Genomic DNA, 144,179 nt, shown 5'->3' with positions numbered 1-144,179 from the left:
CCTCAGAAGCTGAGATACAGATGTGCTGGACGGGCCCTAAAAGGGCGTGGCAAAATCTTGATTCTCGCTCGGGTTACAGTAATTGCATTTTGTTCCTCATGGTGATATTAGGCAGAAACCGTTGAGAAATGTCATGCCGCTCATACATCATACTCAACCTATGGGCTGCTACTGGAGTATAGTCTATAACATGACGTAACCTAATGTATTCCTAGATAATGATGTATGTAATCAATCATCAGAATGTTTTTTAGATATGGTATAGAAGTTGATTACTTGGTATTGTATTTAAAAAAAAAATGAAGTCGGTAATGTGACAACACTAGGGTCTACTGCCATTAAAAAATACTTAAGGTGTTAGACATCAAAAGGCCTCAAATGTTTTGTTTAGCCACTTGGTTGATCAGTTATATGCCTTTCAGTGTAACGGTTCAACTAGATTTCTTTGGTCATCTAAGGGGGTCCCCAAGTAATGATTGGTATTCAAACGTTATCTTTTGCCTGTGTAGCTAACACAGATGTAAAAGTCATCACACATTGACGAGAATGAGGTCACGCTATAGGAAGCACTTGCCTGCAGGTTTGTGGAGGCATTTCCTTGAAAGTGTTCACTATGACTGTCTTTTCAGGTCCTTTTTTGGGGGTCTAATGATGAGTGGCTTTGTCAGGCACACTTTTTTTTTTTTAAACAATGGCCAGAAATGGGACTCACCTAATGGGTAGCGTGACCTTTCTTGAATAAGATCATCTGAAGTGTAATTACCTTCACTCCTCTGGCAGAATTGGGGTTTATTGTGTGACTTCAGGGCAGTGGGCTATTTAGGCCGTGTGGAAATGCATGATTCAAAAATTGAAAACTTCTTTTCTTCTAAGTCATGTGATTGGATGAAAGGGCACACTACCGTTGTCTTGGAACCAATTACACAGTGCTCTGGTGGTCAAGCGGCATTACAGAAATGTAATGTCTTTTTTCCGATTAACTTTGTTTTAATATCACTGTGTTCCATTTGAAATGTATTCTTTTATGATTGTGCTGAAATCACATTCACATTTTAAGATGAAAATGTGTGGCGGGGAATTATTACCACAGTGTCTACAGGCTTTTCAATTATAAAGGGGTTGTTAAACGCAGAACTCGAGACAGAGCACTGTCCATCTTCTCCATCTGTGTGTGAGGCAACCGCTGAGTCATTCCAATGAAAGAACATGGCTTTAGTCTTGACCATAAGGTAGTCATGAACATTTTGTCCTGACATATCTTTTAATTTCTGAGTGAAGAAAGTAGGCTTTTGGTGATGACAGAAAAGATCACAAAAAATTCTAACTGTCTGGGCGTCATCAGTGAACAAACTTGTGTACAAATAAATAATACACTGACAGTGTTGGAGTCCAATAGAAGCAGGGGAGCTGAGTTGGATGCCAGTGTACAATTTGACATTTAGCCCAGCAAGACCAGGGCTTTTAGCCAGAGACTCAGGATTTTGCCAGGTTTCTGTGAGGGTGTTTGTCTTGACTGTGCATCAAGCATAATTAGTAGCTTTAAAACCTGCCTTAAAGGAAAGTTCATTTAAGATCAGAAATAATAAACGCCCTCCCAGTGTTGTTAAACACACATCTTACTGAACTGAATCCGTGACCTCTAAACAGGACATGGACCATATCGTGACATTTGTTTTAACCATAAATATTTTATTGTTTAAGTTTGCTTTCCCTCTCCCTCCTTCTCCCCCCCATTTCTTTGTCTCTCACACACACACGCACACACACACTCATGCTGACTCACTCTCTCACCCTCTCCCTCCTCTTTCTGTCTCTCTCTGTAACCATCGTGCCCCCCCCCCCCCACACACACACAAACACACACACACACATTCCTCTTTCCCTCCTTTCTCAATGTCTGCTGCTCTTTTTGTGCGGCCCTTTGCTGCGGCCCTTTGCTGCGGCCCTGATGACATAAATATGTATGAATGTTATCGGAACAGTCCAAATGAGACTGTCTCGCAGCAGCAGTGTGATTATCATTACCTGTCTGGACAAACTAAATGGGTCGTGAACCACTGACATCAAATGGCACACCAAAGTGACTGCACAGGGAGTAGAGCAGTCACGACTTAAGTCGAGGGTTTTTCTTTTCTGAACAGGCTGTCTGATTTTTCCTTTTTTTTCTTCTCTGAAACACAATCTAAAACCATTTTGTTTCTGACAGAGGTATTCTTCATTACCCCCGACAGGCCAGTTGCTGTGAGTAGACTGATAAGTTGGTCAAACACTGGTATATTGGGTACAGCATAGGGCTAGGTCTGTGTCCCAGAGGAAACACTTCCATGGCTTATGGCCCATACACTCAGCTTGAAGCAAACAAACTAAGCTGTCCATTGGCAATTAAATGAGCCAGAAATTAGATTTGTTTATCGGCAGTTATGTAAGGACACTCAAGTTAGATGTTATCAAAGCTTCCAGCCCGGAAGGTCAGATACCTTATCAAGCGTGACTGGCAGAGAGTTTCTCATCTCTGGTCTGGGTTATGCCTCGTCAGCATCACAACCGAGAAATTTGAGCTGTCTGTCAGCGGAGTGTTCTTGATGGCACCCCTTCACTTAAAGATTAATAAGAGCTCTTGCTCGGCAGGAGGCTCTCCCTTGGTCTTTTCCACAATCATGTCACGATTAGGACTTAAATTGCAGGTGATTGGCCCTAATATGTGAGGTCAGGTCTTCAGCCATCCCTCATAAATATCTCAGACTACTAAAACAAGTTGACAGGTATGGCATCGGCCATCACAGCAAATGTGTTTCTGCCTTCCTATGGACACGTGTTCTTTTTTTTTTTTCTAATGGCTGCTCTGGGTCTGAAGCCCACTGGGCTGTCATCCAAGAACTGCATTGTGATTTGCTACCGTTTTGTTCCGGTGTTCCATCATGGCCGAAGCATCACAGTTCCACCCTGTCCACAGGTATAAAATTACCAGCAAAGTTTATGAGTGCCTCAAAAATAGAACAGAGAGATGTAGTGTCGACAAACGAAATGCAATTTTTCTAGCTAGGGTGTGGTTGTGAGGGGAACTAGGAAAGAAATAGCAACTCAAGACATAATGGACATATATATCCTTGAAGAAAACCAATTTAGTCACAGAAGGCTGGGAAGCATTATTTAGAAAAAACAACCGAGCCCAGATGGATGCCCAACTTGATCCCCATGACTCTTTACTTTGCCAGGGCATTGTTAGCCACAATGACTCAGACAGCGTAATAATGATTGTGTGTGTGGCTCTGCCCATCTGGTCGACGGGGCAATACGAGCCACGCAGATCGATAGAGACTCGAAAAGTGGAGACGAAAGAGATCTAAATGAGGTTGAGGTGTGTTTGTGTGTGTGTGTGTGTGTGTGTGTGTGTGTGTGTGTGTGTGTGTGTGTGTGTGGAGAAAGAGGCCCTTTCTCTCTCTGCCTCAAAGACACTCTGCCAGCCCTAATTATCCTTAAACATTTGCTGTCCCCTCTCTCAGTGTTCCAGAAAAGGGAATAAAGGAGCACTATTAATTCACTTTCATCTCCAGTGCTGCTGCCTCCTGTCTGTTGCCATATCATTGCCACTGTTCAGAAATTGCCACAGATCACTGCACTGCTGCTCGCTTTAAAGCCACATGCGTCCAGCAGGCAGCCTGAACCTGCCTCACCAGCCGGCGACTGAGGCTACGTTAAAACGTTGAATTGCCTGAATCTGGAAACATTTTTGGATCTGGTACCTTTTTTAATCGTGTTCACACGTTGCCATGTCAAGAAAAATCTGTGTCTACACGGAAAAGCTGGAGCATGTAGCATGCGCATAAAGTGACAAAAGACAGAAGTCGAGATCCAACTGGCAATCGTCCGATAACCCTTCGCCCACTTCGAAACTTCCGTCTTGATAAAAAAAAAAAAAAGGCTTTTGCTGACACTTTTAAAAAACGGTTTTGAACAATGGTCTGATGCAAATAGATTAAACGGTGATAGAGTGGGGTAATTACATCATCCGGTTAGAAAGTGTGTAGATCGGGCGTTTACACGAACACGGATCCGCTGGTGGGTCGAATCTACCCACTCTGGAGACCTGATTCAAAAGGTTGCAGATTCAGTGACACAATCAGCCTGGTTCATGTAAACGAGAGGCCGATTCAACAACATTTCTTTCCGGATTCAGGCAATCCAGGCTCCTTGTAAACCTGAGTCAACTCCTCAGCAGAATCAAAGCCCAAAGGACCCCCCCCCCCCCCCCCCAACATGCCTCGCTACCTTCTAACACTTGCAATTCCCACAACCCCTCTTGTTATTACTGGCACAAAATTGTCCTCTTTTCCTCTGTCTGGCTTCGCAAGCAAGTCTCTCTAGTTTTTGGTCTCGCTGAGTCTCTTAGGTCTTGTGTCTCACCGAGCTGATGTGACCCCCCCCCCCCCCCCCCCCCTCTCCCCACAGAGTTGAGCTCAGAGAACGTGCGGACGTGCTTCCAGATCATCAAAGCCTACATCTACCTTTCAGCCACCGAGTTTTTACAGGTGAGCAGCAGAGATATGCTCCTAACACTACAGAGGGAGAGCAATACACACACACACACACACACACACACACACACACACACACACACACACACACACACACACACACACAGTTTGGAAAAGGCTGAGCACAGATATGTATGGGGCATGTAATATGATTAAAAATGTAATATGTAACTTCTATGTAAGCAAAATTCACAATTGAGCTTAAAATAAATACACACATTAAGCACTCTTGCTCTGTCTTTTCCTCTGTCCTTCCCTCTATCCCTCCCTCCATCCCTCCTTCCATCTTGTTCTCTGTAGAACTATGCTGAAGGTCTATGCAAGTCCTTCTGTGACTTGATGAGGGACATCACTATGGAGGGCCAGGTCCAAGTACTGAAGGTGAGGCTCAGTTTGTCTTGTAAGCTCTGCCATTGTCTCACTCATCATAAATCGAAGGCCCGGTAGCTGACACAAAGCAGCGTCGCTTCTGACTGGGGGTCAGACTGTCCTTGCCCTCTCCATTAACCCTCCCACCACCTCTGCTGCTCAGCTATCAGATTCATCTCGTCTCCCCAAAAGCCCTGGCCAGTGACGCTCGTGATGATAATTCGTGATGATAATTAACTTTCCCCATTGTGCACTGGCTCACGAGAAGAGACGCCGACGCACTTCTCTGGGTAATTAAGGCGATGTTTAATAACCCCCGAGTTCTGCTATTAGAGTTCAGAGGACACGGCTTTGTGGAGACGCAGAGGCCTGTCAGACCTGCTCAGCACTGACCACGGCATCACAAGGAGCCTCCTGCCACTTTTACTTAGCGGAATTAACCCCCAACTGATTGCCAGGGGAAGGTGCCATTCGTGGGAAATGGAGATAGAATCAGATCGTGCCCTCACAGGCTTTTTATGCTTAGCCTACTGTAGACTTCATGGGAAAGATAACAGACAACATATGATTCCACAAACAAGTAAAATCACAAACATTCGTCATTGTTTGCCTCAACTTTGCCTTCCGAATAGGATATGGAGCTACACAACAGGTGGGGAAAAAAGCTTACAAAAACGATTTTTGTCCATTCTTCAATGCAGAATCTCTCCACAGGATTTCAATTGGATTAAGGTCATAAGGCTGGGGAGCCCATGGCAAAAGCTTTATTTTGTGTTCATTCAAACTTTTTTTTGTGGTTTTTTGATGTGTGCTGTGGATCATTGTCCTGCTGGAAATTCCATCCACAGCCAAGTTTTATCTTCTTGGCAACGGTAGCCGGTTATCGATTTAAATTCTCCTGCTACTTCCTGGAAAAAATCCATAATGCAATGTATGCGAACAATACTGCCAGGGCGTTTGGAGGACAAACAGCCCCACAGCATCAACAATCCTCCATCTTTAACGTGTGGTATTAGGGGCTCTTCTCTGTAGAATTCTTTATCACTACGCTAAACCCACGTTGAGCGTTTGGAGTCAAAGAGCTCTATGTTAGTTTCATGACTGTAGCATCTTATTCCAGCTAGAGCTCCAGTGGCATCTAGCAATCTCCAAGTGTTTTGCTTGTGATGGAAAGATAGGAATCCTTCCAAACAGTTTGTTGGCGTGGAGGTGACTATTCATTATGGAATGTGTGACCCCAAGATGCTACCATTAATTAAGATTGATAACTGATAATGTGAAAAAAAATTCATAAGCGTTTTCCATCATCTTTAGCAAGAGTGCCAATAATTCTGGAGGGCATGGTACCTGCCAACGCAGAGATGGGCAGTGAACCATAAATAAAATTGGGAACCACTGTTAATGTTTCACGCATCATAAATCGAAGGCCCGGTAGCTGACACAAAGCAGCATTGTTTCTGACTGGGGGTCAGGATGTCCTTTCACTCTCCATTAACCCTCCCACCACCTCTTCTGCTCAGCTGTCATATGCATCTCGTCTCCGCAAAGCCCTGGCCAGTGACGCTCGTGACAGGTGGATTGTTCACTGATAATTAACTTTCCCCATTGTCGTAAGTCGGGGCTGGCTCACGAGAAGAGACGCCGACGACGCACTTCTCTGGGTAATTAAGGCGATGTTTAATAACCCCCGAGTTCTCCTATTAGAGTTCAGAGGACACGGCTTTGTGGAGATGCAGGGGCCTGTCAGACCTGCTCAGCACTGACCACGGCATCACAAGAAGCCTCCTGCCACTTTTACTTAGGGGAATTAACCCCCAACTGATCGCCACCAGGGGAAGGGACAAAGCAGGCTGAAATTGGAGCCTTTAACCAGATCCTGTCACGCTAACTTACTGCACTAATTAATCCCAGGCTCCCTGCAGCACGCTGTCACTGGTGAAAAAAAAATAAATAATTTGTCACGATTTTGTGCAGTATATATTTCAGAAAGTTGTGCTGTTTTTCCGCATGTTGCTTATTACAGCTTAAAATCCAATACATTCCAAGTGGACATACATGAAAGGACCTGGGTGGTTTATATTAAATTAAATAAACATTGGGCTACAATTAATAAAATTGGGCTACAGACAGTATATGTTGTACTGTGTAGGAGGGCCTTTATAGATCCCGGGTACAGCGTGTACTGCGTGCTGTTGCTGTCGCCAACCAGTTGTGCACTGTTGTTTTATCCTGCCACCTTTGCTACCTTTGGGTCATTAACATTCTCATGCACCACGTCAGCCAACCATAGCTAAACATAAACAAAATTCCTGTGCACAATGTCAGCCGGGCAGCCCCTCCCTCTCCCTCCCCCTCTTCAACTCCTTCTAATTCATATCATGCTAAAGTATAAATACAGATACAGTGGCTATATTACTAACTGTTAATTGCTTACCTACATTTGGTTCTTTATCTGTTTATGAAATTGATGTTTACTAGCCACATTTTCTCTGTTATAGTGTGACCTTTGCCAGCAAATGCCGATGGCTGTGAAAACATTTTTCCCCATCACCATAACCATTAAGTACATAAACGTAAATAAGCCAGCCGAGCTCTACCCACTCACTTTGACCTTTTTCTTCCCCTCCTATCCTAGTCTGTCTCTGTAAGATGCTGCTGTAGTCTCTCCACCTGATCTATTTACCTGTTCTATCTCGACCCAGCCGGCTGGCTCCTAGCCCCCTAGCCTCTCCCCCACACCCCCTATGAGCCAAGGTTCTGCTCAAGGTTTCTATCTGTTAAGAGGGACTTTGTCCTTGCCCCTGTCGACTCTGTGCTTGCTACTCTGTGCTACAAAGAACAAAAGATAAGTGATAAGTCCGTGTCCTTGTCCTTATCGAGCCTCTGCTTGAAAAAATCTTCTTTAACCTCCAGTTAAGACTATAGATAGACTGACCACAGCACAAGCCAACCCCACATAGTCATACCATGCTAGAACTTTCTAGTGTGTCGCCACCACCACCAATATGTAAAGGAAATGGTAATGTGCAAAGACCAAAGCTCAAACCATTACTGTCCTGATTTACTGGCCTGGCTTTCCGCATAATGTATCAAAATGGCCTTTGAGTGGACTCAGATGAGGTGACTGCGGTCGGTTAATGGGAGGCTGATTGTGCCCTTTTCAGCTCTATATTTGAAACTGAAGTCTTGCATTTAATCCCCTACCCTTTTTCTGCTGACCTCTCAGCCCCATGTTTCCTCTTTTTGTGTTTGCTTCCCTAATTGACTGGTATCAGTTATTGATTTTAATTTCAAACTGTCTCAACAAGTGGCCATTTATTTGTTTTGTGTGGTTGTGGTCAGTTGGTCCACACAATAACCTGTGATCTTCTGGACCTTACCACCGCTCCATCTCAAGTGACTCCATAATAAATGACTTTGTGGAAGCAAAATGGCAAGAAAATTAACTTTAGAAGAACTGTCTGTTCTTGGCTTTGTTTTCATTTTTCTCTCTGTTTTTGTCTCTTTTTTTTTCTCTCTCTCTCCCTTTTTTCTCCTCCTCTGTCTGATCCAGGTTGTGGAGATTGCCTTGAAAGTAAGCCCAGTGTTGGGCTCGCACCTGTTCCAGCCCCTTCTGCCCGACGTGTTCAGGGGGATTGTCAATGGAGAGGTGAGTTCAACATGACTCACAGCCACAGGAACAATGACGCCATCGTAGGACCCCTGATTGGCCGAATGAAAAGCAAACAAACTTTCTTCTGTTGTACACTGTTCTCTTGCACACCTGCGGTTTTGTTTTCAACTTGGCGTTTTGGTGGATGTGCAACCATTACGTAAACTGTGGGTATAACATGATTGTAGTATTAGATGATAACCATGACTGCACAGTTGGAAGTGAACACACACAAGAATGGAATTTTGTCGCCCCTCAACTATATACACGCAGCCTCCACACACCCTGCATAAATTGTACAAAAAGCGAACAACTTTTTCCAGATGAGGAACTCTTTGCTTCCACCTTTAATCAAAAAGGGTTCCTGCACAAAGAAGCCTTAATCAGAGTGATTAAGGGGGTTATATTGTAGGGATAAACCAAAGAAGCTTTTCCTGCCTGCAGCGGTATCCTGTTGTGATGTCAACGTACCTTGGAGTCATCGGCCGCATCCTCCTGCAGAACTCCACCTTTTTCTCCTCTCTGCTTTCCCAAATGGCCCTGGAGTTCCACCAAGAGGTAACCACACACACACACACCACACACACACCACACACCACACACCACACACCACACACACACACACACACACACACACACACACACACACACACACACACACACACAAACACTTCTACTCTGTGACTAGACCTGGGTACACCCAAGTAATACCTTGCGCCTTCATACTTATGTTTTCCCTATGTTTTCACTTCTCCATGTATTGTGACTGTAGATGCCACCTCAAGCATCATATACATTTAGGTGGTTTTCTATATGGTGGTTGGCTTAGAATGATATTGAAGCTTTGAATTCAGGTTTTATTGAATGATCGAGGCAAGCAGTTTATGAAACAGACAAGTGTTTACGAAATCCCCAACAGTGGTCATAGCAACATCGATTGAAACGTTTCAAAGGAGACATGCCAGCAAAACGTCTCTCCGTCTCTCTCTCTCTCTCTCTCTCTCTCTCTCTCTCTCTCTCTCTCTCTCTCTCTCTCTCTCTCTCTCTCTCTGTCTCTCTCTTTCTCTCTCTCTCTCTCGTTGTGCTCAGATGGACCAGCTGTTGGGCAATGTCATTGAGATGTGGGTAGACCGGATGGATAACATCACGCAGCCCGAGAGGAGAAAGCTCTCTTCCCTGGCCCTGCTGTCCTTGCTGCCATCAGATAACAGGTGAGCTGTCCAAGATAGAAAGGCCAGGTCTGGGCGCTGCCATGTCGCACAGGCTGATACTGTCGGATGAGCAAAGGCGCAGGCTATTCCTGACAAGAATGGGAAGACGGCTGACGGCAAAATGGCTGGAAAGACTTTAGTAAAGGTTCGATTAGAGGATTGTTTATTCTCTCTTAAACACAAAACAGTTTTTGGGCTAGTGGGGTAACTTCAGAGGGAGATTTAGGTGTGTTGATTGTCTAGTCAACTACACATAAAAGCAGATCAATGCACAATCAAAAAAATTAAAACATTTTTATATGACATATATTTTATTCAGAAAGATCATTCAAACAGCTGTATGCGAGTAATCCCCACTGAAAAGGATGGCAATAAAGATGAAGGTCTATAAAAGTCTTATTGAGTCATACATGGATTTTGGCAGACTGCAGGAAACCACCCAGGCAAACAGTTTAATTTCTCCTCAGCACCAGCTGTTCTCATTTTCTTTCTCACTCTCTCTCTCTCTCTCTCTCTCTCTCTCTCTCTCTCTCTCTCTCTCTCTCTCTCTCTCTCTCTCTCTCACTCTCCTTCTCTCACTCGCTCTATGTCCCTCACTCTCACTCTTTCTGTGTCCCTCTCTCTTTCTCTCCCTCCCTCTCTCTCTCTCTCTCATTGTAACTCCCAGTGTAATCCAGGACAAGTTCTGCGGCATCATTAACATCTGCGTGGAGGCACTGCACGACGTGATGACCGAGGACTCCGAGACAAGGAGCTTCCGAGAGTAAGTCTGGCCCCCCACCACCTCCGCGCGACTACAAACCTGTCTGTCTAACGGTCTGTGAAAATGGGCAAAAATAATGGCAAAATATTGTTGCTTTGAGTCTTTTGGAGTGGTGTGAAATTATGATAATGATAATGATTACCAATTTGTAATCATATTACTCATGGTGATTTAACTCCTAAAGAGATTTAATCACAGTCAATCTTTGCCCTACCTCAGTGTAGTAACACTGCCTGCTCTTAAGCAAGGGTTTGGGCTGCTGTCATGCTATTTTGGTGCTGGCAGGTAGAGAGGGAAGATGATGAACTCAGGGGAGCTCCAGGCTTTACTCATCTGACAAAAGAAACCCATTTTCATGACATCAGCAACTCTTACTGTTGGTGTGAGTGTTATTGTGTGTGTGTGCGTGTGTGTGTGTGTGTGTTTGTGTGCGTGTGTGTGCGTGTGTGTGTGAGGGGGTGGGGTGAATGAAGGGAAAAGTGTGTGTGTGAGAGAGAGAGCTAGAGGGGAGGGGGGGTAGAGAGAGAGGCCCCTACTTCATATTTCTAACTGAGAGCAGGTGACAGATGCTGCAGGGTTGTGGCAGAATAATTATTTTTGCTGTGGCACCGTCACTATCCACCCTTCTCTCTCTCCCTCTCCCTTTTTCCTCCCTTTTATTTCGGCATTTGCAAAAGTATCATATTCTTTCTAGAAGTGCTCCTGGCTTTGTGTTCACATGTAACAAACTTCAGAGCTGCTCTATGGATTACACAATTGAATCCCTCTCACACCTCCGTATCTTTCTCTCTCCATCTCTCTTTCCCTCCCTTTCTCTCTTTCCCTCTCTCCTTTCCTCCCTTTCTCTCTCCTTCTCTTCCTTTCTCTCTTTCCCTCTCTTCCTCCCCGTCTCTCTCCTTCCGTCCCACACACTTTAGCTGCATGCTAATGACCCATTTCGAGGAGCCTAAGGTGACTGAGGATGAGGAGCCGGCCACAGAGCAGGACAAGAAGAAGAAGATGGTGAGTTTGGCCCAGGGTCCACTTTTGCAAGTTCCAACTCAAATTATTTGCCATAACTGTAATTTGCCTCCACCATCGTTCCATGATCCCAATAGACTGTGGCACCAAGCGGCCATTTAATCAATCTAATTGCTGTAAAACTGATCCTTATCTAAAAAGCAACCCGTTGACCTTGTCAATCATTTCCCAGTAGCGATAAAGTGTTAAGATGTCTCTTAAAAGGGCACCATTTGTGTTTTTGCTGTTTCTTAAACCAGCATTAAACCTTGTGAACATGCACAGAATGTTCCACACTGGACACACAAACATTTCAGCAACCCATTTCTTCTGGGCTAATGACTACACACTGATAGTAATAATTTGATACCATATATAGGAGACTCAGTCTGAGGTATGATCAGCCAAAGATTCAGGTTTAGTCTTTCAATGATGTACACCAGAGGAAAGAGACTTAGATTTCACTCAAAGGGTTCACCTTACTGTCTTCTGTCAGTCATTGTGACAATACAGACTTTTATCCTTTTACTAAAACAAGGGGTGTCACCCCATAGCTCCATCCCTTCATGAATATGTATCAAATTATTACCTGGAAGTCGTGAAGTCTAGGACCTATTTGCTCACACAGAGCAAATGGGTGTTATATCTCCAGCCATGATCAAAGACCTCAAAAGCTTTCTATTCATGAGGCCGAGGCACCTCAGATACTATAACCACGCACGGCAGGTCCAGGTCCAGAATACACATCAGAAGTTTTACATTTTACACATCATACACAATTATTTTCTGGTGCTCACTTCTTATTGGACATTTCAGTTTTTAATATTTCCATTCTTTGCTCCATTAGTGTTAGGTTTAATTAAATTAAGCTTTATCATCAGAGAGAGCTAGTCAGTTGCAGTGTATCTGAACTCATTATGTGATTTTTACTTGAAACACTGGATGTAAAAACAAGTTGTAGAAGCTAAAGTAAAAGCATCTGTAATGCCATCTGAAATGTCATTTATTAGCCTCCACTGACTTCATATAATTTCATAATCTCGAATAGGCCTGTAGTCAGTTAAGGCAGGATCTCTTATGGTTCAACATCTTTCATCAACATCTTTTCATTGAGACGAAACAGTTTACTGGTGATGATGTATAATGTGATGATGATTACACATGATTAGGATGTCTGTGATAAGGTTATGTTTACCTCTTATAGATCCAAGACTGACTTGGGACACTCATAATGTTAAAGGGGGAGAACTTGCTACAATGTCTCTTAAAATTAAATATTGAGTAAAATCACACGCTGTTGACCACGCTGCAACAAGGTCCCTTTTTATCCATTTATTTTTTTATTACAGATACAGCAGCCATGTCATTTCACCATATGAAATTACTTTTTCATCATATGGAATTTATCATTGCTCTCCTCATCACAAACTGCCTCCTAACAGCTTTGAAAGAACGATTAAATTACTGTCTCCCGGAAACTAAAAGCTGTACTGGCTAGCCAAACTTCTGATGAAATGTTCTATCTCAGTTGGGCAACAGTCCATCAAACAACTGATTATTACACCAGCCCCCCTCCCCCCACTGGATTTAATCTACTCTTGTGTCCTTTGACAAAAGTCGTTTAGCATTCACCTGAGGGAGCGTCTCAGAAAACTAAAGTTTTAGCGAACCGAAGTTTTGGCGAACTAGATGACTCCTCACGTAGCGGGAAGAGAAGTGTGTGATGTGAGAAGCCTGAGTCCGATCACACCCGGCTGATGCCCCGTGACAGTGGTGGCACGCGTAGACAGAGGCACGGCCCTTTGAGTGAACATACCGATGCTTTAGCATGCTTCGCCAGTAATTACCTTTTGCCGAGTGCTGACAGCAGCTTGGCACCTGTTGTGCCGGTGCAGTCCTTCATTCCTAAATGCTTGGGTACTTCTTAGGTACCTGAAGCTATACTTTACATCACGTACCATTTCCTTGAATCCATAGTTTTTTTTACCTTCGCTTATGCACATTGTTTCTGAGTAATTGTTTCTGCAACAGTTTGTTCATAAATTATGACCACATGGACAATGTTTTAGTCCCAGCTAATTACTTCATGTAAAACAACCAGATGATACATTAACATGTATCTGTAAGTCAACATCAACAACAAAGAGTCTGCTTAACGTTAAATATTTACATATTACAGAATTGCACATATTAGCGTAGATCACAAAGTTGGAATGGAGTGCTCTTTTCTCTCTTGTTTCGCATGTCGTAGTGATGGCAGAATATATTCTTACTCAGCAATGTTGCTTTTACCTTGGCTTGGAGGCTGGACGACTTGGTTAAAATCAACAGACCTGGATCATGTTCACCGTAATTAAGTTACCTGCTGTATACGTCCCTAAGGGCATTAATGGTACAAATGTAATGTACTTTCTCATGGAAGCACCCATGTCTACTTATCTTATTACCTGTCTTATAAATCTGCACAATGATCTACTGGCCCCTCACCCTAATGTTTTTGTGTCTGTGCCACTATATTTCATGGAAAAAGTCCTTCAAGAGTGATTTGTAACACGGGTTGAAATGGATCAAACAGAACATGAATCCTTGGTTTATGGCATTTGATGTCAGCCTGGGTTAACGCAGCCTTGGGAGAGATGGATGAGCCGAGTGAGCAGACAACTGGACATGTGTCGGATCAGACAAAGCCTTCCTAATGTCCTGCCAGCACTTACCACCATCTGGAGATATCCTATTAGTTCACTAGAGCAGGGATTTCTTTTCCCCCCGGAAAATAATGTATACGTCAACTCGCATTTAGAGAAACAGATTCAGGTTTTGTCAACTAGTTTTTATTCTTCAGATAAGAGGTGGTCATTCAGTCCTACGACATGAAAGTCTGAGACATAAATACCATTTTGATGGTCTTGGGTGTTAGCCAGATTAAGTTTTAGCTTTTAAACCCTGTTGCAATGTCACCTCTAAGAGGAAATGACAGCATCCCGTTTATGTCCTCTCCTGTCCAAAACAAGAGGTTAAGGAAGTGAATGAGCGGCTATTTCACAGATTGGTCTTTCAATCACTAATCAGCACCACGTGTATTAAAGTGCTACTGGGCCACTATGCAGCTGGCACTGTGCACTGCTGTGTACACCTTGACAACAGTAATATGGACTTAACGGAGCGTGTCTCCTTTGATGTTCTTCCCAGACGAAACTTCATTCGCTGGCAGCCTGTGTAAAAATGAATGCAGACAACCTGCATTAAAGTCATTTGGGTTCCATTTTAGGAGCCGGTGAGAAATTGGCAGCCTCTGTGCTTTGCCAGCAAAAACGAAAACACAATCATCTCAAACTTTCTGAACGAGTTTAAAAGCAGAGCAATAGATGCAGGGTCACAAATACAAGCGCGTGTCTCACACCTGCAGAATACAGAATGCAGAAACACGCCGGTGCTCGACATGACTTGGGTGAAACCGCACAGCGTGGCTGCCATCTGTGAGTCCGGTCCAATAATTTAACTTCCCACTTTTCCCTCCCAAGTATTGAAACATGGATTGAGTGTTTTCCTTGTGAAGCCTCAAGGCCAAATCCAATTATTGAAAACACATGATTCATGCCCTACTGAAACCTAGTCTTTCTGGGATGTTCAGGGACATCTAGCACAGTGTTAATCTGGAAGCCAGTCATTCATCTAAATTTATGCTGGCATTCCTACCGTTGGGGGGGTGCAGCGGATCGGTTTTAGGTGATAAATGTTGACATGATTTTGGCCGAGTTGAAATGAAAAGCAGCATAATAGCAACTCCAGGCATGCCATCCCTGATTTCCCCCAAAGTTGGTTTCACTCAGCACTCTTGACTGCGGCTATAAAGAGGGAATGGCATGGATTGATTGTTATCCTGTCTCACTTGTCCATTACTGGGTATGCCATGCTCTCTGGAGCATCAGTCTTCCTTCTGGTAACTCAGTTTCTTCAGCGTCTTGTTGGACTATATTGACAGGATCATCTGTAGGTCACCACCCATGGATAAAGTACTGAACATTCAAAACTTGTATTATTTAGAGGCTGCCTTGGGCAGCCAGCCACGATTCATAGCTGAATATCTACTGGACAAGACGTTCAGCTAGTCAGTGAGGATGACCATTCACTACAGGTGTGAAGCTTCACTGGCCACACAGTTCGATTTGATTATGATTCAAAGGGTAATTCGATTATAAATGATTCATCTTGGCCTCCATATTTTTGATTCATCAATACAAGCAAACTATTTTCACCTGTTTAAAAAATGAGAGACTAACACTAAAAGCTGTTTCCTTTTTCAAAGAAGACTACCCAGAAGTAGGCTGTGTCTAAAAGCTAAATGTGTTCTAGCCTAATGCATTGTTAATACATATTCTATAACAATTCAATTGTTTTCACATTTAAACAAAGCAAAATATAACATGAAAATAGCTGGCTCTTATAAGAACAAAAATGATTATCTATACCACAAGGTAATACACAGAAATTCATATGTAGGACAATTATACAACAAAACATTACGTATACATACAAATGCATTTAAATTATGATGAAACTAACGTGTTACTGCACCTGGCTAGCATCACAAGATCTAGTGGATTGTGTACATGGATAGTGTATTGGCAGCATCTGTAAATTAACCTTTCACTCTCTGATATCTATGACGGTTGCAGTGGAAAGATTTATGCGCTTGTCTAGCGTTATAAGACCCAAAGAAAGGCTTTTCCCAGTGTTATCTGTAAATTCATTTTTAAAATGGGTTTCAACAAGTTGTTTACAAGTTATTTATCGCATGTTATTCAATTACATTATTTTAAAGAAACTGGTTGTCAGATTTTTCTGCATCCGTTCAGATTATTTCACGTTAGCATTGTGATGCATCAATGATTTTCTCCTGCCATCAAGAATTGTCATTTGTTCAATGTATGGGGAAAAAAGCTATGTAATACTTAGCAATTGATCCACGATAATAAACATATAAGCGTTAAACGCTTCTGTCAATGGCTAAAAATAACTGTTTTGTTGATCACATTTACACTTTTGCAACTCAACTAACAAACAATACAAAACATAATTCACTCGTAATGATTTGTTTCCTAAATAACCCCTACCTTAAAGTTGTCTTAAGTAGGTTACGCGTGGTTAAATATGTCTACAAATGCTTTTATATTCCTGTCTTGGCTGCCCTCTTAGTGTCTCTCCTGTGCTTCTCTCTCTGGAGCAGCTGGCCCTGGAGGACCCCGTCCACAGCGTGTCCCTGCAGCAGTACGTCTACGAGAAGCTGAAAGCCCAGCAGGTGCTGATGGGAGACCAGGGCTTCCAGGCCCTCATGGAGACCGTGGACACGGAGATCGTGCGACAGCTTCAAGAGTTCTTGAAAGGACTGTGAAGGTCTGGACGCCCCTGGCCTCAGGAGACTTAAGAGGGAACAACAACAACAACAACAACATCAAAAGTCACCTTACATTGCCAATTATGCGCCATCTTTTCAACAAACACTACCCAATGAACAGTGCTTCCATTCAACAGTTTTTTCAGTTTTTTCCCACCATTGTTTTGTACTCTTTGGTCGATCAGCCAACGGAGTGTTTGTATTCCAATAGAGGGGAAGCACTGTCTAAATACAGTGGACATGAGTGGAGTTGTCTCTACTACTATTATTTTGGTTTGTTGGAAAAAAAACAGCCCCTGTAAGACATTTTGGATCCATGAACTGGTGAACACAAGGGCTGTTACTATTGTAAGAAAAAGAAATGTAATTTTGTAATTATGTAAGATTGTGCGGATGATATTTTTATTTTGATCTCTATTTTGTTTTCTACAAAAACCCCTAATGTCAACACAACCTAACTACTGTTGGATATTTTCATAATAACTGCATAGCCTGCAGATAAGATGGTTGTTTGCTTTAACCACAATTCTGTGCTGCTACTACATACGCTCCAAACCTGTCGTCCTCGAAAGGCAAGACACAACATTTCACATTGTCAAGGGAGTTTTGACTAGGTAGCAAGATACAACAATAACTATGATTTCAAAGCATATGCTTTGACTGCAAAAAAGGTTGTTTGAAAAAAATGTGTGTCCTTAAATGAGAGATTTTGGGGGTGAATTTTACTCTAGTGAAATCTTTCACTGTGACTAGCTTTGTCACTACAAAGGCCTTATGCTGTAGCCAATAAAGAAAAGAGATCATTTGCTTTTCCTTTTTTTCTGCTAACACCACAGCACGTGTAGATCTTATAAGTCTCCACAGTGGTGACCTCGTCCCCCAAATTGGCAAGTTTAACATTTCAAATGGAGCCAAGTGAAGCTGTAGTATTTATAAAATGCCAAGAATGAACAAATTATGAATGCTTTCACAATGAGGCATTTTGAAACTGGGCTCTGGTCAACCTGCTGTTCCATTCATCTGCATTGTAATGGAACCCCACTGCACCTGTGACATTTGCAGGCTAATCACAGGAGCGGAGGTCGGCCATTTGGGATGTTATTCAGCGTGAAGGGGTGTTCTTTACAAAGGTGGTATTTCTAGTCTCTGGAGGGAAAGAAGTAGTATTCGCTAAGTTGACGTTTAGTTGTTCTAGTCATTGAGTGTATCACTGGTTTTGGTCTGTTTTAATGTAATTTAGCCCAGCTGGTGGTATTGAGTATATTTTAAAACTGTAAATCACATAAAATCACTGCACTACTTTGATGTAAAGGCAGAATTGATGATGGCAAGCACCTTTATGAGTGAATACATACAGTGCATCCGGTAAATATTCACAGCGGTTTTTCCACATTTTGTTATGTTACTCCCTTAATCCAAAATGGATTAAATTATTTTTTTGCCTCAAAATTCTACACACAATACCCCATACCTTTTTGACATTTTTGCAAATCTATTACAAATTAAAAAACGAAATTAGAAAATAACATGTACATAAATATTAACAGCCTTTGCCATGACACTCAAAACTGAGCTCAGGTGCATCCTGTTTCCACTGATCATCCTTGAGATGTTTCTACAACTTGATTGGAGTCCAGCTGTGGTAAATGTAGTTGATTGGACATGATTTGGAAAGGCACACACCTGTCTTTATAAGGTCCCACAGTCGACAGTGCATGTCAGAGCACAAACCAAGCCATGAAGTCCAAGGAATTGTCTGTAGACCTCCGAGACAGGATTGTATCGAGGCACAGATCTGGGGAAGGGTAAAGAAAAATGTCTGCAGCATTGAAGGTCCCAATGAGCACAGTGGCCTCTATCATCCGTAAAATGATGAAGTTTGGAACCACCAGGACTTCCTAGAGTTGGCCGGAGGTGACCAAGAACCTGATGGTCACTCTGACAGAGCTTCAGTGTTGCTCTGTGAAGAGAGAAGAACCTTCCAGGAGGACAACCATTTCTGCAGCACTCCACCAAGCAAGCCTGTATGGTAAGAGTGGCCAGACGGAAGCCACTCCTCAGTAAAAGGCACATGACAGCCCGCCTGAAGTTTACCAAAAGGTACCTGAAGGACTCTTGGACCATGAGAAACAAAATTCTCTAGTCTGATGAAACAAAGATTGAACTCTGGCCTGAAGGCCAAGTGTCATGTCTGGAGGAAACCAGGCACTGCTCATCACCTGGCCAATACCATCCCTACAGTGAAGCATGGTGGTGGCGGCATTATGCTGTGGGGATGTTTTTCAGCGGGAGGAACTGGGAGACTATCAGGATCGGGGGAAAGATTAATGCAGCAATATACAGAGACATTCTTGATGAAAACCTGCTCCAGAGCGCTCTGGACCTCAGACTGGGGCGACGGTTCATCCCCCAACAGGACAACAACCCTAGGCACACAGCCAAGATAACAAAGGAGTGGCTTCGGGACAACTCTGTGAATGTCCTTGAGTGGACCAGCCAGAGCCCAGACTTGAACCCGATTGAACATCTCTGGAGATATCTGAAAATGACTGTGGACCGACGCCCCATCCATCCAACCTGATGGAGCTTGAGAGGTCCTGCAAAGAAGAATGGGAGTAAGTGCCCAGAAAAAGGTGTGCCAAGCTTGTATCATCCTTCTTAAAAAGACTTGAGGCTGTAATTGTTGCCCATGGTGAGCAACCGCTGTGAATACTTATGTACGTGTTATATTTTTTTATATATAAGTCTTTATTTTGTTTAAATTTGCAAAAAAAATCTAGAATCCTGTTTTTGCTTTGTCATTATGGTATTTAGTGTATCATTCAGTGTAGGGATAAAATGTATTTTAGTTTAGCTTTTTCCAGCATAACAAAATGTGGAAAAAGTGAAGCGCTGTGAACTTTCTGGATGCACTGTAGATCTTTCCAGTGACTTTTAACTTCAAAATTAGTAATTAGTCTGCCTCTGGTATTGATGCACTGATCTTTTGCCATATTTTCCAAATCTGATTCTAACTGGCACTGATTGTTATTCCCTGTTTCAGTTAAATTATTAAGTGAATATTTCACCGTCATAAAATGCTACACCTCGTCATTGCATGCAGCAAGATCAAAGAAAACGTTGGTTACGAACCAAACTGACTAATGATGAAGCTACTCCTCAGGGTGCCTTGTCCTCTGATGCCGAGACATCCTAGGTCTCACAGAGGCTGTCTCTGTCTAACCTGCATTTGGTGCTGCTCTTCTTCTGACAAGGCCCACTGCTCCTCGTGGTGTTGGCTCCAGCCCTTAGGCTTATTGTCTGAGGTCAGACCTCTACCCTGGCTGTGTCATCACTCTTGACAACTTCCATTGCATCATTGACCACCAAATGCACCATGTAATCCCTATAGCCAGGCCCTTCCCACTTAATCATTTTAAAGGGCAGGATACTGAAAGACCTTGATTTTATGGACAATGTGACTGCCTTATCACGAGCTGTCCTGTCAGTAGCGGAATAAGTCTCAAATTGACTTAAGTCACAAGCCACCCTGAAATGACCCACAAGCCGCTCTGATATTACCCACAAACTCAATTCAATCCTGAAGTAGAGCCGCTAAACAACTCTGGTCGGGAGGCCAAGTTTGATGCCCGTTCTTTCCCGTTCTCACCTTGTGCACCAAATTCACATTGATGGTTCAATGCTTCTACATGGCTCCACTGGGCAGCAAGTGGCTCCAGTGGAGGCCTACCTTTTCAGTGCTCCCCAGAAGAGTAGAGGTACTACCACCGGGTTCTCCAAGACAAATTATGATGGCACTACCTGTAAATAAGACCCTCATAAATGGCATTCGTGATACGACCTGTCCACTACTCACAGACAACAATTACAGTGAAATACTTGAGCTCAAGCGCTGTGCAAATGTCTGTCAGGCAACCATTGTCAGTGCATGAAAACAGATGAAATGTCAAACCACAGGTGATGGAGCAGGTCCAAACTGAGTAGTTCTTTCTATAAATGAGAGGTGCTCTTTTTTTGTCATAAATACCTACAGGCACTTATGTTTGATGGGATGGGGAAGGCCACAGTGGATATTCTTCTCATTTTTTTTTGGTGCTTTTGTGTTTATATAATAGTCCCTCCAAAAAACACACCAGTCCAGTCCTGATTCAGTTAGATGGCGCTTGGGCATTCACTGAAGGTTTTTGCCCACGTCCATTGTTCTGACAAAAATAATCAATGCAAATGTACCTTGTGTGCCAATCTTTTCTGACTAGGCTTTCAGTGCCTTTGAGGAGAAACAATCTGACTTGAAGTCCCCCTGTTGTGGTTGTTTAACAGGAAAGAAGCCTTTGTTCTGTACTTCAGCACTGACTGGAGAACCCATCAGTTACAATACTAAGCTTACAAACTGGCATTTAGGAAGTGGGATTTGCACTTGTTTCTGAAAATCTCCATTCGGTGCCCTGAACCGACCCCTCCAAAAGACTTTGTTTCAGTGAAACCTCTCACCAAATGTGAATCCGTATCCCCCTCTGTTTCGTTCAGTTCAATAAACCATTATTTTGTTGCACGCTTGAGAAGAAAACCTCAGTAGGAGGTTTTACCACAAACTAAAGTCTGGATTCCCAGGAGCCACCTTCAAGGGACAAGCTGTGATGAAATGTGGCTTTTTAAAAAGAATCATGTAGCCCATTTGCCTGCATGAAGCTCGGGAGTTTGTGTAGCCCGGTAAAGAGTGAAATGGAGTGTAGTCAGTAAAGGCAAATCTCTGAAACAAATGCGCAGTTAGAATGTAAGAAGCGAGGAAGCCTCCGACAGGCCACAGCTGGTAGAGGAATGCAGGGTCGTGTATGTCTGTGACACAGGTCAGGCTGGATAGGTGTGACTCGTGCTGGTCTGGTAGAGGGATGCAGGGTCGTGTCTGTGACACAGGTCTGGCTGGAGAGGTGTGACTCGTGCTGGTCTGGTAGAGGGGGATGCAGGGCCAGGGGCACCAGGGTTAATTAAACACAAGCAGGTCCAGTGGGCGGAGGTCAAACGAGAGCTCATGATTCTCTCTGAAAAACATCTATAGTCTAGTTATCATAGTCTAGCATTTCAGTTTGACTGATATGTAGTGTGTAAAATGCTATATGGAAAGAGCCTAACTAGGGCTGTTCATGTGTGACGGTGAAGCCAGATTGTATCATCTTATTAGGGTGTAGGAATGTGTGTAGTTCCTGTTGGAGGAACAGGATTCCCCAAGGGCAAAGCTGAGGTCAGAGTGCCAATCCCTGTGGTGTTTCTCCAGAGGAGGCTTTGCCAAGACAGCTGGTGCGTCACTAGAAAGGCTTTAAAACTTCACAAGAAAATCTTTAAAACTAAAAACTTCACTAGAAAAAAATCCTTACCGCACAGTTTCCGTGTGAAACAAAACAGTTATCATCATGCCATAGACCATAGGCCTTTTTATGTACGTATTGAACAGCTACCTTTACATTTTGTGAAATGGTCAAAACAGCAGCAGGGATAACTAAACAGGGTTAGTCCAGTGGCAGAGATTAAATCCAGAGTGTATCACCTCATTGATATAGTGTAGAAATGAGCGGAGCTGCTGTCAGAGGAGTTAAGGGTTGGGAAAGGGCTAGTCCTCTCATGGAGCACCCAAGAGAAAAGCTGAGGTCAGGGTGTCAGTCTTGGTGGTATTGCCCCTTGGTCCTCACTATTACTATAGAGTGGAGAATTTGGAATATATAGTCTGAGCTTGTCTAGTCAGAAATACTCATCAAATACTCATGCATTGTACGATGGGGAGCATATGAATACAATTATTTGAATTCTTATTATTTTCAGTGTGCTTTTACAGTTGCAAGAGTGTGACCCTTATGGTCTGTCAGGCATCTCTCCTATCTCTCTGCTTGTATCTACCTCTAGTTTCTGCCCCTATTTCAGACAAAGCACAGGAAAAAAATATGCATAATTCACCGTATGGAGGGAATTGTATGGTTGGAGAAAGGACCTGTTTGAGACTTGAGACTTGGGAATGCAACTCCTATGGCGTGGGGGATGTGCGCACATGAAGAGGTTGAGCAATCAGTGTTGGTGACTTGTAAGAAGGGCAAGCTAATCAAAAGAAGTTAGTTTAATAATGCTGTTGTTATAAAGCCTTGCTTGATGGCGTGAAATGTTGAGAAAATAATCATGTAAATAAGGGTTCATCTTTTGTGATTGCTGATAAAAAATAATTTCCTCATCCTTGTGCTGATATAAAACTGTAAAATGTTTTGACATGAAGGGGATAGTGAGTTTACCTTTTACTATGGCAAGGTTTTCAATATGGTTTTCAGGAAAACCTTCACTTGATATAAAAGGTTTGGGTCTCCCCTTTTCTGAGCACGAACAACCAATGAAGAACAGTGGTATTATATAGATGAAAAGCTTTACCAGCGGAAGCAGAGGATAATTGATGGTGCTGTCTTTCCCTCCAAAACACATTCAAGGTAAGGTTTCTTTTCATAACTGGTTGGTGTGATTCTCACAGAGAATCATTTGTTCACCATAAATTCACCATAAATAAACCATAAATACAAAGTTGAAAGCTTGATTGAGATAATGAAAGTGGGATTATGTTTTTAATCCCAGGTGATTCTGTGATTTTACTCTTTTTGCCTTTCATAAAGAAGGCTGATGGTGAGTAGAAGATGACATAAATATTTGTGTACTAAACTTTCAAGCACTATAAATCATTTATTGATGGCCAGTGATTCAAGTAGTGCAAGACACTGTAATTTAATTAGAGCAGCCATGTCCATGAACTATGCTGACTTTACTGCATCTGATTCAAGCAATATGAGCCCCTTTTCAGGCAGAGATAAAATATCTAAAGAGATGTTGGTAATTAGTCACCAATACACCTTCCATCACCAAGCTTTTTAAGAATAAATCTACTTAGAAAATGTAATTGGAGGTATGAAGTAATTGGCAGTTTGCAAGGTCAGAGTATTCACTCACTCGTTTGCTTATTTACATAAAATGTAATCACCGGAATAAATTATCCTTCACGCAACCTCAATTAATAAGTAATGTTATTTCCTGACTTCTGTTGCCCTTTGAGTGCCTGTGATTGGCAAGTAACCTAGCTTAACTATTCACTTAATCATCTAGTTTGATCCCCTTCCTTTCTCCCTGAACTCTCTCCCTTGTCCGTGCACAGTTTGAGCCTCATCCCATTTGAAGGAAACTATATGGCTTTACCCTAACCCTACATAGAGAGACATAGAGAAACGTATAATGGCCGCAAAGCGCGCTACAACCAAAGAGAATTTCTTCACTTCTGGTCTCCACTGGAACTCAGATTGCCACCCAACTGCTGCTGCTGCTGCTGCTGTTGTTCCCTGCCAGACAGTATATTCTGAGAAAATCATCACAGAGCCAGCCTTTAATGTGTTTCATTAATAATTCACTATTTGGAGGATTGTTTGGAATGAGGCCCGCGTGGTTCGGATCAGAAAGGCTCACAGATGAAGCGAAACTTGCCTCAACAGTCACGCTCACAAACTGACGCCTGGACAAAGAGGGTGCGGGCTCCACTAACATGTTTTCAATATGGCACTGAAGTGGAAACTCGTCCTACATCTGTCAGAGTGATAGTCAGTTGTCATATGCATTCCCATGTTGCCTAGTGGGTTAATAAACGCTTTAAATGAAAGACATGACATGAAAGCAAAGGTTATGATTGTAAAATCTAGATTACCTCACAACAACAATAACATTAGACATGACATCCTGTTTTCCCATATGAATAGATATGAGCAGAGTGTAAGAGGTCGGCTGTGAGTTACGCTACAACCTTCGCTGGCTTAATAGCCTGCATCTAGTGTATGCTAGAATGTCATTAAACTTTCATGGAGCTGGAGCATGCTTTATGGACTTGTCATTGCATAATACATAGCAGCCTTTGCATAACATCCTATGGTTAGAAAACAGTTAACCTGCATTCGTAGCTATAAGTCATGCTGAAATCATTCCCATGCAGATACTTTTACTAATATGTAATCATTTTGAACATACACTAAAGTCTGATAGACTACAGCAGAAAGAGACATGTCCACAGGTGATTTGCACATCACAAAGTAATTAAAATAAAATAAAAAATTCATGTAATAACTCTAACTATAACTCAACATGCTAAAACCCCATGGCAGATTACCAAGAACAACACAGGCTGCAGATAGCAAAACACACAGAAGAATATCAAATGCCAATGCCAGCTTTATTCTGTAGTTTGTCAAAACCATTTGTGTTCAAACAGGTTTTTGTTGATGTGTCAAGCATAGAAGTCTAGTACTGACGAGAGAAGTAGCTGGGAATGTTGCAGGTTACTGTGATGTCGTTTTGAAACCACACCAATATGCTGGTGCCTGCTGAAGTTTGGACTCCATGGTTTTGGACCCGGGCCCTGGGCCTTTCTTCTCTCCAGACAACCTTTGCCTCTCTGTCTGGTTCCCTCTCATCTCTGGGTCCGTCCAAACCCTGGGGATCCACAGAGATTTCAATCTGCTCCTCTTTCATTAAACTTTATAAATTAAACCCTTTGCCCGTTTTGTGAAGTCTTTTCACTCCAGTAGACTTTCAATTCACTAGCGGGAAATAGAGGATGTGGTTATGTCTCCGTAATACCTTTTATAACTAAAATGATATGAAATTATAAGGACCAACAGTCAGGATGTGTAGTCCTTTACTAATCACTCTCATTTTTTTATATTCCATATTTGGGCACATAGTTTAACTAACACCTATTCATTGTAGAGCAGGGGTCTTCAAAGTTTTTCAGGCCAGGGACCCCCAAACTGATGGCGAGATGAGCAGGGACCCCCTACTATATAAATTCAAAACTAAAAGATGGCGGACCAAACTCCATAGCTGGTCTTGTTTGTACCTATAAATTGTTAGTTTGACATTTTTTTGCTTAGATTTCAAATAAATAATAAAGATAAATAGACACCGTACAAGGTCAAAAAACGTTAATTGTAACTGAAAAATAAGCCTGTGCTGTCGTATTTACATGAAAGGTACTGTGAGTGAACCGGTTCCCAGCTTGAGAGAGCTCCTGTGGGTAGCTGAATGTGTCGATTGGACTGAAAGATAACATCTTGATCAATTTATACGTTCGCTGAATATGTTGGATTTATGTTAATGTAAATTTAAAGGGAATAAATACAATTCTGATTCGGAAGACATTTCAATTTGTGGATTTTTTTTTTTTTTTTTAGAAATATAAAAAAAAATTGTCTTATCAACCAAAGATTTCGCGACCCCCCTGCAGTACCTCCGCGGACCCCCTGTTGAAGACTCCTGGAGCAATACACAGACAAATACACGAAAACACCCTTAGCAAAAACAAACAAACAAACAAAGAAAACAAAAACAACAATCGGAGTCGAGTTAGATGTATTTATTTTTAAGAATGTCATAAAGCAGATATTATCCTTGCAACAAAGACTATCCATTTAAGTATGTTTATGATTAGTGAAATGGTACACCACAAAGCAGAGGTGTATGTGTTATCGGGTATACCGGCCAATACCGTTGGGCCGCAGCATGGGTAGCAGAAAAATCCATAAAGTCATTACCGGCTCTGTCTGTGTCTTTAACAGCCCTGCCTTACTTTCGGTTTTGCGCATGTGAACGTTCTGCGTTTGTTTTCCTCCACCGGCCATTTGACAATAACACCTATGTTAGTTACTACGCATTAACATATTACAGATGCAAAAGTAGCGCACAGCAGTGAGATGGCCAACGAAAGCGATGGACAAGCATACAATAGCAAAACATAAAGGAGCGGCCGAAATAGGGAAGGATAAAAGAAAGCTGGCATTGGATTTGTTTTCCTCTGACATAGGTACTGTTTGGGCACCAGCATCCTCAAGAGGCCTCTGAATACTTGGACGAGTCGGTGGGAGAAACGATATTTACGAGGAGTAGACTGAAGCGGTAGGTTTAATGTTAATTTATGGGCTATGCTTCCAGTTCAGTTAAATTGCTGTAAGTTGTGGTTATAAACGACCCCACTGATAGGTTAGGCTACTGGTGTCTAGCCTGAGCCATGTTGATGACGTGTTAAAATATAGGCTTTAGTCTGTGCCTGCTGAAATAATATGTCCTGGGATAGACATTGGGTACTTTCCATCGCATAAGCCCTAATACATTATTAAACAAAAATAATCCAACGCATTTAAAATGTCTGCAGGATTGTGAAAAAGGCCCATGATACTTATTCCCTTTTCACTTAAATTCATGTGAATATATATATATATATATATATTAAAAAAAACAATAACAATATCAACAGGTTTGTTATTATTGTTTCATAGTCTACATCTATCACGTCTGCTGTAATAATTATAGGACAACTTTTTATGTTGACGTTCCGGCTGGGCCTACTGTGTTAGCTGTGAGTCGTGAGGAAAAAGAGAATGGGAGGGAGGAGAGGATAGGAGGCAGGAGAAAAGGACAGAGCAAGTGGAAATAGAAGTAAACAGGACACATGCGAGTTGCGTTTTGAGACGAGAGAAGAGTGGACAATATGAGACAGATGGGTTGAGGACATGATATGGAATCAGAAGTTACTATAATTGCATCAATCCCCAACCCCCCATGCCTCCCTTTGCAGCAGATAACCGCTCCGCACCAACCCCCCCTACACCCACATACACACACACACACTCACACACCACATCCATCCATGGACTGGTCCTTGTGGACAAGTTCAGGGCCACATTTTTGTCCCAGCACAACTCTGCAAAAGCACATAAAATTTTTGTGCTGTCGACCAAACATTTTCTACACAATACTATAGATCAGTCTCAGTTGGTCAGTTTGTTGCAGTCTAATTAAATGAGTAACATGTTATTTCAGAAATACAGTGCCCATAACAATACCAAAGATGAGTTTCTCCTTAACAAATGACCGGTCTGAAATTTTTGCATTTCACAATTTTCTTGAATGCATTTTGAAAGTCTCTGTTGAAATAGGCGTATATTATTGGATTCAAGAGAGAGTTTGAGTAGCCGAGCCAGTTGATCACTGCTCCTAGCCAGTCTGGCATAAAGCAACTCAATTTACAGAATGGCAGAACTAAAGCTACAATGAAAAATGGCAACCAACACAAGATGAAGGTCCCCATAATTATCCCGAGAGTTTTTACTGTTTTGCGCTCCCTCGCCAACGCCATTTTCTTTTTGGCCTCAATATTTTTCTCATTCCGTCTTTCAGAATCCGTTACCGATTGGTTTGTATTCGGAAGCGGCAGATGACACTTCGAGTCGCTTTCAATTAACGACTCTGTTTTCTCTCCACTGTTTTTGGCGCCGTTTACGCACAAGCCATCCGGACTCTCCACGCTTTGCTTCCAGTTATTGTACGTCACTTCGGTAGTTTTTCTGTGGAAGATTACAGGTGACACGGTAAAACAAGTTGCTGATATTTTTCCTTTCTCAGATTTCTTGAATGTCTTCCTTATTCGGAACCTGGCTGCTTTAAAAATCTTCCCATAAAGAACCAACATGAGTATGAGCGGTATGTAAAACGCGCCAAAAGTTGAATAGATGGTGTATCCCGGGTCTTGGCTGATTGTACATGCCTCAGGGATAGCCCGATCCTCGGGCTTTCTCCATCCCAGCATAGGTGGTATTGAAATGGAAAACCCAATCAGCCATGTCACACTGATCAGGATTGCAGCTCGCCGTGGAGTTCTTTTATTAACGTAGTCTATTGGATCAGTGATAGCCCAGTATCTGTCCAGGGCTATTGCGCACAGATGTAGAATCGATGAGGTGCAGCATAACACATCCAGAGATATGAAAATGTCACAAATGTCCTGCCCGAGGGTCCATTTGTTTAAAACCTGATACAAGGCTGCCATAGGTAGAACCAATACCGACACCATTAAGTCCGTAACAGCCAAAGACCCGATCAGGTAGTTCTGTACATTCTGAAGGGACCTCTCTAAGGCAATTGCTGCGATTACAAATGAATTACCGAATATGGAACATAAAATTAGAACACCGAGAAGCAACGACGTGACAATTTGATAGCTTAATGCAACTTCAGATAATTCTGTTGTATGATTGTTCCAGTCCAGGACGTCTGGATATGTGCTGTTGTTTGCGCTTTCCATCTCGTTTGCGCAAACAGTGTTGAGGAATGTCAATCCGTCGCCGCGGTCTGGGTATCCAGCAAGACGCCAAGACTGTGTGGACGCATGCCGACAGAGAAACCCGGTTACAAGAAAGCTTTGGAACAGAAAGGTACAATCGCAGTTAATGCTATGAAATGATTTATACCAACTGTGGTGCGACGTCAAATGGCGAAGAAGTCGTTAACATACTCCACGTTTTGTTCTGCGACCAACCATCCGCTCTCCAGCGAGGTTGCGAGCCAGAGGGGTGTGCGCACTTGAGTGTGTGTGTGCGAGACATGGAGAGAGTGCGCCCGCGCGCGTCTATCTGTGCACTTTAAGGTCAGTTCGGACCAAACATTCGCGACGAGACGAGCTACAACTAGTACTTGACACCAGCAACTTGTGGCAACAAATGAAGCGTTATAAAACGGGCGCCTCATACCGCGTGGACAGCTTGCAACAGCACCAGCATCTCATAACAACGCCTAGTTAGTTAGTTAGTTACACCACTCGAAGCCAGACTATGAACTAGCTAGCTGGTCAGTTGGCCAGCAAAGTTAACCAACTAAGATGACTAGCCAGCAGTCAGTGGAATTGCGCTTGTTTTTGATACTTTGCATCTTTTTGACTGAACACTGGTATTCTTCAAACAAGTTAATAAGTAGTCCTCTGTCTCTTCTCTGTCCGAAACTCTGCCATGATGCCGTGTCTTGACAGACTGAGTTTAAACACGTCAAACCGTGAGGTACAAGCGTTTCAAAACCTTGCCACTGCGATTTGACACAACGAATCTTTTGGAACTGTGTCAGAGCATTCACACCGTTTCGTCTCGTCGCCAATGTTAAGTGTGGCTTGGCCTGTAGAAGTGTCGTTTAAGATGCCTGTGTTCCATGGCATTTCCTATCACCGTGGATAATAGGCTTGATCCATAATCGAAACATTTACATTATACGTATATTCTTTCGAATAGGTTGAATTTTTGTTGGTGGACGTTTTGATAATGACAATATTTATCAGATGGATATATGAAATTCGCCCATCGCCCATGAAATTCGCCTATCTACTTTTATCTCCAAAATTGTATTATTACTGAAAAGACCATTATTTTTTGTTTGCAAAAGTAACAATTAATCTTACAATATATTTCAGTACCACAGACAGCTCTTCTGGGTTGTCTAAACAGGAAATATGCTGCCACCTGGTGTATATCTGACTCACCTGTAGCCTAAACAGTAACACATTTGAAAACATTTCATTTGGATACACCCGCACGACCAAAAGGAGTCCTCATACCGGAGATTCCTATTTTTTTGTGTGCCTGCTTGTTGAATGGGTTTCTTAAAATATTGTTGTTGAAACAGAACACAAACCCATAAACATGTTTGCCAAATATAGTTCACAATCCATTATGATTTGATTAATAAATATGCCCTACGTACCTGTATTCCTCTTAGACACATTGTAAAAAAAGCATTTGTGAACGTGAACAAGAACGCCTGCCTATGTAAATTAATGTAATTTAATGTATTACATTTATTTGCCAAAACCATGACAGATAAACAAAAGTTTCCTGAAGTCGTTTAAAATGTGTAGATCATTTGACTTGTTATGTTTTGAATAGTTCACAGACATTTTAATTAATTCCACTGTTCTTTCAAGATGTGCATATTACCTTAAAGTAAACAAATATCTTTGCCTGATGATTTGTTTTGGAGTTGTGGTTTTGAATTTCTATTGTATCTGTAATGAAATTTGGAATGAAATAATTTTTAGAATGTGCATATTTTGGACCAAACATTTCGTTTTGATGACCATAATGACCGTCTAATGCCCACTAGTTGTATTGATTTACAAGCCCCTTCTGTCTGGTCAGCATTGTACTGTTGCTCTCATACCCCTGCTGATCAACCAGAAAGCAGAAAGAGCTGACCTTGTTAGTTGGGAAAGGTTGCTCTGGTTATTTCGCCGATTTTTCCCCTCCCACAATGACTGCATTGTTGCTCGTTGTGATTCTATAGGCCCCGGGGACAATTGGGAAGCTGAACTGCCACTATTGTGAGGCTCTCTATGGGGGATTTGACTTTGTCAACAGAGTTAAAAAAAAAAATAGTTCAGGGGGCCAGGATGTGTCTCCACACCTCAGTGAGTGTATGTGCAATGTGTGTGTGTGTGTGTGTGTGTGTGTGTGTGTGTGTGTGTGTGTGTGTGTGTGTGTGTGTGTGTGTGTGTGTGTGTGTGTGTGTGTGTGTGTGTGTGTGTGTGTATGCGTGTGCTTTCCGGTGTTTTCAGTTCTGCTCAGGGCTCGGATGGAGTGACAGCTGCCCATAGGACACACGTTCAGGACGTGTGTGGAAGGTAGGGGGCTTGGGTTGGATTCTACAGGGGAGGCCCTGGTGCTGCCTGCTGCTGTCGCTGCTGCCTTTTTTCCCCCACCGGTCACTGCTTCCCACTGCCGTTCCTGGGGCAGAGATACGCTTGTATGTGTGACAATGGCATTCTGTGAGGAGGCAGCCAACTCGACAGACAACCTTGTGCAGGTGGCAGAGGCTCTGAGTCTGGAGAGTAGGGTCCCAACAGTGGAGGCAGCTGAGCTTGGAGACAATGTGGCGCGGCGACTGGCAGGGCCGGCAGTGACCACGCCCAGGCCTGCGAGCAGGAAGGCCTCAAGCACAGACTCTAAAACCGTGGATAACCGTGAGGGGCGAGGTGTCCTATTGCCGAGCTGTCCTTCCCTGGAAGGTTCGGAGCAGCTGAGGGTCCAGGCGGTAAGGAGGCCTCAGCATCAGCAGAGGGGGACTGCTTCAGACAGAGGCAGCTCATCATCTGCTGGCGTCCTGCAGGCTTCTGCGCTCCCAGGCTCCAGGCGGGCCTCGCCGTCGTCACCGTGCCCTGCTGCTGCTCACCATTCCAGGGCTGTGCCCCGGCACAGAGCCCCTGGCCCAGCGGAGCACATGGCAGGTCTCTCGCAGGGCGCACCCACCTCGCCTGCCATGAGCCAGCAAGGCCCTTCCGTGACCCTCCGGAACCGCGTTGTGTCTCTAAGCAGCTCTGAGCTCGGAGAGGAGGAAGAAGACGAACGAGAGGAGGAAGAGGGCGAGGAAGAAGAAGAGGAGGAGGAAAGAACTGAGCAACAGCAGCAGCTTCAGGAACCACAGCAGCAGCCAGGTAGAGTCGCTCCGCCGCAGGGGGCCAGGGCGACTCCTCCAGCTGAGTCGTCTCCGTCCTCCGCTCCCTCTGCCGGTGTGATGGAGCGACGCCTGAGCAAGAGGGAGAGGAACCGCATCAAGGGCCTGAGGCGCAGGCAGCGGCGCAGGGAGCGCTGGAGGCAGAGCCAGCTGCAGGAGCAGATGCAGGTAACATCATCTACTGCGACTTGCAACCTATAAGAGTCTCTGTGCGAGTGCTGGCTGATGGTGATTGGACCCGCCACCAAGTCTGAGTGTAGAGAAGCCATCTGTCATTCTTCACAAACTGCTGTGGATCTATGAGGAACTCACAGTGATCTTATCAGTATATACATTTTTAGGAGCAATAGTGCCTACATGCACACAGATATAAGCACCTAAATACAAACACACACACACACTGAGCTCAGATTTGATGCCTTGAAATGGCAGTGTTCTGAGCATATTTATTTTTGTATCATGTTACTCTCCCCAGCAATAATCCTTGCTTGAATTACCATAAAATCTAGCTTCAAACTGCTCCAAGAATTCTTTATAGATTAAGACCCATATTGTATCTGTTCTAAGCTTCAGAATTATTCTGCAATGCAAGAACGATACGCATCTTTGATTAAATGAAAGTGCAAGAATAATAAGCTTGATTAATGAAAATAGGAGAGGTATTTGACTGAAGAGAGACAAGAGTTATGAAATGAGATAGTTATATGAAACAACATATCATTTCTGTTTTCTTTGCTTTGAAACAGCTTCACAGCTGATTCTGCCTGTCTTTTCCCCAGCATGGCTAATAGTAGAATGCAAGGTATGCATGGACTAACTGAATGATCAACAAAGTAATGGAGGCTCAGTTTCAGTATTCTGTCAGCAGGGGGCACTGATGGCCCCTCACTGAAGACCATAATGGCACCCTGTGATGTCTTTGACAGCAGAAAGGGCAAGTTTGGAAGTTCGTCACACTGAGATCTGCAATCTGCAAAGGTGACGCTTAAGAAACTAAAGGTTTTCTGGGAATGGTTTTTGACTCGACCTGTATGCAATTTTGTCTGAAGGTTTCCCCCAAAAAACCATGGTGTGATTTTGACAATGTATCAGTTCACAGAGGGGTATTAAGTGTTTCATTTGATCAAGCAACTTACAACTTTATGTGTCAAAAATTTTGTTCTAGTCATTTGTTAACTACCAGTTCAGTGGACCAATCACAGCAGAAGTATAGACTTGGGAAGTTTGGAAATCTTATTGCCAGTGTTAAACTAACAGGAAGTGTTCTCATTGAGTGTCACAGATCATTACCACCAAGTCAGTACTTCTGCTGACTTAGAGCCTGTGCAGTGTAATATTGGAAGAGACTGCATGGTTGGTTCTCAAGTGAGAATTGAAACAACATCAGCGTTTATTTATCTATAAACTGTGCTGGCCTTCTGAGAAAGTGAAAATCTAAAGAAAAGAATCCAAAAATACTTGAAAAAGTTCTTCCTTTCAGGAAACGTGCGTAAATATTGACTAGTAACACTTGCAAGAAATGTCTTATTCTAACTTGGCCTCAGAGAAATGTTCTGCCGCTGGCTGTCAACACCTATCGGCGGCCATCCTCATCACATCCCGCGCAGTTCATTTCTTCTGAGGAGCGGCTGGGAGATGTGCCACGGCACTGTTTTCGAAACGAGCCATCTGCATCGAATGAATCAGTCGGGGTGATTACTGGCTGTTGAGAGAGCTGTTGTCACACGCAGCCACTCTCGCAGGCCGCTATTGTCCTCACCGTAGAGTGGGATTGCCTCTGAGTTGGCAGGTTGATGAGGCTGTGGCAGAGAGCCCTTCGAATGTGTGAGTGTGTTTGCGCGAGGAGGGGGACAAACTAATGTTCTGGAAAGCTATAGAACATTTTTAATCAGACTGGGATGTTGCACTGACTCTGAGGGTAGTTATCAGCTGTTGTACCCGAACACTCATTGTCTGCATATTTCATACATGTGAGAGGACAGGACCTTCGTATTGGCTACTGTTAACTTTAAGTGTATTGCTTATTGTACCCTACCCAGTCATCGAGTTTTTCATTGTTTCACTATCTTAGCTACTGATTTGTAGTCTTGTTGCTGCTGACATAACACAATGTCATATAGACACGTGAATTATAATGATGGTCATATTTGGTCATATTGTGCTAACTGACGTCTTATTGAGCTTGTGCATTTGCAATACGTCAAGGATTATGGTCTAGCCATGCTTGGCTACAGAGGTACAGAAATGTGAATAGGCTGTCTGAAAATAATATCCAGTGTACGTACAGTCAAGTATGTTGATAATAACCATCAGAATATCCAAAGCATTGAGACCCTGCACATCATGATGTTTTTAATGCAGAGGGCTCAGTGAGGCTGTTCTCAACCTGCAGCACTTTTTTGGAAGGCACTTCGCCTGGTTCAGGATGACACACTTTGAGAAGTGACGTGTTGTTCCCAGGAGATAGTGTGAGGTGTAAGGGTGGTTATTATGTGAGGTGGTTGGCTGCTTTCTTGGGGCTTACGGTGGTCTTCTCGAGGGACTTTAAACCTAGACACACACACACACACACGAGGATGCTGACAATAGAACTCTGTATTTTGACAGCCAGCCTCGCAGTAACTCACACAACACGTCTCTGTGGTGTGAGAGTAGTTTTCTCTCCTGAAAGAGACAAAAAAATGTATGTATGTTATATAGAATTCATTAATGTATGTACCGTGTGACCACATAAGAGATTGGCTACATATTTGACAGATATTAAGCTCTATTTTACAACATTGCTTTTTCCAGAATGTATTAACCTAGCTAGAGACCCAGCTGAGTTACTTTTTTTGATGCCTAATTCACATCCTGGAATGGATCATCCAACTCCCATCTATATTTTGACATGGCTCCACTTATCACAGGAAAAGGGTGACAATGGGAGAAGCTTTGCAAAACAGGATGTGTAAGAATTCCCCAGTGCCTCCCTCACCATGGAGAGCTGCTTTGCATCTATTCCTCAAACAGTGTGAATTACCTGGTGTAATACATCCCTTTATCTCTCTTTCTCTCTTTGTGTGTTTTTAAAAGAGCTCCACGGGCAACCCCTCCAGCAGCAGTGAGGACGAGGACACACTCACCAGGGACCGTGAGGGTTACATCTGCGCTGTGTGTTTGGATGTGTACTTCAGCCCTTACATGTGCCACCCCTGCAACCACATCTTCTGCGAGCCGTGCCTGCGCACCCTGGCCAAAAACAGCCCCACCAACACCCCCTGCCCGCTCTGTAGGACCGCCATATCCCATGTCTTTTTCCAGAAGGGTGAGTCACAAAATCATCCTTGTGTCAGTAGATACATTTATATAAATACATTTATATATTTAGAATTGATTCATCAGCCAGGATAATAATTATAAGATAATGTGAACATTTTCATCTTATAGTGTTAGAGGTCCCCTTTGAACAAAACACTTATGAATATATACAAAATGAAAATATGTGCATTTTCTTCACTGCAAGTAATTACCATTTGTGCTGCTGTATTTACCAATTCTGACTAAGTTCAAGTGGCTAAGTGGTGGCTAATGCTACACTGCTCCGGCCACTCCAGTTAATGTGAGGGTTCCACAAAAAACAGACAGGTCCAGGTCCAGTTGTGATCTTTATATTCGGCGTTGATTATTTAACCCAAGGTGGATGGATACATAATGTTAAAAGCACAGGAGCATACACAATACAGAGAAGAGGGGAAAAGCGTGTAAATATTGTGGCAAGTCAAAAAAAACCGAAATATGTTACCCACATACATACAACTACACTGCATACGATCCTGGTGAAATGGCTGGCAAACAGCCCTACCATGATGAATAAACTTCCAAACTAACTAACTACTACATAAGCTTATCATGGTTCCAACAAATACAAAATTACAGATGCTGAAAATGATTCTGTACAATAAAATCCACCTTCACTCCACCTTTTTTGCAGAACTAAATCAAACAGCTCGGACCTTCTTCCCAAAAGAGTACTTGTTACGGAAGCAGACATTCCAGAAGGCCACTTGTGCTAAGTGGCCTCTTCCCAGCTGCAGGAAAATCTTCAGGATTTTGGGCGGTAAGCTTGCTCGGGTATTTCACATTACCTGGCAATGATTTTTTTTAGCCATGTACTCGCATCACATCTGCTAAAAAAACACAAATACAAAAAAATGCAAGAGACAGTAAAGTCATATGACTAAAAGTTTAAAAAAAAATTGCGATCTTGCTGCCTGGTTTCTTCCAGCTCTTTGTGTTGCAACGCTTTCTTGACAGACACTCCTTCCCTCCTGGCCACCAGACCAACACACGCGCACCAAAACACTAACATACAAAAACAATATGAATAATGACAAAACTTGATAACTTGATAGTGAATACATAAATGAAGTAATCATACAATGCTAAGCTACCTTTTCAGTTCCAGTTACAATTCCAACAAGAAGAGATAAAGAGAACAACAAACGCACACTCTGCAAACACACTTTAGATGGGATGGGACTATGTACTTGGGCCGAAGAAGGGCAAAATATCCAGCAGAATATCTCCGAATCACTATGGACAGATGACTAAACTGATAACTTGGAGTGCACAGTACACTTTGCAATCAATATGTAATGAGATTTCCTCCTTCCAGGGTTCCAGAGACAGGCTAGTCCAATTGGCAGGCGTCAGTTTCCTCATGGCGGGTACCGTCTTGACGCGCTGGACTTTGAGGACGACTCGCGCGGCTGGCGATTCGACATGGACATGGTGATCATCTACATCTACTCCGTCAACTGGGTCATCGGCTTCATTGTCTTCTGTTTCCTCTGCTACTTCTTTTTCCCATCTTTTTAAGATGGCCTTTGGAAGGATTAGCGACATTTCCAGAAAATCCCATTGAGTGTTTTTTTAAATGCATGAGTTTGAATGCATACTTGATTCTGAGTAAAATGTCTATGCACATGTGTAAAACTCATACCTGTTCGACAACAACCAAATCATTTTTTATTGACTTCGCAAAAGAAGTACTTGCAGAGGAAACTTTTCCCAAAATACTACTGAAAGACAAGACATATAATCCATATGCAAATGTTTTCATAAGCAGTTTCCTTCTTGCTGTCATAGTAAAGTTTCTCTTTGAATCTTGTTTGATATTTCAAATTTCATGCATTTCTTTCTTTCTGTAAATTCCTAATCAAAATCTTGTGCCTTGTACCTACAACGGTTTTCACAGGAGGGTTTATTTTGTTATTTATATCTGCTATAATAATGGCATTAATATTTTCCATTTTTATATATTTTTATATAAAACCAAATCTGCTATAAAATTGCCTGTTGACAACCATTTCAGCATTTGTTGTCAGTATTTTCATGCATCAGTACCACAATCATACACTCATTTTACTATCGTTATATCAGTTTTCAGTTGACGAGCACTTTTCATTTTACCCAGGTGACGACACACCCAGTTTTCATTGGGATCACTGATTCAATCAGACTGCACCAATATAATTATAATGTTCCATTTTAATGTACATTCCACACTTTAAATAGTTCACAGGATTTAGAAAACAGCTTCACTAAATACAAATATATGTATTTACCGGTATAGCACTTAGCACATATACATTTACTAAATATAAATATACGTATCCATCAGTACTGATAAGAAATAATATGCTCTCTCTTACACAGAAACTGTTGCTAACTTTGTCTAAACCATAGCAGTGTCTGGTGTCCCCCCCTAGCAGCCTTCCTCTGACTGGCTCTCAATGTACACATGAAATATCCTCCCCTCCACTCCAGGCACCATAGCCACGGGGACGTCAGCACCTCGTTCAATGGCTGTAGGAAGACAACAGTGGACAGGTGAAGACAAGAGTGAGACATCTGACCTCTAGGTCAAATGAGCATGGTTACACAGAAATGGTCCCCAGGGTTTGAAGAGGCTTTGTTTATCAGGCCGGTATGAAAAGGACCGACATACCTGTAACTGAGGGGCTACTAGTTGTTTTGATAAGACCCATACGATGGCCAGACTTGCAGGACTTGAGGCCTTGAGCGATGTTTCCAGACTCAAAATGATTGATTACAATTGTTGAGAGGACCTGCGCGGATTCTACGTCATACTTCTGTGGACAGTCAGTAAACATGGAATACCCATCTCTCCCCTGCAAACAAACACATGCATTTTCAAAATCTCAACCAGTTAGAGTAACGTTGGTAATGTTGGCCTCTAATGTGTTTCCAAAACTTTTGCATTTAAAAAACACATCTGCAAACTTCAATCTGTAGAAATGTTCACTTTAGGATCAGTGCAGAAATGGCATATGAATATATATAACTGAAATGGAACTTGCACTTATCAATGTTTGCCAATGGGCACATGGTTTGTGCAGCTTTATTTTGAGTCAGCAGTAGGAGTAAATATATTAACTTGAACTTCCATTAATTTGGACATTGCGGAGAGAGACCAGACCTTGTAAACATCTCTGGTACCTTTGTTAGATATTCCTTCATTGCAACTAGATATATTTTGTCTCGTTCTAGACTGTGGCCTTGTATCTTGATACTCTCAGCAATAACCCTGCATCCAGGCTGTTGACTGGGATCAAAACCAAACTGTATTCCAGCAACTTGCAGAAACCTGGAATAGTCATAATTATATCTTACAGTTACAATTGGCCAAAGCACCAATGGACATGCAAAACAGAAGATAAACACTGCACAGATACACAAGACTCAGTAAGTAGACACTTGACTGTTGAGAAATGTCACCAAAAGCCTCCTAGGGGTCAAAGTTCAGTTTAATGGCCATGTTGGTGCTTTAAAGGAAGCAAATCTACTCACAGACTGTAGATGTATACCAACCAAACCAATTATAGACCTTTTTCTTATGAACTTCACATTGTGTTGACGACTACCTTCCATCCAGTGCAGGATATCTGCTGACTGCATTCTCCAGGCCCTTATAAAGCTGCTGCCCAGTGGCTTCCACCACCATCACCATATCCCTCATGGGCAGGATCGTCAGCAGGTCACGCATGGTGAGTTCACCTGCAGGGTGCAGGCGATCTGAACGCAGACTTCCTGTCAAGAACATACAAAGTTATCTTATTTACGCACAATGTTTAAGTCTCCTCTTAGAATAGACTACAGAAATCTTCCTGTTCTTTCTGTTTTACATATTTTAAAGTGCTTTACTGACACTTGAAATAACTGATAGTCACTCTATGTATTTGAGAATAGAACAGTCATTGGTAATAATGGTGATATGGTCAGTAAATATTGAAATACACCTTCAAAGACCTTCATTACTCTTAAGATATCATGGCATAGTTCAGTATACAAACAAAAGCTATACAAGTTGATGTAAACCTGAATTCAACAATGCCACGTCTGCAAGGGTGGCCTCTAGCATGGCATTGGTGATCAGATTGCCCAGGCTGCATTCTCTCTGTCTAACTGTTGCACAGCGGCCATCTAAGTCCACTTGAGTGTGGCACAGCACCTCCCCAATCATGTGCTGAAACAAAGTGTTGCATTTTTAATGCCATAATCCCCATATGGTTTGTGTTCCCTGAAATATACCGAAACAATAGCAAAATTAACTAATACACTTGTGTGCATCCTTACACATTTGAATTTACACTTGTAAAACGCCTACATTTAAACTTTACTCTAAAATTAATTTAAATACAAATTACAAATACCCTTGTCTATCTCTTTTGTTTGGTCCTATCAATATTAGCAGCCACAGCTTTGCATGACGTACACTATTTCGATTTAAAAAAAGCTTTATACCCAGGCCTTTAATACCTAACACATTCTAACATAAATGTACCTGGATGTTACCATTATATTTATCCACCATGGTTTTGATCCCTTGATCTTCATCTATGTCCCTTAATATGTCTTTTCTCTCCAAACTGTACTCGTAAGTCATGTTAGCCTTCCTCCTGATGTCAATCCTTGACAGATGTCTGAATTCAGATCCACTCTTCACTATCCAGATGCCGTTCACTTCACGAACCCCATATTCATGATCATGGCCTCCAAGTATGAGGTCCAAGGATTTGGCCTCCATGGCCAGCCGAATATCGTTGCCCCATCTCATGTGTGTGAGAGCAATGATCAGCTCAGCACCGCTCTCTCTAAGCTCCTTAGAAAGACGGTCAGCTACCACAACATAGTCAATGTAATCAATGTTGGCTTTGTCCACAGTTCCCAGAGTGTCCAACCACTCTTCCTCAACAAGCCCCATGAGGCCGATTCGGAACCCATTCCATTCAGTGATGCGACTTTCGATACCGTGACCCAAAGTCTGCGAGGTAAATTTATCATAGACGTTGCTGAGAAACCAGGGGAAGTTCATTTGTGTCCTCAATTCCTCGAGCATATCAACGCCAAAATCAAACTCATGGTTCCCTGAAAATGAAAGAAAGAAAATCGTATCATTGATAACAGCCAGACTTGGTTTGTATTTTCACAATTGGAGATTATCCAGCACTGAGGTCAAGTTGATGTCACATCTAACTCTGTCATAGAACTACAGGGGCCAGGAATCCCAAAACATTGTAAGCCTTAGTAGTTTGTGGAATCCCGCTTAAGTACTACTTGAAAGCGCTCGTAGATTTATCTTTGCTACAGAGTAGTCGTAGACGTCTAAGAGCTTCTTAACAGGGACTTCTCACTGGGGTCACCAGCAGGATGTACAAGGAAATTACAACTAACAATACATTTGTCATTGTTATTGCAAAGGTGCGCTCCAATCCTTCATTATATTTATTTATAGTCATCAGCTTTTAGATTTGAAAAAAATTAGGCTGTTTTAAACTTAGTTTAAAGCAAAGTTATGAAATAAGACATTGTTAAAGCAGCAACTGATTTTACAGTGCTTACTTCTTTGAACTATTAGTTTAAGGGGGGAAGGAGTAGGGGCACATTGTAGCCTACATTCACAAGTTGGAGCAGAAAGTTGAAGAAATTGGGAAACAACATAATAATGATCAAGAGTTAGAAAATATTACTTAAACAATGGTATAGGCATAGCTTACAGACTTGTGCTGTGTCAAAATATTTAGCCTATTTACTTATTTCCTCACTATCGTCCTTGACATCTTCCTCATCCTCAAATTCCTTCTTCAAGGATACCCAAAAGCACTATTGCTTGGACAGCGTGCCACTCACTGCAGGACACTTGCAAGTGTCAAAGCGCAGGGCACTCAAGACTTATGGACATCTTGAGTGGGCCTAAGATGTTAGGGGATATTTCAGCACTGTTTACATGGACAGCGTCCTTTTAGTACTAGCCAGACAGAGATGGGTTGGACCAATCACAGCCCTGCGGCTTGATTCGACTGGTCAGATACATGTAGTTAAAAAATTTGGGAGACGCACTTTACTTGATGTCTATTAAGTTAGACCTGAGGTAAAAGCCGTGACCTGACTAGTAGCTAGCCAACTGTCAGTCTCTTGTGATCGGTGCATGACGTGAGGTAAATAGTCGTGACACGACTGCACGCCTGAAACTTATGGATGACATTCGCTATGGTTGATTAACGGACCTCTTTTTTAAATTCTAATTTCAATTACATTTTGTAACTGGCAATTCAGTGTACAAATTGTGCAATATGAAATGCATTTTGCAACTAGGTCAGAAATTTGCATTATTTTGATTCAAAGGTAAAAGTCAATACTTGTTTTTACAGTTGTTGTCAGTCACTTTGGTACATTTCTCAGAAGCAAAATCCTCAAAACTGTTCAACCTCTACATCATCTAGTCACTTGTGCGGATTATAACATTTCTCATTGTTTTGCACATTTTGAAAATGCTTTGCTCTACAAAACATCTAGGTATGTATAAGTCATGACATGCAAATGAGTTATTATGTGTCAATCATCAGTTTCAGTGACATTATGTTTTTGCTATTGCACAGATTGGCCTTTTTTAAATGTTCTGTTAAATTAATTATTGTGTGTTTCTTTTCTCCCTCAGGTTTACCTATAAAGAGGCACACCTGGGAACCATAGCGACATCCATGGACCCACACCTGGCAAACTAAGCAGTACAACAACCAAAGAGCCTGAACAGCCTACACAAAGCAGATCAGGACATGCCCCCACTTAACTCCGCTCTTCCCTCTCACGTGGCTCCCTTGAAGTATCCCTTAGAACAGGCATGCAATGCAATTGTTAACACATTTACTACACATTTGTTTACATATATTTACTTCAAACTTTTTCAATTATAGCCTATAACTTCACATACGTACCATACACAGCACAATGAATTGTCAGCTCATTGAGAATATCTACCATATGTCTTCCCTTTGTAACTGTGCTTAAAAGTGATGGACTTAAACAGTCACCACTAAAAGCAATAAATGGGTTCAAATGTTGAAATCCCTTTAGTGCTGTTGCAAACCTGGAAAAAAAAAGTGTGAAAAGTTGTGGCAATAATTTACCAACATAGCTACTGATTTCCAGTTTTCCCTTAGATAAATAATAAAATTAATAAAAAGATACAGACATTATTGTCTATGACCAACTTGCTAGACAACTATTGGCTATGCTATGTTAGCTAGCTAATAAGATAATTATCCAACATTTAACATTTAGGCATGTCGTATTTAAAGTGAGAGTTTAACTACTACTAACGCAATCCCAATTTTGCTTACAAAAACAGACCAAGACTATCAATGGTGGGATAACATTAGGGCACTGCTTAGTACAAAGTCATATAAGTCAATAATGTTCACAAGGTAACTCAATTGTAAGCTAACTATTTACAACAGCCAGCTAGCTAGCGATAGCTATCATAGCAAGTGATAACGTTGTCTGTCACATCAATGATCATCATGGCAATGATTTAATATAACCTTGCAGCTCCACCGACTGGTTCATCTGGCCCTGCTTCTATTTCGTAAACATCGTTAAAATGCAAAATAGTAAATGTAGCTCCAAGGTCCCAAGTAGGATTGCAAAATTCGCTTTGTGTGATTTGCGTCGTTACATTATCAGCCATTGCTTACGACCTCTCCTATTAATTGCAAAACTTTACAGTTATGTTACTATGGAGATTCTGTCATTAGACTCGTTCAGTCTTTATATGTTTTCAGTTTCGATGTGAAATGTTGAAATGCATAGCCTGGCCTTAAAGTCTTTTTTTGATCAATAGCAAATCCTGTGGAGAAACAATTATGTTCTATTATCAAAGCCGGTGTTTAAATTAGTGGAACATAATATGAGGATAAAAGGTGCTAATCACAGCGAAGTGACCATTCTATTTCTGAATTCTCTTCATGCACCATCAGGCTTTTCAATAGGCTATGGCATAAATCAACCCGCTGTGTGGGGCAGGTGTCTGTTTATGAGGGTTAGTTGCTGCGCAGTGGCTGCCTGCAATAGTGCGCATTAATATAATTAGGCTAATTCATATTTTATATTTGCCTATTCTTGGTACGGATATCAGCCTTTCAGCAGCTCTGATAATGCTGTTGCCTTTAAACGTCTTAATATATCTTTGCTCTACGCATGGACGATGCTACATAGACATTCCACTTAGAAGCGGGTCTCTGCTGAAGTGAAGGTGACTTGCCTCGGAGTCGTGGTGATGCAGAGAGGAGCTGCGAGAGCTTCAGTGGTCCTGCGCGCTACGGGTTACTAAGGAAAACACCCGCTGTAACATCTTAACAGGCTACAACACCGCATCTGTGTAACATAGAAAGAGTAGCTGCAATATACGCGGATACAGGTAAAATTGACAGCGTGTTCCACATCAAAGGGATTAAAGCGTTAGATGCGTATGCATGAGTTCTGCATCGAATGGGCGCAAGAACCGCCCCAGATCAGCCGGGAACATTTTTCAAATAAGCAAGCCTCCGTACACGGAGCGCAAGGATAGCGAAGCCCAATGCGCCGTTGCAGACTGCAGAATGGTAGGTATGCATGCGACATGACAATAGTTTTCCCTGTGGTCCACTGCTTTCCCTGTGTTTATGTGATGACCTACCATATTTGCGTTATTAGGGGATGTAAACAGATGATAAACAGAGCAATGTGAAAATGTGTTAGGGTAGGCAAATTATTTTCAGTCGAGCAATTGCCTAGATGACATTTGTGCTTTCCATGATGTAAATGACTCGCTAGCCAACACCAGCCTGTTGTCCTGGTTATCATCGCATCTGTAAAGGCTAATTGAAATCTGTCCTTACTTAACTCTATGTCTTTGTTTTATAAGTTATTCACAGCGTAAAGCTGATGTGTGTTCACATGTTAGTAGTCATCAGTTGATATTGTTCAGTAGGGAGATACAGACGTAATTATTTTCCCCCTCTCAAACCGTCCGAAATGTATATGAATTAGGTACCGCCCACGAAGTATGCATGGGACAACACCAAGCCAATTTGGTTTTCAATATTTGTAGACTAATACCTGCAGCTCCTCCTGTTGTTTCCTTCTTTCCAGTAACCTAAACACAATCTTCATGTAGGAAGGTTCCTGAATTAGGCACAATAGAATGTGCTTTGTTCATAGCCTACCTGAAATAAAACTTTATTTTATTCTATATTTCTTTCATATTTATATGGTATGACAGTTGGTGACAGCAGCTTCTGGTTCTGTGTCTGGCCTGTGGCCTCTTTCAGCTTAGCTATTAGAAAGATAGATTAGTGCCCCACTGACCGCTACTGTGGCCACTACACTCCTCAGTTACCTGCTGCAAAGTATTAAAGGTCACAGCCCTGGGCTTGACTTTTTAGTAGATTCAATTTCAGTGTAGCCAGCAACAGTACCATTTACACTGAGCAAATGGTGACACTGTAATGATAACTTTCTTGGGAAACAGGAGCTGGACTGATTTAGTGTTCCCCCCCCCTGTCTTTTAATTGATTTAGAAACTTAGAAATGCTTGTGAACTGAGTATGTTCACTCAACACAGTTCTTCACAATTATGTTTGCTATGTCTTGCCTTTTGCTATGCTTTCTGGCTACTCTGTAAAGGATGATCAGATGATTCCACTTTAATTTTAAGTTTTCTATTTTTGAGTTGAGAAACACACTGATTAATATATGGCATAAGTGTTAAAATCATCATATCACCAAATACATTAAGGCTTCTTTGTCTTGAATATTTATTGGAATTCAAATACTAGCAGCAACAAGAAATTAAAGGTTGAAAGGTACGCTGTCCAGATGTAAACAGGGATTTGATGTTCCAAAAAGCCTTAAAGGCACCCAGTGCAACTTTATGTAAACATTCAATGAAAAATAAACATTAAATTTCTAGTCTTTTTTACACGTAGTAAGTTTCAATAACTCCATACCATTACATATCGACATTCAAGGAGCAAAGATGAGACGTCGTTGTGTGGTGAGAACTGATAGAAAATCGTAAACAACAACAATCGCGGTGGGGAGAAGCCATTTTTCCATTGACTGGAAGCCTGCTTTATTTATTGTAGGTTACAAAAAATAAAGAAAATGGCGGCGATTGTTGTTGTTATCGATTTTCTATCAGTTCTCACCACACAGCGACGTCTCATCTTTGCTGCTTGAATGTCGGTATGTAATGGTATGGAGTTATTGAAACTTACTACGTGTAAAAAAGACTAGAAATTTAATGTTTATTTTTATGCCTCGAAAGTTGCACTGGGTGCCTTTAACTTTATTGTCCATGTTGCCTGCTGAGCAAGAAGTGCAAACAGAAAGTGGCCTCCTTTTATGCAGCGCACTTTCCAACAATTAGCGTAATTCTTTATCACTGTCATTGTCTTTTCCTCTTCAGATTGTCCAGGAGTTCAATACCCTGGTGGCTCTGTATCGCGAGCTGGTCATTTCCATTGGAGAACTGTCAAGGGATTGTCCCTCTCTTCGAGCAGAGATGCACAAGACCCGCATTAAGGGCTGTGAGATGGCACAAACCGCACACCAGCGCCTATCAGCCATATCCTGGTAAATAAATAATCAGTCATCTTATTGGGAGTCATAATTGCAATATCTGTTTTGCTGGTTCATCATGGCAATTATGAAAGAAAAAAAAACATGTGGAACCCAATACAATAGCTTCTGATGTATTCTTTGATAATGTTGTATGTTGTAAAGGTAGCATACTGAATGTTTGGGTTGCTTGTGTAATGACAACAGTTGGTTCCACCGTCAATACTGTAATTGTTTATAATTTTGTCAGTTCCTCTCCCAGTATCATGTTTGCATTGTCAGTGTGAAGAGAGTTTGCTTACCAAATGGTAAATACAATATGAATGAAAACAAACATTCTTAAAACAACATACTGTATCTTATACAGTTCATAAGTGCATACTGTTGACATTTTATTTGTTATACCAAAGAAGAGAACTAAAACAAGAATTGTTTTTCTCAAAAGACATGGACACAGTAGCACTTGGATTATGTTGCTCTTTCAGTCTGAAAGGTTGTGGTCTCTAGATGCACTAAATGTATCCAATGAGGCATATGCAGTAATTGTTGTTACTGCACTTACTGCCAAACCGCAAACATTGTAGAGGCTTATTTTCCAAAGCTGTTCTCCTTAAATTACACATATCCATTATGAAGATCCACCACCAAACATCTTCCTGCTCCTCCTTAAAAGCTCTCCATAATGACTGCTGTCAATGTAGGCTTTTTAGTTTCTTTTACGCTGAGGACGTTATTAGGTTCCAGCCTATCTCTCTTCTCATCTAACAAAGCAAGACTCAGTGTCGCCTCTCCGAAACCGACGTACCAAACGAGGCTCATGAAAACTGATGTTTATGAGATTTATGATAACTGCCATTCTCACAGATGGTGTGGGCAGAAAAAATCGAATGACCTGATAATGGAGTACGGTAGATGATGGCATAGACACGACACTAATTCAGCTTCAGCTCTTACAAATTAGCCACTGTTTTGATGCCTTCTTTGAGGTGAAACACCACACTGTCACTGTTCTTGTATGTTGGCATTGTCAACCATTACAGACGGCTTTATCGCATTGATCAAAAGCCTATATTTGTTTTTGAAAAGTTTGTAATCTGAATTTATTCCCAACTGTCGAAAAGCCCAAAATAGGCACGCTTCTGTGATGTTCCCAAGAATAATCTTATTACCATTTAAATCATCTGGCAAGGCACATAGTCTGTGAATAACATATCTGCTGCAATTTGCATTTTCTCATCATTTTAGCAAATGGGGGACATTGTGCGGAGATCTTTGCTGTATGCATATTAGATATTGCATGTAGACGCAGCGCCAGTGAAAGTTAAGTAGTCTAGGTTATCTGAACATCTTTATCATTAAATTTCATCTTAATGACCTTAAAGGGCTTAGAACCCATCAGACAGAAAAACTCATACCAACTAAATCTGATTTCCTGGGAAGAACCGTATCATTTTTACGGCTTAGCTAGCTTTGCTATTGACAAGTCAGTGCTGTCAGTGATACTAAAATCCTGAAACTTCTGTATATTTATTTATCCCTGATTCAAGCCAGGACTGAATACCCACGATATGCTGTCAGTGTGAAGCTCATTTGTATCACTTGTATTAGGAAATGCCAAGTGTGATTAATTTTTTATGCGTCGGAATGTGAATTTTGTCAGTTATTACATTTTTTAGAACAGTGTGCATTAATCATGTTCCGGAAGATGAAAAAAAAAACCTATAGGCCCATAAACTATTCACGCACTTTGAATAATTCACCAGGACCTGTGCCGTGTTGCCATACATGAGGGGTGCGGTTCAGGCCATAAATAACCAGACTATACTGAGAGACACCCTGCAATCGAACAGCGTTAAGGATCAAACCCTGAGTAGTGCCTACTCAGTAGAAATGTTGTCTGAATGAATGCTGGACTGCTAGAGTCCGTGGCCCTTCCACAGGTTTTACCTCCGTTGATGTCTCTAATATCGTGGTAGGCTGCCACGTGTTTGTCGCATCTCTCTCTATTTTTCCACCACCTCTGTTCCATTTTTTATAGACATTGTGTAAGTGACAATAGAAACACATTTAACAATAATATAATACAATATATTACATTTATTAACTGATTTATGTTTCCAGTGAGCGAAAACAATAGAGGATTTAAGATGTTGTACACAAAACAATTTTGTATAACAAACATTAGGCAGAGGGGAGCTGGTTGATGTGAATAAATGAGGATAATAACTGCTGAAAAAGAAAGTGGTATTTTAAATCCATCCCAGACAGAATCGTAATAGAGATGACCTGAATCTGTACTCCTGTCTTATCCTGCAACCCCCCACCCCACCCCACCCCGCCTTCCCTGCAGCCCTGAGGATGGCGAGATCCAGCCTGAGATCTGCAGACTCTTCATCCAGCTCCAGTGCTGCCTGGAGATGTACATCACTGAGATCCTCAAGTCGGTCTGTCTGCTAGGATCCCTGCAGATCCACAGGAAAGGTCAGGAGGTTGCCTTTTCATGGCTACAAAATAAAAAAAACACTATCAAAATTGCATCGTTGTAAGTGGCAGTCAAACACAAATGGATTTATCTTCAGTGTTGAAATAAATCTAGCGACGTAGATCTCTTTTAGAGGCAAATGGAGTGTGGCTTTGGTCTCTAGTGTCTTCAGTTGGTAAGGATGTACTGAGCCATTCTTTTTCTGAAATTGTTTCATCTCACAAGCAGATTTGTGTTATCAATGCTTTTGTGTTTCGTGTTTATGAACAAAAACAGTTTTAAATTAAATATTATTGTCATGGGTCATATTTATATTTGGATGGGTATGTATTAAATAATACATACCCATATGTTCAGCCAATATTGTTTAATGTTGTATAATTTATTGTTTATATATTATACACATACATATTATATTAAATATAAGTTATATGTTTTGAAGTATTGTGAAGGAATGCACATCCATTGGAAGAAAACACAAGGAGGGAAAGCATGCATGATTTTAAAGTTGATTATGCTCAATGATCTTTGCAGGTAAGAATTCCTCTGTTCTTCAGGGGATGGAGAGCAGGTTGGAGGACGCCTCGGACATCCCCATGTTGGAGGACACATCCTCCTCCCCTGTGGAAAGCTCTCAGGCTGGTCTTCTCGTAGTCACTGATATTGACAACTCAGAAAGGTACTGTATTTTGAGTGTTAATGTCTTTGAGAGAAACAGCACCAGAAAGGTGTTATCTACTGGATTATTTGTATCTGCTCTGGAAGTGGTTAGTCATGGGTTGTTGTTTTATTTATTCATGTAGTAATGCACCTTATATGGGCTATATTAGCAGTGCCTTTGCCTCAGTATTAACAGCACACCATTACTACAGAGACAACCTCGTCCTCTATTATTATTGTTACAGGGACATGAGAGAGATGAAGAACCTTCTAAGCAAACTCAGGGAGACAATGCCTTTACCACTCAAGAACCAAGGTACACTTTTTCACTCTTTTTCATATTAAATACTTCAGAAGTGACTCAAGCCTCATGCCTGCTTGAGTCTTGTACTGTATGTGCTATACAGTTTAGCAGATTTATACAATTATAAATGCCAGATTCCATTTTGGCAGCATTATACAATTATATATGCATGATCAGCAGTTACTTTTTTAAAGACATGTAATTTGTAGTTTCATAACCAGCCTAACTTCTTTTTATGTCCATTTAAGATCAAAATTGATGTTGGGTTTGAGAACCATTCTGGAATGGTTCCAAAAAACAAAGAATTTCACAGCCCTTGTGAACCTTTTTTCACAATCTCTTGTACTTTTTTATATTTAAGAAAATAAATAGCTGTCTTCCTGGTAGGATAAACTGTCTAATGATGGTGATTGTGCTTGGAGATGAGACTGGACTGCATCCACACATTGTGGGTGAATGGCTGTACAGTATTTGCACAGTGGATGGTGTCTTCAAAGGAGAAGTCATGTTGGGAGGGTTTCTCAAGCCACAGAATAGTATAAGCTGCTGTTCCTTCCTCAGGTATTGTGCGCTGCAGCCTAGGCACCTTCTCCATTCACCCTCTTTTAGTGTCTTACACAGAACCATGGCGTGTCTGCAGGGTTTCCCTGTTGAAGCATGCTGACGAGATACCTGTGATAGTGGTACCAGTGACTACTGTTGCCACTCAGCTGTTTTACAGACGTCTCAGCACGTGACCTAATATCATCGTTTTCTGGGAGCAGAACAGAAGCGAGTCATCTCATTGCTCTTGCCTGAAAAAATACTTTGACATTACTGTTAGCATAGCAGAAGTTAAATAATTGTGTACAGTGGGTTCATCATAAAACCATACATGCCTAAATGCTTGCAGTCGAAACATTTTGTGGCCATATACGTATAAATAGCACGCACTCGCCTTTTTACAGGAAGAAGCTTTCTTTTTCTCAGTTGTGTTATGGTGTACCGCTCTGTAGTCATCAATACACTCTCTGTTTAACTGGGGAGACTGTGAACCGAAGTGCTTCTGATGCTACTGATGCTGGTCTTGTGAGGACAGCTGCTTTTTGCAGGCTTAAAAACCTTTTAGAAATCGTTGATGGGAATAATTAGACTCCAAGTGTATTGCTTCATGTTCATGAGATGAGCTTGCAACATCCTCTTGTACGACCAGTCCAGCTCTGTTGTCGACTGACGAGCAGTGGAACCTTTGCAATGCTGTCATCACACCCACGATTATATACGTGTGATAATAGTTAATAATACTTTCATATTTCATGTTACATTAAAAGGGGTGTCATTGGATTGTGATTTTCTAACACTATCACAGACTGCATCTTAAACATTGTTTAAACTGAGGACATGCTATTAGACGTCCAACGTCTCTATCAATGTTACAATGTTTTTAAAGTCTCTTCATTCTTCTTAAGTGGCATGTTCAAAATATTTGACTTTGCGGTCAAAGTGTTTTTTCCCTAAAAATTCCGTTTTTGTCTGTGCAGATGACAGCAGCTTGCTGAACCTGACTCCCTTTCCACTGGTTAGGCAAAGGAAGAGGAGATTCTTCGGGCTGTGTTGCCTCGTCTCGAGCTAAGAGGCCCTTCCAGACACGGCAGGATAATAACACCATCCTCAATAATCCTTTAGTACCTATCACTCCTCACTCGATATACAGTATACTGCCATTTCCTGTGCTTTTTTTCTCTGCTTAACTCAAGTTTTAGTCTATATGAACATAACTGTAATATAACAAATAGTCCCAAACAAATAGTCATTAACTTAAATGTAGTATGTCATTGCTGCCGAATGAAAGATGTGTATTTCTGAAAGGGAAAATTAAAAAACGTCTCCAATTTAGCACCAGTGATGCGATACAGGGAAGCAGGATGTATTCATATTGCAATTAGGGGTGTTTGCAATGCAGATTTATTTTTCATTGAGCATCCAGGCAAAAGTTGTTAGATTCAAGGGTATTTGTGAAAAAGAGTCACAGCTTAATCTGTAATCATATTGATATTCCTTTCTTTAGAATCCTTTCTGTCATTCAAATATCTCCTCATTTCATAATTTCGATAAATGTTTTCATTAGACTATGTTGATAGATTGACTGAGATGGATTGAAAATGGACCAAACTAATTTCAAATGCAGGCAACAACATAAACCTGCAACTGAAGCCTACAACCGAAGGTAACCAAATGTATTCAACACATGTTTTAGCTTGCTCAAGCGCGACATCATTGACACACAGACATTTTAGTTTTAGACATCATGGAAGTAACATGCTTTATTTCAAGTCAACTGTTAGACACATAACAGAAATCTAGCGTCATGACTCTAATATCTGAGAAATATCGCCCTATATCACACAAAAAGTGTGCACTTTGCAAGGTAAGCACTAGACTTGAGTTGATTTAACTAACGCTCAGTCATAATCCTGACATTTTCTGTCAAGCTGTCAAAACTACCGGGCAGTGACTGCAAGTAAGTTACAAGAATGTCAGTCTAACAGCACAGCAATGGCTACAATTCTATTCCCAAACTCTGTTATGGAAGAGTTTTTAATGTTGAAGGAGCTCAAAACCCTCTTCTGAAGGCCTCAGATGACATAGAAGTAAGGATACATATTTATGAGCACACCAGAATTATTGAACTGGGCTTTTGAACTGACAGCACATAAAAAGGGGGTTGAACCGTGAGCTGAACTATGTTTTTTTTTCCTTTGGTTTTTTTGAGCTATAAATATGCTTTAGTCTTCCATGAACCGAGAACCTGTATGAAGATTTTTCTTTCCCCAGTTCTGGGTGAATAAAATACCTGCAAAGCCTTTGTGCATACACATGAAACAGTAATAGCAGTGCACTCAAGACTAATTTTTAGAGTTCCTTCTAAGCCAGAGATGGGTTTGAGGTGACAGGATAGCCTCTGCCTGACGCACAGACCGAACGTGCACAGCATGGGTCTTGCTTCTTATTAATAACTGCTTCTAATATGGCAAGGCATGGTAAAGGTTTCTGTAGTGCAAACAAAAGCTATCTGTCAATTTACATGGGTAATAAAATACTGTTTTTTATTTACAACAGAATTGTGTTCAATGTTTGTATCCTTTCTGATAAGCACATGTATGATTTATGATGAAATACGACAACATACAGGTAGTAAGGGCTGTGTAAAGAGGTAGGTAAAGAGGCGCTAAAAGCAATTACATCCCTATGCACAAGGTTTCTTCAAAAACAGAAGAGTCCTTCTTTAACTGTCACACACACATCGTGTGTGTGTGTGTGTGCACTTTTAAAAGTGGTCATGGCAAGTGAGGCATAAACAATGTATTCAGTACACTACACTTTGTTTTCTTGCACTGTGTCACTGTGCCCTGGCTGGCAGTTCCAGGGTGAAGAATGGAATGGAAACCTGTGCCTCACTAACTGCCAGCAATTACAGACAGGTCTGGATGCTCATCAGCCGTCTCTCTTAGTGCTAGCACTAGACAAGCAGTAGATGGGCCATACACACACACACAAGCACACACATAGGCACAGACACACACAAACCCACACACACACAGGCACAGACACACACCCACATAGGCGTGCAGGGGCCCTTGAGACTCTTTGCAGGTGTATGATTGCAGCTGTTCTTCCGCATGGGTGTGAATTAAGACTGGGCTTCGGCTCCAGTGTCTTGGGTACTCAGGGTGATGCCATAGAGGTCATCAGGGACACAGAGAAATCATCCAGTTTGGGAACCTCAACTGGCTGCCGTCATACTACAAAGCGAGATCAACTCTTGACATTCTGAATTAAGTAAATCCTGGCTATTTTCCCTCCATTTAGGCAGTTTGATCTCTTTCTCTCTCTCTGATTAGCTTTGTTTACTTGCCGCTTGTTACTGCCATTCTCATTTATAACCCAAAGTCTTCTTCAGTGTTCTTTTAACACAGACAGGCAGAAACTCAAGCCCTGTGATTCAGACATTCAAGTGGATCTCAGAGCAGTGGGAAGATCAAGTGTCTCCATGTTCTTCTTCAGCTGAATAAGACTTTTTTTTTATGTGAATCTGTACAGAGCTCGGACAACGCACATACGCAAACTTATAACCAATATAGCATTTCAGCATGTTTTTAAATAATACCATCATTAGAAACATACAGTGGGTATCTTGCATGAGGGTTTTAGTATAAGTAGTACCAGTTTGGTATGATGAGTCTAAGTTTCATTCTCATTTAAATGATTTAGGCCAGTTAAAGCCATGTCTTGAAATGCTTAGATTACATCACTATTCAGAGACGACATTCAGCTATATCGTCAGCTACATTCAGCTATACCGTTTTAAGACCAAAAACGTTTGGTTTTAAAACTGAACTGATTAAATCTAAAGGCTGACAACCGCAAGCCGACATTTTATTGTTTAGGCTACTTGGAAGAGCCCAGTCTGAAAGTTTGACTTCCCCCCATAAAAATCAAAATGAATGCTGGCTATAAGACAACATTGCAGTGATTGTCAGAGAAATACTGACTGTAACAGTTTGAAATGTGAGGTACCAGCCCTCAGCCAATAGCAGAATTGTGCTCTCAGTTAGAACACTAACACGCTTTCCTCCTCACCTCTCATTTCATTTAGAGTCCACATGAAGATATCAGTTTCCCAGGACTAAGAGAGAGTGGGATAAGATGAGCCATACTTAGACCTTTGTCATCCTATAGCCAAGGAAATAAGAGACAGGAATAAAACGAATGCAATACAACAGAAGTTCTGATGGTCAAATAGACAACAAAATATAAGGCTCCCCCAAAAAAGTGGTCTTGTGGCTCAACTTGACTCATGTAAGTTGATCCATCTTACAGGGTAAGTGAACCATCTGGGAAAACTTTTCTCTAATTAGAGATATATTCAAAATATAATTAATAATAATTAAAATCACTCATACTGCAGATTGTATTGGTGTTCATGAAATAAATATTACAACTCATTTGTGGACGGTTCTGAAACCTGAATATGGTTTGCCAAGTTGCTAGGATCAATAAATAACTGAATGTTTTAAACTAAAACATTTCCTTTCAGTGTAGACTCCCAACTGTATGTTTAGCATGACAGCAAACTTTTTAGCCTATTAACACCACCAAATTACATAATGTTCTGAATGTCCATATAATCGCAAACTTTGAGCTAATGACATAAACACATGTCATACTATATGGAAGGTGCTATTCAAAATGGCAAAAACAAGATGCTTCTATGTCATCTTCAAGGACGTAAACAAAAACTAGGATTACAAGAACATGACTATGGGGCCTCTATCTGTTAATAAGGTAATGTGATGTAATGTAATTACGTGGCGGTTCAATACATCTAAAATATGAAATATAATGTCAGTTAATCATTGTTAGGTTGCAACTGTAATTAAAACACCAAACATTTGACTTAACTTCATGTAAACTTGAGGGGGTTAGATGAACCACCAGTTGACCTTACCTCCAAGGCTCATTTTGCCCCACAGCAACCATTTTGGGAAATGTGCTTAGTCTAGCAACACAGAGCTACACTTTTGCTAATTCACCCACAAGTTTTACATGATATGCCACAAAAAAAAAAAAAAAAACACAGTTGTTTGTGAAAAGATAAGCTTACCACTTGACCTACATGGTCCTTTTTCCACAGCAAGATGAAAATGGAGAATGCAAACTACATTTGAGGTCACATGACAAAACTTGTTTATGGTTGCAAACTGTCCCCTACAGGAGGTAGACTCCAACAATTACCACTAGTTCTGTGTCACAGAACATAGAAACCTCTTCTTATATCCAAACCAAGACTTTTTGGAAATCAGGGCTCTTTTCAACGGAAAGAAAGATAAGATAGAAAAGGAATGTGTTTATTTTGGTTTATTTCGAATGCCATCAGCACATTTAGGGCCCTGCAGCTACAAGTGCCCCATTCACATTACAAACCCAACTCAAACAGAGTCCCAGACACCAGGTCATACCGCTACCTTGGGCAAAACAAAACAATACAACAAGAGGAAGTGTCTCCTCTTATGTACAGCTGGTGACGCATCCTTAATGAGAGGAAAGGGAGAAATTGTAAGATATTGTCATTTTTTTGTTTTGATTGGATGATGGCACTGACAAACAGCCTGGCTGTAACTGTGTGTGTTTCTGTGTCTGCTGTAACCCTCTATCGAAGCCATTGTCTCATGTTTCATATTGCACTAATGTGTCCCAAAACCCTCAGCTCAGCTCAGGTCTTCTTACTGAGAAAGTCATTGCTATGGTATTACTGCTCTACACGCAGATCACTCACTCACAACTGAAATTTGATTTTGTTTATATATATATATTGTTCAAGCATATTTGAGTATATATTTCAGTATATTTATAACCAAAATCTCTTTAAGAGCAGGTGGAAGGATGGAAAAAAGGGTCAAGATTTAACAAAAATATCAGGGATGATACAGGAAAAGTAATAACATGCTTTATGCACTGCGTACACTTCTAATTAATCTGGCAGTTGACCTGGAGTCAGTGAGGAAATATTAAAAAAAAACTGGGTTAGCAACCCAGCCGTTTGTTAGTTTACAATTTATTTCTGCAGTTTCAGAGGATGGACACTGGATGGAGACAAAGAGCTTCTCTTTTGTTCTACCCCTCCTGGTTGAGACACTAGGGAATTAACTGGAAACTAAAATGAAATGGAAACTAACACTTTTTAATTTGTAATTTACAAATAGAACTGAAAGCAAATATGAAAAACTACCTACATCCATCATTTGTAAAATACTGTTCAATTTTCAGAACAAATATAATGTACCGGTATATGCTATAATTATGTAGGCTATATACAGTATAATAATAATAAAAATAGTCAGATTTGAATGGCACACACGACACACTGCAACACACACATGCATATATGGAGGTGACACAGGACACACACACACACACGCAGGCCTGAGGTCGCCCCCAGGGGCAGTGGGTAGCTTGTAAGCGCCCGGGACCAAGTGAAGTGAACTGTCCATCTTGGTCAGGGATGGGCAGGAAAGTGTTCTGTTCTTTTGAATGGGTTTTTTACAGAAAAGCAAGTAGCAAAACACAGGGCCGTTTGTTTGTAAGTGGGCCGCTGGAAACCCCTGAGTTAAAGACAGACAGCGGGCAGACAGTGGGCCACCAGCGGGCAGACAGTGGGAATGCAGTGGGCAGACAGTGGGCCATCAGTGGGCAGACAGTGGGAATGCAGTGGGCCATCAGTGGGCAGACAGTGGGCAGACAGTCAGCCCCCAGTGGGCAGACAGTCGGCCATCAGTGGGCAGACACTGGGCAGACAGGGGGCAGACAGTGGGCCATCAGTGGGCAGACACTGGGCAGACAGTGGGCCATCAGTGGGCAGACAGTCGGCCATCAGTGGGCAGACACTGGGCAGACAGGGGGCAGACAGTGGGCCATCAGTGGGCAGACAGTCGGCCATCAGTGGGCAGACACTGGGCCGACAGACTGGGCCGCTGGCTTTTTGCTATCCGGGCTGGTAGATTGTCTTTGGTTTTTATAATGATTCAAAAACATACCTTCAGTTGATCTACGTTGTAGATGGAAAGAAAAGCAGTTTGTTTTGTAGTTTTATTTTAGAGGGAATGAGGGCCTTGTTAACCTGTCCCACATGCCCTGCATGTGGAGCTGTGAGCATCCTTCTGATTAGCTCTAGCTGAATCCAATTCCAGGGACCTGCTGTTTATGTTTCGACTGCTTGCTCCCAAGCGCAGCAAAGTCAATATCATCCATCCCTGTGAGATTTGCATTGGCGGGAACCTCCACCTCCGCAAGACGTGAGAAGCATCCCAGCTTTGTGAATTTGTGACCAGGCTCGTAAATGTTATGATACGAAAAGGATCCCTGCAGATACACCTACATCTATTTACCCCATTAACTGCAAAGAAACTGTAGAGAATGTCTGTTTGTAGGGCCTCACGTCAGTGTATTACCATTCTCTTCTTCCGCTCTCTGACATAGCTTGTAGTTCTAATAGTTGATTCTAAACCTGATTGTTCAAATCCTTGATTGTAAATTGAATTGTCTTTATTTATGAAACCATATCAAATATGTGTAGTAACAGGTTTAGAAAAGCAATAAGCCCCGCGAGTCCGTGCTTTGCGCTGATTTTAGAACAGGTAAGGGGGTTTAACGGCACTCCGCTTCGCGTCGTGCCTAACAACTCCCTTACCTGTTCTAAAATCAGCGCAAAGCACGGCCTCTTGGGGCTTATTGCTTAATTGGCTCATGATGTGGTGCTGGAGTGGGCACTCAGAGGAGAGCGCCTCCCTTCCATAGCTGCCTCCCTGTTGGGTCCCTAGCTATAGCAGCATGCCTTGTGGCCTCATGCCTCTGGTCACGCGATTAGCGCATGGGCAGAGTGCTCGCAGGTAGGTAGGTAGACAGGCAGGTAGGCTATCCAGTCATTTCATTTGGCACAAATTATATTTCAAAACAGATTCCAAGGTGTCATGGCCGTGCTTTTGGTGTATTGTGAAAAACATGAGAAAACCCTGCCTGAGTAATGTCAGTCTGCTCAGAGGAGAGCGCCTCCCTTCCATAGCTGCCTCCCTGTTGGGGCCCTAGCTGTAGCAGCATGCCTTGTGGCCCTCATGTCAGTAATGTCAGTCTGCTGTAAAAAATGTAAAGGTTTAATTGCTCATTAGTTTAAAATAGTTATAAAAAGACAATTATAGTAGGGAGAGAAGGAATATAGCCTATTTGGATAACATAAAATTGTAGAACTAGAAATGTCAGTTATGGCTAAGGCGACCTGCAAAAGTCTCCATCAAGAGGCGTACATTCCACATGTGTGTGTTGCAGGCACGGCGCCATGGGTGGGCCTGGGTGGGCCTGGGCCCGCCCATTTCTGGCCAGGCCCACCCGAATCTTTCAAAGAAGGAAAAAATATATATACAAGATTATACAATGTATTATATTTTCCAAGTCTACGATCAAAGAAATTGTAAGCATGTACGAATTGTGTGGATATAATTTGTATTAAAAAAAGTGATGCTTATGACGGTTGCGACGTGGACCAAGTCTTGTCATTAGCGTCAGTTGAATGTTTGGCCGCGTTCTACCTCAGAGCAGCAGTCGAGCTTTCGGAAGTTGGTATTTCTCCTGTGTGCAGATTTAGTTCGGTTCGGTGTATTTTGATTTCAGTGCCAAACAAGTAGGCCCTATGGCTACTTTATTGCGATACTTTTAAACGCTCAAACCACAAAATGAGCCAAAAGTCAGTGAAGTCACTGTCACAACCCAGGGTCCATCCGGATCATCAGGACCAGCTGCTGCTAGCAATGTTAAAATGTGAATAAGTCTTTTAGCCTTCTTGTCTAAATTTTTATTGTATTTGGAATATTCTGAATGAAAAAGAAAACCAATTCATTTCAACAAACTGTATCTGTGTCATCTTTGATTTTCTGGATAATAATTATCAATAATTATCAACTTGCTCTTATTGCTTATTGTGAGAAGCTGCAACATTTATGTCCCGTAAGGCACCTCGTAGAATTAGCCTGGGGTACGTTACGTTACCAAGTTCCAGTTTACTCCCGTGAGATCTGTACTGTAAACCAACAGTTGAGTTTTCAGTACGTGTGTAGTAGTGGGATTTGATATGATGATATTGATTTGTCACACCTCCTTATAGTTTAAATAATATAATTAGCATATACATGCATGTTGTATGTGACACATTTTGGATGTGGGTAGGCTAATGTCTGAAGAAACGGAAGAAAACAGATGTAAAGTAGCAGTGAAATGTTAGCACATCATCCACATGGCTCGCTAGCAGTGCTGGTTGTGATAAACCGTGTCTGTCTGGATTAAAATGGAATAGTCCTGCTATCAAGACAACGTTTTAAGGTAGGACGTTTGGTTATTCATTTTGCCCACTGCTGTGGCACATTTACTTGGGCTAATATGGTTTTGTTTTGAAACATTGTCTTCAAAGTGATGGAAGAGTCGCGTTTTTAAAACGGGACGCGAGCAAATGCATTGATTCCAATGGTACGGCGCTAAGCGTGCGCGCCCCTTCTCCACCACGCGTTGCGTCTTTGAAGCGTTTTTTAGGTGCGCTTAAAAGTTGAACTATTCTCAACTTTCCAGCGCAAGGCAGGGAAGCGCACCGCTTCTGTTTTGGCCGCAGCACTTTGCCAAGGCGTTACTGAAGCATTTCTGCCTGAAAAAAGACACGTATGTGTATTTGAGCCCTTATTGGGTCAACATGTTTTTGACGACTTTATGTTTATGAAGTGCCACCCAAAAATGTTATGGCCCACCCGAAGCTGAATTTCTGGCGCCGTGCCTGGTGTGTTGGTTGGTGATGTGGGGGAGGAGGCCATTGGGCAAACCACCCCCCCCCCCCCCTTTAAAAAAAAATCAGATCACCTACGGCTATATTCTATAGGTCTAGGCTTACACTGCAAGTTATAGCCTGCAACTAAACAAGATTATTATCAAAGCAATGGCCCTATAAGAAGAACCAAATCCTGTAACTTGTTTATTTTGGCGACATCAGCAGCACCGTCATAGAACGCTGATGTTTCTGATAGACTACACTCTCCATTGAAATAGAACAGACAAATACAATTAAAATAAAAGTTACATTTATTCAATATAACAAACGCTACTTCCATTATTGATTGATTTGTTTTGATTAAAACACAAAAGTCTTGATTAAGGATTCGTTTTACATTTAGTTTGAGCATTATTACTTGCATGTTTAATTGATTGAATTTACGAGGCAAATTTGACTTATGTAAATTTACCAGGCAAAGGAGGCCACACGCTGGCGCCAGCCCTGGCTGGAAAAGACCCAAAATGCAGTCATGCCATTATTTGCTAATATGAATACCTTTCGTCTCCTCTAGGTTGTTGAGTTATTTGCTCCTTTATCTTAGCAGCCGATGTTCAGCAGAAAACTATGTTGACATAATTAAAAACCAATTTGAGTCTCATGCTAAGCCTCCTCATCAGCAACCTGTGGTTATTTGTTTGGCTGGGCAGGCAATTTATCAAGACACACACACACACACACACACACACACACACACACACACACAGTGTGTATTCACACCCAAAACACTCACATGTGAGAACTCACACATAGGCTACACCAGTGGCGGTCCGTGCATTTCACGACTAGGCCTTCAGCGATGTCCTACACGATGTTAAACTGAGTGAATCCACCTCCTAATACCATCATTACGACGCCATGGCTCTCGAACCATTATATTTATACAGAAAGGCAGTATAAGTGAGCATTGCATCACCTTAACATAGTCGAGTACAACAGACTTTATTAATATTTCCGGAGCATTTAAAATCAATACACCCGTATTAACAATACATTAAGAGTAGTAAACTCAGTTATATGATCGCTTGGACATTACTGTCACAACTTAAAAATAAAAGGCGATTTTCAGGGATTAGTCTACAAAGTTTTCTTAAGTCCACCGAAAGTAGCCTATGTGAGCTTTAACAAGTTTGTCCACTAAACATCGCATTGTCCCACCTGCAAAGCAGTTTCATTAAACTTCCCATCCTCACGATATCCAGTTTTTCTTGAAAGTTCCGTCTTGAAAATGGCGTTGTACTTGTATCAAAAACTGGAATTATCAAGTTGGTGTAAACTAGTTTATTTGAGCTGGTTAATGTAATTATATTTAGTCTTACCAATTGAAACAACTAGCATAATAAGCATTGAAACCGATGTACGTCGTTTTCGCATTAGCCAGCTAAACTGAGCACTGAAGCACTGCACCGGTCTGCCTCAGTATCCAATCAAAGGACGTTTACGTGTCACGTTCAACGCGAGGTAAAGAAATCTTCCGGGCCTTCTAGAAGGCCCAATGTCGCCAACTCGAAATCTGATTGGTTGTCACAACTGTCTGTTTCAGTTCATTCACCTTAAATGAACTGAAACAGCCAGTTGTGATAACCAATCAGATGTACACGGGCCTTCAATGTGAATTCCGAAGGCCTCAGGGAAGATTTCTGTTCTCGGGGAAGATCTCTTGGAGCGTGGCAACACATGATAGCTGAAATATGATTGGATGAAAGCTCTAACATAAATTAACAGCGCTGGAAGCTATGAAATGAAGACAATGGACTATGGGGAATAATTTAATTCATATTTATGAAAAGAAAATATTAAAATTAAATTGATTTTATTACATTTATTTTCTGATGATGTTTAGGCCAGCAGAGAAGGCCTTGAAGGCCCTGACGGACCACCACTGGGCTACACATAATCTTCTAGTTATAAACGAGGCAGATCAGACTTCAAGAGGTGATACACATCCCCCTGCTAGAAAAAAAGAAGCCCCAAGTACTGAGGGCCACACAGATATGATACAGTGATACAAACATTAGCATATTTGTGGACATCACGCTGAAAAAAAGGGCTTTTGGACCAAACAGTGCATTTAAGGTAGCTTGCTTTAGTGGTGCCTCTCAGTCAAAGCAGGGGCAGCTAAAAGCCTTCCCAACCTGCTCGCTGGGACCAAACAGGTGATCGGAAGTTCACCCGAGGACATTTCAGGATAACGCCAGGAAAAACCGTGTTTAAACCAAGAACCTGACCCCCCCCCCCCCCCCCCCGCCCCCCGTTAGCCCGCCGCTCCACTGCGCCGAAGTCATTCTGAGGTCGCTCGAGTCTCACCCATCGCCACTTACATACTGTGGAGCCATCATTACGTCGATTCGAGGAGCGTTGCCTGGGCCTTTGGCAGCATGGGGTCGGGGCTTGGGTTGGTTGAACACCATATGCACCGCTGCATTCAGGATCATCTGTAGTGGTTTCACCACGCATGCCGGCAGGCCCGTTAGGAGGGCGTTGCCGTAGTCAAGGCAGGAACTCACCAAGGTTTGCACCAGCAGCTGGGTGGCATACTGGGTTAGGTAAGGCCTGATTTTGTGGATGTTGTACGGCGCAACGCGGCACAACAGGGAGACAGAGGCAATGTGGTCTGTGAATGTTAGATGGTCATCGATAATGACACCAAGATTGTTTTCTGTTTTGGAGGGAACAAGAGATAAGGAGTCAATTTTGATATCGATGTTGTGGTGGATGGCCTGTTTGACTGGAAAGACCAACAGTTCCGCTTTAGCCAGATTCAGCTGAAGGTAGTGATTCTTCATCCATGTGGATATATCAGAGAGACAATCCGAGATCCGCCCAGACAGTGGTGTCGTCAGAAGGAAAAGACATATTCAGATACACTTCAACACTAACATTTTCAAAACTCAGTTACTCAAACTTCCTCAACCTTCAAAACTCTACCTTCCAACATGCGTCTCTCCTTTGACTTCCAATAAGTGTTTGCCTGCCTGTCTTTGTCTGTCTCCTCACTGGCTTGATTGGTAATCTCCAACACCTGTCTGCTTCCCTTGGCATTCTGGCAAATGACTTGGCCGACCTCTGGAGACCTTTGTAGCCTGTTTTCATGTATTCTCCATCCAACACACGCCCCCGCGGGACACCATCACAGCACACACACTGAGTAACTTTATTTTAGAATGAACATTTGACTGTACACATAGTCACGCTGCACCAAAAAAAAGACGTGACTCATTGATATAAGTGGCTGAACTCTGTTATACCCTAACCTCCTGTACCTGCATGTGAGTCAGCCTTGGTCAAATGTCAGGGTTTTCTCACCAGAGATAATACGATCAAGGGTGACGGTACATTTCACTGGGTGAAATTTTGAATTATTTGTTGCTTTCACCAATCACTGTAAATCTCCCATCACATGGCTCACCCCCTCACCCAGAAAACACAAACTCTCACGGTATGTGATATGACACATTGGGCTGGAGCTGGAGCTGGGTGCTGCGACCAGGCTAACAGAGACAGCCAGGCTTTTAATTTAAGTACACTGCACTTAACATCTCATTATTTTTACTGTCTGTAATTGAATAACTGAAGATTTTATGAGCATGTTATTTGTTGTGCAAGATGAAAATGAGGGCATACAGTATATGTTATTTTGACAGACTTAATACTATTGGGAACTAAATATGTTACTCACTTACTGACTACAGCTGCAGGTATATAGTGTTACCTCTGGAATTAAAATTAAATGATGAATTCTGGTTCTTTTGATGATGGGTAGGATCATAGTGCACAGAACATTCCTTTATTTCTGTGGGAATCGATCGATTTTGTAAATAACCAAGCAACATCTTTCAGCTTGCCATAGTAAAATAACATTGCATTTTATTTGTGAAGCTGTGGCGGGGGATTGTACATGAACACTTGGGGGACCATGACCCAATTCACAACAAGAGAAGATCAACAGACACGTCGGAGGATCAACAGGAGCAGGTCGATTGAAATATCAGTCAGAGAGAAGCAGTTACTATTCACAGGACAGCTGTAAAACATACTTTACCAAACTGCTTAGAAGACACTCCTGAAGTGCATATATAAGGGGACGCTTTTTAAAGACATTAGTTTAGCTGTACATATGAGCCCCATTTCAAATAAATAGCTGTGTCTTTTATATCCGACTGGCTCATTCATTTTCAAATTCAGTGAATTCATAACTCAATTTCTTAATGCTGTTTCCAAACAGATGTGCTCCAGGAGAAGACTGCATGTAAGCGTCCAAAGAATATGAGTGAGAACAAATATAACTATAACTCATCCGTGAGTGCGACTGTACACTGCAATCGGGAACCATTTTCGATCATAAAGAGAGACGTGAGATGAAAAGGGTAACAGGAAATATGGCCAATTGACTATCCATAAAAGAGCCTCATTGCTGAGATATTACTGCGGTGAGAGCTGAGCGATGATTTATTTTCAGTGAAACGGCTCAAGCACGTCCATTTCGTCAATCAAGCACGCATATGCTAAGGCACATGCCGCCAGCTGTCTCGGGTCAATTTCCCAGCAAAAGGTTAATGTTTGGAGAGGACCTGGGTGCTTTCCAGCAATTACCTAAACAGGAAGCAGTGACACAATATGGCAGCGGGGGCTCTTCCTTATTGTGTTATGATTCTGTTGATGTCAAGAAACTTTTTATGTTTGACATATTTTCATCATCATCCATTTTCCATCTCTCTTTCTCTCTCTCACACACACACACACCCACAAACACGCACACAAATCAATCAAGCTAAAACAAAAACGGTGAAAACATCAACAATATTAATTACAGAACAAATGTACAGATTACATTCCTTCCAGCTTAAGGTACAGAAATATCATCAAGCAATTTGCTGCACGCTCACTATGAGCACTCAGCCAAGGCTTCTGTAAAATCAATCTGGACAATTTATGAGACAAACAGATCAAATTACATGCCCTATATTCAAATCCTACCATTGGCTTAAACTAATAAAAGTGCAAGATAAACACTGTCTCCGTCTTCTGAAATGAACACAGATAGCTCAGCGTCGTAAGTAGGTCATACAAACATTCAGTATAGGAAGTACAAATAACTTGGCATTACTTCCCCACCACATTTCTCCTGTTGCCCAAAGCCAGACATCACATACACCATAACACACATACACAATTCTAGGCATGAGTCATAGAGGAGTTGTGTTTTATGTTGTTTAACATCCAAGGACAGAATCAAATTTAATTCAAAGACTACACTCTACCCTTAGAAAACAAAAATATCGCTTGAATAAAGAACTACTTTACAACTATACTGTGTGTGTGTGTGTGTTGTTGTTGTGCATGTGTGTGTGTGTGTATCTAGTGATAGACAGATGTATGGTAGATATTGGGACTGACATGATGGAAGGAATGATGGAGTCTTTACGGAGAAGTAGTCATCCGCCACTGATTATTTGACGTGTATGAATAGGTGTGATAACATAAATGTTCATAAAAAAAAACAACAACAGAGATAATATTTAGAATAAATACATGTATATAATCATTGAAAAAATAATCTCAAACGTTTTGAATTTCATTTTTGCAACTAAGGACTCCATGACCTCATCAAAACATCTCATTATAAGACGAAGGGGAACAAGAGTTAAGGTTACTTGGTCAAGACTCGACAAAATGTTCCAGACTAAATGGTGAAATGGAGGTGATGTACATGGTGAAAGCTGGTGAATGTATGTATAACATGAGCCTACCTTCCTAATGCTCAAGATGCATCTACATACACACCTGAGGAAAAAAAGAGTTATGTATGTACACTCATACTGAGTATAAAGCATCTGGACCCATGGAATAGTTCCTTTAAATTATTAGGAAGTTATTGTTGCTATACTTCATGGACAGAATAGACGCATAGCATGACAGAGCAGTCTATCTTGCTGAAGCTGTTAATGGACTTGTTGTTAACAACTATACAGATTAATGAGCATTTTTACAATACTGAGTACACTTAACTCCACTGCAAGCCCATGGTCACCATACACTGTCACTAAAATACAAAGAACATTTATCTCAGGTGGGATATGCTAAGGGAGAGGCTAGTTTCTTTGATCACAAAGAGGAGGCATTCAGCGCAACTAACGTGACAGTATATGGATGTGATCAGTTTCAAGTGCAACCAACGAGAAGCCGATCAATAGTTCAAAGAATTGCCCTTTTTATCCCATAATAAGAAACAAATATGGACATTGTTTTCACCTCACCAAACTGAAGTCAAACAACCTCCATCTGCCTGAAAGAAAAGCTCTCTCTCTAAAAACAGGTAGCCCTCAAAACGTCAGTGGAAAGGATGTTTCCCGCCCACCTGACGGGTTAAAGGAAAGAGATGGCGCCTCACGGTGGAGGGTGTGAGGGCTGCGGGTGAGGGGTCTCGGGTTCAGGTGGCGTTCTCGCCCGCCTCCTCCAGCAGGTAGTTGAGGGTGATGACAGCGCTGACGAAGTCGCCCAGCTCCACGAAGTCGGCCGTGATGATGTTGATGCCGCTGTCTCCCGGCTGCTGTGAGCGAACCCACTGCATCATGCCAGGCAGGGCCCTAAAGACCACACCCACACACACACACACACACACATTCACACAGAAGCACGTCAACATATCATAGCAACGTTCAAACATATACAAGATGGACATTTCAGTAACATTACTACTGCTCATAGAAAAGACTACCACACCAAAAATGTGTACCGTACAGACAATTCCTTGTAACCATTGCTATGGATACTGGCAATTTCTTACGAAAACATGATAATACCATGAGCCTTATACTATGTACCAAGGCTTTAACAATATATCAAAGCTTTAAATCACATCACTGCATCGCTAAACTGATACTGGGGTTAGCAGGCCTATTTTTAACCTAAAGATGGAGGACTTGCGACAGCATCTTTAGGAGGAGAAAGGAGGAAAAATATGTCACTACTCCCAGGCGCAACTTTGCTGCAAAATCTGGATGGGTCTATGGGTTTAAGAGATGCTACACAGCCTATTCAAACTGACGAGGATGACTCAGTGTTTTGCCATGGAGCTGAAATGAAGACAGCAGGTCCCTGCCGTTAGAACTCGTAGGGGGGTGAGGGTGGCGTGTCGTGACTCTGATCCCATGTCTTCACTCGAATGATTCCGCGCATCCTACTTAATGTGTTGGTCTTCTGCGCCATTAGCTTTAATGGCATGACATTTTGAAATCGGACAAAACATTTTCTGACAGTCAACCAGCTTACAGTGTCAGGCGGTTTCCAAGTGTTACTGGCTCTGCATGTGTGTTTAGGAGAAACAGGAGAGAGAGAGAGATAAAGAGAGAGAGAGAGAGAGAGAGGCAGAGGGAAAGAGAGACGGAGAGGTAGGCAGAAATATAAGGAAAGAGATTCAGAGATGGAGGTTAAGGCAGGGGGAGAAAGAAAATGTGCACCACCCTCTGGACAAGGCTTTGAAGAGCCTTGGTGACTCAGGGTGTCAGCAACCCCCCGAGGCTAATGTTCCACTTACATAGAGCTGAACTAATGCATTAGCTCACCAGACGACACTGCCCTGGCTGCTGGTCACCCGCTGGCATAAACATGCTCACATGAGGTTGCTATCACAATCTGCACATTTCACCAGACTTCAACATGCCGATCATGTCCACGGCAGTGATATCTCGCCAGGTCACCAAATTGAGGCTTCAAGCAAGCGCCTTCTTTGAAAGCATTAAAAAGCAACTCTGTAGAAAACTCTGTAAAATTAACAAATTAATTAGAAAACTGTGTAAATATAAAAAAAAAATTCTTTCAATCTTTATTTAAACATATAATCTTCCACTACCTTTTGCTTCCCTGTGTGTATTTATAAAGTGTACTCCTTGCTGTGTGTACTTAGATGCCAGAAGCCTAAAGCCAAGGTCTTCTCTTTAGTCCATTAGCTGAAGGTAGGTATACTGTATAGCCAATATTGCCATCCTTAGTTAAATCGAGCTATAGCCAAGGGTGACTAATGCATAAAACACAAATTCAGGATTTGTACCATCAGTTGAAACCTTAGTAGTGGTTACTCAAATAGACAACATAATATTAGCCTTGTGTCTCGACTTGCCTCGTGATACCAGTAACTAACTATATTCTAATTATAATTAATTCTAAATATAATTATTAATACTTAAATCCCCTACTCTGCCGATTGTATTGGTGTTCATGAAAAGAATATTTCAACTAATGTGTCTACAGTTCTGAAACCTCAAGATGGTTTACCAAGTCTCTAGGATTAAGAAATAGACATGGAAGTCTTAACCTGAATGAAGCTTTTATTCTTTTGAGGAACATCCAGACTATTTGTTTTTCACTTTCAGTGTAGACTCTCCGTTTGACACTTTAGCCTACAAGCATAAAATTAACACCAATATGTTACATAATGTTCTTAATATCCGTGTGCCTGCACACTTTGTAGCCCAATGACAAACGCTAACATGTCACATGTGTAGGGTAAATACATGTCACATGTGTAGGGTAAATACATCATCCACAAGGAGGTAAACAAAAACTAGGACTACAAGCACATGGCTATGGAGTCCCTATCTATATATCTTCTGTAATTACATAGCATGACAGCTGTTCTGCTACGTCTAAAATATGAAATCAAATGTCAGTTATTCATTGTTAGTATGCAGCACTTATATAAACACCAAACATTTGACTTAGATGAACCACTGGTTGAACTTACCCCCAAGGTACATTTTACCCAACATCTTCAGAAAAGTGCTTTTGTATAGCAAAAGTTTTTTTACGCACTGCCAGTTTATCAACATATGTGATATATAACTTTAAACTGAGATAAATAGGCAAGATTGATCATACCTGGTATGAAAAGAAAAGGCAAAAGAAAATCTTACCACTTCAAGAAAATTGTGTATGGTTGCCCAGATACAAGTCTCACCCCACTCTCCACTATAGTTTAGCTTATGCACATGACTCTATACATATTGGCCACAGACATGACAAAATGTAACACAGATTCAGACTGAATAAACATCAATTGAAACACTGGTTTAGTATGATGCTATTTACTGCTGTTATTAGCATTTTTGTTACGTTTATTTACACTGTTTTGGACGATTTTCTATTTTCCTGTAGCCAGATGGCTGAGCCTGGCGAATACTAGGCATTTATCACATCTTAGGACTGATTATTTTAAGTGTTTTCATCTTGGCTTCACAGTTAATATGAACAAAGATTAAAAAAGGTTATTAACTTTAATTTGCCATCTTAGTGAATATAAGACACTCTCTTATCAGTTGCCAAATAAAATGAACAAAAGATGGTTGCACCTGCCTGAGTAGTTGGCCAGATGCAATCTGGCTAATTACAAAGCAGCTGTCTGTTAATTGATAGAACGTTTATAATCATTGTGTGTTGCACTTGCTTAACCAAGGCCATGTTACAAATAACACATTTCTTTCAGCAGACCTCAAATTAGTTACTGTCAAATAAAAAGCTGCAAAGAACATGGCTGAAATGGCATAGGCTGCAAATGGTGCGATTCATCTTTAGTTAAGCTGGAGGACAAACTAGTGCAGTGTGTTCTATGACTTGAACAAATTAGCGAGGAATTAGAGGAAGGTTGTTAATTATAAATGGCTAACTGTATTAGCCCCGGTAATCACCAAAGAGGGTGTGGAACACATCATTTCCTTATTCATTACTCCAGTAGCTACTTTCCAGTATGTTTTCCTCATCTTTTTATTTTCCCCTTTTTGGGGGGATTTAGGAGATACTTCTGTCCACCCAACCCTATTTCACAAAACAACAAATAGTCACTCAGGTGGAAGGGTGAAGAGTGAGTCAAAATGGAGATGAGCGAAGAGCTGCATGAGACTTAATTCAAAACTGAATCAACTGCTGCATCATTTGCCTCACAGTAATGTGACAAAGAAAAAGAACAATTACATTTGATACAACTGTATGTTCCTTAAATTAAACTCATGTCAATGACCCCAGCTCTACTGAGAGGCACCAGACATCCTTCAACAGCACATACATAACTGGCATCAATTGTCCTTTGATGAATCAGATACCTTTCTTAATTTTGTACCTCATGTTCTTTTTGTCCTAAAATACATACAAAATATACTTCCAGACATGTATCCAGGTGAAGGTAATCATTGATTAAACAGTGTTTAACAGTTTCATATATTTTCTAGAAGATAACGTTTTAACAGGAACTGTTATCTACATAACTAGTGATTCTGTCTGTGACATTAGTGTATTGGCGACTGCATGTCTTCTAAATATTATTGGTCAGGTGGAGCAAGTGTCTGGAGGAGAGGTTAGCAAAATGAGTCAGTCAGTATTCTGAGCAACCTACCAAACAAAAGCAGTGAAAGCAGGAAGGCAAAGCGTCCCCGTCTGCCTACCTTTCTGTGATGGTCTCCCGCAGTCCACTGGCCACCCCTTTCATAACAGTGCTGGCCTTGGGGGTCAGCACCATCTGGGATACGAAGAAGGTCCCTTTGTGCCGACGGTCGGTCACCGACGTCTGCAGGAACTGGATGAGCTTATCTGGGTCGGTGGTGTTGGCCCAGGGCGAAGGCATCATCTGGCCGGGCCACAGGAAGGGCACCTCCAGGGCCATGGGGTTGTGGTAGAAGACCAGCACCTGGTACTCCTTTTCCCAGAGGTACTCGAGGCTCACCTCCTGGGCGAAGATGACCGGGCAGAGGCGGTCACCGAAGACGGTGCGCAGCATCTGCACCAGCTTCTCGTGGTGGAAGTTCTGCATGCCGTAGAAGTGGTTGAAGTCCAAGAAGACAACCTCGCGGGCGTGCGAGGCCAGGAAAGTGCTGATCTGCTCCAGGCCCTCGCGCACCGTGGCGCTGAAGAGGCCGTGGGCGAAGAAGAGCTCGTTGTCAGGGTCGCGCGGCTTGGTGGAGATTCGCAGGTCGAAGAAGCGGACGCCGGCGTCCAGCTGGCTGGAGAAGTTCATGGTTTGCGTGGCCAGCCACTTGCGCATCAGCTTCTTGGCCACCGTGCCGAACACGGAGACGAAGTTTTGCACCGTGTCTGGCTGCTCAGGACCCACGGGAGAGGCCTCATCAATGTAGAAGCTAAAGGAATCGTGGGAACCTAGAGAGAAATAGTGCATATACAATACATTAAGCATTTGTATGATAACATTTACATTCATGAAGATTAATGAACCTACAATGAACACATGAATAAATAAAACCACACTTATGATGATAGCCAGGATTACCAAAGTATTCTCCTGAGGTCCTGAGATAACTACTCATAATGTTTCATGTTCAAAATACATTAGCTAGGAAAGACTGAGAAAAGACCCTGATATAGTCCTACAAGCACCTTACTATCACAGTAATGAGTTATAACAGATCTGTCATTTGTGGTCAAATTTCAGTGAGCAGTGCCAACTGAGACCACTTAATCTATATGCACAGTGTAATAATGTTGTAATGATAATATCCAACCTGCAATTAGCAAATCATAATTTCCTGTCTTAACTGCAAAATAGTTTGTGACTTGGGATGGTCCAGTGGTTGAATTGTGTTCATTGATTCTGGGATGTACATTTTTCAAACTGTATTCAATGTACTGCCCATCAACCAACAAATGGCCTTTTACTATTCACTACAAAATGTCAAATTCAACACATTCCATTAGAAATTATGATCTTTAGAAAATTAGATGTCTTTCATTTATTGGTACTAAAAGATTGCACAGATTTATGAAGGGAAAAAAAAGCTGCTAAACTTCTCCACAGGTTTATCACACATTATCAAACCAAATAAAGATTAGTCTGTTCTCCATCTCTCAATAAACCTTTTAGTAGGTCACTCTTTGAGGCCTTTGACATTAGCCAATACCTTTCAAAAAATGAAAACCCAATAGAACCTGATAGAGCCTGGTCGCATTACAAACACAACTGCACAGGGGTCACTACTAAAGATCTGTGAGTGTCCCCGAACTAGATCTACTTGAGACGCTCCACTGGCAACGCTAGAGAGGGACACTTCAATGACCTTCTGAGAAACAAACAAACCAATTCCGCCAGAGCGCTTTCGAGAACTCCCTAGGTCGTAAAAGCAGATATTCGAAAATGTCACATAATGCAGCCTGATGTCAAACTAAGTGTACGTCAAGGGGGCAGCACGGGGGACGGAATAACAAACGAGGAAGGACGTGTGGAGAAGGGCTCCAAGCTTGGGGCAAATTTCGGCAGCTCGTCCAGTGAGATGAAAGGGAGCGGCGAAAGGAAACAGCCGTGTCTAATAATCTGCTTCATCACAGATCATTACCACCCCGCCCACTCATTTCCTGCTAGCACACTAGACAAACGGCCATTTGCCTGAGCAGACAATTCTTAGACCCATCCATCTTGGGTTCCCTCAGTCTGTCTGTCTGTCTGTCTCTCTCTTTCTCTTTCCCTCTCAGTCTTTTTTTTTTTTTAGCTCACCATTACTCTCCTCTCACACTCCCTGAAAGGTCACTGACTGCGGTTTTTCACTTCTGGCACTGCACTCAAACTGACATCTTCCTTTTTTTTATACCGTCACAAAATCTGGGAAAGTCTGCCAAGTCATTGTGTGAAAGTTGATCAATGCCACGACACAAAGGAAGGGTGACTACATACAGTATGTGTCCAAGGGCCAAAGGCGAATACAGCCACGTTAATTCGAAACACGCAGACATGAGCAGACCATAACTACATAGCTGAAATCTGGCTTGCTGTATAGCCTGTAACACTTCACTCGCTAATGGTGTCTCTTATGACACTAACCATGTCAAATCCCCAGGCCTACATGTGCACCTGGCTTCTGTGCTTGGAGATTCATGTGGACAGAGAGCATCAGAGTTATAGAAGTCTGTCATTTACCGTCAGTTTCTCTCTCTCTCTCTTTCATTCAACAACACGACGCACAGATGGATATCTCACTGCCTGAGTGGGGACCATGAGTGAATCAGCCTTTCAAGATGGTGACTTTGCCATGACCTTGAAATTTCAAGTCCTGGTCACTTTATCGCCTCCATTTATGGGGAGACAGGAACAATTCACTCGCTTTGGTGGTTCAAATGTAAGATTGATGGATGGAGAAAAGAACGGAAGGATGAGCTGAAAAGCCCTAAAATCTGTCAAGAAAAATTCTGGGTTATTGTTGGGCCACATACAAAAGCAAGACACTTCTGAACCACATTTCTCACTAACATCAGCAAGATACATTCCAAATAAACACAAAAGGTAGATGAAGGTCGTACACATACAAGTTCCCACAAACTCCCCTTCATACACACACTTTTGTATCTCTCTCTGTTGAACAATACAGCTACCCATGTAGAGTTTGAGCTTTTAAAGCTTTAGTCTTCTTGAGGAACATTTCTTAAATCAAAAATCCTACCTGGCATATAATCAGTTCAAGGGACAAGCTTTTCAGCGCAGGGCTGTCATGCTGTTAGACATTCAGAAAATAGAGCCCTGAGCAAAAGGACATTTCTACATGACACGATCACTTAACGGTCATTAATGGTCCGGCAGTGGCCCCATCATGCTCTCAGCTCGTCTGTGGCTAGCCATTGAAATCCAGGAGAATGATTTGTCTGGACAATGACTGGGAAACATCTCTCAGACAGAGAGAGAGAGAGAGAGAGAGAGAGAGAGAGAGAGAGAGAGAGAGAGAGAGAGAGGGAGGGAGAGCACAGTTTGTTTACAGTACCTATAGAAAAAGCCCTACAGCCGTTATTCTTCTCCTAAAAGCCATGTCAGATGCAAGGACGTCGGTGTCCACCTGCAGGCAAACAAATGACATGGCAGAGCTCTGGAAGGAGGGATATTTAATGAGGTAGAGGACTGACCTTGCCTGAGGTACTGTTCCACTGGCTGCAACACTGCCATGCATAGAACTGTGTGATGGGGCTACTGTTGTTTGGTGGTACATGAGTATGTTTGCATGTGTATGTATTTGTACGGTGAGTAGTCAATAAGCATTTTGGATATTTCCTGGCTCATATATAACATGTGAACAAAGAACAGTACAAATGTTATGATAACAGCAAGGTCAAAAAATGACAGAGGTGGATAGGGTAGAACTAGGTTCCAAAAAACAGCAGCAACAACAACAAGAACAACAACCTTTGATGGTGCTCTGAAAAACAATCCCAGAATCATGTGAGCCTCATCCTCAGGCCCTCCACCATTCAAACCTGCCAGCAACGCCTTCACAGACAAAGTGCAATTTCTCTGTGACAGCTTATAAAACATCAAAACATAGCTGCATTTAAAGCACTTAAAAGCCTGCAGCCAAAGTTTGTATGCAAATTACTTTTCTTACAACCATACAGACATTAAAAAAGGCAGATCAAGCTAAAATCATAGCACCACTTTGGAAAATGACACTGCTTTCGACCAACACAAAGTGCGCTCTCCATCTCCACCTGATTTTTGGTTTGTTTATCGGCTCTGTGGTTTGCATTAAATGTTCCTCTCATCTTCCTCAGACTCCATGCGGAGTATGAGAAAGCACTCACAGCCAGCAGAAGGGATTAATTTCGGAGAAACCAGCAATGCCAACTGACAGACTCTAGCTGATTATTAGCAAAGGAGCCGTAAATCTTTCAAGAGAAAAAAAAATTCCAATACTTTTGCCACTAATGGTAAAAGCTCCACGGAGAAATTCTACTCACTTGATAAGTCAAGAATTTAAGAGCATTTCAGACACAACAGTATGGGATCAATTTAGTGACAAAGGAATTTACAAATACCCTGTGCTTTGCAAACAAACAGAATGGGAATTAATGCTCCATGATTTGCAAATATGCACACCATGCTTTGCAAATACAGAACACACCTCTCAAACAAACACAGTTTGCTTTGCAAATGCAAGACACATCTATTAAAAAAAAGAAAAATGCTACTTGTAAACAAATAAAGGACATGTTCTACAAGCGTACACAAAGAATGTCAATAAATAACCGTGTGACTGAAATTTTCTTTTAATTTAAATATGAGGTATGATTATAGGATATATGAATTTATCTTTCTGTGACCTCCGTAACCATTTTTAGACAGGAGATAATTACTGAGAAGCTAAAGATGTGCTTTACAAACAACTTTTGCTATAAAACAGTGGGAAGTGTTGTAAAACTTCAACAGTCCCAAAGGTACTGTATCAACAATACCAAAGCAGCCTGTCCTACACTATTAACACAATATAAAATATCATAGTGTTCATACCCTAATGTTTACACCTTTCCCAAAAGCAAAGAGAACACAACACTATGCTCACATGTATTGGTGAGAAAATTACTAACATATACCTAATTAACGGTTTATGTCAACTATGGCGTTCACCAATTGCTGTTGATCACATTTTCTCTCTGTAGCCTACTGTAGATATGCTTGGGCCTGTTTGTGTTCATTCAGACACAGTGGCAGGTATAATACATTTTGACAGTGCAAATGAAGATGTGTTTCAATGTATAGATCTTAAGGGGAAATTAATGACTAAATATAGGTGCAAGCAGCAATGAGGGCTCAAATTGCCATGGAAACTTGATGTCATTATGTCAAGAACATGGTTGTTAGCACTCACAGCAAGTTTCAATGTCAACTGACCAACGATTGGAAGTGATATGAGCCCCCCTGCATTTTGGTGTCAATACATCAAAACGATGCTGAAATATGGCCTCACCTGCTGTTTAACTACCGATTTTAATTGGCTGAGGTCTTTAGATCACCTGTTGCAAATTTGGCGAAATTAAACATTTCAAGGCTCTTTTTACTCCCTCTCTCTCTATAATTTCTTTATAGTTGCAAAATATCTTCAGTTACTTCTTACAGTGAATTCTTAGTGAACTGTTGGTGGGTTGAAGAAAGAGGTTTACAGGTACACTCATCTGCCCTTGTTTGCCAAACGTGGCCTTGCATTAATGTGTTACATGTGAGACTCAAAGTGAATGGGACTGAAATAGCCTCTGTGAATGCAACTACAAAATGTCTCCAAAGGCCACCTGTTTGTATTTCCCCTTTTCCAAGCTTAAGCCTGAGAAAGCCAGGCCAACAAGACCTTACCAGAGTGATCAGCAACTGTTGTCACCTCATCTGACTCACCCCTCTCATAGGAGCACAGAGTGGTCTGAATGACCTGGGCAGTCGTCTGCTTCACTCCTCGTCAGACAAAGTGGGAGCAAGGGCATTGAAAGGACTGCACACAGGTAACCTGTGACAGGTTGGTGGCTTCCTGTGCAGTATTGTATAGATGTTGCTATTGGTGATAAGCGCCTCATTCCACACACGCAAGCACACATGCACACACACAAAAGTCATTATGCACACGCACACATACAAAAGTCATTACACACACGCATACATGCACACACACAAAACTCATTACACACACACACACATACAAAAGTCATTACACACACGCATACATGCACACACACAAAACTCATTACACACACGCATACATGCACACAAACAAAACTCATGCACACTTAACAACTGACAAATGAATGTGGACGTGGGGGAGAGGCTTGTTTGTTGAAATAGTACAGTACAATAGCCTAGTTCTTAATTAGTCGTGTTCAAAAGCTGTAAAATGCCAATATTGCTGCCTGTAGTCAAGAAGGACTACTCTCTAAAACATAACAACAAGCAGTACGGTATCTCTGCGTTGAAATGTGACGTGTGTGTGTGTGTGTGTGTGTGTGTGTGTGTGTGTGTGTGTGTGTGTGTGTGTATGTGTGTGTGTGTGTGTGTATGTGTGTGTGTATGTGTGTGTGTGTGTGTGTGTGTGTGTGTGTGTGTGTGTGTGTGTGTGTATGTGTGTGTGTGTGTGTGTATGTGTGTGTGTATGTGTGTGTGTGTGTGTGTGTGTGTGTGTGTGTGTGTGTGTGTGTGTGTGTGTGTGTGTGTGTGTGTGTGTGTGTGTGTGTGTGTGTGTGTGTGTGTGTGTGTGTGTGTGTGTGTGTGTGTGTGTGTGTGTGTGTGTGTGTGTGTGTGTGTGTGTGTGTGTGTGTGTGTGTGTGTGTGTGTGTGTATGTGTGTGTGTGTGTGTGTGTGTGTGTGTGTGTGTGTGTGTGTGTGTGTATGTGTGTTTGCAAGCACAAGGGGCACACCACAGGGATCCACCTGCAGCTCCAGTCATGGAAACATCCCTCACACTTGGGCTCAGGGGACTGCAGTGTGTGTGTGTGTGTGTGTGTGTGTGTGTGTGTGTGTGTGTGTGTGTGTGTGTGTGTGTGTGTGTGTGTGTGTGTGGGTAAGCAGTATCACTTTGATTAAATGAATGGCTCAAACCCATTGGGCACCCCACACAGGCTTACCTGACCATACTGACCACTAAAACACTGAGTTCTAATTAAATAATACCACCTGATTATTGGTGGAACGTTTTTTGATTGAATGACATATTTCCCTTGGTTTTCAAGGTGTGTCCTAGTTTATTTAGTATTTTGTTCAGTGATAATGTTTTGAGCCATGGCTAGACACAGTTAATGACTCATAACACTGGTGTGGTGAGAAATCAGTGACAGTGGCGCTTAATCAGGATTTATAATCACTGCAGAGCTCTAGGGAGAGCTGGACCTGCTGATTGGTCACCTCTTCACTTCTCTCCTCCTGCCAGTAACTAGAGATCAGAGAATCAGAGATTTTTTACAAATAATCTACTATACATATGTACTATTAGGAACCAATTCATGCTATACATAATTACATGCTACCAAAACTATTATAGGCCTATGTAGATGCAGCATCCCAAAGACAGCATGTTAAATTAAGGCATATCTATATGCAAGATGCTGTCCTCTAAAAATGACTGAAATGAATGTGATGTATGACTGTAATGGCCCAGCTATACTGCCTTCAACCTATAATCTGCAAGACATCAGGCTATTCTAACATTTACATCTCTTAACAATTCCTGCACACTACCAGATAAATCAAGTTTTGAGCCGTGCCGTTTCAAAACTGATACTTTGTATTTTAACCATACTGTCAGATCAGAGATATGAACAGGCCGTGCAGGCACCAAACTAGGTGTATAGGTTCCTGAACTGGGAAAGATCTCACATAATTGTAACTACCTACATATGACTCTACGGGCACACTAACATTGACTCTAACATTTACGTTTGGGCTCATATCTCGAAAACCATATGGGTTAAAATTCGTTTTTCCTCTGATTCCTTGAAAGCTGGCCAAATCTAACACACTCCCACTCATTTCAGCCCCTTAACTTTCAAGCCACTTAAAAAAAACTGAAAGTTGTTCAAAGATCTTCATGAAACGTTATAGGCTCATTCATAATGACACATAGAAGCCATTTACCAAATATGTTACAAATACAGGAGGCCACAAGGGGGGGCTATAATAATCACATTACATAATTTCAGTTAGTGCATGATTTGGGACAAAGCTTCTTCTTTCCTCTGATTCTTTATAATTCCTGAAAATAAAACAAGCCTATAGCTGCCTATTTCCACTCCCAACATCTCAAAGTTATGGGCTAATTAAACTTCAAGGCGCCGCCCCCATTGACTCTATGGCCAAGTGTGAATCTTGATACACTTAATGACCATCACATTTCTTGGAAGCACATCAAATTTTGTGAACTTTCAAAATCCATGGGGGTGATTTAACTGAAACATTACAGTATATTAAGAACCACTTAAGCTATACATTTAACATTTTGTGTGGTTGTACTTAGCAACTTCTGCTAATATGTCATGAAGTAGGCTAGGCCTGTCAACTGGTTTGATCAACAAAAATTGCTGCCAATGGGCAATCACATTTCAGCAGTCCATATTTCCTAGTGCGAATGGCTGCTTATGAAATTGAAGGCAAGTGTCACAACTCACTATAATGGTGATATTGCAAAATTTTGAAATTAGAATTTTGTTTGTCAAGAAACGTTTACTCTACAATGTTCAAATGTTGTGGTCTATTTGACTACATTTTTTAAACAGTTTCTACAATTCCACCTCTTATTTATCCTCCTTAAGCCACTGAACCACTTCTAATTCCATCATTGGTTGCGACACCTGCGATTTAGCTTGGACCCCGATGAATGATCACCGCTTGCGGTAATTTGTTATTTATATTATAGGCTTGCCTAGGACAACATAAAAAAGGTTTTGGAGTCTCTGACAGTCGCTGCTAAAAACCTAAAACTTCGAGACAAAATGTCTCGCAGTGTTTAAAAGAAAAAACTTTTCATTCTGTTGGAACCGTCGGACAGGAAAAATGCAACTAGAGCTCAAACCAAATCCATTGCTCTCAACGGAATCCAGAGCAATATAAACCCAGGGAAATTGTAATTTTCATATAGAGCGTCCAGTACGCAGCCAGGCTGCCACGCATCAAGGAATGACATTCATTTTGAATGATTCAATAACGCTGCCCTTCCATCTGTCGCTCCTTTGCGGTTTAAAAACATATTTGGAGTGAATTAACGGACTGCCACCAGAACAAGCACCGGCGTTTTAAGCAGCTTTAATCGCCCATGTGTTCTGTTCTACTGCGACTTATAGGCTACTCCACGTTCATAACCCCTAAGCAACAAGTGTCATGTTCAATTGCAGTCATGTTTGATGTACCAGACAAAAATAGCCACGTAAATACGGACCACCACTTACCTGCTTTCAACCACTTTCAGTTATCTCAATATTTTCCTTATAACGGTCTCAAAACGCAAACTGGTAAGCAATTTGATGCTTATAAACATTTGTGCTTAAGTAGCATCCACAGGTATACCTACGCAAAAAAAACAACAGTATTTCTCGGTGATAACCCGCTATTACACTTTCAAGCCTCTTTCGCGCCTTCGCCAAACGGAGGAACTCTCACCGGGTATAGCCAGGTTAGTCAGAGGGACGTTGTGAAGGTTCTCCGGCAAACTTGCCATCCAGTCTGCAAGGCGGAGTTCATTCTTCCCATGAGACGAAGCCATGCTGTCCGATGCTCCGTTTACCCGTTGCTCATAAGCTGAATGATCTTGCAGAGCATCTCTTCTGTGGAACGGGACCGAGCGGCGGGTTCACAGCACCAGTGGAGCCACACCCCCAAGCCGGCGCCCATGGATACATGTTTAACATGGTTCAACATGGTCACTTTGAAACGGTTTCTATTTTAATTTGCCTTGATGACCAGTTGTCTGTCTATTGCACCACACTGGCACCAATGAGTTTTGTTGATTCGTTTGATGTCATTCATGGTATTATTTGTGATCCAAGCCAACGAGTTACAATGTGCATATCTCCATTTCAAACGGGTTTTCCTCTTCTTTTTTTGGAATACACACATTTTTGTAATCAACCTGTTTTAGGAATCTATTTGGTAAACACATTTATGAATGAAACATTCAATTGATCATCACCACTTGTGTTCCAAACTAATAAGTCTCATTTTTGTATAACCTCTTAAAAAAGTATACACAAGCATTAAGTTACAATGATATAATTGATGTTATTTTTTTCATCTGGATAGAGGGCCGACCTGAATAGATAAAAGTTTCTGCCTCGATAGTAATCATCTTTGAGATCTTGTCCTGTCAGGCAGCAAAATGCCAAAACCTCTGCACAAGCATACAATGTCCACAGAAGTCAGGCCAAGACATGACAAGTACAATTTTAGCATCAGCAGTATGAGCACCCCTACAAGCTCAGCATCAGTCTGAGCGGTTGTCTAACACAAAATGGTTTAACACCAACAATAATATGCAGACACTAGCACAAAGGTTAGACTAGAATTTTATTTCATTATTCATTTCAAATGTTTTATTTATTATTACATTTCAAATTTAAATTAATTAATTCATTCATTCACCTAATTATGTGTTTAGTTTAATTTAATTCTAGCCATGACATTTTCAGAAACATTTTAAAAAAAATGCATGTCAAATATATGTACAAAGGACGTGAAAAGCAGTGTGTATAACATAACGCCTCTCCACTAACACCTGTAATGCTTGAATGCTTGTCCTGGAGCTCAAACCACACATGGAATTATCAGGCCGCTTGGTTGCCTGGGTGATTATGATGCAAAAATCCCTAAAAACTAAACCAAAATCAGAAAACTTATAAATACTATTCAAGATCTAGCCCAGAGCTGGTTCAAGACATTTCCAATGCATAAAAAAAAACTCTGATTTGTGCTACACAGCAGTCACAAAAACGACTAAAACTCTAAAAAAGAATGTCTACCAACATTCCTTCTTGGCTAGTCAATTCATCCTCAGAGTCCATACAGACGGTTACATGGGCGGTAACAGCTCGTTCCATAATTTATTGTAACAATTGTGGAAGACATATATTATAGGCAGGAAATGTTAGTTTCATCTGTGCTTGTTGGACGATGAGGGGCCTTTCAGTCACACGCTGCTGTCGCTGGAGCTTAGACCTGCTGCATTGGCTTCAGGTCAGGAGACACCTGTTTAGATGAAAACAAACACGTTTGATTGGTCTTGTTGGACGGACTCATTTCTGAGCACGTTTTCTTTTCTTTTTGCCAAGCAGTCATGAAACACCAGCTGGAAGCATCACAGTATTGTCACTATAAAGCTCAGTTTGAGTATGAACGTAGGAGGCAGGTTCCATACCTATTGGTAGGTGCGGAAATAAAATTCCTTCCACCATCAGCTATTTCCCTTTAGTAAACTGCTAGATTTATTCCCTATCGAGGGTGAGGGAAATTGACCTTGACGGAGATAACTATAATACTTACTGCAAAATCTGTGCCTGTGCATTTCTTGATGTCGTCGGGTGTCAATCCCTCCCAAATTTCAATCAGTGTAAGACCTTTCTTGTTATCCACATCAAAGACAGCCTATCAAAACAGAGACATAATTAGATAGCACAAAACAATGAATTAACACATCAATCGAATCAGCATTTTTGGTTTTTCATTTTTATGGCATTTGATTTTAATGGTGTAATAATAAGTCGGTAGGTAGTGTTTAACGAGAAGATTACATAGACACTGACATATATCATGAGAACTCCAGTTGTACCACTGTCAGGGCAGTAGGCAAGCGAGAAAATGGAAAATGGATTTAGTTCGGCGAAGACAATCAAAAAACATTTAAAGGAAATGGTTACGTACGCCCTCTCTTGAGACCAATTTCAGGGGTTGAGAGGGAAAACGTGTACGAGAACAAGAGAAACAGTCAGAAAGATGGGGGGGGGGGGCAGAGGAATAGAGAGAGAGAGAGAGAGAAGAGACTGTCTACAGGCAAGAATTGTAATGGAACTGTTCAGCTGGGCTTTTCAATTTGACATTGTCCTATGGAATTATGTGTTCTTTGCCGTTCTACAGGCATACATTGAATTGAACAACGTGCCTGTTATACCACCTGCAGTGCACTACCTTTTATATTGTGAAGTGGGGAATTATTCTGTCTATTCTGCCTCCTTGTAGTTTGTATAAGAGTGAACCTTAGACTTCTCGAGTGTGAAATTCATTGTGATTTAGGTAGACCCTTGAACAATCCAGATTCAGGTTGCCCAATAGGTACAAGAACGAAGCAAAACACTCAATCCACCATTTTGATAAATAAGCGATAATAAAGACGTAGTCCACCATTCAGTATGTTTCGTGAAAGGAAGTTGATATTTTAATTCAATAGCCAATGAAATTACAATTCTCCCTGCCGTGCTCCTGAAGCAGAGTGTTGATTGGCTGGGATTGTTCATGGATCTTTCTGAGCAACTATGTTTGAATCGCATGAACAGGACACCAGAGGGCCGTTTTAGCGCCTCGTGAGGAGCCATTCACTGCATTTGACCAGAACTGTGTGGGTATGGCATTAGAATTGCTCACACCTGAAACAGTAGGTCATCGTCTAAAGCCTCCCCATTTTCTCAAGTGCCTGAAATTGCCTAAGGCTAATAGTCATATCTGCTAAATCGCTGCTGCTGCTAAAAAATACATTGAAAAAAAAAGCTGTGACATCTAGGGTTGAACACATCGTTTTGATGGCATAAGCAAAAAAAAAAAAAAAAGTAAGCAAAGTAATCCTAAAAGCCTAAAGCACCTGTTCAACTACGGTGCCTTGTTTATAGCATTTTGGTTTGTATTGATAAACCTCCATCCCACTTCCCTGGCCTTCCTCAGCGTGTGTGTGTGTGTGTCTCTCAGGGCTGTGGCTGCCTCTGGTTTTGACAGCAGGCTAGAGCACAGAGGGCAACTGATGGAGCTGTGGACTGACACAGACTTGCGGCGACAGCACTGCACTCCAGTACCTCCTGCCCCATCAACATAGAGTGGCCAGCAGCTGCAGACCATTTGGGCTTGCCTTCGTTGTGTAATGTTCGACCTGCCACAGGGCGTTTCATCGAAAATAAGTCAACTGCTCAGCTGTGACAAGCCCAATGAGTGTGTGGTGTGATGGTGTAAAAGGCAGATATGGAGATTATATTTAGACAAGGCTGGCATAAGATGGGGGAGGGGGCACTTTCAGAGCTGAAATTTTGGCCATATAGTATAATTTTGGGAGGAAGCGAGGGAATGTGCTTATCTTAACGTTTGGAGGGGCACGCTGTAACCCAAAGATCTGACATGATGAGCATGTTCATCTACGCACTTACCACAGCGCTTTCATTTTAGCAGAAGAAAAATCCCTGAATGTCACATTCACCTCAACTCTGCACTTTAAAATAAAATCTTCTCAGTACATCATCTATACCAAGACAAATTGGCCATAAAAAGGCTTTTAGATTGTGTTTAGAATATGAATGGAGCTCGGTGAATCAAGGTGATGTGTTTTGAAAAGAGACGTGTCTACGTCTAGAAGAGAATGTGGAAAAACTGACTAAGCTCCATAACATAACAGTCCATCTGTCGCAGTAACAGCATGCCAACATGTGAGAAATCAAAGAAAACAGTTGGCTACACACAAACACTTGGGTAAATTGTCTGCGTGGCGGACCACCAGTTTAACCATTTACAGAGCCAATAGGCTTGATACAAACACACACAGTGTAGGGCCACTGAGCATCTTGGAACTTCACCTGTTGAAGGAACATCTTACCTATGGATTTCTCAACAACCGACGGCTGTATAGAGTTCAGCTATACTGAAGCAGCTTCAAAAGGCTTATATTCATGCTTCCCAATACAATTCAGTTGCTGACTGTGTTTTTGATTATTCTGAACAATGCCAGTCAGTTGGAGGAAATCACTAAGAAAGGTATGGCCTTCTGGTAGTACAAAGAAAGGCAACCATGTCAAATCAATACACAAACTCAATGTCAAAACTGAAGAACAAACTAAATAAGTGAGACCTTTCTTTCTTGTTCCAAACCAAACAGGTAATTTCCAAAGCTTCCACTCTACTTGCTAGTTTCATCAGCTGCTAGTGGCAGAAACATTCACTTCCATAGTGACATTAAATCAACGGGGAAAAAAGCGACAGATAATCTGGAGTAAGTGGCTAGGAAGACTTCAAATCCCATTGTGCACACTATCTGAATGTATAACAGAATTAGACATTACCCACTTAAGGTATAGTTATAGGATACAAATGCTTATTGTGTTGAAATACACTGCAGCACAAATAGAGTCTACGCTTTATTCCTGTTTACCTGAATTACCTCTGATGGGCTGGAAAAGCCAGTGACAATTACACAGTAGGCCTTTGTTATGGGAAATATTCAGCATCTCACGGCTATATGCACAAAAGATGAATGACTGAAGCATATGGGCCATCTGGTTTGGCCGGTAGCCTAATGTCATTACAGCCCAGGCTCTGGTGGAAGCCTGTACATTTGGGGCAAAGGGAGTCGATATGTAACGTAGTTGATAAGATCTTCTGATTGGGTTAGGGTCGCAAACAAACAATGCCATTTCCAGCTTCTTCAGACCATGCACAGTATCAAAAGAACTTCATCTACCCCTGCCATTTTTCATCATCGCTCAAACCAATTCAGGAAAAAAAAAACCTATTGAAAACATACAGCACACATTGAGTGAATAAATGGCCCATTGAGCTTGTTTCGCAGAATACTGCCTGACTCTTTGTGCATTGGGCAAGCCTCTGGATCAAAACCATGGAGCGCACTCATGAAAGAGAAATTACTTTCAATTCACTTTAAACTGATATATTATTCATCGGGCCTGTGCGTTTGAAAATAACTGTGGCTGTTATTTGATTTGTGTCGGGAAAGTAATATCCTGTCAGGTTAAACAATTGCGGGCACAGTTGCATCCGCATGCAGAGCGCATTATAGCAAAGCCTCACAATCCATTTTCTATTTTAAGTGCCTCCTCCTCTGAGTTTAATATACAGTAATTCTCTTTGATCGCCACAAGCCCCTTCGACAACACAAAAGCGCCGTCACATACATCTAGAAGTCTCCTAATTTTGTTTACACTGATGTACAGACCTTCTCCGTGATGATCCTGTCCACACACTGCTTGCCGGTGAGGGGAAGATTGCACTGGTCCAGAATCTTGTGCTTGCCTCCCTGTGCCAGGAAGAGGAGAGAGAGAGAGAGAGAGAGAGAGAGGGGTGGGGAGTTATTTATGGCTTCATCTGAAACGCAGTACTCTGCACCCCATCACAGTGACAGTGGGGTGACACGGTTTGGTAATGAGGCGTCCTGGACCAGGCTGCATCAACCAGAGTTACATTTTACCCAGAGCTGAGATTCAGCAAGACAAAATCCAGACTCGGAGAAAAAGTAATATGTGTGTGTGTGTGTGTGTGTGTGTGTGTATGTATGTGTGTGTGTGTGTGTGTGTGTGGTTGTGTGTGTGTGCATGTGTGTGTGCTTGTGTGTGTGTGTGTGTGTGTGTATGTGTTTCTGCAACTATAGCTGCTGTTATTACAGAGACACAGAGATCAAGCACAAATCTGCAATTGAGTTTGAAATAATACAGGCAATCAAAACGTTGGAGGGGACGGACCACTAGCAAAGGTGGTTTAAAGTGTGTGTGTGAGTGTGAGTGTGAGTGTGTGTGTGTGTGTGTGTGTGTGTGTTTACAGGCATCAGTGTAGCCCACTATGGTGTACCAGTTCACATTAGGGTATGGCTTAGCAGGTAATTACCAGTTTTTGCCTGGTAAAATTGATTTAAATTTCACATTTGTGTTTTGACAGCAAAACTGCTTATTACCAGCCCACAGTATGACAGAACCAGCAGCCTCAACAGCATGTATATTTTTTTCATATCTTTAATCAAGAGCGTGGCCTTGGTTTTTTTAAAGTTTTTCCTCTTAGCCTGCCCTCTCTCTCAAATAGCTCCTGTTCGCAAGCACATCTGCTGTGCTCAGCTCCAGCTCAAAACTGCACAAAGGTAAACTGTTGCTTGCACAATCTCCTTCAGTTTGAGTCCTTCTCCTCGAGTTCTAATAACAATTCTGGTTCACAATAGGGGTGGTAGAGGAGAATGGAGTGAAAATGACAACAGAAACTTCACAGCACTGCTAGAACACGTTCACCTCGGCAGAGCTCTGGGAAGTCTACACGCTGTGGGGTAACCTTTAGAAACACAACCTCAGACAACCTTCTCCCCGACTCCCCGGGGTAGAGCCTGTGCTGAAGACAGGTCAAAATGGGAGGGGAGGGTTGGGGGATCTGGGAAAAAAAAAGAGTACACTGAAAAAGAAGGGAAGAAAATGCACAAGAAAAAAGAGCAAAAAGAAATCTAAAGATAGACAGACAGAGAGCGAGAAGAGAGGGTGAAAAGAAAGGGAGAAAGGGAGAGAGAGAGAGAGAGAGAGAGAGAGAGAGAGTGCGATAGGACATCTGGGCTGTGGTAAGGCCTTGTTATTTCCCTTCCTGAGGGAGGCCTAACTGACCCCTGGGGACACGGTGGCAGTCTGAGCAACTAAGGGGCAGCAGCATGTGAACAACACCCCCCAAGGCCTGGCTCTAACACACACACACACACACACCCCCCAAGGCCTGGCTCTAACCACGTCTCTTTCCTCTGCACCTGTGTGTCGTGTCCCCAACACATCTGTGGTCTGGAGAGACACAACCACACACACACACACACACACACACACACACACACACACACACACAGAGCACATCAGCTGCATAAATAAAACAAAACCATTGTGACATGTGAGTGAGTGATTGACAGGTGGCAGGTGGAGGGCGCTCATTGGAGCTTGAAGCTGTCGTCAGTGAGGGGCAAGTTCCATGGTTTGAAATCACAGCTCCCAATTCCAGCCACATCAACCGACACGGTTTCAGGCCAACAGTGTTTACGGTGCAACAATGGGCTCTTGTGCAAATTCAGTCCAACGACAAAGAGAAGCCCCCTCACCTGTTGCTGCTTGTACACACAGCTTTGAGATACAGAAACGAGGTCGCTCTAGTTAACCTAGTAATCTTCATTCATATTTATTTCTTTGAAGATGGCTCTTTGAACACAGCTCTCCTATTGCTGATTACCTGTGTTCAAAGAATGATTGCAAAGAGACGTCAAGCACCTAAAAAAAGCCTCCAATACTGGCAACTGTGGTCCACGATCTAGTGTCAGCCACTGAAGACCTCATCCACTAAACCACTAGAGCAGGATGGGCAGGTTGCTTTGGGTTTGGGTTGCCTGGTGTGGTGGAGGTCGGCAAAGGCCAGAGCCGTTGCCAATAAAACACAGCCGTCTTCTTTGGTACGAGTGCCGTCTCCTGCCTGACACTTTGATCGTCGGCGCCACTGCAGCAGCCAGACTGGGAGGCCAATCAATATGGGCGGAGCGGGCGCGCCAACCCCGGGGCTGTGGACTGTGTCGCGCATTGACACTATCACGGCCCCCCTCAAAAGAGCATTAAGGAACCATTTCAACTGATTAGTGAGCATCCATGAGTCACCAGACATGTTCCTCTCGCCTGTCAGTCGTGTACGGCCAGTGGTTGCTGATCACTGTAGTTTAAAAATGTTTACAAACATGTTGGATCTTGTGGCTCAGCTGCTAACACCACCAGGGTCAGGGACTCGATATGTGCTCAAAGTACTAATGAAAATGTATATCTGTTCTGAACTGCAATAAAAGCGTGTGCTAAAAGAACGAATGTAAATGTAGGACACGAAGCAGTCAACTGTTAGTGATTAGTGATTATGCCTACCTTTGCGGAGTGCTCCATCGTCACCACCACCTTCGTTCCAGCACTGGCCACTAGGTCCATCGCACCACCCATACCTTTCACCATTTTCCCCTGGGAGAGACGCACACACAAGGAACCTCTTCACTGATCTGAAGTCAGTCATGCAAATAAATCATTTTGTTACAAAAAATGAAAGGCAAAACACCAATCAGCAAAGGAGAAGCATGTTGTAGCATGATTATGTTTTATTACATAATACACAAAGCATTCATCAGATGAATGGGTTCTTAACCTATAATCCTCTTTTATGGCCAAATTCGAACACATGATGAGCTGGACCTCGAGGGCGATAATTAATGACATTGAACACTGGGCAGGAGGAATGCGGCCCTGACAGACTATAGACGGCTCCCTGGATGCCGGAGACACTATGAAGAAACACATGAATTGCAAATCCTTTTAGCTGGTCAAATTATCTCGCCACTGTTTTGTCAGCTCTTTTGTCAAGTGTGGCAGGGATTTTTTTGGGAGACCTGCAAAATGGCATCTTGGTTATTTACCATGCAGATGAAAACAACAGAGTTGCTAGGAAACAGAAAACCTTGTTACCTGAGGCACAACCAAGAGGTATTTTCAATAATTGTGTTTTGTTGCCGTTTGTTATTATTTTGAGGTGGCTCGTAGTTAAAGCAGAAAAACGCATTTCATTTATCAGCTTGCCTCTCAAAACCGAGTCGAAGTGCAAGTTGCAATCCAAAACTCTGATTCTACCCACACAGTACTGTCCTGTAGAGTTCTGCCTGTATAGTTCTGCAGTGCTAATGTAATTTTCTTATAAAAACTGCGAAAAAAATTGTAATTCAAAAGTTTGGCTCCGACAAAAAAGAAATACAACCACTCAGGTAACTTTGAAAGCATGAGTTCACATCATTACCAGACGACCTTGAAACCTTGTAAGTGGATTGAAATGTCATCTCTTGATTTAGATATAGAGGCAAAATGTACCTTAAACGTAGGCGTCTTTGAGATCTAAGAACCTTTTGTCTAAGGATTCACTGGGGATTCAAGAATAAAGTATGCATACATCTGTTCAGATAAATGTCCCCTTACTGTTCATCAAAAATGTTTCATAATGTTTAAAATGTTCAGAAACAGTATTTTGCCACGGAAATTCATTACACTTCACTACACCTCTACGTCCAGTGTAATCACATAACTGCAGATTACTCATGCTCTTAATGACCACCATGATAACCTTATCTCAAACCTTCCCTTCTGCCCCCCCCTAATCGCCCCCAGAACCCCCCCCCCCCCCCCCAGAAAGGTTTCCTGAGAGTTCTTCCCTGCCCCAGTTGCCTTGGTGCTTGCTCTGGAGGGGGTCAGACTCGGGGCTCTGTAAAGTGCCTAGAAACCATTTCAATTCAATTTCAATTATTGGCGGTATATAAATAAAACTGAATTGAATAACAAAAACTCTAAATCATTATAGTGGAGTGGCACCTCCTGCTGCTGCTTACCCCATTTCCCAGCTTTTATTTAGGAATTAGTCACAACTCACACTGCGAACAGGGAGGGGTGGCAGTTTTGTGACTGAGGACATTTATGATCTTGTTGGGGAGCCTACCGTATGGTTATATTTTCAAATTTTCATCGACATACACATAAACCCCTGCACTGATATACACTGCCTATTTCTTGGGAACTTCTTTTATAGTTCTGTACTTTACTTATTTGTCCTCCAAAACGTACAGTGAGCGAGAGAAAAACATTTACAATAGAAAAAAAAAAGAATAGAATCTAAAAAAGAATTCTCTGCTGCCTCTTTGCACCAAAATACTCAGGGTTTAACAGTACTCTGCTTTGGCAATTTGCCAAATTACTTCGGGTCAGTAAGTCAGAGTGCTTCAGTGCCGGCCATGCTAAATTCGTTTTCACCACGTAGTTGATGTTTTTCAACGGTACAATGACCCTACTTCAAATGCCATGTTAGCAAATCCTTGATGCATATATATATATATATGGTCTTAAGGCTGACTCAATCATTGAAGCTTAGTTTTAGCTAAGTAATCTAATCGTCGGTATTGTATCATACAGGAAACGACAAACAAAACAACTGCAACTCCCTCGGTGATCGTTTTATAACAGTGGACAATGACCTGCCACTTGTTAGCCAGGGTCGAGGGGCTTTAGCGGCGCGAAACAATGCCTGCACTCGTTATTTGGTTTTCGAGAGCAGTGTGTGGGCGCAGTGGGACACAGACACGGAGGAAGAGCGTGGGAGTGCGCTCCATTCAAGATGTGCTTGGCCTTTCAACTGTTTGTGGATGAGAAGTCGGCAGCAACAGCGGTGTGCAAGCACTTCCCTAGATCCAGAGGCACGGATCAAATTAAGCCCCGTAATACCTTTGCTCTCCCTTCGTCCAAAAAAACCAAACCCAAAAAAGAAAAATGAAAACATAATCTGTGTTTCCAATGCCAAGCCCACAACAATTAAATCATATGGTTCAGGCCGTATTAACATAATTAGAAAGTCCTTCGGGCGGGAAAGCTTCTAGAACAGTTACATCAGTTCTTGCGGGAGGGGTGATATGGTAACTACCCTGAATAACTAGGGCTTCAGAACGTGCCAGAGATGTACACAGATTCTAAATTGTATAGATTTCCTCCAAAAGGAACTTGTGACCATATAGCTGAGCATCAGCCCAACACAAAGCAATATACCTATACCACAGAAGTAACACTATTAGTCTGATTTCCCTTTGGAGGAGACAGATGGAGTTGCAATCCTCTGATTGCCAGTAGGACAGACAGGGTGTCTGAGCCTCCACCTCTGATTGGCCGTAGGATAGCCAGGGTGTCTGAGCCTCCACCAGGACAATCGGTTTCTGCAGCTATTTTTCTTACCGACCTTGGCTCAGGAGATCTAAAGCCTCTTCCGTTCATGTACATTTGAAATGCAGCTTTTCCACACTCATATAGATTTTAGTACACAGCATGTACTTTAAAAACATAAACCACTACCATAAGTATATCTAGACCAACAACAAACATCAACAAAAAACATCATCCTGTTATATTCTCACATGATGAATCTGCTGTATTTTAAAAGGGATGTAAGCGGCACTCTATCCAAAAAAATAAATAAATCGATAAACATTTCGAGGGACGCTGCTCAATCCTCAAACCCAAATGAACCTGTGTGGCTTTAGCGTCCCTGTGCCCTGGACACAGCATCAGTCCTCGGGGGCCTTTAAAGGGATTGCAGGGGAGCAGAGAGTAAATGGGAGATTACTGTGATTACTGTGCGCCAGCGTTGTCTGCTTCATTTAAGAGTTTAACGGCCAGACAGGAAGTGATTTAACACGGGCTCTATGAAGCCTCACTCCATTCACCTCATCACACTAACTCATACTTACTTTCTCTGCCTCTGCCTCTACCTCTGCCTCTACCTCCCTCTCTCAGTCACTCACATGTGGATTTATGTAGCTTCATTAAATAGACTTTTTCTGTTGACCACTTTTTTTTAAACAAAATCATTACCTGTGACATAAGAGTAATGAGGGGATGTTAATGCAGAACTACGAGGTTTTTCAAATGTCTTTTGAATTGTTGAAAAGTAAGCAATAAGTTCTGTATAATGGCCAGTATTTAAAAAAAAATGTAACACGTTAGTCTGAACCGCAGCAAGACTGCATTCCAGTATATTTCCCCCAAAGCATTCAATCACATTTATTCCCTGTTTTTGAATAATAACCACCTGTTTCTGAATAATAACCATAGCGCGGGCCCTCCTGTATCGTAACAATTTAAAGTAAGCATATGCCCCGGGGAGACTCATCAAAGCAGGCAGAGCCTCACACTCATGTGGCAACAGCATGTGGAGCAGCACACAACAGAGCAGACAAGACCCACACAGGAGGGCAGGCAGACAGCACAAAGCTGTCCCTCGGTGACAGGACCAGGGCCGAGCAGCACTATAAATAACCCCGGCCACTGAGGCCGAGCGTGGAGCTGCGCTGAATTGCCTACAGGGCTCCACTATCGACTGGCCAGAGCCCCGTGAAGGGGGGGGGGGGCAGAGGCCGAGCCCCCTGGGGGCAAGAGGCACTGAACGAAGGGCAGACAGTGAGAGCATGAAGGCCTTGAATGGAAGTCTGATGCTTTGAAAGAAAAAAACAACAACAACTGGAGTTTCCTCCGCACAGCTAGTGCTGAGAGCCAGTGATGCTCAGAGGTGATGCTGCCATTGTTGTTTATGGAATGCTCCTCCGCTTCCACCAGTGAGTTTAATGACGACGGTTATGGTCCTTGCGAAGGCCAATATAACAACGTGAAATAAGTCACATGGCGTTATGTTAAGCCACCTGTGGCCTGCTTGTTACATATATCTCGTTCAAGGTCTCGTGTAATGAGGAAAATGCTGTCAAATAAAATCATCGGCTGTGCCTTGGACGTCACTCGTCGGCTTGTGTTTCTGTGCCGAGAGAGAAAACCAACTCTTCTAACGACGGACACTTTCAGGTCCATTTGGGAAAAATAACTCGAAAGAAGAGAGACAGGTAATTAGTCTTGTGTAGTTTCTGATCTGCTTAGCGGGCGGCGTGTAATAATTCATGTTGCCGACTTCATGCACGGGCAAGTAAATTGGCTCTTTAGCTCCAGAGATGGCTCCTGAGTGTTGTGACTGCAGGGTTAATAAGGCAGAGATTCACTTACAGCCTTCCAGAGGCTGAGGCTGAGGCAGATGACGAGTCACCAGCGATTACAGCTGACAGCCTGCTGTCTTGACAACAATGACGTCTGTCTTTTTTTTTCTCTCTCTTTTTTTTCTTTCCAATCACACATATATGATAGGATATGATGCGCTGGATTCTTTGCACTGATAAATAAATAAAGGAGCTGTCCAATACTCTGAGCCCTGGCACTTTATCCTTTATCCCAAGGAGAGGACAGTGCTGTCAGAAATCTACACTAGGGCAGTTTGAAGTGGCATAGCTGCACACCAAACCACGGCAGTCGACAGGTTAGGGCGAATGGTTCACAAAGGGTTACCAAGTGGGCATCTTCCCTCACTGGAGTTCCTTTGGCTCCTCCATAGGGCTACAACGCGTGGTCTTGGATTCCCTTCCATACTGTAAACCAGCCTTTAAATTAACAATAAACCAACTTAATGGTAACATCTTCCACCACCACCACCCTAATGGGCACTTGCAGTGATTGCAGTGCAGTTCCTAATCCACTGTTAATGCAGGGTACTTTCCTAAGTAGAGACACACACCATACACAACCAAGGTACCACTAAATAACAGTACCAACACTGCCTGAATGAATATGCACCCCCGCTGGGGTTCTGCATAACATGTCTCCAATGTCCTTCATGGCTCTCCCCTCATTTCCTCCTCGGTGACCAGCTGCTTTCCCTGCCATACCACTGATAATGAATCCTTATTGTTATGACAACGATGATGTCAGACCACTTCAAGAATCACATCAGACCATTAACTGCCATCAAAGGAAATACAATTCCACATCCTCAGTGCTTCAATTGAACACACCACCTCACCACAGGCACGCACCAACATCATGGAGAACATGCTGTCACAATAGCTCATATACAGATGCATACTCTGTTAAGTGTCCAACAAGTCCCTGGCAAGATGTTACGAATGAATGGAAGGACTACAACACCCAGAGGAACCAGGGTTTGCTCTTAAGGCTACCCTGATCTGCCTTTGCAGATTAATAGTGATTTTAGTGATAAACACGTTTCTATCCCCAAACTGTATAGGGGTGGGGGGAAAAAATCGATTATTCGATTTTAATCGATTCTATCTAAAACGATTCTGTCTCGATTCAGAAAAGTTCATAATCGATTTTGTAATTAAAAAAAAAAAAAAAAAAACTTTTTTTTTTTTTTTTTACACATCCATTTTATGTTGAAATGCAAGCTGCATCGATTATTGGATTGCTCATAGACAGTCAAAATTGTGACAAGGAAAAGCTTTTTCTCTCATAAAAAAATAGAGAAGGTAATTCATCTGTTGATTTTCTTTAATTATCAAACACAAAGTAGGAAGTGTAGCAAAGACTCTAAGTAGCAAACTCAAATGTTTTAAAAGTCGAAATGGATTGATAATCGGTTTATCGGTTTAGAATTGATAATCGTTTTTTTTACACATCCATTTTATGTTGAAATGCAATTATCGATTGATTATCGAATATCAATTCGAAACCGATAAAACGATTATCGATGCATTTTGACTATTGAATCATTTGAGTTTGCAACTCAGAGTCTAAATTGAAGAAAAAATCAACAGATGAATTACCTTCGCTATTTGCTTTATTAGAGTAAAAGCTTTTAATGGTCACAATTTTGACTTTCTATGAGCAATGCAATAGTCGATGCAGCTTGCATTTTAACATAAAATGGATGTGTAAAAAAAAAAAAAAAAAAAAAAATTAAAATTACAAAATCGATTTTAAATCGATAATCGATTTTAAATCGAATCGTTGACCTCTGAATCGATTTCGAATCGAATCGTGACGTGCCAAGAGATTCCCACCCCTAAAACTGTACATGAGTGATTCAGCCAGATAGCAGTTATCACCAATGCTAGTGTATGAAGTACATACCCTGGCTACATTTACAGCATTCATAATTATCAATATTCACCTTCTCATAAACTCTAGCTTTCAATAACCTTTTGTTTTCCCTGAGGTTATTTAGTTAAAAACAATGTGTTTAAAATATCCAAATATTAAAGTTGAGTTTGAGCATCGGTCACTGGTTGATATGTTATCTTAAAACCATGGGGAAAAAAACCTGGTAGAGCTCAACACCGATATTATACTGGGAAGCTCACATAAATGTGGACGCCTCTAATTATTTCCAATTTCACACATTGCGCCCTGAAGAGGGATGAATCATGGAGTAATTGAAAGGAGAAAACAACTCCATATAAATAAGAGGCCTTGGAAATGATTTCTGAAATGTGGTGATAAAAATGTGTGCTTGCTGCTTAGTGTGTGCACAGTAACTAAAATACGTCCCCTTCTATTGTAAAGATATCATTGGTAAGTTATATAAGTGTCAATTATTTGTTCTAAATGGAATACACACGCACGCACGCACACACACACACACACACACACACACACACACACACACACACACACACACACACACACACACACACACACCTGCTACAACAATCACCCAACATGATTCAATAGGAATCTAATGCAACCTGTCCCACAGTACTGTTTTGAATCGGAGCCAGATGGTAGCCCAACATAATTCTGTCCAACCCTGGCCCAAGCCAGATACTGAACAAGGCCTAAGAATTCCTATGATCAGTAATGACATAGTGCTTGTCCCTTCTCAGTAATAACGATCTCCCAATGACTGGCCCACGGCGACCAGGGTTCAAATCTGACCCAAGGTCATTTCCTGATCCCACTCCCAAACTCTCCCACTGATTTCCTAATGATAATAATAATACAAATATTAACAACAACAATAATAAATATAGCTGCAAGCAGCGATGGCGGTTTCCTCCTCCAGACATTGCGAACCAGGGAAAAATGTATTTTTGTGACAATTTGTCATTGTATAGAAAAATCCATGCTGCAGACTTGCCAATGGGATATTACATTTCAAATGCATTACTTTGAAGATCCTCAAGGGCCATGGCTTCAAGCTAAGAGTGAGAAGGGGTGTGGTCATCCCTACATTTCCTTAAACGTTGTGTGTGTGTGCTTGCGCGCGTCAAAGGAGCCTGTCCCTGTCCCTGTCCCTGTGTGTGTGTGTGTGTGTGTGTGTGTGTGTGTGTGTGTGTGTGTGTGTGTGTGTGTGTGTGTGTGTGTGTGTGTGTGTGTGTGTGTGTGTGTGTGTGTGTGTGAGAATCTGGAGCGCACACGCGCGCAAGACCAGAGGGGCAGGAGCAGAGAGGCAGACTTGAGAAACACCCTAGCAATTAGCCAAGCATGCGTATTTCAAATATTCACCAAAAATCTACTTTTCATCTTACAGTCAATTTTTTTCAGATTTGTGTTCTAAACACTCTCAAGTGTCTTCACATGAACTTGTGATTGAATCAGAGTATCACTTTTTGACCTGTTGATGTGTAAAGCATTATTTTAGCGTTAACAATGTATCCAATTTGCTTTATATCAATCATTTTTTAAGATATGAAGTTGCCTTTGCACATGGGAACATGTTGTAATGTCTTCCAGTGACATATAAAGTTTGGTGTTGATTTCACAAAGATTTGCCATAATATGACTTCACTTCCTGTTTGGCGACTTTTCAGCTGAATTTGAGTGGCTGTACCGGACAAACGGTTGTGAGGATCAAAATTCTTTCCATAACTTTTGTGAGGCTAGGTCTGAAGATCATCTCTGGTGATTTTGAAGAAGATTTGCCAAAAATTGTAGGAGGAGAAGGCTTTCAAAGGTTTTTGACAAAACCGGAAATAGCGGAAAATCTATATAACCGTAAATGGACGCCATGGGGTGGGTTTAATTCGTCTTGATCCAGGGAATCCAATGGTACCTCATTTTTGAAAATCGGTCATACGGTTCAAAAGTTGTGTGTGTTACAAAAGTCCAACTTTGACCTGTTGGTGGCGCTAGAGTGGTCTAATGAGAGCCATGAAAATTGGTGTGAATGAAGAAGGGACTGTCCCTAATGAGTGTGCCAAATTTCACAAAAAGTTACCATATGGTTCTAGGGGCTGCCATTGACTCCCATTGCAGCAACATAATAATAAGAAAGCCTACAAATATAGCCGCAAGCAGCGATGGCGGTTTCCTCCTAAAAACATTGCGAACCAGGGGGAAATGTACTTTTGTGACAATTTGTCACTGAATAGAAAAATGGATGTTGCAGACTTACCAATGGGATAATACATTTCAAATGCAATACTGTGCTAGAAGGCTTTGAAATTTGGCACACTCATTAAGGACAGTCCCTTCCTTATTCACACAAAGTGTCATGTCTCTCAATAGATTCATGCTATCAATGCTTGCCAATACTGTAACTTGCTTAAGTGAATGGCAAATAGAACATAACATTTCATAATTATTTCAGTTAATTAAACAGCTGCAATACCCAGTGAAATATTAAATACAGCTAACTGACGTTAGTTATCAACAACATGGCTAGCTCACAATTGATGGGCTGTCGTTACAACCTTCAAGCTTCCCATAAAACCAACATGGCATTTTATTTTGTTTGAGTTTTACCTTATCTAAGTGGGCAAAGACCATTTCTTTTCCACTTGGCCTAAAAAAAAACATATGTTCCAAAGAAGCAGTCAAACCGTAATAATGTCAACCGCTAAAAACCATACTGGTCTGATATATTGCCATTCCATACTGAATATTCTGTCAAATTAAAAAAATGTTGCATGCTATTTCAGATGAAAGTTGTGTGGTAGCCTGGTTACACCAATGTGTAAACATTACAAAAAAGGTGACCGATTGTTTGACCGAACGCGTTAATTCACTGAACAAATACTTTCAAATTACTCTTCGACCACTTGTTAGTCATGTCATCCATTCAAATAGCTGTGAATCAATCAATATTTATACAACTTTAACTGTGATGTGTTTTAGTTTAATTTCACACGTCATTTACTGTATAATCAAGCCATAGCCGCTTGTCAACATTCCACATTCAATTTGAACTAGGCCTAACTACGTCACTGCCATATACGCTGAGATAGTTGCCCCCCCCATGGATAGAGAACCTGGACTTTAGCCAATATCGGGTTTATGCCATCATGTGAACGTACTGAATGCTCAAGACACATCATCACTTGCCTATAACCAACTGAAAACAATAATTACCAAGAGCATTAGTAACTATAACATCGCACACCAATTTACACACATCTGTCGCAGCCAATGTAACCAAACACTAACGCAAATAAATCTGTAGCAACCACCAACCGCATGTCCAAAGATTATCTCTGCTTTGCAAGACATTAATTATAGGCTAACATCCACAACACGAAACCACATCTAACATCCACAATACAATACGAAACCACAAAGCGATGCTGGAAGATGTCAATAACGCACTTACTTTTCATTCATCAACGCAAACGAACTGTGTCAAAGTTCTATCCTTTTGTTAAATCACGTTCTGAACACAATTCATCACGCGTCTTTGCCTCTGTTAATTGCCTTCTAGTCGAGCCCTGCAACTATGCTAATATTTAAAGCTTACACAATTACCTCTGCAAACACATGAACATCACAGCATGAACGGGGCCGAACTTTTCTGTCCAAGCCCGATCAGCGTTCAACAGAGTAATAACCAAGCCCGGCCCAAGTCCGCCAGAAATTTGAACAACACAATTAGTTTCATGGTGAACAAATAACCTAACTGTACATGCACATACATTACATTAACTTCACTCGCCGTCCCACACGTCAAAATGTTTTATACTTTGCTATGCTAAAAGACATAGCCCATTGCTTACGAACACACATTAATTCAGCACCTCAACTTTACACAGCAACCGAGAATACAAACACAATACAATTGTATTGAGGTTAACATACAAATTAAACAGTAGTAGACATGCTTCCATTACTTACGGTCAAATGTAAATGACAATCTTCTAGACTCCAAAAAAATCGTGTACCTTGCTCAGTGATAAAATGGTTGTCTGTTCACCTTCGAGCGTTGTTATGGGTACCATGTGTCGTCACTGTGTCTAAACCACGCGGCGCAAAGGCACACATTCCTTTGAGAATCACCCTAGCTCTTACTCAACCATGCGTATTTCAAATATTCACCAAAAATCTACTTTTCATCTTACAGTCAATTTTTTTTCAGATTTGTGTTCTAAACATTCTCAAGTGTCTTCACATGAACTTGTGATTCAATCAGAGTATCACTTTTTGACCTGTTGATGTGTAAAGCATTGTTTTAGCGTTAACAATTTATCCAATTTGCTTTAAATCAATAATTTTTGAAGATATGAAGTTGCCTTTGCACATGGCAACATGTTGTAGTGTCTTCCAGTGACATATCAAGTTTGGTGTTGATTTGTCAAAGATTTGCCAAGATATGACTTCACTTCCTGTTTGGCGACTTTTCAGCTGAATTTGAGTGGATGTACCGGACAAACGGTTGTGAGGATCAAAATTATTTCCATAACTTTTGTGAGGCTAGGTCTGAAGATCATCTCTGGTGATTTTGAAGAAGATTTGCCAAAAATTGTAGGAGGAGAAGGCTTTCAAAGGTTTTTGATAAAACCGGAAATAGCGGAAGATCTATACACCGGAGGCTTTCGCGGAGCGGGGACCGTTTATTCGTCTTGATCCAGGGAATCCAATGGTACCTCATTTTTGAAAATCGGTCATACGGTTCAAAAGCTGCGTGTGTTAAAACAAGTCCAACTTTGGCCTGTTGGTGGCGCTAGAGTGGTCTAATAAGAGCCATGAAACTTGGTGTCAATGAAGAAGGGACTATCCTCAATGAGTGTGCCAAATTTCACAAAAAGTTACCATATGGTTCTATGGGCTGCCATTGACTCCCATGGTACAAGAATTTTTGCCTACAATAACAATAGGTTACCTCCCTACGGAGGAAACCTAATAATAATATAGGCAGGGGGTAAGCTAACCTTTGATGACCAACAGGTTAGACACAAGTCAAAAGGAGGTATACGTGGTACAGATGGTTATGAAACGTCCTGCTGAGAATGACTTTCAAATGAACATGTGCTAAGAGATGTCAAAAACTTACCGGGATCATCCAGTTGGCCAGGTCCCCATTCTTAGAGACCTGCATCGCTCCCAGCATGGTCAAGTTAACGTGGCCTCTTAGGGTGAAAAGACAAAGATAATTAGCATCCAATTAATACTTTATATGATGCACAATTTCCTAATTACATAAAGGTAACTCTGAGTGGCATATCTCACGTATGAAATACTACTAAGCCATTAAGCTTTGTTCTGCCCAAGCATCTAAATAAACACACTCCAGAGCATATACCATATCCTGCACTTCACCAATGTAATGTCAAAAGAGAATTTCCATTTCCATTTCCTTCTTTGAAGCGCATTGTGTTACCTCCTGTTATAAAATAAGCCGTATGAATAAAGTTTGATATGATTTGATTTGATTTCAAACATAACATCAGAAAAAGGAACCATAATCTTTTGAGCCCTGTCGGTCACCCCCTTTTGTAACCAAGGGAAATGAATTGCAGCCGCTCCCCTTCGAAAGTAAATGAACCAAAAAATGTGCCATCTGTGCCAGACAGCCTGGAAGCAGCTGGCTATTTTCCAGTAAAAGATCAGACGTCAGTGGACTGACCGCCCCAACAAAAACAGCATTCTAGAAGTATCCGTGTTTTTGGCGCTTGCATATCTTATCAAGTGTGTCATTGTGCAAAGAGTATTGACATCACAAGAGAAACGTGAATAGACATCACCACACCACGGCCTTGCCCCGATTCAGTTTGCCGTGGCCAGAAGTTGGCTTGTTTGTTCCTGACCCACACAGTTTCCACTACAGAGGTGTATTAATGGGACAGGGGGAGCTGTAAAGATGTCTTTTGCCTTTATGTGGGGATCATATTTTTTCTCAACGTATATTTATGTCACCACAGCTGAAGGGGGCTGGGGGTGGGGGTTGAGGGGGGTGCATTTGTCGCAGACATGACTGCCTCCAGCCTCAGCGCTATTCTTCCTGCTCGCCGCTCCGTCTCTGCCACTGCACTATTAGCTGCCAGATTCATGGCAGTTATTGGATTTCCCGGGGGAGCGGCGCTGAGAGGGTGGGTGGTGAAATGCGTCAGCCTCCCAGGCCAAAGAGAGGAAGGGAAAAAATATATATACATGTATTGACACTTCACTCCTCAGGCAAAATGGGAGAGAGAAAGATCATGTGTTCCTTGCTGTATGGAAGAGTCGTGGAGTAACAGTGGCCATCTGGTCAGGCACAGGACGAAATTCGCAATGTGAATGCGGAGAGAAGAGTGGCCCCTACCCCACCCCACCCCACCCTGGGTGCAACAACAAACACCTCCAAGGCGGCTTCCTACGTCGAGAGGTCTGCCAATGATTAGCGCTGTGATTATCTGTGTTAATATAAGCGGGGAGAGGAGAGCCATCGATCTCTAGCTCTGGCTGCTTGATCCTGTGCTCTGCTCCCCCATGCCCGCTCGCTTGGCCAGGTCTAATTGCTTCATCGACTGCCCGCATCCACTGCCCGCCACCGCCACAGTCACCTCTACCGCCCTCGCCCAATACAGCCTGAGCTGAATAACTATCCAGCTCGCTTCACGTGGTCTGTGGGCCGACTGGCTTTCAATTATAGAGCGCACCTGTTCTGATCGTGTGGAAATGTCAGGGAGAGGAGAGCCCCCGGGCAGCTGATACAGTTGCCATCAGCCTAATCCAATTTAGTTCCATTGAGTGCCGTTTTCCATATTAGGACGTTGTCACAAAGACGCTTTGTTGCAGAATCTGGAGTCCGAAAGGGCAACCCTATAGTGAGACTGTCTTACTCTGTGTTCTATTGCACTCTTTGCTCCTGCTACCAGACAAAAAAGACAGTAAAACAGTCTCTAAAAAAAACGATCCTCTCAGATATTGCCTCCCCCCAGCTCTGTGTCCAGTTGCTCATTTGATCTTGACAGCCAATAGACAGAGAGGACGTGGTGCTGGACTGCCCACTCTGCTTGCTCTGGCCTTAATCACTCAAGCTTATGCTTGTGTTGGAGAAATTTTAACGCCCCATCTTCCTACCAAATCAAACAGCAGCCACTAGTTTTGTAGCCAGTGGTTTTGGTACAGTTCATCTGCTTTGCCGGATGAGAAGTTAGAAAAGGCACCAGCTACTGAACCAGAAATAAAGTCAGTGCATAGCTGCTAAGGAATTAGACTCCGTACCAACAATTTGCATATAATTGCTCTGGGATGGGATCTACTGTTGCCGCAGACGATTCTACTGTAGATTTCATCACATGTAGTTTATTCCCATTACATACCAATGAGGGAACATGGTGTTTGTCAGTGAAGGGTGTCAAAAGAATGGGTCCCCCCCCCCCCCCGCTGTGGTGTATCCTAGTGTTGCGTCTAGGGCACCGGTTGGCATGGGAACCTATGGTCGCTCACATGGCACTGGTTGGCCGTATGTCTAGTCAGTAACTTCATGTGACATCATAAATTGATTAAAGTTGCTGACCATAGCTAATTAATTGAAATGGGACATGACGGGAATCAGATCCTGGGTCAATGGGTTGAGAGGCAGCTACGCTAACCACGGTACCATCAATACAACTAAACACCAGGGGGTGCAGACTATTGATGGACAATTAGCGTATATCCGTAGCAAAGGTGCCAGTACTACTAATAGCCATTATGTATTGAAAAAAAACAAACATGCATTGTGATGGTTTGAGCAGAAATCAACATGTGCTTACCCCCTGATCATGGCAAAGGACTCATCACTGGAGAAATAGGAAGCCCCAGGGAGAACCGTCACCGTCTCTTTACCTAAAAGGTATGACAAGCATAAGAAAGGCACTTTAACCTTGTGTGTGCATGTGTGTGCATGTGTGTGTGTGTGTGTGTGTGTGTGTGTGTGTTTGCAAGCGGAAGGGGCACACCACAGGGGTCCACCTGCAGCTCCAGCCATGGAGACATCCCTCACACTTGGGCTCAGGGGACTGCAGTGTGTGTGTGTGTGTGTGTGTGTGTGTGTGTGTGTGTGTGTGTGTGTGTGTGTGTGTGTGTGTGTGTGTGTGTGTGTGTGTGAGTGTGTGATTGTGAGTGTGAGTGTGAGTGTGAGTGGGTAAGCAGTATCACTTTGATTAAATTAATGGCTCAAACCCACTGGGCACCCCACACAGGCTTACCTGACCATACTGACCACTAAAACACTGAGTTGTGTGTGTGTGTGTGTGTGTGTGTGTGTGTGTGTGTGTGTGTGTGTGTGTGTGTGTGTGTGTGTGTGTGTGTGTGTGTCTGTGTGTGTGTGTGTCTGCGTGTGTGTGTGTGTGTGTGTAGGTTGATATTATGCTCATATTTAGTAGAGCAACCTTTTCCAAAGTCACCTTTTCAGCCACCAGCTTATGGGTCAACAGATAGGAAAAAAAATGTTTTACCAGCATTGATGAGGTCAGCGTCCACCTCCTGCTCCGTGGGATATGGGCCCTAAACACACAAACCCGAGACAATAACTAGATAGCCAGCCCACATGGAAACATAAAGCCAAACAGAATAATACTTCACACATACACTCACGAGATAAAAACATTCATCAGAGAAACAAGGTAGAGAAACAAGGTAAGATAAGAGTATTTGGACCAATAATCTCAGCGGTTCTGCACATATACATAAAATATAAATATCTATACATAAAATGTTTGTTTTTCTTTGGAGAGTCATCATCGGAGAGAGTCTCTTTCTGCTTTTAAGACTCTCCATACTGCTAACCTATAATTTCCCTATTTTAGGTGGACCAGGCTGAAATGTTGGGATGCAGGTGGGAGGAGTATGTCAGGGGGTTAGTATTTATACATGGGGGGGGGGGGGGGGGGTTCAAGATTCATATCACAGAAAATCTCATTACATCTCTGTGCCGCTCATTTAACTTCATCAGATATGAGGAGGAGCAGCTTGCTGCCTCTCCGTCCCCTTGCTGCCTTCCCCCCTCCTCCTTCTCCCTCTCCCCCCTCAGGAGGAGAATTACACATCCGTGGGCAGCCACAGGCCTCTGCTACCCAGCTTATTACCAGACAGGGGAATTGTAATTTGACAGGAGCAAAGCTGCCAAAGATAGCAATATTTCAACCTATCCAAGTATAAATCGTGAAAAATACTGTTAGCAGTATAAAAACAGAAAAAATGTAATGAAAATGGAATGTGGAATATAAGTGTAAAAAGACAACAACATTGCAATCAACAGGGTCAGTCACAAATAAACGCGTAAATAACAATAAATTAGTGCAGCTTAGTGTGATCTGCTTTCTTCTGCTATGGTCACATTGTCTGGTAAAGACACACTGGCAAGTAAAACTGCCTCAGAGCTCTGCTGAAGGTCTTTTAAGTACCTTTGTGACTGTGGGTGGTGCAGTGGGTACTACACGAATGAAACAGACCTCCACTGTACTGTAAGCACTTTAGAAGTCGAATATCGCTTCAAAGGAAGCACCAATCCTTACCAGGCCAAGGATGCCATTCTCACTCTGCAGGTGGACTGTGATGTCGGGCTGGATGAAGTTACTGGCCATCATGGGGATCCCAATGCCCAGGTTGGCTAATCAGAATCACACACGGCCCAATTAAAACACAATCACATCAGCACCACAAAGCAATCTTAGTTTACCATTAGATGGCAGTTCAGTGAGCACCCCTTGCTGTGTTAAGACATTGGTGGACATCCACAGTCAGACACTTTCCCCTTGAATTTTAACCTCCAATTGTGCTTTAAGGATTTGATCATAAAGGTGGCTGCAATCTTTTACTAGCTGCACATTTCCTTGCTATGGAGCCAAGTGTCTTACGCTGTATACTGTTAGTAATGTTCCCCTACACTGTTTCCAATAAGCTTCAGAACTAGTAAACACAGATTCATTGTATGCTAAATCTTCGGAGCAGCCTCAAATTAAATACTTTCGCTAAGGGGCATCATGGAGACCACTTGACAATGGCCAAGAAAAAGGGCGTTTTATGTGTGGCGTACCATACATTCCATCTTCAAACTCGAGAGCAGCGCGACGGATGATTCTCTCCCTCACAATGTCAGAGTCCTTCTTTGGCTTGGGCTTTTGGTCTTGACCTTTCTGCACTGTTCTCCTCTGCAGGTGACATGTGAGAACAAGGAAAACAGTGTGTGAGAGAGAGAGAAAACAAAGGAAGAAAGCCAAGGGGGTTCCAAAGGGAGAAAGAGATGGAAGGATAAAGCTGGGAGTGGTGGCAGTGTAATCCTCCTCACCTCTATCCTCTTCTCGTAGCTGTCCCCGATTACGATCCTGTGCACATAGATGCTGGGAATGTGGATGTCCTCCTCTGCAAACGTCCCCACGTCCACAATCTCCTCCACCTGTGGACAACACAGCCTCCGATATTACAAAAGATCGTACATTGCTCGGAGCAATCAGGCTTCTTATGAAAACGATGCTCCAGGTAATTTCAAACCCGTCCTATATTATGGGAAATTACTCTTTACATACTATTTTCACTGGGAGAACAATTGCAATCACCCTAATAAAACCAGCAAGCCAAACCTTGCAGCATAAGAGGAATTTTAGGCCCAGAAGTACCCCTGCCAAAATCTCAAAAATGTGAAATATCTTTCAAAAATAGGTATCATCACACCAACAGATAAGCTTGTGCGAACACAGAGTCATACACTGCAAAAACACCACAGTATTCCATTTTCATCCCAGATGGGGGCGAAGCCTTGGTTCCCCACACATAGGTGCTTTTCTACCGCTGGAGCTCTTTTTGGGAGAACGGCACCTTTAGGCGGTTTCCCACAGCAGGAACCGATTAATCATTGCGGCTCTGGTATATACATTTATCAAGTAATCCATTTCATTGAGTGATAGCAACTTTATAGAGAAATGTAACTGTCGACTGGACCTTGAGGTATTCTTAACATTCAAAAAAATCTCTGGTTTAACAGTGTAATGATGTTGCTGTTGCTGAAGGCTTATATCATAATTTTGTCGTGTTGGTTCCTGCACAGCAATGGAAACAGAGAGGCTGAAAAAATCGATTAGGGGGCCGTTCCTGTAAATGTTCACACCACCTGGGAAGTGGCCCCAGTTCCTGCAGTGAAAAAGCACCTCATGTCAGAGGGTTTATTTTCCAGAGGGAGGGAGACAAGCACTAGCACTCCTGGGCTTTAGTGATGACACAGCATCTATTTCCAGGGCTTCCGATGTCACTGTGATTCATGTAGATGGGCTAACAAACACATGGAACCACAGAGACCCAAAGCAGCCACCCAGGAGGCTAAGATGCACACGCAGGCAGGAGAGCTCCAAGTCCCTAAGATCTCCTGCAGGGTTGTGGCTGTGGTGATGGGGTAGCAGTCTGGGCTTTTAGAGAGGGGGACAAATGGCACAAAAGCCAAATTGAGTGTTTTTTCAAGCAATGGTTTTGGATGGCTCGTATATCTATTATGAAAAAAAATAAAAACTTTGTGCAGGACAGAGACGTAAAGGGACACAGAGGGTGGTAGAAAGCCACAGGTTGCTATTTAGTATTAAAGCTAATCTACAAACCAGATGACAAAAATGTGCCATGCCATGCCAGGTGAGCAGCGTAACTGCATAACATCCGTCCTCTGCAAAATTTGTAGAGCTTATGTGAAGACAAATCAGTACAATTGATCCTCGGAAGAGGTGCACCGCAGATTAACTGATCTATTTGCAGATCTTCCAAGATACTTACTATACTGCATTGATGATGTGTAACACCAAAATAATACAGATAGGACTCTGACCAATGCCTGATAAGATATTTATGCTCTGTAAAGACAGTTAATGCAACCCCGCAGTGAAAATCGTTTTACCTTCAATTGTTTTGAAAAAATAAAGGCAGAATACAATATGAATACGAAATGAATCTTCTGTTTGGATTTCAGGCACTTAATGTGAATGTATTTCGAGAAAGAAAATACAACTTTTAACACATATTTTTATATATATATTTTTATATATATATATATATATATATATATATATATACTGTATATATATATATGTCTGTGTGTGTGTGTGTGTGTGTGTGTGTGTGTGTGTGTAAAAACATAAATTTCAAAACAAAATCACAGTCCACTGCTGACACAAAACAAATGCAATAGGAATGCAACTGAGCCTGTGGCATTCAAGAAGAGGCTTCCACTTAATTTCTTATAATTTAAATAGATTTGACAAAGCACTTCAGTCATGAGTCACAACATCCACTTGGAAAGCGCAGTCGGCGCTCATCAACTGGCATAAAAAGAATAAAACAACCCTTTCAGAAAATAATGCTGCAAACATAAAAGACAATCACTGCCCATTTACCTCAGACAAGTAAAAGAAGCAGGCACCATTTCCCCAGTGACCTTTCACCCAAACACCATTTTAAACCAACATTATGTCTCACTCACTCAATATAAAAAAGAACTCTGATCATAATTGATCTCTCTCTCTCTCTCTCTCTCTCTCTCTCTCTCTCTGTCTTTCTCTCTCTCTGCAAACAGAGTTAGTGGGCTTTGTGGTTCGAGTCAGAGTTCTGTAGCTGTGCCAACTGAATCTAATACAATCAGTAGTGCACATGGGCACATGCCAGCTCCACTATTAACGCTACTGTGGCAGTGACATGACCTGGAGGGTCTACTAACTCAGAGGATGTACCAATCACTCCATCACCAGCCCTTACACTGAAGACATGTCATTTTCAGTACGGCCTGGGCTGTAAGTTTGACCTCTCACGAGAGGGGTGCTAATGGTGGTGGTGCTGGGCATTACTTCTACTGCCTCTAGCATGAGGTTAAAGTAGCAACATTGTCCTTATTCCACACATGATCCAGCATTGCTCTGCCAAACCTGATACATACAACATAATGGGGTATATCTTAAATTATACATAGTCCAGTAAATCAATCCAGGTGTTTTGGCGATCAGTTGGAAACAGCAAGATATGGTGATTATGATGGTCTTCTGTGTCATAAGATCCGACGTCCAGGGCTTCTCTGTGTCTATTCATATGTTCACATATGAAGTGTGCCACACTGTGCGGGGGTGACTGAAATCTCATCCCATCCAATTGGGGGTAATTTTACACATCCTCCCGTACATTCACAACACCACATGCAGCTTTATCTGAAAACAAGCTGCCTCAGAAAATCACCACCTAGAGATGCCTGTGTTCACCGTGGCTGTCCAAAAAAGTTACATAAAAAAAAAAAAGGAATTAAATAACCCATCGCTGGAGAAATAATGCTCATCACCCTTCAATTTGCCACCCAATTTCATGCCACCAGCTAGCGCGCAGTCCCAACAGTTGGGCAGTGTGAGTCTCTCAGCAGGTGTCGGCTCCACACATTTCAATACCCTCCCCAGGGAGAAAGCAGAGAACTGCATCTTCAACTTGATTTAGTCCTGGTCTTGACTCTTGACTCTTGACTTGATCAGTATCTTAGCTTATTCTGAAATGTGCTAGGCAAGACAGTCTTTTTGATTCTTTAACATCATCAGTAGAAATATAAACAGTACTCCTGTGCTATTCGCACCTGTTGAGAAGTTTACTAACACTGTGTATCTGAACTGTTCATACAGCCTTTTTTCTTTTCAAAGGTAAAGTTGATCAAATCAGGCAGAACATATCCTCAAAAAATTACTTAATTAAGAGAACTACAGAAGAAAAAAAAAATCTCAACTCTCAGAAACCTCATTGGGCAAGTCATCAGTGAACATCTCCCATTGGGCAAACCCACGGAGAGAAACATTGGCAAGACATATCAACCAATTATAGACCACAACTGGATGAAGACCACTTGACATCCTCAAAACAGTTTGAAAACTGGAGTCGTGGGACGCAACCCTTATCTCTCAGTCTCTGCGATGCCATGGCTACCAGCAGAAAGGGTTTGCTGTCGGTGATTAGCCAGACAGTACGGGGCAGTAAATGCTTGAAGGCTTGACGGAGCTCTTGCAGCTGACTGTGAAAACCGACAGGTCAGGTACAGCTCTCTACAGTATTGAGGTCCTTCAGCCTTACCCTGTCAGTATACAAAACCACGCAGGTCGAAACCTGCCAATACCACTGATGCAGTACAATATACTTTACAATCAAGTTCTGGAGTGAAGAATGAACATAGGTAATTCTGACTCTAGCAAGCAAATCAACAGTGCATGTCACATCTGATAAAAAATGGCTAGATTGAGTATCATGACTAATAAATTGTCTTTAATGTGTAATATATTTTAGTATGATATATGTGATATGTTATGTGCTATATATTTTAGTATAAAGCCAATAGTGACCATAATGTGGTTTCCTTTTAATGTTCATTTCTGTGAAAAAAAAATAAACTTGAAGTGAGTGGATGAGAGGACACAAGGAAAAGAATGCCCCAGGCGATTTCGAGGACTACTTTTTTTTTGTTGCTCTGTGTGTTCTTATATGGGGGTTACGGTGGGTCTCGTCACAACGTATTAACCTCCAGGATGTGAGGGGCATACTGAATTATGTTGGATGCCTTTTTTGTCTGTGCAAACGTGTCTGCCCTGATTGTGTGTGTGTGTGTGTGTGTGTGTGTGTGTGTGTGTGTGTGTGAGAGTGTGAGTGACTGTGTGTGTGTGTGTGTGTGTGTGAGAGAGTGTGTGTGAGTGTGTGAGTGTGTGAGAGAGAGAGAGACTGATTGTGTGTGTGTGTGTGTGTGTGTGTGTGTGTGTGTGCGCGTGTGTGTTTGCCCGTGTGTGTGAGAGAGACTTTAACTGTGAAATACATGTTTTTTCAGTCTCTACACAGACTAAAATACATAAATAAAATTGAATTGAATTAAAATCACCTCAGTTCACTCTCACTATTGCCTGTGTATATAAATGGTGAATCACAACCTTTAAGTCTTATAAAACCAGCAGTGATTAATCCATACGGGATGAGATTGAGAGGAATGTGCATCCAAGCCAGTGTTTACACATGAATGTATGCATGCTTGATGTAAATCACACACATAGAGGCTCGTACCATATCTCTGACAGACCAGTAAACACATTATTATACAGCATCACTGCTCACAACATCCTTACATTGATTCATATACTCGGCGATAAGGACTGCATGACCATCAGAACTTCATGACACCCAAGGACACAATGTCTCGCATGTAATTAGATTTCACAAGCAGGTATCAGGGGAAAATGACAAAAACAAAAATCATTTTTAACATCAGTACAGTAGATTTGGCAACTCATCTGTGATTGTCAGAATGGGGAGCAGGGACTGGGTGACTTCTCTGAGAACAGATTTCATCAGCATTATCCAATTAGGCCACAGCCAGTCATCCCATTTCATTCATGCTACCTGCCATCCCTAAAACCACGAAAATTAGGTGATTTATCGCAGCTTGATCACACACACACACACACACACACACACAAACACACACACAGCATTTGAGTAAATCTCTGCTATTCCCATGATGCTCAGGAGCCTTTTCATTGTACCTGAAGACAACAGGATAATAGCGGGCAGCTACCAGCTAACAGACCCATAGTGTGGATATTGGTGTTGCCTAGCAACTCAGAAGAGGATTCATTCATTTACTGCAAGCATGGGCTCTTTAAAGCATGCTTAAAAGCATGCAGAATCGCTTCTGTATGCAAAGACTATAACCTCTGGATCTAACATCATGGCCACTGGGATTGTCACTGCACTTATTAGGGATGGTTTCTTCATATCAAAGAAAAGGATTAAGGCACAAGGACCCTTCAACTCAACATATTTGTAGATGCTCTGTGACCGTGGGCCTTGACCATGCAAATGTCTCCGGTTCCTAAAGGCTAAACTACACAACAAAAGTAAAAACAACTTGCCAAGAGAGAGAAAGTCAGAAGAGAAAACCTACTCACCTATTCTATATCACCTATTAGTAAATCATTTCAGAAGAGAGAAAGTAAAGTAGTTCTTACAGATGAGCGCCTCCTGTAAAATATTGCCTAACAGTTCTGTCAGTGGATTATGACACTTATGTGTAACTAAAGCAGTCGCTGAGCTTGAAGTACAGGAATGTAAGCATATTATATACAAGGAATCAAAGCTGACCTAATTAACAAGCATTGAGAAACAACGTGTTTATCTAACGATATAACCGTAACTGCTTAAGGGAACATATTTGATTAGTGTGTGTGTTTGTGTGTGTGAGTGTGTGTTCCCGTCTGCATTATTTGGACCGTTCAGAACTAATTAGTTACATTTAGTTTAAATATCATGTTTCATGGTTCAGACAGTGCGTTACACATGAGTGCAACAGGACTGACAAACATACAATTAGCCTCTTGTTGCAGAACCCATTTCCCTTATGAACACATCCAAACAGACTGGTAAGACAGGAGGCAACCCTGACCATTAAGATACGTTTATCTTTAGTGACTTTAAGTGCTACCATGAAGCCCCAAATGGGCCCTAAGAGCAACAAATGATTTTACAGCCCCCAATATAGATAGAGTGGTCGAGATAATGGGCACGTTCACTAGTTCTGGGTACGACTTCCGCGGAGACAAACTTTATTATGACCAACCAGACATGAAGATGTGGCTCGCCACTTATTAGGTACTGGCGACTCACCGTTTCAACCCAACGTAGTGCAGAGAACCAAACTGGGAACAGTGGAAGCAAAACTTGCTCTTAAAATGAGCAAAATGTCTTTTGATGGGTCTTTTGTATGCTCTTACTGCATTTAAACAAAAGCAGGGATGAAAGCACTTATGATACGCAGACAAAGGTTTCAAAGAGCTTTGGCAAAATATTACAAAGTAAAAAAGCCTGGAACACTTCACAGATCTTGATTTCGAGGTGAACGTAAGGAAGAGTGATTCTTAAGCACAACACAGAGAAGTTTAAAGTATTGTTGTGCTTAAGGCAAAATTTGAGTCTATAAATTATTAAAAGTTTGACCTCTCTGTTTCACATTTGCAACTTAAATAACCTGTAATTACCTGCTTCTAAAGACTGGAAAGCCAGCTCAGGGGCTTAGGTCTACTATTTTATGCTTATTATGACAAATACTTAATTGCATTTGCCAACAGTGTTCTAAAATAGACATTTTCTACCACTGTCAAATACGTCCGCAGTGCTTGATTTCTGATATAACTGGTCACATGTAATATCTGTACTTTTCAAGAAAGGAAACTTTACAAATGTAGCAATATTCTTTTATAAAAGCAGTCTAGACATCTGTTGAAAAAGCTTAGGATCTGTATTCAAAAATGTAATAAAAAGGAAGTAAGATGTCAGCAAACTGTTCATATTTGCTGTTTTTGATCCATCTGGAAGAACTATGGTTATGAGGTTACTGTTCTGGTTTTCCCTCAGCAGCCTGTACTGTGCAACTGTGCATAAGTGAGATGAACACCAACAGATCTTTCCTACCTCTACAACTGTGGTTTTGGCTGCCTTGCACATGGGCTGATTGAAATTTCTTGCAGTTTTCCTTAAAAAAAAAAGAAGAGAAAAGCAAAAATAACACTGTCATCATCACAGGCAATTTCCATGCTTTAAACATCTCAAGTCATGTGTTCCTTACTCTACTGCTGCACTGCATCACATTCACTGAAAAGCAAATGGTGCACCCTTGTGGTAGGAAATAATACCGCTGCTCTAGGCTCTGAATTGTATTTAGGTCAATGTTGTCTTCACCAGAGAGATGATTAAGTCTCCTGTCATAACATTTGAGTAATGGTAAACTGAGGCCTTTCCATCAGCATTAGCCAAAACCGATGTAAAGCACTGAGACAGGGGTCTGAAAATATTTACTGGACATACTCATATCACTAACAACTATCAAAGTCAAGTGATACGAGAGTGACCGCTGATGAATAAACACTAACACAAAGGGATACTTAAATACAGCTATGCAATGGAAGGATGCCGAACGAGGAGATTCATACATGCAAAATATGTTGAGCGGTTAACCTTATAATAAGCAGGGTTTGTAACTCATGTCCTCATAATTAAATCTGCCACACAAGATGCCTCCGAAGAGCTGGCAGGATCCTAAAAGACTGTCATCACCCATCCTTCAGACTGTTCACCCTGGTGCTTTCTGGTAGGCGGTACCGAAGTATCCGGTCTCGCACCCGCAGTTTCAGTTTCTATCCTAAGGCCATCAGACTTCTAAATGGACAATAATGCACTCTCGTCACTTTACACTCGCCACTTTACTTTACACAGGCTCACTTTCACTGCTGTTTGCACTACACTTGCAATATTGCACTACCCACATACATGAAGCGTCTATGTCTCTGTGTTTCATGGTTAGTATACTAGGTCCTAGGTTAGTTCAGGCTATTATGTGCATAATATGTTCAGTATAGCTCTAGCAGTTAGTGTAAGACATGTAGATACGTGTATCTGTTTAGTATGTGTATTTATGTTAAGTATCTATATTGTATATTTATTGTTTATCTAGTAGGTCTACTATTTTGTCTTTCATAGGTATATCTTATGTTTAGTACTTATTGTTAAGTTATGTTATATCATGTGGAGTACTCATGTAATGTTATGTCTTGTTATGTGATGGCAGTGTGGTACGGTGTCCTGTCCAAATAATTTTAGTGCCCAGACCGACTCTATTGTTCTGTGCATCTGACAATAAAAGACTTGACTTGACTTGACTAAATGAATAGTCTTCGGACAATAAATAAAACTCCAAATGTGGCGCATAAATCTGTGTGCTAGTGTCGAAAAATCATGGGCGCGCTGCCTATTACATTCCTATCAGCTGAAGAGTTATGGGTCTCAGAGGATTTTCAGCATTGCTAATGCTAATCTGTTTCAATTTCACGTAGCCTAACACTTTCTTAAAAAAACTGAGAACAAAATGGTTCTCAATCTTAAAGAATGACTGATCAACACACAGTACATTAGCCAGAACAAACCACAGCTTATGGATTCAGTTAGGGTTCAATGTGTTAAAATACTGATTACAACACTCATATCACACTGGTTTTTATTAGTTATATGGACATGAAACATTTTGTGAAGAAATGACCATAGTCAAATTTAATTAGTGGCTGAGAGATGGTTCTGTATAAATCCTTCCTATATTAGTATTCACAACTGCCCATAACACATCTTTAAAATGCATTTATTTAAATACTCAAAACACCATTTAACTGCATAAATCCTTACAAAGACCAACAGCACAGTTGACACTAATAGAAGGCTTGCTAGTATGCTAACTCTTTTTACATTTTTGCAGATTGATCCACCAGACCACAGAACTGCGAAGTGCACAGCCTAGGCGGGCTGGTTGAAATAAAAGGTGTGTTTATCTGTTGTTCACATGACTATATACCATGAACATTAATTTGAAGATGGTACCAATACTAGTTGCCTATAAAGAACATGCTTCAAAATATGTCAAATTGTTGCATAGTCTCTTTTAAATGAAAACCCTCTGTAAACCTTGTTATAGCTTGTTTACTACAATTAACCATCATTCTCCACTGTCACTTTGGAAGCCTCCCTTCAAGTGCTGACAGTCTATTATGGAAACATCACGGGATGATAACATGCGTCAACTGAAATGACCCTGACTTGACATGAAAACATTGGCAGTGTTGAAACGTCAACACCATGACCTCACTTCTGTAATCTAATTGGTGCAGGGTAAACAGACAAGGAAAGTTAAAAGGGTACCTGAAGATTACATTGCCGGCTCGGTCAGCTTTCCAAGCTTTAATAAGCGCATAGTCCCCCGTGATGGCTTTCTCCATTATGAAATGCCTGCCACCGAATTCGCGGATCTGGGTCACAAAAACAAGAAAAGAGAGAGCAGGGATGTAACCAGCGCTAGTGTTACTTTTTCCAGGCCAGATTTGTGTCCTTTCCAAGACGTTTCCTGAAACTGATCTTTGGGGAAACCTCCTTGAGGGAGTTTTATAGCATAAAAGTTGAACACAAGTATACACTGACACCATAACTTTATTAGGACAGTAAGTCAATCTCTCACTGTTGATAAAACAGATGGGCAGTTTAACCTCAAAAACACTAAACACCACCATTTATACAATGCTGGTCTAAACCTCCTCAGCATTATCCATATTCACACGCCAGTATGCACTTTACACTTTACCTTAAGCCCTGTACACACATACAGTATACATATATGTGCCCTATATATGGGGACTAACTGCAAAGCAACACAAGAACCATATAGCTTCATCATAATTCACAGAAGGTATCAATTAGGAAATTAGCTTTGGTGGTACTGTAAACTTCAGGACAAAAAGCTACAGATAAAAAAGTTGGTTATTCTACTTCAAGTATTCAATGGCCATGAAATCACCTCTCGCTCCTCACTGGCGATGGCGATGGTTCCGTCTTTGTTGTACTTGATGGGGGAGCCGCCTTCCTGAATGAGCGTGCCGTAGCCTGTAGCAGTGAAGAATGCTGGGATACCAGCTCCTCCAGCTCTGATCCTCTCGGCCAGGGTTCCCTGCAGAAGAAATGAAAAACAGAGAGAAAGCAGATATAAAATGAGCTGCACTCACAGGGATGGTCCTGGATATTCAGGACTGGCACATAGCAATTTTGTCATGGCAAACAAGGGAATTGCAAATAGATGAAATGGTATGCTGCTATATATTTAACTGTTAAAACTGTAGGTATGGTTAGGATGTCCATAGGGCCATGTATAAAAGATGAAAGGTATGGTAAGGATGTGCATAGGGGCACATAGGAAAGATGTGAGGTATGGTAAAGATGTGCATAGGGCCATGTATGAAAGATGTGAGGTATGGTTAGGATGTGCATAGGGGCATGTATGAAAGCTGTGACCTGTGACATGAGGGGAACTGTACCTGTGGCGTCAGCTCCACCTCCAGCTCCCCTGACAGGTACTGTCTTTCAAACTCAACATTCTCTCCCACATAGGAGGACACCATGCGTTTGATCTGCTTGGTCTTCAGTAGCAGCCCCAGGCCAAAATCATCCACCCTGCACAGAAAATACACAAGCAAACAGTCAGTCAGTCAACTGGCAGCCTTTGGTTCTTCAGCCTCAACCACATGGTTTTAGTGTAGTGTTGCCCTTATAAATTCTCAGGACATTTGCTTTAGAGAAATACATTTGGTGTGCAAAAGTGGGGTCATAAGGGTGAGAATTGCTGATGAGAGAGAGGAGAGACCTGCAGTTATTTCAACAGTAGGCTCATGAGTCTTAAATGAAATATCTTACTGTATAACTGAACTTACTGGACAATACATCTTGACAATCTCATGAGTCTTAAATGAAATATCTTACTGTATAACTGAACTTACTGGACAATACATCTTTGTGAACCTTATGACTGAAGTGTCTATCTATACACAGAAGCCCTCTGTAGTGTCTTTACTGCTTTATGCCTTTGGTCAGTTTTCCTTTCACCCCCCCCCCCCCCCCCCCCCCCTCAGCAACCGCAGCCAGACTGCCAATAGGCTCCAGAAGAATCCAAGGTCAGATAAGGACTCCCGCAAAACAATCAAGACTGGAATCAGAACACCATCTCCCTCTGTCTACCCTGTACGAGGTTGATGGCTTTAGTGCAGAAGCAGAACGACATGTAAGCAGTCAGCCAGTGCTAATGCGGTCATTCATTAACAAATGGGGCCATCTGAGTGAAACAGGGTTACTTATCAACTGTACAGTAGCCATAGGTCGCAGTCAATTTTCTACTCAATTGTATCTATACATCAGCCACACAATTCACTGCATGTGGCTCCATTCTATTCCAATTAGAAACAATACAATTTCTTAAAGGCTATGCTCTATTCTGCTCCTCTGATCAAGTTAATCTAACTTGGCATTTCCTTTTACAGCCTTTCTTCAGGAAGTCAAAAAGGTGGTGGAGGGCGAGAAAAAAAAGAAACCTTAAAAGCTTAAAAGTAACTTTGATTGACCTCCACCGTACAAACTGGGCTTTATATGAAAAGCACTCTTTTTTTTCATTGTCAACAATATGTGGTGAACATTAGTAAGTAATATTAAAAATAATTTTAGCAACATCTGCAGCTGGTTGTGGAGCTCAGTGGTGTACCCTACTGAGTTAGCTATGAATGACTTTGCACCGTGCAGGCGAGAGGCTGGTTTCAGATTACAGTCTGCATAAAAAGATGGGGAGCTGTGAACATGGTCTATTTCAAACAGCTGTGAGTGAATGGCACCCAAGTGAATGCAAAAACTACTAGCAAAAATCGCCTACTCTCCTCAAGTGTGCATCTTAATGTTGAAGGGGGAAAAAACATGGTTTAGCAGTCCTCAGGTCTTTAAAATGGTACTTATAAATGTAAATTCACCTTTGTGAAATCTCCCAAAGAAATCTCATAGTTTTACCGGTAGAAATCTCATCATCTAGGACAGATCTATTTAAAGTTTAAGATTGAGGTCATCCTTTAGATGTAATAAATTCTCATGACCAAAGCTTGAGAAATGACTTCCAAAGCTTTCATCCAAACAATAATACAGGACCGAGGAGGTCACCAAGTTCACTCCACACTAAATGAAATGTTACATAACCCTCCCAAAACTTTGTGAGTCTGCCACACAGAGGAAGAAGTTCAGTAACTCCAATACAAATAACACTTCCAATTAAACACACACAGATCAAACATCTGGAGTAACATCCTTATCTGTATTCCCCCTGCTCACAGCTTATACTAGGGGGGAAAACACATGAATTGCAGACATAAAACAAAGACAAATAAAGGACAGTGGGGCAAACCTGGCCTGATGCCAAAAGAGCTCAGCCTATTTATAGGGCAGCTTCACATGACAAATTCTTTCCAACAGGCACAGCTAGAGGTGGTTTGGATATAGGGGCTGTGGTCCAATAGATAAAAGGGTATATTAAACACCTAGGGCAAGTGACATGATCATTTTAGTGACCAATCAGAATTTTAGACTTTAGACTGGAATGTCTACCACCTACATAACACAATTTTGTCCTTGTTTAGATATAAGGGGTGGATGGTGGAAAGTCATCCATTATATATATATATATAAGCTTAATACGATGTTGGTGTGAAACAAAATAATGCCAATTTAAACTTTTTTAAAGATTAATTACACAATGACACGCATGCTGTGACATGTTCTGCTGACCCAACAGTAGATCAGGTTTCAGTGCGTTAAGATTTATATATACACAAGTGCAACCCAGGCATGCAGGTACACTCACACACACACACACACACACACACAAAAACATTTTTAACCTACCCGGCATTATTACTGACAGCGGTGAGACTTTTGACACCTGTCTTCAGCAAACTGTTGATTAGATTCTCTGGAATGCCACACAGCCCAAACCCTGAGGAGAAGAGTTAATGGTCTGATTTAATGGGGGAAAAAACCCAACTCAACTTTCTTGATCTTTGAATGCAATTTAAATCATACTAATTCCTGGCTACCATTCGTTTTTGATGAGGAATATGTGTGCAGAAATTCAGCTGGGACAACACAACACGATCTGGATTGTATCTGTCAGAAAATGTGTGTAGAAATACAGTTTCTGCACATACACTTCATTTGTGTATGTAAACAACACATACACACAGCTGAAAAGAAACAAGTAGTCAAACTTGCTTACCACCAACGAGAAGAGTAGCTCCATCAGGGATGTCCTTCACTGCATCACAGGCATTGGAGTAGAACTCTGATTCCCTGTGGCTGGAAGTAGACAAGCAGCACCTGCAGGTCTGTGTGGGATGAATCTGCTGTAAGTGTCTATTCTGAGCACCAGAGTAGGGGTGTAAAAAAGAATCGTTTTGCATCGATGCATCGATCCAACAGCCGACGATACGATGCATCGACACGTCCGCAAGAGTATCGATTAAAAAAAAAAAGAAATTTTTTTTTTTTTTTTTTTTTTACTTTTTGTTGCTAGTGCACTTTGATGAGTATTTTTATTTTATAGTGAATGAAGTAGGCCTACAGGGGTATTTTTTGTTACCATTTGCTGCTACTAGTGCACATTTGCACTCATTGCACTGATTTTGTGGAGCATTGTCATTTTAAATTGAATTAACTACAGGCCTATTTTTTGTTACCGTTTGCTGCTAGTGCACTTTTGCACTGATTTTGTTGAGTATTGTTATTCTATAGTGAATGTGGTATAGGCCTATTTTTGTTACTTAACACTTTGTACTTTGTACAGTACTTTTTGATGCAAGGCCTTTCAGAATCTATAACAGGGGCATTATTATTTTTCAGTGAATGAGGTTGTCATAGGCCTAGGTGGAGTACAACTTTTCTACTTCTGTTATTGGCTGTTGTTTCTCAAATAAAATGCATAACGATATAACAGCTTTCATTGATTTATTTCAAATCTGAAACATTGTCTAGCCTGTAAGGTAAAAAAAAGAACAAATTAATCGAATCAAATCGAAATCGAATCGTATCGTGGTGTATTCATGAGTATCGAAAATAATCGAATCGTTGGGTCAGGAAATCGATACTGAATCGAATCGCCATGATGGGTGTGATTTACACCCCTACACCAGAGTATGGTATTCACCTTTGTGTTTCATTACACTAAACTATTGAAGCTAGAGAGGTGAACAAGGATAACAATACTATCTGGCAGAGAACGAACAAATCTAACCGAGCCATACGCATTCAGCATCACTAAACGTACACCAAGTCAAGCAAGGGTGCATCTCAAAAACTATAATGCGAACTTCAATCATGCCATTTACTAGATGAGCCACAGACATGCAAATATACACTATATTCACCGAGTTGCTGCTGGTCTTTTAGCAGTTAAAAAAGGCTTGCTCTTTTTACACTGCAACACAGTTAGCCAGAATTCAAGGGCGTAGGTTTGCATAGGGTTGGTAGGGACTAGTCACGACCAAAGTTTGGGAAAGACAAAAAAGTCCCTACCAATATTTTGTTAATTTGAGAAAATTATTTTGCACAATATATTTGCAAACTCATTCGTATTATTATCAATACAATGTTCGTCACCCAGAAGAGTTAGAAATACATTTCTAAGTTTTTCAATGCGCCTGTGAGACAAGATGCTGTCATTTAATTGGCTGAAGTGGCAGTCAGAAACACTACGTGAATCCTGAAAGAGTGCTGCTAGTAGGTACGGTAAGCTACTACATTCGCCAGGAAATAATAACGCCTCATATCAGTATTTCGTTTGGTCTCAGCATTGATATTTTGACCCTTTTGTGCTCTGAAAAGCCACCTTAAAAGAAAAGAGATGCCAGAAGTTTTTTTCACCCATAGAGCTATCAAAAAGCCCAGGTCACTGTTAGTTAGCTAGTCGGAAAACTACCCACATTGCGAAGCTGCTAACCCTAAATCGCCACCCATTGTACAATGGAAACATGTTTTGAAAGTTGTTAGTGTGTAGGGCATGTAACTTTAGCTTGCATTACATCTCGTCTTGTTGAAGCCAGAAGGATAAGCTACCCTACCCTGTTTAGACAATTTTACCCATGAATGTAATCAATCACACTGGCTATTTTGAGAATACATGTTATACTTGAAGGTAGTAAAAAGGTGCAATAAATTGGGATGCCCAAATGTATGTAGCATATAATTCATGAATACATTATTTCATTGCACTGCAATCCAGATGATGTAGGCTTAGTACAGCTCCATAAAACCTTAACCATTTACCTACATATTACAAAATACAAATTAATTTCAGAACAAACAAATGCACTGCATGTACTTATCATTAGGTAATTTTGTTCATTAAGGCAATATTTTGAAATGCATTCAGGAAACTAAGAAATCCAGTGCAGGTTGAGGAAGAAGCAGCTGGACCATCAGGGCTTGAGATGAGGTCTTACTCATGTTTGGGATATCCAAAAAGGACAACAAAAACATGTGATGTCAAGAAATGTGGAGAACGTTTAGTTTTTTATTTAAACTAAGGGTTTATTATTCTTATTATGTTGAAATCAGTTCCAAGTTCCACAAGTTAGTACACAAATGTTAATATATTCTAATAAAGTTTGCCTGTTAAATATAACATCAACTACATTTTTCAATTTATGGTGGGGGTGGGGGGGGTCTGCCGGGCAGTGTCCCTACCAACGCTGAGACCAAACCTACGCCCTTGCCAGAATTACATAACCGAGGAACAAATCATCATGTCTTTTCATTTGAGTGATGATATAACGTTAACGTGCACCCGCTGCAATGTTACACCAGTGACACACGATACTCGAGGAAATAACAGCCTAATGCAGTATTTGCCACGTGGAAACTAAAACTTTCCAATTTCAGTTTAATGCACTACGGTGTCTGTTTTTTTTTTTTAATGCCACTCATTTTAAGACATATCCCGCATTAAGTCAACACTGAGTTGAGGAATCTGATAGCATAACATGACACTCCATTGTCATTCAAAGTTTAAAGCTAGCATGAGGTAACGAATGAGCAATACTGCCTCAACAAATTGACCTTCGAAATTGAAATGCATTATATTGCAAGTGTTATCTCTGCTAGATATGCAACGGGTGATCATGTTTTATTTGTGTAACGTAAATTAAATGTGAGCAATGATTTTTTTTTTTTACAAAGAAGCTCTCGCCTCGCGCACTTCAATTCGAGGATAACCTACGGTAGTCATCTATACCAGCCCATAGCTCAACAGTGACACACTCGCGACACAATACTGACCTTCAGATTTGAATGGGTTGCGAGCTTAACGTTCAGTCTACAGCCACCTGATACATTTCTGAGGACTATTCTGTCAACTCGAGATAACACTTTGAAGGCCGCCATATTTAAAACGCACGACGCTTTTGTTGTGATGGTGTCGTCTCTATCAATGTAATCTACCTCCTGCAATGCACTTCTGTCTGTCAGTGCATATGGCAAGTGGGGAAGGAGGTGGAGCCAGAGGCAGCATCAAGACGAAGGAGTGTCGACCGGCTAATGATACTTTAACCCTTTACGTGCTGTATTTCACACGGAGATGACGCTCTTTTATTTTAGACCGTTTCTCCGTCCTGTTGTAGTTTGCAACTTTTGTGACTACGATCTCAGGGAATTATTTTTCTTAATGTTGTTTACACTTGATACATTTGAAATTCCCGTTCCTTTTCATTAAAACGAACACGTTGACTGACGAAATTAATAATAGTGTTAATTAAATAAATCATTGTTTGGATATATTGTCAGCACTTCAGATCACATAAATTAAATGTTGTGTGTTTTCTTTAGATTTTTTTATCAGCCTCCACTATAGAAAAAGTACTGAAAGGTTTTTAGTGCCATTGTTGAAGAAATTACATATCAGATTCAGGTGCGCTCCGGGCGAGCTGGTGTGTGTCCCACATTGTGTCCCACACTTATGGGTCTTGATCGCGCTTTCTCCAGGCTTCCTCAGGGCTTGTGACCAGGCGAATTTACCTACGTTTACCCTTGGGCCAAGCAGTGGTGCTTGAGGTGTGTCAAGGTGAAAGGCCGGGATAGCAGAGTCATCTAGGGGAGAGGTTCAGTGCCAAAAGAAGTTAATTTGTCAACATCCTACACAACCTCAACAGATCATTTGAGCTGGAGCTGGTCAGCATGCAAAATCAGGTCTCTGCTTAATATTTGTTTAATGAAAATGTGCAACGGTAGCTTGATCAAGTAGGGGCGGCGTGTCGTTCTGACTCAGTTAATTAGCATAAAAGCTTCAACATTTTGAGTTACATGACTACAAGTACGCATCACTTACAACCTAAGTCTGTTTCAACTTTAAAACTTTCCCTGGCTGTTACATGAAACTGATGAACATACACAATATGAAGGCTATGGATGTTTAAATATCATCAAATTCAGATTGGATCATCATTATTGTAATGTATTGAAAGAAAGGCCTACATAATAGCCGTGGCAGTGCTGGCCCGGCCATGTTAGTCTACTAAGTTATATATATAACTGGATGGTCATCAAATCTGCAGTTTTGTCAATATGTGCGACACTGATCCACATTAACTGCAAAGATTCAGCTCTCAAAAACAAGAAAAAAGTAAGCTAAATGATCTGCCAACAGAACAGGAAAATTAGACTTTTTTTAAAACAAGTAAAAAATATCTAGCCTGAAGAAATTCATCTTAAAATGAGTGTGGCCGGACTAAAGACAAGTACATCTGTCTTGATTCTGACTTTGACAACGAAGTTTTGTACTTGTCAGTGGTGATCAAACAGCCTTATAATTATGGAAATTCTAGTTTCAAACATTAACTTTCTCAGAACCAGTAGTACAATCTTACAAGTTATAATACTAAGTTAAGATAATTAAAGACAATGAGTTGTGTGCAATGTTAGTCATTAGGTGTTGTTGACTGTTCTTTGATGACCCCCAGCCGGATGATATGACCTTTGTTCCAGTGTATGCCTGTGTCTAAAATGCATGCTTTTATATTAGTTTTTTCTGTTGTCCTGGTATTATGTGGGTTTTAAATTGTGCTAACAGAGTTTGTAAGTATTGCTACCATCGCAGTTTTGTTTCGGTTTGCAAATCGCAACGAAAAGAAAGTGTGGCTGCACTAGAAATGTCTAAATTGCACAAATAGTGTAGTAACAGCCAATCTGGTCAGGCTAATTTCTAACCTGCTGGTTTCTAATGTCTAGCCTACATTGCACTTAATGAAATGATCCGTGGATAACTTTGAGTGTACTTTATGAAGATCATTAACACTTCAGACCCTAAGGCCTGTTTGTGACTGTTAGATAGTCTGACATGCCTGATATCTTTGTATATTTCACCTAACTAAAAACAATGAGGCCAAAGTGGCATGTATGATTATATTTCAAAAGTCCTCAGCAATAATAATATGGGAGTAAAAGGAATGTAGTAAAAAAAAAAAAAATTCTATTTAAATTAAATCTAAACATACTCATACAAAAACCTAGTTTCAGAGGTGCTCAGACTTTGTACAAAAACACATTGTAAAGATTTTGGAAGTTGACTTTTTAACTCTGAACCTTGTAAACATAGGTGTTAGCTTCTCAAAGGTGAGTTTAGCATTCAGAAAGTGTATGTGGTGTGCAGTGGCGTAACGTAGTTACGAAGGGCCCAGCTGCAGGCTATTATGACAGGCCCTAGTCAGTGGTTCCCAAATATTTTACAGACCCGTGCCCCATGTTTGTAACCGCTGCCGCCACACCCCCTCCCCCTGGGCAGATATTCAGCCTACAACACTTAAAACTATAAAATTGTCAGGGTATGTCACTAACCGCCGCCACCACGCCCCCTCCCCTCCCCTGCGCAGATATTTTCTTGGGCACGAAACCCCCCCGGCTACGGGCCCCAAAGACCCACCGGCCCAGGAGCAGCCGCACCTGCTGCACCCCCTATAGTAACGCTCCTGGTGGTGTGCTTTGCTGCGTTTGGTCGTTCACCAACGGGGTGTGCATAGCAAGGTAGTTACAGCCATGTTTGTTGAACATATGCACCAGTTGTTAGTGAGGGCTTTTGTTAGTGAGGTCAAAATTGGCATTCTAATGGACAGGGGGGCCAAAAAAAGGCATGCCATAATTAATGATAGGCAACAATACACCCCAAAAATGTATTTTTTTCCCTTTACTCCTATCAATGAAATACACAATGAAAATACCCATGAAAAGTATTTTTTTTTGTATTACAAGTTTCTTTTTAAATGAATTTGAATATGCACATGAGCTCCACACTTATTGAATATGTCCTAATTTGAATAGTCAGAAAACAACATTCATATGTATGACAAATACATCATACCAATCTTCATCCAATCATCCTACTGCCAATGGGTGATGGCAATGCTGCTTTTAGACTGTCCTCTAACCTCTAAAAACCTTCCCTGTTGTTGCTAGCTTGCCGTGGTGGGGGGGCTTGTGTGCTTCCGTGACCCACTCAGGGCTTTTGATAGTGAGGTAAAAATTGGGATTCTAATAGACAGGGGTGCCAAAGAATGCATGCCATAGTTAATCTCCGCTTTATGTGAACTGCAATCTACATATCTTGATCCATTGTAAAAACAAAGGGTATTTGAGGTGGGTATTTTTTGAGTGTGATGAGTGGGACATGAGGATTTCAAAACAAGCATAATTTGTTCCTTGCTCTTTTAGTATTACATGAAGGAGAAAGATGAAAAATATTCATTAGGCCTAGTCTCCAGCCAAAAAGAACTAAGCTTCTTCAGTTAGGCCTATAGTTAATGTGTAAGTGACAATAGTATAGTCATAGCAAGATCAAAGGGACAAGTGAAATAAAACCTTGGCCAAAAATAAATATATCAGTCATACTGTATATAAATGCAACTGTCAAAGTGCTATCAAAGTGTTAAATATGCACCTTAATCAGGTTAGGGGGTAGCTGAAGTGACTTTATGGCTTTGAGGTATACTGGCTTGAATTCTCAAGAACAGGCAAAGATAAAGCCTGAGAACTTCTAAATGTAATCTTATAGTCCAGGCAAAGTCATTTGGAGCCAAAAATAGAACTAATTCTAAAATATTTGTTTCAGCCTATATCATGGTGTCCAGAACAACATACTTTTAAAGTCCTAAGAAATCCTGGTTGAGGAAATATGTTTAATTCTCATCAATCCGTGATGTGTGTTAATAATGGCAGGCAACAATACACCCCAAAAATGTCATTTTTTCCCTTTACTCCTATCAAAATGAAACTTTACACAATGAAAGTGCCCATGAAAAGTAAACATCTTTTGTATTACAAGTTTCTTTTTAAATTCATTTGAATATGCACATGAGCTCCTCACTTATGTCCTAATTTTAATAGGCAGAAAACACCATTCATATGTATGACAAATACATCGGACCAATCTTCATCCAATCATCCTACTGCCAATGGGTGATGGCAATGCTGCTTTTAGACTGTCCTCTAACCTCTAAAAACCTCCCCTGTTGTTGCTACCTTGCCGTGGTGGGGGGGCTTGTGTGCCTCCGTGACCCTGAAGACTATACCAGAGGGGATACCCTGTACTACCAAGCCAGGCAGTTTTCAGTTTAGAGGCCAGTCTAAAAGCATCATTGCCATCACCCATTGGCAGTAGGATGATTCGATGAAGATTGGGCCGATGTATTTGTCATACAATGGTGTTTCTGCCTATGCAAATTAGGACATATTCAATAAGTGTGGAGCTCATGTGAAACTTGTAATTTAAAAAAAAAATACTTTTCATTTATACTTTAACTATGTAAAGTTTTATTGTGGTAGGAATAAAGGAATACAATTCAGCCTTTTTGGGTGTATTTTGGGCATATTCGATTAGTGTACATTTTTGCAATTACATTGTTTTACACATTTCTGATTTCATAGGACTTTTAGTATGTTGTTCTGGACACCTCATAGATGTGATCTTTGCTGGAAAAAAAAACATTTTACAATTAGTCTGTCATAAAACGTTACTTTGCCTGGACTATTAACATTATCCTTTTGTATCTTATTTGCAATGCATCGAAGACTGGTGCACACAATGTGGATTCAGTCCTCTCTGGGCGCCTGCCTGTTTACATGATGCTTGTGAACAAGGCCTGCTTTGCCAAAGCACGTGAATAATAAGTTTATCACGTGACTGTCGTTTCCAGTCATGGCCGACGACTACAGGCGACAGGGTTTTGAGCTAGAAAGAAGGATTTTTGAGTTGGACAACAAGTGTGCCACCTTAAAGACAGAAAAGCCAGGTAATGCGACATGTATTGAATTGCTGATCGCTTTTCCCGGAACTAACATTTCACTTGACTTAAACGTTAGGATTTTGCTGTCATCATTGAAGCCTCGTTATTGACTAGCTAACGTTAGCTAGCTCACTTTTACTGCTGCTGTTGTTGTTTAGCTGGCTAGTTAGCCAGCTGTGTAGCTAACTTAGCCAAACCGTATGAGTTGTGGGATTTGATAACGTTACTGACACGTTTGTGCATTTACACAATACATTAAAGGTCATTGTATTTACCATTAAGGATATTGATACGTGAAAGGTGAATTAGCATGTCAGCTAGTTATCGTAGCAGCTAACGTTAGTGTGTGGAACGTCATCATAAACAGTTCCTAGCTATTGCTGCTAGGCTAGCAATTCGTAGCTAACACACCGCGTTAGTCAAAATAATGATAATTGATAACCTAACGGTGTCATATTCGAAGGTGCTGAAAATAGTGGCAATTAGTATTAATTTAGGCAGTAATGTCTCACCACCGTGTTTGACTAAGTATACCCCCTGGCTTTTCGGCTTGCCGCATGATGTTTACAGGCAATAACGCTAACGTTAGCTGTGGCCAAACATGGGGAAAAACTTATGGCTAGCTAGGTGGAAATAACGTGTTCGTTTCTTTGGTGGCAAGGCAGTGCAATGTTACCAAGTACATTACGTTAACATAAAACAAGGTAGCTGGTGTTGGCTGTCTTGGCATGACTCAGATGCACAAAAACGTGGACCAAGGTAAAAGTAATTCTTGCCGCCTTGGTGTGTTGGCTGGACATACTGCAAAGACCAATCAAATAATCATTTTAATTACTGAAGAGACGATGTTGGCTACGTAGATTGTGTAGTTAAGCCATGCCTGTTGACAATGTCATATATACAATGGGCGTAAGCAATTAACAAACTCTATTTTTCCCTAGATGATGACTATTTACAGAATGCATCTGCCATTCTAGACAAGTTGAAAAACTATTACAGACAAGGGGGGGAGAGTGGCAGTCTCCCTAAATTGCTGCAGGATTACACACAGGTACAAGAGCCTATTTAATCCAATACTTGATGTTATTGTTTTTTTTCTTCCCTACGCATTGAAATGAGATAAGTAATGGAAAAATTATGTAATTGAGACCTTGAGTATTGTAAAGGACTTGTGATAAGAGCTGTATTGACTTCCAACGTACTGCTGTATAATGGATGTTTGTTTTACTGTGTAAGGCGTATCATTTAGGTCTAGTCTTTTAAAACGGTCACCGAGGCACTGTTTTGTATAGGAATCATGAAATTGCAAGTTTTGTAAGACTGGTGATGAGATCGGCCAGCGGTGCAGAATTGAAATATGTAGCTTTTCTATCTGTGAAAAAAACACCTGATGGACAGTATACACTAGATGTGTATTGTTTGACATAAGGGTATAACAGGTTTATTTGGCTTGGAAGACTTGGTGAAGTGCAAGCAAATAGTAAAAATAATATCTGGAAAGGAAGGCTGCAAAGGAATATTGATGAACTGAGATTTAAAGGAATGGCTTTAAATGACATCTTGGGTCGTATTCATAAAAATGCTGGTATACATCAGACTAAATGTCTGACATAAACTTAACTTAATTTACTAAATTGCCATGCCAGTGATTAGTGCAAAGGCAACCTGTTTCTGTAGCATTATGGTGCGCTGTGTCAGTAGACTATTTGGTTACCTACTGGCCTGCAGCTTCAGTCTCAATGAAAGAGGCAGGCACCTTCATACACTTTCAAGCTATTTAACTATATTAAATATCTTTTTGACTGTTAAAAAGATATTACACACATCATCCAAACGTCATATTTCTTTTTGTGCAGATGCACTCCAAATTGTCACACAGAACCAATCACTAGTGATGTGCAGCAGCAAGATGTCACTATGATGGGTTGCTCTGCACACCAGTTCCATTTAGTTCTCACAAAACCAAACCATACATAAGGAAACACAAGCCGTTATTGTACCATACTTAAAGTTAATGAATTGAGCTAGGAAAGTTATCCTCCACCACCAGCACCTTGACGCCCTTGCTTCCCTGCTGCGTGTCTAACTCCTAGTGGGCTCTCATAAGCCAGGCGGTCACTGAGTTAATCACTCCCACCTGGGTCCACAAATAGGATGAGTGCCACTACCAGTGACTGTACAAAATGAAGCCTCTGGAAGGAACTGGCTGGAGATTTTACCAAATATGGTCAGTTCCAGGCAGACCTGACAATTTTCTGTTTACTACACATGCTCTGCCTGCAAACATCACTTACTGTGCAGACTCTGGCTGCAGTTTTGCCAATATGGACGACTTTTGGATTCATTTCTTTATAACGTAAGCTATCTATACTTTTTACAGTCATTGGCTACTTCCAAAAGTAACAGACTGACGATGGCTTAGGCCGAAACGCGTCTGGAAATAAACTGGTCTTTAATATCAATGAGAAAAGCTTGAGAGTGCGGTTTTATTCTACTCAAAGTTAACATTCGTTTACTCGCACCAGAAAACGCATTTATTTTTTGGAAGTAGAGCGCGCCTATCCCTACTACTACCACCCAAAGTAACTCTGGAGGTTTCTGGGTAGCTAGTTGAGGTTGCTCAGGGAGACCCTGTGCCATCCCCACAATGTACTTCAGAGATTGCATCAGCTTGCCCATCTTCATGTTTAAAGCTTTTGTATTTGTTTTTTGTAAAGTTGTTTTACAGTAAACAGGGACACATTTGTAATTGTTCTTTTCACAAATGCAATGGTTGGGTCATTTACAGTGATAGTGGCATGATGTCGTACTGTGCCTAAATGACAAAAAAAACTAACTTGGTCAAACTTAACCTTTAGACTCCTCTAAGCTGGCACGAACAGAGACTGTTGCTTTATGTCCATTAATGAAACATGGTAGTATTCATTCATGTTTAATACATGAATAATAGTTATTCAGACACATTTTTGCAAAACTCCATCAAAACTGCCCTTCTATGGCCAGCCTCTAAAAAACTGCAGGAAACGTACCAGAAGGTGTTCCAAGCCAAACAAAGGGGTCCGAATAAAAATGCATTAACGTTTCGGTTTTGAGAGGTTGTAGTACTGATCCCTCCCTTCCCTGCTCCTTAAGCATGTGTGTGGATTGGCTAGGATTGTCTTGTTCTGAGCCACTATGTTTGCTTACCATTTACCAAGCCAGGACTGTATGAACACTGGAGCTTTTTCGACTGCAAGCATGACCAGACGGCTAGAGGACCTTGAGAACAAAAAGTGTATCGGATTGCAGACTGTACCTTTTAATACATATTTTGCTGTGTAATGCTAGGCAACAGTTTTCATCCATTCATATTTTAAAACATTAATTCTCAGAAGAATACAGCCACCTATTCCCTTGATTCATATTTCACACACACACACACAGATTTATAACTAAAAAAAAATTAACCATGATATTGTTTTGGCTTTCCCCCATCCATGCAGGTAATTCTTGATATCACATTTTATGAAGAGAATAAGCTGGTGGACCAGGAGTTCCCTGAAGAATGCTCCCCCTTCAAGATCCAGGAGCTGCTGCAGGATCTGACAGAGCCAGAGGTGCTGTCTGGAAGACTTGCACCGGCACAGGAGGTAATGGCCGCCACACGTCCCCCGCCTGCCTGCTGGAATGACTCGGGATGGTTTGGTCATGGTCGAGATGTGAAATCTGAGTTCATGCAGCGGGCTATCTCAGGGATTTGTCATGATTCATCAAAAACATTTCCAATTTCCAATTCCGAAGTGTTTTTTCCAGTTAATTTAGGGTTGCATATTAAGGGTTGCAAATATTTAAAGGTATTAAAAGTTTCTCTTGATCGACAGTCGCTAACAGTAATGAACAAGTAATCAATTATTTATTAACACCGAAGTTGTCTGCAGCATGGCGAACTGCCATGCTTTCCATGAGCAGGCCCACTGATTTCACCTGCCAGTCCTCCTCTATGCAGTGGCATATAACAGTTATGTAGCTCTCTGTTGTCAACGCAGTCCAACAGTCGGTTGTGATAGCAACATCAACCATAGCCAGCTGTATATTTAATGAATCCTTCCTTTCCGTGTGTAGTTCTTCCAGTTGATTTGTCAGTGTGCCTCTGGATGGGAAGCAATATCCTGGCTCAAGAAAGTTAGTCCACGTAAACCTTCACCATCAGCTGTGCTTAGTGGCACCATGTCATAAACGGGCCTGCCGGGACTGCGTGGTGAAACCACTACAGATGATCCAGAACGCGGCGGCACGTCTGGTGTTCAACCAACCAAAGAGGGCACATGTCACCCCGCTACTCATTGAGCTCCAACGGCTGCCGGTAGCTGCTCGCATTAAGTTCAAGTCACCTATGCTTGCCTACAAAGTGCTTACTGGTTCTGCTCCCACCTACCTAAATGCTCTTGTAAGGGCAAATGTTACACCCAGGACGCTGTGCACATCCAGTGAGCGTCGTCTGGCACTGCCGCCTGTGCAAGCACGGCAATCCAGACTATTCTCAGTTGTAGTTCCACGTTGGTGGAACGACCTGCCTAGCACTACCAGAGCAGGGGCGTCCCTCTCTACCTTTAAGAAGCTCTTGAAGACCCAACTCTTCAGAGAGCACCTCCCTTTCTAACTGGCACCTTGGCTTAACTTGCACTTAAGCAGTGACAGTCCCGCACTTCTTTTTCTTTCTATGTCGTTTTCTAGTAAAAAAAGTTTAAAAAGCTAAATGACTAAATGTAAATGTTAACTGTCATCACATATTAGTTTTGTGATTTAGTTAGCGTGCCTCTCATAGTAATGGTTTGTTCGAATCCACTGGAACTCTCGCCTGCCAGTAAGGTTGGATGTTGACTCTTTAAAGTGTACACAGGAGGACTTGTTGTAATAAACCTAATCATTGTGTCACAGTGGTTGCAATGCTCCATTTTTCATGTGAAATGGTCCCAAACCACACTCCCCTTCACCCGCTTCATCGTTGGTTATCAGGAACCACCCAACTAACCATTCATTATTTTAGTTTAGGATTTTTGATTATAGTCTTTATGGGATCGTTGATTAATGGTTAACAACCCTAAATTAAACAACATTTTCCAATTTTTTCCTGAAAGTGGTTATCACCTAACCTGGTCTAGATGATGATGATTATGATGATGATGATGATAATAATATACATTATAGTGTGGTATAATACCAGTAAAAACTGATTTGGAAAGCAACAGGTGGGTGGAGCCAGACATGCTATGGTTCATGTGAGGCAGCAATTTGCCCACAGGGCACGAAGAATGCCCAAGGGGGTTGCTCATTTAAATAAAGTTACTCAGTATAAAATATGCTTAATGTTCTTTCTCTGTGGTTGGTCCTCTGTTCCCCCTGGCTCAGGTGCAGTCGGTGCTGGGCCTGGAGCTGCTTGAGTGCCTGTACTGGAGGCGTGGGGCTCTGCTCTACATGTACTGCCACACCCTGCACCAGAGGAAGCAGTGGATTAAGCAGAACAAGGCCACCTTTCTCAAGGTTGGTGCAGGAAAACCTTAACTGTCTGGTAGTCATTGTTGAGTTACACCCTCACAAAAATGACTCGCCTTTCACATTTAAAAATCGACTGGTCTAATGCTTTTTCTACATTATGTGCCTTTTCTCCATTCCTTGTTTTAAGACCGATATATCGTGGTTGAGTCCTCCTGAAACCATTCATTATAGTCACATTAAAGCCAGCTCACTTTAACCATAAGTGGTCTTGGATGTCCCTTGTAGAAAAAAACAAGTGGCATTTGAATATAGCACACTGACCAAAGATACAAGTGACATAGGGAAATGCACCAAGATATATTGTAATGGCTTTTGATTGCAGCTGTGTATTGATGCATAAATGATGTAAAGAATAGTACATTGCATACAGAATTGATGTATGTGATTTCTATTGGCATCTTTCAGTGTCTCCAAGAAGGTGTCCGATACCTCATGAGGATGTTGCAAGTACGGAACTCAGTAAAAATTAATGATGGTGTAGTTTTCCATGACTCCACAACAGCAAATTTTCTGTCTGAAGGTAAAGATTATAATTCATTACATTACACATTGCATTTACATGTATTATACAGTTCAGTTCAAAAAGTTGGCCAAAAACACAACGGCAAATTTTCTGTCTGAAGGTAAAGATTATTAAGAATTACATTACACACTGCATTTACATTTATTATACAGTTATGTTCAAAATGTTGGCCAAAAACATGTGTTTTAAGAACATTTGATTTGAGTTTTGAGAAGTTAGATATCTAGCCTTGCAGCACCAGCTGTCTCGATAGAGACTTGATTATGACCATTTAAGTTCAGTGCTCTTGAAAATTGAGCTTAATCAGATATTCAAGAATTCTGAATTAAAACTCAATTGCATCAAAAAAATTCAAACATAGATGTAGAATTGATATAGAAGGACATTGCAAATACCTGGGGCAGCAAAGCAATGCGTTTTCAGTCAGATACTTATTTTTTGGATATTTGTTGTGTTGGCGTTTTTTTGTCTTACATGGATATGAATTATTGCAACATGCATCAGGCTTATCGGTAACATTTTCAGCAGTCTTTATACCTAATGTAATTTTAATTTTAGTTTTTAAGATTTATTTTTTGGGCTTTTTATGCCTTTGATTTGGATAGGACAGTGGAGATATGATAGGAAGCAGGGAGGAGAAGAGGTGGCGAGAGGATTGGGAAATGACATCAGGCCAGACTTGAAGCTGTGTCCTCCCTTGATGCTTTAAAATGGTTTCCTGTTGATCTTTTACAGGCATCTTTTCAGACACCCATTTGCTGACCATGATGTATATTGGAGAGATGTGTTTCTGGGCAGTGAAGTACGAGGACTGCAATGTGGACTCAATGGAGCGCAAAGAGGACCGGCTGCACTTCCGGGACATCGGCACGCAGATCCTGCATAAATACGTGTCAGCATGCGAGGGCCCCCTCCATGGCCAAGGTTGGAACACGGAGAATGCCAAGGAGATCCTTAGCATTCTACAATAAACATGGCAGATTGGGGTCAGAGTGACTGTTGCGTGAGTGTTGGGGAACAAGGGGGACAGCAATGGGTCCCCTTTAAAAAAAAAATCTACTCTCTAAAACTTTGAGGAAAAAAATAAAAGAAGCACTTACCTTCCAGATTCCAGACTTCTGGCTGGACATTTCTTTTCTCTGAGAATGTGGTTAATTTTTTAAAAAAAGAAAGAAAAGTATAATATAAAAGATATAAATCTAAACAATCACAAAAGCGATAACCTTTCTGGGAGAGAAACATCACACAACAGTAGTTTTGTATTTATTATTTTTTGCTTGTTTTTATTTATTTATTTTAATTTTAATTAATTACATTTATATATGACAGAAGGTACACATACCACAGATATGTTAATTCTACATATTCAGTACCCTTTCAAATGCAAGCAGTTTTTGTTATGCCATCTTTGTATCACCTTTGCTTGTAATGTAAAAAGTACACCTTTCTCCACTTTTGGCAAAATGTGTTGTGAACCGATGAGAGTTTTGATATTTTGATAGTACATTTCTAAATGGAGAACTGTACTGTGTTGGTATTCTTTCAAAAGTGCATTTCATTTTTTAATGTTCTCATCAAAATAAATTTTGGGTTAAAAAACATCAGGTGTCAGGTTATTTTTTTGTTGCAGTTGTGTTCTGTCTTTGACTTGACCGTTTAAATTATGTTCATATTTATTTGCAAAGCTAATTGAAATATAATTTGAGTTTGAATGAAAATTAGATGTTTAGTCAGAACCAGTGAATTTGAAGAGTAGTCTTCAGCGTGGCCATAGACTAACAGGCCTATTGAGCTGACACAAGCCTCTCGTTGGGCCCAATCCTACATATCATGATTTCTTGAGTGAACATCCTGTGACACTACCAGCGACATTGACTGCCCAGTTATATCACTAACTTTATCACTTGATTAATCCTTTAAATCTCTCTAATTCACTTAAATGAACTCCTGTTGTGGTTTGACTGGGAAGTATATCACTGCTTTAGTACCTGCTCTGGTGTCTTTTGACAGACTCACAAAGGCAGTGGAAGTGAGTCCAAAAGCTCAGCTGTTGGAAAGACCAAAGACTCAATCAGGATTACATTCTCCAAAAGACATATAGGCTATATCCATATAAGCAGGACAGCCATCATTTCAACTATGTATATGTGTTCATTCTCAAATGCTATCCAGGCCAATCCAAACTATACTCAACTCCAGACAGATTTCAGAAGACAAAAAATAGAATAAGCACTCTTTTGTGTAGTCAGATTGGACAAAAATTGATGGGGTGGGACAAGATTCTGTGTAAAATCAGTTGACCCACTACAAAAAGACAATATGCTTCATGCCAAGCTGATTGGGCTGGAAAGGGGGAAGTTTTTTGTTCTCGTTTTCTGTTTGGATTCTAACATGACAGAGTTAACTGATTAAGCACCATAAGGAGTTACTGAACAAGGAGCAGTGACTGAAGAAAAAGGTCCACTGTTGCTAAACTGGACTCAAGCAACCATGGGCTGCTGCCCTGACGAAGTCTGCAACTGAGTGGGGCCACCACACTAGATGAGGTGAGAGCATCTTCTTCAGTGATCATTGTAATCCTAAGCACAGACTGATCTACGGTGAGAATCATTACTATTGCAAAGAATTTAGAGCTAAGCTAAATTTCAGAGTAAGTGGCTAGTTTTTAGAACAGGACTATTTTCTCGTGTATGAAAATAAAGGTAGGTAAAGAAGCTAAAATAATGGGTTGTACAGGTTGACCTCATTAAATTGTATAAGTTGAATGTATACATAAGTGTGATCTGTGAATGCCACTGTTGTTTTTGTTTGTTTGTCTGATGACATTTAGATACATGTTTGTTTTGTCTTGACAGTCTAGAAGTAATGCAGAAGTAATGTTTTTTTTGTTTTATTCCTTACTAAAATAGAATTACTTTATTGTATTATACCTTCTTATACCATTATACTACCGCTAGAACTGCGTCTCTGCTAAAGTATGTTGTATGCGTAGTGACTGCGGAGCGATACTGTACACGAAGATGTGGCCAACGTGAGTGACTACATTATCCACATTTCAGTGTGCGTTTGGCAGAGACGTGAAACTTTCACTGTTTGCGGAAGATTTCGTTCTTCCTTTGGTGTATCTACATTTCTAGCATTCAGTTTGTTGGCTTCAAGAATCAAATGACAAATTATTTCCATGACTACAATGAAACCTGGCAATGAATCTGTGGTTAAAGGACACTTCCGGATTATTAAAAACAGACTATTTGGAGAGAAGCGTCCAAAGAATGTTGTCAATAGTTCTTTGCATGAAGGTTTGGGTGGTTTGGACACCTTACCGGTAAATATAAACATGTTTGTTCGTTTCTGTTACTACCTTTTAACTCTGTTTGACACGTTTAAAGAATTCAGGAGGATAACCTTACTGCTGTTTCTTAGGTGGAAATACAGTTCCTCATCATGACATTCCTGTCCCCTCAAGATCTCTGCGGACTGGGAGGTACCAGTCGGTATTGGCGAGTACGGATTCGACACCCTTCTCTTTGGAAATATTTTCTGTTGCGGGATCTGCCTCTGTGGTCATCAATTGATCACCTTTCAATGCCTGATATGGAGAGTCTCGAGAAAGCTCTGTGGGAGAGGTCATATTCAGAAAGCCGAGATTTTATGGCTGAGTAAGCACAGAGCAACTGTGCACACGGTTGTTAAGATGAGCAAGTATCCCACACATTGTCTTCTCTGAACAATTTTGTTGTTCATCAAAACAAACACACTGCATTCCACACTGGATAAAAAATACATTGGCCAGTTGATTTGACTAGGCTGCAGCCCTCACTGACCATTAAACAATATTCTCTCCTTGCATTCAGTTACCTCAGGGCTTGTCCAGCGTGTCGTGGCCTGTGGCATCAGTCAAGGCCAGCATATGAAACAGTGACCTCCTTCCTGAAGTCCATGGTGGTGACGGTCGAACCACGCTTTGCCATGTTTGGACCTGGACTGGAACAACTCGAGATTTCATGGGTGACAACCATAATGGACTCCCCCAACATCCTTACAGTCACAGGGGTGACCCAAAGACAAATCAATGGTAAGTGTGTGTTTTTGCCAAGTGTTACCTGCATAATCCTGTCTCGTAAAGAACCAACTTAAGATGTCTCTGTTTTCTGTTTTTGTTTAGTTGTCTTGTGTAGTTTTATGTACAGTGGCAAGCACAAGTTCAACATAACAGAGCTTTATTCAACTGACAGGTGAGACCTCGTTCAATTGACGGTTGAACCCTGCATGATACAGACGTATAAAGATAACAATGAAATAAATAAAAAACATGTAAATATAAGAGGTCCACAGTAGAAAGAAGAGGATGATAGAGGAAAGGAGGAATCCATATTCCAAAGGGAGTTCAGTAGATTCTTATGTGTTGAATCTGGTAATGGTTGTTGTTCTGCCTTTCAGGTCAGAGAGGGAGAGAGCTCGTTTAGATGCAGAATCAGGGAGGCCTGCGTTTAGCCTCACTCCCAACATTCAGGAAGTGTGCCAAGCTGTGAACGGATTCATCTTTGTGGTTAATGCAGAGCGGGGAAGAGGTAAGACCGAGGCGGTTATTGACAGATGTTAATGCTTTTAAAGTCAGAACAGAAACCTACAGTATAAACTGCATTAGAACTGGGAATAAACGCCACCAAGGTGCAACTGAGAACTTGTATCTGGAATGTAATTCTTCTCATAGCACATCAGTCGTGTGATGTTGTAACTACAGCTCCATTTTTGTGTTATAAATCACCCATCAAACACTATTTGTCTGTGTGTGTGTGTGTGTTTGTTTGTTTGTTTGTTTGTGTGTGTGTGTGTGTGTGTGTGTGTGTGTGTGTGTGTGTGTGTGTGTGTGTGTGTGTGTGTGTGTGTGTGTGTGTGTGTGTGTGTGTGTGTGTGTGTGTGTGTGTGTGTGTGTGTGTGTGTGTGTGTATAAGAATCCGATGAAGCGATGGAGAAGGAGTTTGCTCAGATCACGGCCATGCTGGAGCCTGTGTGGGGCCCCTCCTCTCGGCCCCTGCTGGTGTTGTCCTGCACGTCCCGAGAGGGGCCTGGGTGTCCCCGTGTCCCATGCCTGAAAACAGCCCAGCGGCTGAAGCTCAGCCTCTTGCCAAACCCCTGGATGGTGAGAAAATGTTACTCTGTTGTCTTATTGTGTGTTCCTGTGTGTGTAAACATTCAACACAGGACATCTTGTTGTAAGGGGTCATACTGACAACAACAGAGTTAGTTTTTTACAATGAGACTTAAAAGACCTGCATAGCCATTGATGTCACACATAATGAAGGATGTGAGCATATAGAGACTCACTTTGGGAATGGTGTGGATGAGGTGAATATTTAGAGTATAAGCATTGGTTATTATTGACATTAGTCTAGAATTAGTATTATAGAAAATCTGTGATGTGATAAAATATATTTAAAGGAATATGTGAAACCAAGTGATGTAAAAACATTCAATTTAAAGGTTTGAAAGAGTTTTACATTGTTGTTTTTAAGATATGAAATCTATCTCACTATCTCATTACTAGTGAAGCGCTTAACATGCAAATATCTGTGATGAACATTTCCCTTTCAATGGCCTCATCAGAAGATGTGTTTGTATTCTTTCAGGTGCAGGACACAGTGGCAGAGTCACTGTCAGGCTTTCTGGATGGTACTATGTGGTTACTCAGACAGGCTGGTATGAGAATCTAGCCCTGGAGAGACCTAGTTTATATAGGCGTTGTTAAGGCTGACAGGTGACATTAAGATGCTAACAGTGGTGACTCCTGTAAACGCGCAAACTCCTGTGAATGACAAGTCTCGATCAGCAAATGAAAATGAGACTCCCCCAGAGACGGGGGCTGGGGAAGGGATGGGCGCCCCTTTCATGACGTAGAGAAGTCCCAAATGGTTGACTCCACCTCGGCATTAGACTTGCAAGGTTGTGTTGAGCCATTTTTATAAAATGCAGATATTTATAAAATTGGTGATTTCGTCAATATTAACACCAGTATTGATATGTTTCCTCACAGTCATATCATTTAGTTTACAGCCCAAAAAAACATAAAATAGTTCTATTGGTTTTAAATCGATGGCATAGAAGTCGATTTACTCTGACACTGACCACATCTGGTTATTATTCAGTTACTCTTGTCTTTGTTGGTCGCTGGATAATGTGGGTACTCCAGCCACCAGCCCACTTGGAATGCCCTGGAAAATGCTTTTGTGAATTATAAAAATACCAGACTTGGACATATAATTCGAGGACACATGGCCATTTTTTACACAGGAGGAGGCAGAGGGATACAATTTGCAATCTAAAGTTTCCAGTTCTGCTGTTTACTTATATGTCACTTGCTTTTCTGGTTGTTTTCAAACCCTGGTTGCTCTTCTGGTTGTTTAAATCGCTGTTTAAACTGGGAGGTATTGATTAAGCAATAGCTGAGGCCTATTGCTCAGATCATAGGTGCTTGTCCTGTTCAGAAAACTAAAGGTTACAGCGGGCGCTCTATTTTCTGTGATGATGTTTATACTTTGGGCACCAGGGGGCAGCACAGTTCTGCATTTACTGAAGGAGGTTGAACTGACCAGAAAGCTGTTTATGCTTTTGAAATGTGTGGGGGTTTTTTTAAGGTGGGGGTTTGCAGACATTGTTAGCTGATTCTGTCCAAGCAACTAATGTGAACTATTGAAATAAAAAGATGCCATTTCTATTGCAACTATTGCCTTTCTTGTTTAGCACATGTTAATGTTTGATTTGGTAGGTTTTATCTAAGGACACGGTTCCTCCAGGATTCCGTCAGTTTGAGGTTACAAAGGCAGTGGTAATATGTTCTGTAGTGCATTGTTTTGATTAACAGTTTAGTCATATATTTGAACTTCTCAAATGAACCATCCTTTGTTTTGGTTTGTTTACCCTGTCAAATCAAATTTGTATCTCTTTTAATTTTCTGGATAAAATGGAAAAACACAAACTCACAGAATTTTTTATTGTACAGCTCATTACCATTGTTGCTTTTTGAAGTTCCACAGCAAGTCAGATTAAACTTCAGAGGGTATGTTGATTTTTAAAAAGGATATCTAATAATAATAATACATTTTATTTGTATTGCACTTTACATCATATAGATCTCAAAGTGCTACATATTCACATAAAAACAACAACAATGAACATAATTAGCAGAAAGTTTTTGAAAAAAAGATAAGTTTTTAGGCCTTTTTTAAAAACGTCAGTAGACTGTGGGGCCCTGAGATGGTCAGGGAGGGCATTCCACAGCCTTGGGGCAGCAGAGGAGAAAGCCCGGTCACCCATTGGTGCAGAGCTTAGTTCTGGTGGCTTGAAGGGTGTTTGCAGATGCAGAACGGAGGGAGCGTGAGGAGGTCTGAGGGGAGAGGAGTTCCCTGAGGTAGGGGGGAGCATGTCCGTATAGGCATTTGTGGGTGAAGAGGGAGACCTTGAACTCAATTCTGAGTGGGACTGGGAGCCAGTGAAGTGCTTTCAGGGTGGGGGTGATGTGGTCGTGTTTACACACCCTCATCAGGATCCTGGCAGCGCTGTTCTGGATGTATTGCAGTCTCTGTATGCTCTTGCCAGGGATCCCAATGAGGAGTGCGTTACAGTAATCAAGTCTGGAGGAGACAAAGGCGTGGACAAGCTTCTCTGCATCTGCCAGTGTGAGTGATGGACGGAGTTTGGCAATGTTCCTGAGGTGATGTAATGAAACCTTGCAGAGGTGTTTGATGTGGGTGTCATAAGTCAATTCAGCATCCATTTTTACACAGAGGTTGGTAATTGATTTGGAGAGAGAGATGTTTTGGCCAGAGAAGGTAATGCTAGTGATGGTGGAAGAGCGGAGCTGATGTGGTGTGCCGACTAGTATGGCTTCCGTTTTCGAACTGTTCAGCTGTAGGAAGTTTACCTTCATCCACGCCTCAATCTCCTCCAAGCAGGTGGTCAGAGTAGATGTTGGCAGAGGTGCAGCAGAAGTGGGTGTTGTCCTAATGTAGAGCTGTGTGTCATCAGCATAGCAATGGTAGGAAATCCCATGCTTGCTGATGACATTACCCAGGGGGAGCAGGTAGAGGGAGAAGAGGGTGGGGCCCAGCACAGAGCCTTGAGGTACGCCGCAGGTGACGTTGTGGGTGTAAGATTTGTTTTTGCCCAAGGCGACGTGCTCAGTTCTGTTGGTTAGGTAGGAGGTGAACCAGTTTAGCACATTGCCTGAGAGCCCAATGGTGTATTGTAGGCGGTGGAGGAGGATGCTGTGATCCACTGTGTCGAAAGCAGCTGTTAGGTCCAGGAGGATGAGGAGAGATTGGGAGCCAGTGTCTGCTGCCATCAGGAGGTCATTGGTGACTCTGACCAAGGCTGTCTCTGTACTATGGCCAGTACGAAAACCTGACTGCAACTTCTCAAAAAGATTATTAAGTTTGAGGTGATCTTGGAGTTGTGCTGCAACAGTTTTTTCCAGAACCTTTGATAGGAAAGGAAGATTGGAGATGGGCCTGTAGTTGGAGAGGACTTCAGGATCCAGAGAGGGATCAATATCTATCAATATATATCAATATCTGATTCAGTATTGCAAATATCTTGACTAAAGTGCCTAAAAACATGACTCTAAGTGCTTTCATAAAATGGTTCCCAGAATGTCATTAAAAGTAGTTTTCAGTCCAAATAGCAAAATGTCAATTCAAGTCACATTTATCTATATAGTACATTTAAAAACAACATGTGTTTCCCAGTCAAGGTGAATCAATGTACAATTTCAATTAACAAGAACAACAGAATAGAGTAAAAGATTAAAAAGACTAGAAACATACAGAACATATCAAATATATAGGATCTAAAAAGCAATGACAGTGAAGGAATAAAATACCAAATAATACAATGCTGAAGTAAAAACAAGACAAAAAGAGAGAGATAGATGAGCTACGCTACTATATAAATAAACAAAAATGTCGAGGACAAATAAAGATGAACATAAAACCACACATTCTATGTTGGAAGGAAGGAATATTTCCTTGGTAACAGCCATGCCAGTTGCTCTTAGAAATGGCTTAGGGACATAATATGCTACTTAGCAGGCTTCACAAGACCCTCCTTGAAATAGCTAAGGCGTCGTCATGCCAAGCATTTTTGTTGTCCATGCCAGCTATCAATGGGCTCACCACAAACTGGCACTATGTCATTGCTGCTTTCAAATCCAGAAAGAAACCCCATATAACCCTTAAGGTGGAAAGACCAAAGACTCAATCAGGATTACACTCTCCAAAAGACATATATGGGCCATTCTACCGAATTCGTGTAATATGCAGTCCCTCAACAATAAAAACTATTAACAAAACAATTAGGTATTTAGGCATAGATATTTAATTAGAAAATGTTATGGTCTATATAAACCCAATGCATTTCATGAGATAGTGATAAGCTAAATATATACAAAATCATCATTTATAGGGTACTTTCTATTGGGAAGTAGCTGTCCCCAACCCTGACATCTAAATTTCAATGCCTTTAAATAACACTTTTCAATTTTTTTAGATTTTTTTCAATGATTTAATTTCAAAGATCTTTATACTTGGGTTGAAACAAAACTTGGAATATATAGATTTATTGTGGGTTTAATTTTTAAATCAATTTTCTATACTCAAAAAATCATGTCCCTAGTTTTCGTGTCACTACCGAAACACAAGAGTTTTAGTCCATTGGCTGAGCCTGTGTTTTAGCCACGACTCTGCATTTTTGACCATGCAGTGACACTGCATCTCTGACCCTCATGGTTGAATGGTAAGTAGCTAAATCCCATAGTTTTTATATAAATGTGTTCCAAAGTCTGAAAATCGACGTGTAACCTTAAGAATTGTCACTACCGAAACGCATGTTTTCTTCAATTAAGTAAACCTTTTGGGGTTTCATGGAAAATCTTATGTTTGTATGTGTGTTCACCTCTTCAAAGATGTGTTTGCATGCCGTGTGCTTGTTAGAATTCTTTATTTATGCTTAAAGTTAGCTAGAATTGTCACTACCGAACAGTCACTACCGAAACAGTCACTACCGAAACATATGGTAGTGACCTGATGATTTCAGTAGTGACAAAATGAAATGGTAAGTAGTTCAATCCCATAATTTTTAAATAAATGTGTTGTGTGGACTAAAGGGCGGCCCAGAGCACCTTTTGGAAGATTTTGGGAGAGAAATGAACATCCATCCAACAGTGCAGTCACTACCGAAACACTGGATGTCACTACCGAAACAGTGCAGCACTACCGAAACACAGGATGTTTTGTAAAAAATTAAGTATATTGAGTAATCAACTAAAATGTTATGATACTGATTGGATTAATGTATGTTCAATTTCATCAATTAACAACTCTGGAATCAATATGATCAGTATTTTGCATTTTACAAAGAAATATTGCACTTAGATTTTGATGAATTGTATAAATTGAACTTGAAAATTTGATAAAAAATTCATTTTTATGGATTTCATTGTGAAAACCTTCAAGAAATATTTGTAGAAATACTCTTCAGAGAAGGGAAGGAAACACAATCTGAACAGGTCAATAATAATACTTTTTTACTATAGTAAATGTGATGTTTCGGTAGTGACAATTTTTGAAAGAGGAAAAACATTCCAACACATTCTGAAAATACAATATAAAAATTGACTGTTCTTTTACTAGATAAGTGTACTTTAGATATGGTACAATATACATACGGACAAAGTTTTGGGAATAAAACATAAAAAAAATCAAAATATTTCCGACCTGACTTTGCACCAATTCGGTAGAATGGCCCATATCTATATAAGCAGGAGACAGCCATCATTTCGACCATGTATATTTGTGTTCATTACAGTGCATGAAATGCCCTGTATTGTTATTCCTAGGCTTCTTCTTCTTCTTCTTCTTCTTCTTCTTCTTCTTCTTCTTCTTCTTCTTCTTGTTACCTTTTTCTGCGATTAATTCAGCCCGAACCGCTTAACGTAGAAACTTCATTCAAACTTTGTCGCGTAGGTCTTGTAAACGACACTTATGCTATGTATTTTTCACTTTTCTAAACTTTATACTTTTTAAGATATTAAAGAAAAACGAATATAAATTTCTCCCATTGACTTACATTGGGCCATTATGACATCATAATCGGGTCTTTAAACTGGCTTGCACCTGTGCTTTACTGACACCTGTGCCAAATCAAAGGAACCTCCTCTCTCTCTGTCCCTCTCAATTTAACTGTAACTAGGAACATTAAGACACCATCCATTCTTTATTTTTTTTTCTCCATCTCTCCATCTTTCTCTCTCTGTCAACTTTCTCTCACCCTCAATCTCTCTTCTTCACTCCATTTTTATCTCCTTTTTTCAATATTTTCACTCTCTCTTTATCTCTTCATCCAGAGCCACTCTTGTTCACTCTTCTTTCCTTCTTCCACTCTTCTTTCCTTTCTTATTTTCTTCTTCCATTTTTCTTTCCTTCTTCCACTCTTCTTGCCTTTCTTTTTTCCTTCATCCACTCTTCTTTCCTTCTTCCACTTTTCTTTCCTTTCTTCACTCTTCTTTCCTTTCTTCACTCTTCTTTCCTTCTTACACTCTTCTTTCCTTTATTCTTTCCTTCTTTCACTCTTCTTT

General features: G+C 41.4%; 7 protein-coding genes across 7 annotated transcripts in view; 4 read left to right on the top strand and 3 right to left on the bottom strand.

The window, feature by feature from the left end:
* Positions 1-17,705, top strand: part of ipo11 (importin 11) — a 75,867-nt gene extending 58,162 nt beyond the window's left edge. Inside the window, exons 23-30 of the mRNA XM_080838980.1 lie at positions 4,450-4,529; positions 4,836-4,916; positions 8,458-8,553; positions 9,001-9,114; positions 9,646-9,767; positions 10,435-10,530; positions 11,448-11,532; positions 16,757-17,705. Coding sequence (XP_080695106.1) covers positions 4,450-4,529; positions 4,836-4,916; positions 8,458-8,553; positions 9,001-9,114; positions 9,646-9,767; positions 10,435-10,530; positions 11,448-11,532; positions 16,757-16,921 — 839 coding nt within the window. The 3' untranslated portion in view covers positions 16,922-17,705. The remainder of the gene's footprint in view (positions 1-4,449; positions 4,530-4,835; positions 4,917-8,457; positions 8,554-9,000; positions 9,115-9,645; positions 9,768-10,434; positions 10,531-11,447; positions 11,533-16,756) is intronic.
* A 10,137-nt stretch (positions 17,706-27,842) lies between these two features.
* Positions 27,843-29,063, bottom strand: htr1aa (5-hydroxytryptamine (serotonin) receptor 1A a; the record flags this gene model as incomplete). Its single annotated transcript, XM_080838978.1, has 1 exon — positions 27,843-29,063. The coding sequence occupies one exon, from the start codon at positions 29,061-29,063 to the stop codon at positions 27,843-27,845; it is 1,221 nt and encodes a 406-aa protein (XP_080695104.1).
* Positions 29,064-44,067: 15,004 nt separating this feature from the next.
* On the top strand, positions 44,068-51,253 carry rgs7bpa (regulator of G protein signaling 7 binding protein a; the record flags this gene model as incomplete). The annotated part of the gene is made up of 6 exons (XM_080838979.1): positions 44,068-44,196; positions 46,044-46,210; positions 48,546-48,676; positions 49,212-49,356; positions 49,583-49,653; positions 51,162-51,253. The coding sequence occupies 6 exons, from the start codon at positions 44,068-44,070 to the stop codon at positions 51,251-51,253; spliced, it is 735 nt and encodes a 244-aa protein (XP_080695105.1).
* Positions 51,254-66,470: 15,217 nt separating this feature from the next.
* On the bottom strand, positions 66,471-80,022 carry plcxd3 (phosphatidylinositol-specific phospholipase C, X domain containing 3; the record flags this gene model as incomplete). The annotated part of the gene is made up of 3 exons (XM_080839490.1): positions 66,471-66,627; positions 70,474-71,182; positions 79,920-80,022. 3 exons carry the CDS (start codon positions 80,020-80,022, stop codon positions 66,471-66,473), a joined length of 969 nt encoding a protein of 322 aa, XP_080695616.1.
* Positions 80,023-80,956: 934 nt separating this feature from the next.
* On the bottom strand, positions 80,957-121,689 carry oxct1a (3-oxoacid CoA transferase 1a). Its single transcript, XM_080838598.1, has 17 exons — positions 121,502-121,689; positions 118,446-118,554; positions 118,076-118,166; positions 115,681-115,816; positions 115,167-115,316; positions 114,518-114,624; positions 112,247-112,307; positions 105,090-105,197; positions 104,838-104,952; positions 104,317-104,411; positions 103,258-103,306; positions 102,574-102,646; positions 99,888-99,963; positions 88,145-88,234; positions 85,453-85,533; positions 81,795-81,896; positions 80,957-81,500 (listed from the first exon to the last, which is right to left on the bottom strand). The coding sequence occupies exons 1-17, from the start codon at positions 121,604-121,606 to the stop codon at positions 81,465-81,467; spliced, it is 1,584 nt and encodes a 527-aa protein (XP_080694724.1). The 5' UTR covers positions 121,607-121,689; the 3' UTR covers positions 80,957-81,464.
* A 4,701-nt stretch (positions 121,690-126,390) lies between these two features.
* On the top strand, positions 126,391-134,143 carry rimoc1 (rab7a interacting mon1-ccz1 complex subunit 1). The gene is made up of 6 exons (XM_080838305.1): positions 126,391-126,498; positions 127,434-127,543; positions 129,975-130,121; positions 131,881-132,012; positions 132,433-132,547; positions 133,286-134,143. Exons 1-6 carry the CDS (start codon positions 126,405-126,407, stop codon positions 133,519-133,521), a joined length of 834 nt encoding a protein of 277 aa, XP_080694431.1. The 5' UTR covers positions 126,391-126,404; the 3' UTR covers positions 133,522-134,143.
* A 1,851-nt stretch (positions 134,144-135,994) lies between these two features.
* Positions 135,995-138,264, top strand: LOC308365264 (F-box only protein 4-like; the record flags this gene model as incomplete). The annotated part of the gene is made up of 6 exons (XM_080838641.1): positions 135,995-136,209; positions 136,405-136,625; positions 136,716-136,785; positions 136,991-137,121; positions 137,506-137,693; positions 138,181-138,264. 6 exons carry the CDS (start codon positions 135,995-135,997, stop codon positions 138,262-138,264), a joined length of 909 nt encoding a protein of 302 aa, XP_080694767.1.
* Positions 138,265-144,179: the final 5,915 nt, after the last annotated feature.

Source organism: Sprattus sprattus (genome assembly GCF_963457725.1).
Source record: "Sprattus sprattus genome assembly, chromosome: 5".
Taxonomy (NCBI): domain Eukaryota; kingdom Metazoa; phylum Chordata; class Actinopteri; order Clupeiformes; family Clupeidae; genus Sprattus; species Sprattus sprattus.
This window is presented reverse-complemented; position numbering and strand designations above follow the sequence as displayed.

Excerpts from the sequence above, each read along its gene's own strand:
- oxct1a (XM_080838598.1), bottom strand. The coding sequence starts at position 121,606 with ATGGCGGCCTTCAAAGTGTTATCTCGAGTTGACAGAATAGTCCTCAGA. Across the intron at positions 118,555-121,501 it reads CAACCCATTCAAATCTGAAG|ACCTGCAGGTGCTGCTTGTC; the intron begins GTCAGTATTGTG and ends CATCCCACACAG. Across the intron at positions 81,501-81,794 it reads GCACAGGCACAGATTTTGCA|GTGTCTCCTGACCTGAAGCC; the intron begins GTAAGTATTATA and ends TCATCTAAACAG.
- rimoc1 (XM_080838305.1), top strand. The coding sequence starts at position 126,405 with ATGGCCGACGACTACAGGCGACAGGGTTTTGAGCTAGAAAGAAGGATT. Across the intron at positions 132,013-132,432 it reads ACAAGGCCACCTTTCTCAAG|TGTCTCCAAGAAGGTGTCCG; the intron begins GTTGGTGCAGGA and ends GGCATCTTTCAG. Across the intron at positions 132,548-133,285 it reads AGCAAATTTTCTGTCTGAAG|GCATCTTTTCAGACACCCAT; the intron begins GTAAAGATTATA and ends GATCTTTTACAG.